At 37.4% G+C, this 131,733-nt stretch overlaps 4 protein-coding genes and 3 long non-coding RNA genes across 10 annotated transcripts; 6 read left to right on the top strand and 1 right to left on the bottom strand.

Annotated features, from left to right (window-relative positions):
- The first annotated feature begins 3,501 nt into the window (after positions 1-3,501).
- Positions 3,502-6,709, top strand: LOC130013048 (uncharacterized). The gene is made up of 4 exons (XR_008788333.1): positions 3,502-3,658; positions 4,950-5,122; positions 5,868-6,148; positions 6,600-6,709. It is a non-coding gene; the product is annotated as an uncharacterized LOC130013048 (long non-coding RNA).
- Positions 6,710-7,199: 490 nt separating this feature from the next.
- On the top strand, positions 7,200-9,759 carry LOC126821325 (uncharacterized). Its single transcript, XR_008788332.1, has 6 exons — positions 7,200-7,328; positions 7,742-7,870; positions 8,234-8,404; positions 8,892-9,028; positions 9,293-9,395; positions 9,713-9,759. It is a non-coding gene; the product is annotated as an uncharacterized LOC126821325 (long non-coding RNA).
- Positions 8,362-33,277, bottom strand: LOC126822364 (uncharacterized). 3 transcript variants are annotated; one of them, XM_050551228.2, is made up of 9 exons: positions 33,098-33,277; positions 29,937-30,080; positions 28,004-28,112; positions 27,284-27,441; positions 26,080-26,245; positions 25,383-25,439; positions 24,713-24,866; positions 23,603-24,300; positions 22,590-22,915 (listed from the first exon to the last, which is right to left on the bottom strand). In XM_050551228.2, exons 1-9 carry the CDS (start codon positions 33,140-33,142, stop codon positions 22,746-22,748), a joined length of 1,701 nt encoding a protein of 566 aa, XP_050407185.1. In that variant the 5' UTR covers positions 33,143-33,277; the 3' UTR covers positions 22,590-22,745. The 3 variants fall into 3 exon arrangements, 2 of the variants coding, with proteins under 2 accessions (XP_050407185.1, XP_050407186.1); XR_008788331.1 differs by lacking the exons at positions 22,590-22,915; positions 23,603-24,300 and adding an exon at positions 8,362-8,483; XM_050551229.2 differs by lacking the exon at positions 29,937-30,080.
- Positions 11,422-12,965, top strand: LOC126822414 (uncharacterized). Its single transcript, XR_007680812.2, has 4 exons — positions 11,422-11,491; positions 12,070-12,138; positions 12,709-12,769; positions 12,911-12,965. It is a non-coding gene; the product is annotated as an uncharacterized LOC126822414 (long non-coding RNA).
- A 6,395-nt stretch (positions 33,278-39,672) lies between the features above and the next one.
- On the top strand, positions 39,673-49,954 carry LOC126821326 (uncharacterized). The gene is made up of 9 exons (XM_056101508.1): positions 39,673-40,274; positions 40,763-41,084; positions 43,402-43,512; positions 44,285-44,476; positions 45,522-45,839; positions 46,326-46,582; positions 46,764-46,888; positions 47,864-47,924; positions 48,535-49,954. Exons 1-9 carry the CDS (start codon positions 39,828-39,830, stop codon positions 48,631-48,633), a joined length of 1,932 nt encoding a protein of 643 aa, XP_055957483.1. The 5' UTR covers positions 39,673-39,827; the 3' UTR covers positions 48,634-49,954.
- Positions 49,955-64,119: 14,165 nt separating this feature from the next.
- LOC126822374 (uncharacterized) lies at positions 64,120-100,407 on the top strand. Its single transcript, XM_050551244.2, has 9 exons — positions 64,120-64,362; positions 87,974-88,307; positions 90,590-90,700; positions 91,492-91,683; positions 93,323-93,634; positions 95,127-95,377; positions 96,291-96,418; positions 97,133-97,193; positions 98,146-100,407. The coding sequence occupies exons 1-9, from the start codon at positions 64,120-64,122 to the stop codon at positions 98,242-98,244; spliced, it is 1,731 nt and encodes a 576-aa protein (XP_050407201.2). The 3' UTR covers positions 98,245-100,407.
- A 2,478-nt stretch (positions 100,408-102,885) lies between these two features.
- On the top strand, positions 102,886-131,439 carry LOC126822334 (transient receptor potential cation channel subfamily M member 1). 2 transcript variants are annotated; one of them, XM_050551165.2, is made up of 27 exons: positions 102,886-102,938; positions 103,513-103,727; positions 104,578-104,666; positions 105,289-105,397; positions 105,868-106,039; positions 107,100-107,251; positions 108,336-108,600; positions 109,960-110,081; positions 111,176-111,246; positions 114,236-115,008; positions 115,752-115,831; positions 116,530-116,679; positions 116,979-117,120; positions 117,600-117,721; positions 118,368-118,474; positions 119,333-119,552; positions 119,743-119,850; positions 120,475-120,603; positions 121,516-121,770; positions 122,904-123,081; positions 123,921-124,077; positions 124,214-124,410; positions 125,200-125,365; positions 125,640-125,967; positions 127,700-127,825; positions 128,612-128,673; positions 130,220-131,439. In XM_050551165.2, the coding sequence occupies exons 2-27, from the start codon at positions 103,677-103,679 to the stop codon at positions 130,320-130,322; spliced, it is 4,434 nt and encodes a 1,477-aa protein (XP_050407122.1). In that variant the 5' UTR covers positions 102,886-102,938; positions 103,513-103,676; the 3' UTR covers positions 130,323-131,439. The 2 variants fall into 2 exon arrangements, with proteins under 2 accessions (XP_050407122.1, XP_050407123.1); XM_050551166.1 differs by lacking the exons at positions 102,886-102,938; positions 103,513-103,727; positions 104,578-104,666; ... (5 more) ...; positions 111,176-111,246; positions 114,236-115,008 and adding an exon at positions 115,245-115,292.
- Positions 131,440-131,733: the final 294 nt, after the last annotated feature.

Below are 131,733 nucleotides of genomic sequence, written 5' to 3'. Positions count from 1 at the left end.
CGCGGCAATTATTGAAATAATGTGTTGAGTGGACGTTACACACCATATCTATCTCGCAACTACCCCTGCCCCCCCCCTCCCTATACCCCACACAGCTTGCTAAGCCATAGGTTCATTATGTTCAGTTGGCTTACTTCAGGTTTTTAATTTACGAATTCCTGTCACTTTTAAACAACTTGGTGGGGGATTGGATGACCGAATGGTTAGCACGTGCGTTCTGTATCATACGGCCTGTAATTGAGTCAACTAGCGTGGTTTCGAATCCCCGGTTGTACGTGACAAGGAGTTGGGTCGCCTGTCCAATCTCGTAGGTTTTCTCCGGGTCATCCGGTTTCCTCCAACTGCTAAAGACCCCTACGCACAAGCGAATTATTGAAATAAAATTAAACCAAATGACCTGGCTTGTGTCGAATGGACGTCTGAGCCACCACGACTGTCTTATAACATCTACATGCTTGCGGTGAAAATCTTCTTATGTTCACATACTAAAAACAAACAACAGTTATCATGGAAATCAATGAGCATTATCGCTGAGACAGTCATATTTTATATTAAAACATGATTTAAAAAAAAAAATCAAAATGGCAACGTTTCCGACTTTAGCAATATGGAAACGATTTCCTCTCAGCCAATCACACGGAAATCGGATAAAAATACAAATTCATTTAGTACTAATAGTACCTTAGTTTTTTGAGGTGTGCTTCCACGTCAGTGATATCGCAGACAAGACGTGGGAGAGCCGAAGCCTGTTCCTGTAATGTCTCCTTCCGGAAATATTATAATCGCAGACAAGATCCATGGGAAGCCGAAGCCTGTTCCATTATATTACAATATGATTTCACATGCAATCTTTCCATCTGATTGGTAGTGAATCAGTACACATGCATATACGAAGTCATATATACTTTTGGATTATATAAAACAAAACGAAAAAGAAATGAAATAAAATGGGGTTTAACGTCCTACTGTTCTGCTAATGAAGAGGGCACGAGGAAACTTTTTCCCGGGCAGTGGCACTATGACCTACTCTTATATCGAACTTCGACTGTCAAGAGATCTTTAACTATGGGTTCTGCCACAAGTTTTTTTAATGAAGACGGGAAATTTTGCAGAGGCAGGGGCACTATGGCCTACTCTTATATGGAATTTTAATTGCCAGGGGATCTTTTACGTGCACGCCAATGTATACACGTCCCTTCCGAACGACTGGACAGCTGTCCTTGTCAGGCCAAAACGAAACGAAATAGGATCTGCGTTTTGATCACGCTATAACTACATGTACGTTAATTTAGATCCCGTATGATCACGTGATAGTGTCAGTATGAATAATATGTTAGTTAGTTCTAATGGCGTATTAATAGCTGAATGTCAAAAAAAGTAGGGGGTATTGAAATGCAAATACCTATGCAGGTTGTGCTATGATAAATAGTTATGGACACTTGACATGCTTTGAGAGTATGTTCACAGATGAAGAACTTATCGCCCCAACAGAACCACTGAGCTGCACATGCGAGACGCAATAGGGTCATACACGTGGGATGGGTTCATTGTCAAATTTGACACTTTAAGGAAGGGTTGATGAAAACTGCCGCATGCTGGTTTTTCCTATCCATGTTTGCTTTCCTATCTCGGTTCTCGCATAAGATATACTGTTTAGCGTAACTTTGCTTTAGTGTGTTACGTTTAATTTGATCGGGGGGCATATTCGTCGACGTCAACGTCAACCAACAATACTGCAAGAATTGGCCGTGGTACTGTAAGAAGTGTGGGACAGATTGCCCAAAATCGTGATTGGATGGTTGATTAGGAGTATGCCACGACGAATTGCTGGATGTCTGAGGATTTGTGGAGCAATTACTTATTATTAAGACAAAAATCAAAAACGTCCATTTTCACTTTTGACAGTGTATCTCTTTGCGAGTGAAATGGGGCCGTCAGATAAGCCGCCCATATGAACTGTTTAAGTTCATGTGTAGGCAATTGGCAATTACCTCTAATAAAAACATCAGTGCATTTCCACAGTTTTGTATTGTTTCTGAATATCCCTTACTTTTTGAAGAGTATATTATAATTCTAAAATTTACAAAATAATCACAAGGCGTTCAAACTGAAGAATTCAAACCGAATGCGACATTGGCTAAAGAAGGGGGAGAGAGAAATGGGGTTCAACGTCTACTCGACACAAACTAGGTCATTTCGGGACTAACATATGGTTAAATTTTATTTCAATAATTCGCTTGGACGTATGGGTCTTTAGCAGTTGAAGGAAACCTGAGGACCCGGAGAAAACCCACGAGGTCGGACAGGCGACTTTAATCCTTATCACGTACAACCGGGGAATCGAAACCACGCCAGTTGACTCACGCTAACCATTCAGCCACCCATCCTCTCTAGCTAAAGGGGAGTTTTATATAAAGCCCTAATGATATAAACCACCCTGCACGTTTCAAGTCAGTAGCTTGAAGCGTATATATGGTATTAGTGTCAGTGGCTTGTGGCACGAAGTAACAGTATATTGTCGCATACATAATATATTATGTCAACGCTTGGGCGACATAATATATTGTGTTGACGCTCCAAGCGTGTTAGCATATTAGACCTGTAGACTCAGTGGAATGTACGCGTCATCAGAGCGGATCCAGGGGTTGGACCATGGGGACCGGTCCACCCCCTTAACAATAGAAAGTGTCCCTGTAAATAAAAGAGGGCATCCTTATCAGAAAAAGGGCACCTGTGATGTCAGAATTTCAAAAAAGGGCACTTTTCTTTCGGATTTTCTTCATGAAAAAGGGCACCCTTAGTCGGAATTTTCATAAAAAAAGGGCACTTGTGATATTGGAATTTTCAGAAAAGGGGCACCTTTCTGTCAGCATTTTTAGAAAAAATGACGCAATACATAAACAAAAAGCACATTACATCAAAAATTTTAGAAAAAAGGTCATCCAAACAGGCAACTGGGTATTTTTTAGAGGAACAATGTCAGAATTTTCAGGAAAAAAAGCCACATAGGGCCCTATATATTGTTCTTCTTCTTGCATCAATTTTCCAAATCTTCTGTGGGTCGGAGCTTCGCAACATCGGTGCTCTCGAAGCCGACATTTACCAGTTATAATCACGTAAATTCAACGGTGCACTTTTTATTTTATAGAGTGCCCTTTTTTCGTTGGTCCTACCCAGTAGCGGATTATCATTGAGGCTGATGAGGCTGCAGCCTCAGACCCAAAGATTTTGTAAAAAATAAAAAATTTGGACTTGTCTGATTAAAAACGCATAGACAATGAATGTTAGGGGGCGGGGTTTAGGCCCAACGGGAATCAACATAGGCCCTGACCCGAAATTAATTAGACCCACGCCATTTTAAATAGGCCCAATAGGCCCTCCAGCAACTGCCGCCTCAGGCCTTGGTGGAGCTTAATCCGCTACTGGTCCTACCCCTTGATGAAATCCTTGATCCGCCCTTGCGTCACGTGATGCGCTGGTTTCTATCAGCAGGAACTTTCTCGACGTGAATCGCCATTGGCATTCCATTATTATTGTTAAACGTATATATAATATAGTGTTCTGATCGCTACTGCCTGGTGGAAGCCTATAGTCACCTCTTATCTTTTAACACAGTCATAAATTGTCAGTTAGGCCTAGCCTCAAATCATTTTGTAAGGTAAAATATCCCAGCCTGCAGATTGGAATTTTATCAGATGTCGGTCACCTTGTTCCAAAATGGCTACCCTTGTCCTTGTCCTTGAAATTTGGATCCGATATAAATATTGAAATTAATGGTTAAGAAGATGACGTAGTCTCTTGGTATTTGATGGGTTTCAGTTTGACTTACATGATCTGGTATTGTAGCAGCTAAAGAGTTTATTATATAGAAGCCTAAATGATAAAAAAATGGCATTATTATTAATTTAATACCGTAGCATTTTTGGGCTGATGGTATTATAGGCCTAGTAGTAATACTACTACAGTATCAGCAGGGGTGTCGTTAACGGTGGTGTCACTTTCCCTAATCCGAAAAGTTGGTACTGGTAAAAATCCTGAAAACAAAATCGCCAGCATGAATACACTGATCACTGACGGACTACATCAGTCAAATACCCCCAGGTCAAATATACCGCCCCCCCCCATTCACATACCCCCAGGGTCATATACCTTCCGGTCATATGCTCTCCCAGTCATATACTCCTTGGTCAAATACCCCTGGTCAAATACCCCCAGGTCAAATACCTCCAGGTCAAATATACCCCCCCCCCGTTCATAAAATACCTCCAGGTCAAATAACCCCCCCCCCCCCCCTCGACTATTTACTCCCCGATCAAATACCCTGTCGACCAAGTCGTCCCGAAAATCCTGAAGTATTGGGGTAAGAGCACATGGTAGTGTATATGTGTTTTTGCGGATAAATACGCAACAACAAGGCAACCAATCAGTGTCTAGTATACCTAGCTGTTGTACTTGCACTATATAGTCCCCATTTATTCATTTGTGGGGGGGGGAGGCAGTAAATCAAAGTTTGTCGACACCTCTAATAAATTGAAGACTGGTTGACAGAAACAAACTGAATATTAGAGGCATCCCACAATGTATTGAGATATATTATCCAAATACTTATGTAAATTGGTTGAGTTTTTTGCTTTTTTTTATTATAAGCACATGCACAGTCAAGTGTTATGTAAATCTTCTCTTAACCCAAATTAAACAACTGAATGATTAAATGTTATTTTTTCAATTACTAGTAATTTTTAATCTAATGAAAGGTTACTAACCAGCAGTCTGGGAATAGTAGAATTCTTTTATGTTAAGATGGCACATCTTTCGAAAGCGCATTATGCATTTGAAATTTATTTGTTATTTGCTCAAGACTTGAAAAGGGCTGTTGATTGAAAGACACGGAATATGGTTATAAACCAATACTGAAAGCAGACCAATATTTAGTCATTCATTTTATATAGGATGCCAATAACTAAAAGGAAAATACAGAGAAAAATTAAGATCTTTTCACCTAATGGAAACAGAACTGTGACAATACATTATAGAAGACCAGGAAGTGATCTACAACAAAATAGAGTATCTGCAAATATTCCAACCACATCTACAGACAACTTGCCTATTAATATTCCCAATGGTAATGTACTAGTACTAAATGTTTTAATATCTATCATATTTATTTCAGAAACACTTTAAATATAAACCAAAAGCAGTGGCTTTACTAGTATTTTTTTACCATAATGAAAATCATCTTTGATTTCCAATTTAGCTAGTGGATTTCCAAACTTATATCAGATTTAAGCATGTTTGTTTAGTAGGCCTATTTATGTGCATACATAGATCAAACAATGACAAAGAATTAAGATCATTCACGGACATCTGTCGGTTTCGCAGACCCTAGGAACTGCCAAGGACACCTAGTCATTCGGATGGAACGCAAAAATAAAACTATGTCCCGTATACATCAGTGCGCACATTCTACTGGCAAAATTTCCCTTCTTGCACCCTGTCTGGCATATGCCTGTCTTCATTAGCCAATACAAAAAGTGCATTAAAGTAGGATGTAGAACCCCATTGTCGAACCCCCATCATAGTAGAATATCATTATAGCATAATCGACATAATTGATAAATTATCACCCCTTCAGAGTCGGACTTGAAGTAGTGGAAGTGTTTTAGGGGATGTGCCATCAACAACGGTCTAGAGGCGCTATTATGAAGTATTTATAAAATGTATCTTTTAAAGTGCTCAAAAGCGCTTCAGGGGCTGCATGTGCCTTGGCACATAGGCCAGTCCGACCCTGAGCCCCTTGTATTCCCAACTCTCCAATATATCATTGTATTTTTTTCAATCTTTTATATTACATGTATTGATAATTGCAGAGTTTAACACAGAGGAAACACCATCCACCTCTACATCCTCAAGTAACAATTATCAAAAGAAAAAACAGCAGACTTTTGATAATTGGTCAAAGATTAAAGATCCTTTAATCGACATTCATATTGAGGAGTTAAGTCCTCCAACATTCGAATGTCAGTTCTGTTTGCGTCATGATGAGAACATCATCTTTTGCTTTGATTGTGGACCCTTGGCATTCTATTGTTCAGATTGTTGCATCAAGGTCCACAAGACAGTTTGTTTGCATTCTCCACAACAATGGCAGGTAAAACTACTATTATAAAATATTTTTTAAACATTATTTTTATCAGTTATTATTATTTAGTTCAATCTCAGTGGTAAAAATGTTTTATAGTTCTACAATTAATAAGACTGTGTATGATTTTAAATTTACAAACATCAGATTATATTTAAACAGTGTAAACAAATTTAAATATAGAATGACGACATTCCAACTGTCTGTGATGATTTTAATATCATATTTTGGACAATAAGTGGTTTTAAGTGCTCAAAATGGCCCTGATTGCCACCGAAGATCATCTACGACCCTGAACCTAAGTGGCCTCCAGACCCCCGACCTAAACAATTTGCGCCTTGAGCCAAACTCAAACCCTAGATCAACCCCTCTCATTTGTTTCAAATTGCATTATTTATATTTAAAATAAGGATGTCAGTTCTGCTCGGGCCATTTTGATCATTTTCTGTGTATCTTTCAGGGTGAAATATATGTCCCGTTCAATTTACCAGCTTGTATATACAAACGATTGGATAAACATGAATGTGAATCACAGTATATCTCACCTATATATGTTGTAGATGTGAAGGGTATTTTTCATTTTGAATTATCACAGTTTGTTATTTTAATTAGTTCAATAACATGTTTTACAAGTTAGCAGCATAGAACAAGTGGAAAACGGTTCCCTTTAAAATCAACTCGTTTAAATGAGAATTTAAATAGAATTTCTCAGCTCTCTGTATAACAACAGATAGTATTCAAACATTTCCTGTCTTTCAGTGTACATTAAGATCACAGACTTGATAACCAGGACAAAATGAAATCTGTCTGAGTTCCGTTTTGCAGAAATATGCATGATTTAGTAAGTGAGCTGAAGCTAGTGGGCAAGAATAGGATATATGAATTCAATGTGAACTAGAATCTAATGTCTTTTCTAATCATAAATATAAAGTGGAATAATATTCAAATTGTTTATTCAGGATCACAGCATCAATGTTCAATAACCTTATGTCATTGTGAAGAACCACCCATTACTTTAATGAGGTATCGTTTGTGGGCTGCTTCTCCACAAAAGCCCAGAATCGCTTTTGACATAAGATTTATGGAGCTGCTACGAGTTCTGCAGTTAGAAGCCCATCTACCCGCAAAGGGCTTTTGTGATGCATTGGATCATCTGGACAATGATTTTATTCATAACTCAGAACATTTTGTAAGTATAGGTTAAATTCTTATAAAGATTATTATCAGCTTATATAGTTTATATGAGTTGGCTCAGTGAGTATGGTGCTCGCTAGCTTGGTTATTGGTTTGATCATCCAGATTTTCCTTTCCAGCTTTCCCTTGTCAGTGGCTAAGACCCGAGGGATTGACAAGCACCTAACCGTTTCGATGGGACGAAAAAGTGAGGTCTCATGTGCATCAGGACGCCTGTTAAAGAACCCAGACATTTGGAAATTGAAGAAGATTAGGTGAATAATCGCTGACTGTCCTGGCAAACATTTTCTCATTGCACCCTGCATGGCATATACCCATCTTCATTAGCCAATACAAAAAAGGGCGCAAAAGTAGGACGTTAAACCCCATTTCATTTATATAGTTTATACATTTACATTTGCATTCCAGCCAAAAGATATCTACAGAGCTGTTATTGGTGATTGCCTAAGGGAATACCTTTATCATAGTTCTTTGCTTAAAACCAGATATACTTATCATGAATCAACTATTGGTCGTGAATGTCCAATTTGCAGGCGGGTAAGTCACTGTCATTTGTGTGTGTGGAGGGGAGGGGTTTGTGTTTCCATGTACATATCAAGATTACTAATGTATTGAGAGTCTGTGACACTAAATTGTGTACTGATGACTGTTTTAACACATATAACAAAAGATTACAATTAGTGTCCAGTTACCACGCCAAATGTACAAAACATTCTGCATCTTTTAGTCAGTTCAATGTAAATATTATTTATAACAATCTCCTAGGCGTGAAAAAATACTTTAATATATTAATATGATCTTGAATCATTGTTAAAACCATCTTGTGGTGGCATACTATGGTTAACCTAAGAATGAAGTAATGCGACTGTACAATTGTGTCTACATTTTCACTTTGTCTAGGAACCTTCATTGATATCTTTCGATGCAAATTTTGGACTGGTCCATAAGAAATCATCAGGAGATGGTCATGGTAAGACCGCGGCAAGACATAATGACTTCCTCTTTGTGGATCCTTCCAAGTTTAAGAACTTCATCGAGGATTACAATGTGGATAAAGGTTCCTATGTTAATGTAAGTAACATTTTTTCAGAACAGTTATTATGTAAAGCACAGGAAAACTTGAGCACAGGAAACCAACATTTCAAAAAATCTGAAAAAAAAATATACATTTATGCTAGTCAGCTTTGCATTTTACATTATTACAGTTAGTAAAGGGTTAGTTATAAAACCCGGAACGAAACGAAATGGTCGAAATCATCGAAATGGGCAATATGTATCTTTTTAGCAGTCCTCTAGTATAAACTTGGCTGCCGACATGTGTCAAACACGAAGGGGTTCCCTGTGGCAAACATATTCGTGTCTTGGTTATATTTAAAAAAGATTGCGAACGGCATGAGCCGTGAGCGGAGGATCGGTGTGACATGGCCAACCGTTAGTAAAGTCTATGAGGTTAATTTTGCGAAGAAATGGTATTTTTAAACATTTGACTGCAAAAGAATATCCAAGATGTATAGAGATCATTTATTGTTTTTATTCAATCTTTTATTTTTTTATTCAGGATTGCTCCAATTTCCAAGCTGGAAGCCTCGTAAGATCCAAGTCAAAAAACGCCAAATTGGATGTGAAGGGGCTATTTGGCTCCATATGTAAACACGATATACCTTATTTATTCATTGATATGGAGTATGGTGAAAGGTAAGTTATGAAAGTACAATTTACTAACACAGTGGCCATATCTGGCTTTTTAATGACACTCGTAAGATTTTTATAGATTGATTGAACTGCTCAAATTTCCACCCATTTGTTTTTCATCGTTTTGTTTGCATTTAATGTTTCTTTCTTAGTTAGTTACGATAAACTATCTAACAATCTCTGTTGCTTTGGAAGAATTAAGGCTTGTGTCTTTTGGAATGTAATTTTGATATATAATTACACTCAAAGATATTATTATTATTGCAGACTTGGGTATGCTGTTTTTATAATGGATAAACTCTTGGAAGAAAATGAAAGCAAAACAGTTCTCATGTATGACATTGCTTGCATGTTACATAAACATCTCATGGTGAGTACCCAGGACATGTAGATTATAGTTATAGAAGCTAATTTGGGGTATGATTATGTTGGCCCTTGGACAAATGGAGGGTGGGGACTATACACAATACTCCAATACATTTAGTAAAATAGAAGAGGATAACTTTCAATGATGCTGCATGGTATAGTTTCTTTTTACAGAGATAGAAGATGTGGGCTAATCGCTAAGTTTCTATCTTAAAAAAGTAGGTTAAGGAACTTTCCTGCAAAAGTGGGTTGAGGGGCATGTTCCCCTGTCTTCAACATTGCTTGAATATCTTTTTACATATAAATGAATATTTGTTGCAGAAAAATAAAAGAAATGACCTCCTCGATAAATTTTCATTCGCTGTTCCTGTGTTCCACAGATTTGCACATAACATGCAATGCCAAGTAAGTTACAACTACAGTCAAACCTCATTGTGTCGATCTCTGTTAATTCGAAAACCTGGTATGAATCGAACACAGTTGAGAGTCCCATCACGATCCTTCTTTATTTCAACTAAAAATCTACTTTTGTCTCGAAATTCTTAATTCGAGTACCGGTCCTGTCTCGATGTCATTGTTCACCCCCAAGCTAATAGAATTTACATTTTATGTGTCGCTGTCCTCACCTCGCAGTTAGATCTAAGACTGTAATAATTATTGAAGCAATACACTCCTGTTAGAAATACGGTACTCCTACTCCAATTAATCAATTATAATCCCAAAACAATACGAAACCAACAAGGCGTGAATAATACAACGAGAATAAACATGGTGGCTAGAGCATGTAATCAGATGGGGAAGTTCACAGGGTAACATTGAACTCTATTGTGTTATCTAGCCAATTGTGATCGTACCAAGATGGGGGTCGATTTGATGTACGGGATAATTTGAGGTTTATATCTCGTCCTGCAAACTTCGACACAATGAGGTTTGACTATATATACAGATAGCATTTGTTGGTTTTATTGGGTGTTTATGTATGGTTTATTAAAAGACACCCGCCACCATTTTCAAGGTCTTCTTTTGATTAATTCTGATGAACTTTCAGAAATTGGAATTGTTTAGCTTAGTTAGTTGGTATCAGGACACACAGCTTACCATCAAAATTTGGGCCTGCTTATTCAAGTGAATCCTTAGTTATCCTCAAATATAAGTTCGAATATCAAGTCACTATTTACCAAGTATTTGCCATGTTTAGTCTTAATGATCAAATCTTATTCTTCGTATCCTTACTATATGAACATAATATAACTATATAACTATATGAACTAAATGTGTTTTTAATTCTACTTAGTTTGGTATTTTTTTAGTTAAAATATGGACAGAAATTTATGGATGATTGTGGGCTCACTGATGGTGAAGGCATAGAACGCCTCTGGAGTTACCTACGCAGGTTCAAGTCAATAACAAAAGAGATGTCATACGACAACCGTGTTGACTTGTTAACAGAGGCGTTAATCTATAATTCCGAAAAAATTATTTCAAACATGGGTAGGTGTTAAAGAGAATAGTATAATAGTATAAAATCTAAATATATAATTCATTTTTTCCGTCATATAGACAAATTGTGTAATATGTTCAATATCTTCAAACATAGATGAAAATGCTGGAATAAATCATAATTTCCAATCATTTGGAATAGACAGAAAAAATGACGAATTTCATAGTTTTATTCTATGCTAGTATAAATATTAGCAATGATAATCGAAATAGAGAACAAATATTTGTCAACAAGAAACCAATGTATAACATGATTACCCATAAATTACTGCTTTTTTGACATAATAATTAATGATCAGTACATATTTCAATAAATGAAATTAATCTCCTCGTGAAGTCTTTGAATTGAGCACCTCGATTTTACTACACTACACCTAAATTAGTCAACTGATCGTCGGCTCTGGAATTTCTGGTATCTCTGAGAGGAAAACAGTGTAAAGAAGCTCTGAATCTGGAGATTATTGAGACGCTAAAATGTAACATTACTTCATTGTAGTTCTTATAGTTATTGTAATTATTTGTATATTTCAGGTCCAAGATTGCATTCCAAATTATGTAAAGCAGAAAAGATTATTAAAGATTCTCCTTTTAAAAATCAAGGTAATGATTTACCCTCTTATACGCATACATTTGAGAAATATTGTAGAATATTCCAATTTAAATACATTCATACATAACCGTAACCTCTGCTGATCTGAAAATGTTTGAAACTCATGTTTTTTTATTGAATTAATAAGGGTTGTTATTGTTAATGCCAATTAACCTACATGTATGATCTAAATTCTGTTACAACACCCCCTTACTGCAAGAGCTCACTTGTAAGAGGCATCCGTAGTACAAAACTTACTACTCCGATGTATGTAATATGCTGTTTATTACAGTCTTTGGATTATTGCCATTCTGACGATAGGCCTTAGAACAAATATGTGTTGATAATGACTCAACTTTGGACTAACGAATGTTCGGACTTAAGATTTTTCGAAAAAGCGCACCTCCGAACAAAAGAACCTTTAGCTTAGTAATCAAAAGAGCCGTTAGATTTTAGGATGAAGTGGCTCTCGAAATGTTGATTGGTGAACTATAGGGCATAAGGCACATAGAATTATCGATCTGACCCTGTTCATTCCTATAACAACTTTGAGAGCTCAATGAAAACAACATAATTTTAACCTTTTTAGAAGAACTATCTCAAGCTGGAACATGGTTGCAGAATTGGAAAAAAGATACAGAATCGAAAAATACTAAAGGTGAGTTTCACTGAATTCATATTCAATGTTATTGTTTTTCTGGATTCCTTGTAATTGGCAAATTTATGTTGTTGCATAAACTAAGTCAATGCATAAATATTGACTTGAGAAGCAGACTTCAGGTATGAAGAAGTGCATTATCAGCAAAGTCATAAGTTGAAATAGTCATATTGGAACTATAATTCAACATTGAAAATATGGGAGAAATATCCTAGGAATGTTTAATGTCTAGATTGCAAAACGTCACGATTTCGGGTCACCAAAGGTCAAGATACCCAAAGTTCGAAACAAATGTCCAAAGGACACATAAGGTAATTTTAGGAGTCAATAAAGAAGGCTTGAGGGGGCTATTATTTTATTTTTCCCTAGGAAACATTCTTGGAATCGCCGATCATGGAACCTGATTATGCCTACTCAGTAGGTCTAGTTGTTGTTATTATTATAAATATATACAATAGTAGGAACACTTGTACTAAAAGCCTTAAGTTCAATTTCATGTTATTTTTATTTTTTTTTGCATACTAGTATAGTTTAATTTGTGGTTCAGTTCAACAAATTACTTTGTTTTAGGAAACGAATTAAATTCTACAGAAAAGTTTGTTGAATGTGTTCACAAAATAAAGACTATAAGGTAAAAACTGTTTTTAAAATGTTTTTATTTTTTAATGAAATTATTTTCTGTTTCATTCGTAGCAATATACAATTCTGTCTATGTTAGCTGAAGTTATTGGACTTTAGATTACAGCATAATTCTTTTTTCTTGTGTTTTCAGCACAAGTGTTGGAGTAATGCATTATGATGCCAACAAAGAAGCTTTAATAACAAGGTAGGCACAGTTTTGTTTTTGTTTTTTTCTTATATTCTTTGTCTCCATTGTAATCTAACAATTTAACTACAAAAGCTGTGTTCTCGTGGTACTAACGTGTTATTTATAGCAGCCAATCATGTGCCATCTTCCCACCAAACTGAAGCAATTTTGTAAGCAGGGTTTGACAACTGTATCAAAATATATTTTGCTCTACGTTTGATTTCACTATCCCACAATCGTCATTGTTAGCTGGAAAGTGACCTACATTCCTCACTCAACTGTTCTTGCATAATTTTTGTTTTGAAAGTTTTAAAAAGCTCAGGAATTCCCTGAAAATGATAAAGTCTTCGAAAATCTCATTTTTTCAAGATTGTGATTTTCTGGGGAAAAGAGCTCATCAACAATAAAATCCAATAAAAAAAAGGGAGACCTGGGGATCCTTTGGATTTCTTGACGCTTTTAGTTAATTTTCCAATAAAATAAGTACTTCAGGACCTTATTTCTATCACTATATTTAATTACTCTAAATAGGCAAATGTTTAATATTATTAATTTTTATTTCAGTTTGAGAACTGAAATGTCAAAGTTGAAAAATGTTGATAAGCACATCAAAGAGCAAGGAGAGGATCTGAGTTTTGAAACTGAAGCTATTAAGCAAAAATTACTAAATGCCCAAAATAAAAGACAATGTGAAATATTACTCAAGCTTAGGAATTTAGCTATTGAAAGAGAATATATTGGCAGCATGATGAAAAAATATGCAGGTAAATGTATTTGTGAACCTCAGTATTTTGAAGCATAGGACACTCTTATAAAATGTTAATTGAAATCCTGACGCATAATAAATATATCAGAAATTTACTGTTAATATAGCCAAAAATCAATTCCACAGTCAAAGGACAAGACAAATTTGGTAAATCTGTGTGTGTGTGACTTTCAAATAAGGCGAAGTAGGATCAGGTATATCAGAAGAGGTTAAGCATCCCCTGCCTTGCACACGACACCACACACTAACTTCAGGGCTTTAGATTACATTCTAGTTTCGACGTTAAACGTCATGTTCAAAATTTTATTTTTTTTAAATTCTAAATTGTTCTCAAATTTTGAAGAAAACAGTGGGAATTTGAAGTTTTGCCCCAAAATGAAGCAGACATTGTTATTTCTACACTATATTACCCAGTTTCATGAACCTATAGCCATTTTTATTGAGGGTAATGAGCATTTAGTTTTGATGCCTCACTTCGAATACAGGGTGTGCCCAAATTATGGTAATCTAAAGCCCTGAACTTACAGGATAGAATAGATCTGTTACAACAATTTGAACACCTCTACCAAGATGTCAATGAGATTTGTGATAACTATCAACAAGATCATGATGACGATCATACAACTTCCTAACTGTAGTTTTCAGTTTGTGAACAAAACATATCTCTGATTCAAAATTTGTATACAAAAGTTCTTCATAGTGTGATCATGCTCTTGAGTAGCGGGTAAGCTAGAAGGTGACTTTGTTACACTGAATGGAAAGTTCAGAAAGAAAAAGTCAAAATCATCACATTTGTCATATAGGCGTACACATAGGTCACAGGTATTCTCTACTTCAAGTTGCTAATCCAAATATGATAACTTACTGACTATTTATATGTTAATCAATTATCTACATTATTAACTATATATTTTTCAGATGGACAAACACTTGCGTTACGTATTGGTAAGCAATTTTCATCGAACACTTCAAAAATGAAAAATCTTTTAGACATTCTTAATAAGAACCACAATGTTGGTACAGACACAGATTTCAGCATGGTGTCTTCTCCAACTTCGGAAATATACAAGAAATTACATGAAAACCCATTGGATGAAAAGAAACAGCAAGCTGCTCTATCATATTCTTCGTTCAAACATGCTGAAGAGGAAAGTGAGCTGATTAAAGCTGAACTTCAGGCATTTTATACTTATCTCAATGAACAATTGAAGCAAATTGATCAAAGCTCTCAAGTTTCAAAAGATTTATCCAATATGTCAAGATATCACAAAGGGATGCTCCAATATTTGGTCCGGATTCGAATCAAAATAAACAAAATATTAAAAAAATCAAAGCCAAGTTTTGACTATCTTGGCATAACTGAAGGAATTTCTGAAAATGTAACTCCTGAAGAGGAAATAATCCAGGATATCCAGGAAGATTATTTCGAAGATGACATTTCTAGCGAGGATGAGGATGAAATAAATGTTGATGATGAAATATAATTGTGAATATAATGTGTAGTGTATATAGTGTACATTATATTGACTTTCTATATAGTGTATAGTGATATTTTATATAATGTAGAGTGTACAGTGATAGTGTATAGCGATATTTGACAGTGTATAGTGTACAGTGACAGTGTATATAGTGATATTTTATATATTGTACAGAAACTTTGTATATAGTAGACTTAATGTAAACTACAGAAACCTTTAATGCAGCCTTGTAATATAATTTTGAATATAATGTGTAGTGTATAGCGTACAGTATATTGACTCTCTATATAGTGTATTGTGATATTTTATATAATGTAGAGTGTACAGTGATACTGTATATAGTGATATTTTATATAGTGTACAGTCATAGTGCATAATGGTTTTTTATAGTGTATAGTGACAGTGTATATAGTGTATAGCGATATTTGACAGTGTATAGTGTACAGTGACAGTGTATACAGTACAAAAACTTTGTATATAGTGGACTTCTTAATGAAAACTGTAGAAAAACCTTTAATGCAGCCTTGTATATATACAAGAAGGTCCCAAGCCCTTTCAAATGCAGAGGGAAGGGTTTTTTTCACTTATAAAATGAACTAAAAAGACAAGTTTTCCAACTAAAAACAGGATGAAACTGGTGATCTTCCATTTATGGAGGTGGTGAGTTCAATTCTCACATTTGTCTATATGTTGGAAACTTGGAAAACAGGTAATTTCCCAATTCAGATCCCCTACATTTCATTTTGGTACATTTTGAACATTCCCTGACACTCTCCACCAAATCATGACATAAATCGTGGAAAAAGGAAGTGGATGAGGAAACAGAATCGGGGCAGGAGCCAGTTTCAACTGTGGTGGTAATAGGCACTGGGAGACGTGGAGGGGCATCCATGGATTTAATAATTCAATGCAATTACCGTTTATTAATTTGGTGGTCAGCGCAAGTTGGAGGGCGTCTTGAAAATGGGGTCACCCCCAATAATATGACCTTGGTAATGTAATGTGTAGTAATACATACATGTAATTAATAATTTATATCACAGCATCGTCACTTTATGATGAACATATTGTACTTAGTCACTTTACATAATGTAATGTATATTGATACTTGATGTATATTGATGACATGAAATAAAGAAAACTTAAATCTCCTGACTTGATGCCTTTGTCTCTGATTTTAGAAGGTTTGAGAGCTTAGACCTAAATGAAAATGAAATCATAAAGAAAGCTTATATAAAGTATGAAAATATGAAAAAGTAGTATTTATTGTCTTTCTTAAAACATTATTTCAATGCAACTTCATCAACTGTATATACCATGAGAGATAGTTATTATAAATGTTAAAAACATTTATTATATGGCTGGTGATTTCCTCGTTTCTGATTGGCTCAAACTGCCCTGAGAAGTTTCGATTAATCACGGTATTAACCTCCCAAGTTCTATAAATAGCACAAGCAAGATGTGATATGGCCAAAGAACTATGGGGAGAACCCAACTGTGACGTCATATATCCAAGAATTTTCCCATAATGAATTTAGAGGTTAATATCATGATAACGCGAAAACAGAACAGTCTCTAGCATATTAACAAATAGCAAAACAAATGACATGAAACTATGTTTGTAAATCACAGAAATAATATCATATAATAAAACAATTTAAACTTTGAATAAAATTTAAACTTTGAATAAAATTTAAAACTTGAATAAAATTTGAATTAAATTAAAAATTTGAATAAATTTAAAATTTGAATAAAATTTAAAATTTGAATAAAATTTAAAATTTGAAGTAAATTTAAAATTTGAAGGAAATTTAAAATTTGAAGGAAATTTAAAATTTTAATAATTAATTCATAGAAATGCCTCTTTTTAATACCATATTATAAAACAATAATTTATAGAGGCATCCTCAAAGTAAGGTGATCGTCACCGGGGAGTCTGGATGGGGGCTGGACCAAGTTAGTCGGTCCTTTTCAGAGGCTGGTGACTGGTGAGGCTGCAACCTCCATTCGGCACGCCGATTTTTCTTTAAATTACACAAAGTACCATAAAATTGAGGGTGGGTGTCGTGGAGAGGGTATCTTAGCGGCTCAGACTGGCACATATTTGGCACTTCCCTGTAATTGCGCCCTTTCAGCTCATAATCCGCCTCTGATCCTTTTTGCGAACAGAAAAATGAAGAAAGAACTGGACTGGTATGTCCAATTCCGCATAAAAATTTCAAAGATAGGTAGTGGAGCACGAAGAGTCGGTAATATACGCACAAAAATATTGTTAGTGATGTACAGAAAATTTGGCACCCCTCCCCCTAATAGGAGCATCGTGACGGCATTGTCTTAAGTAATTTCAATATTTTATTATTTCCTTTTGAAATGTGCCTTGTTCATCATACGTGCCAACCTTTTAATTCCACTTAAAATATTAACGTATGGCGACAACGTTAGTAAAATGAATAAAATCACTGGAGGGAGGGAGCCATGCATATGTGAATGGCCTGTTGATAATATTCAGTTATTGTTCAAACAAACAATTACTGAAATAACATAGTCGCAAAATAAGCCATTGTAATTAAACATAGGATAATTACAGGTCTCCGAAAACATGTATACTCAGATCAGGTATGGGAAACACTATCTAAACGTAGAGTAAAAAACAAACTAAAAACGTTTTATACAATATTTAATATATGTGTGATATTTTGAATTACATGCACGAAACTAAAACTATAACCTACGATACCAACATTTACTAATAGCCTTAGGTAACACGCCACTGTATACCCATATTGTCCCAAATACAATTAAGTTATGAGATAATCTACCCCTAAATGTTGGGTAAGGGTTAGATTAGAATGTAGAATTAACCCTAACTATGGGTGTCCCTCCACCCATACCCTTACCTCACTCGTCTCGTCTAAACGTAGGGTAAAACACAAACTGATCTAGTTTTGTAAATTATTTGATTATTCAAGTCCTCAATATCTGTGTACTATTTTAAATCGCATGCACGAAAACTCAAACTATAACCTATACGACACAAACATTTACATATACACTTGGGTAAAACGTCTTTGTATCTCAATTACCCAAATACAATGAAGTTATGAAATATTGTACCTCTAAATGTTGAGTTAGGGTTAGAATGTAGAATGAACCCTAACCGTAACTGTTTTTTCTATCGGGAGCGTAAGCCCATGATGATTTTCTTCTTCTTTCAGGTAACCGGTTATCTTCGTTCTCTTCAAACCCTAGGCCAGTGCCTTGAGGAGACTTTCCTCCCTACCCTTTTACCTAACTTTGTTTCACTTCAAACCCTCTCTTGATGAGTTTTTTTTCCAACATTATAGAATTAACCCAAACTGTGGCTTCACGACACCAACATTTACATATACTCTTAGGTAAAACGTCACCGTATCTCAAAAGTTTTGTCCCGAATACAATATAGGGTTAGGGTTAGAAAGTAGAATTGACCCCGTCACTTCCCAGGTACCCAAACCACCGGATTATTTCCATTACGGAAATCGAATTTAAAACATAATACATTGTCAGCTTGACCTTCCAATTTTCAGGAAAACTCTCATTCCCGCTGGTGATACCTGTATACTTATTGATAAACTGTTACTGTTATTCGATTTTGTGCCGTAGGTTTGAACACAGGAATTCAGACAATCGGTGACTACTGAACTGAAGATCTAAGGACCTACCCATTATTTCGCATTTGGTGATAGTTAGTTAGAAATATAGAAATAGCAGCTATTCCGGTGCGATAAAGGTGACATTAAAAACGAATTTTTGGGACATCAAAAACACTACACCTTCAGAAATATCAGCTACTTCAGTAAAATCGCTCATAAATTTGTAGCTAAACCATTCATAACATCAGGGTGTACAATATGCGTAATTGTGTAGGCCTACAAGGACTTCTCGGACGTATGTCTGAATCGGATAAAGAATTTTCTCTCCATTTGAACAAATTTGTTCATTCGATTGACGATCTCAACTTAATACCAATTGAGCATATTATTATAGGCCTACATACCAATGATGGAAATGGATTGATTAGGTTACTTTTGGATTGGAATCCAACACAGTTAGGTCAGTCGGAGTCTCTTTTCTAGTTAAATGGGGTAGTATTTACTTGAACATCTTTGAACAAGTTTCTCCAGGGACGCCTGCACAAAAAAAGGGCAGAGGGGGCAACTCTGGTTGAAGGGGCACAGCGGAGTGAGATAAACGAGGGAGCGAAGCCACATAGCACTAGCAGCTGGGGGTTGGGGGGCGCTGTAAGCCCCCCTAGAAAATTTTGCATTTTGAAGGGCCTCTCGTGAGGTATATATGAGGTGTAGTTTTGAAAACATTTAGGGGTATTATATCACGAATCATTGGTTGTCCCCGACTCATGAGATTCCATAAGTTTATATTGAATAAAAGTCCTGCCTACCCTTATGTTGTGGACAATTAGGCTCACATCCCACATATCTATGAAGTCATAATCATGCCAATTGCCTTTTTTTGTCAGGATGGGGGCAACGTTTGCCCCCTAGACAAAGGGCAGGGGGAGGGGGAGGGGCAAAGCGTCCTTGAGTTTCTCTGATAAGCGAGTTTCAGTGGTACTCCTCAAACACTAGGTTTTTCATACGTGACAAGTCCTACTTCGTATGAGAGGGTTCATAAAAAAACGTCCGTGGTGACACATGCATAGGTGGTCAGCGAAAACCAGACGCGTCCGGACGTCCTTTATGGACGTTTTTGATTGAAAAAAGATGCAAATGGGTAATATAATACAAAATATTCCTAGTCCAAAATGGACTCTGATTGTCTATGGTAATCCAGGAATGCTGCTTTTCACAACCCGAGACTGATTATGAGTTGAAGGGTTCAGAAACTGAGACGAAGTAAGTGGGGAAATATGTCAATTTGTATTTATGAATCGAGTTGTGGCTGCAGCCCCTGTTCTAATTCGCGTCTGATCAAACCATTATCTAATTATCTTTCAACTAGATAATGTATAGTTGAAGGGTTTCAGTCCCAGTGTACCCCACAACGTATGAACAGTTCCAGTGTACTTTCTTTGCATAACACATTTGTAAGCATTTTCCATATCCTGAACAGTGGATCGTCTGTAAACTCAGGATTGATGTTAGGAATAACCAGTATTCCTAGTTAACAAACACGGAGGAACGAAGTAGTAGGGCACTACAGGCCTCTAAATAAGACAAGCTGGGGTGATCATTACCAATTAAATGATTCCCTGAATTTCTGTTCAGGTGATCAAAATTTGCGGAGTTATTTCAAGCTTAAAGTTTTCTTGCATGTGTGAATCAGAAAAAGCTGACAACCTTAGGCCACTGTTGTTGCTCATGATCATATTTTCTGAAACAATCATGTTAAAATGCTCCTTCTGTTGAAGCCGCCGACAGACTTTACAATTGTGTTTCATTACTTTTTTTTCGATCACCTGGCCTCAGTGGGGTGATCGAAAAAATCATTCTTCTGAAATCTCCTTCAGGTGATCGACAGGCGATCAATCAGTTTGATCGCCCCATATTTCGTGGCCTGCACTATAGACATGGATACATCCAATACTCAATAACAGCTTCAATATTTAGAGAATCATTGTTTGGGTATTGGCTTACTCTTACAGCCAAAAAAGTCACACAATTGTATTATTGATAAAACATAAAAACATATATATATTTTTTTATACTTATTTTCTCAGCATTATATACAAAATTTACAAACAAATATATAGAATTCAAAGCACAGTCGCCTTAGAGGCGGTGTCAAAATATTCAGCATTTTACAAAACAGAGCTTGCTTCGTTTCACCCTGGACCCCCTTCTTGAAACGAAGCAATAAATTTGAATAAATGCTGATCGACTACATCAACTCATGTGACTGAAAATCAGCATTTGTTCCAAACGAAGCAGGCATGATCGCATTGACCCCCTCTGAACGAAGCAAGATTTGTTTCATAAAATGTTGAATATTTCGACACGGCCCCTTATCTAGAATTCACTAACTTTTGAACGTCCATGATTTAAGGTGTTTTTATACAACCTTACAAATGAATCCATTAGTCACTTATATTGTAACGTAAGAGTTATATTGACTTCTAAAGAGGTTGATATCAAAGTTAGTCAACCTGGGAAGTTTCGTAGATCACACAGGCTGAGTGGATTAACTCTGGTATAAACTGTTCATGTCTAAAATTGATATATTATATGAATGTAATTTGCAAACAAAGAAAATTTCAACTGGTTATAAAATAATATTGATTCTATCATTCAGGCTTTGCTAACAATAAATTGAACTTATTGATATAATAACATAAAAACATATATATATTTTGTTATACTTATTTTCTCAGCATTATATACAAAATTTACAAACAAATACATAAAACTAACCACACTAAAACTGGTATTTTATGTGAAACCTTACTTCTGTTAACTTTTGAAATGGATACAAATAATAATTTATACAATATAATGTATAATGTCTATCTATTTATGAACCTATAGCAGAAATTTCCATTCATCCAAAACGTTAAGCAAATTATAGCAAAAAGTCAGATGCAGCAAAGATGTAAAGTTTTTACACATTATAAAACATGTCCCTATTATGTTGTCCATGACGTCTTTCGATGGGAAGGGTGAGTTATTATGACCTTGTGAAAACCTAATCCATGGAATACTTCTCTCTTATTTTAACTGAGTAACAAATCCAAAGCACAGTCGCCTTAGGGGCGGTGTCAAAATATTCAGCATTTTACAAAACAGAGCTTGCTTCGTTTCACCCTGGACCCCCTTCTTGAAACGAAGCAATAAATTTGAATAAATGCTGATCGACTACATCAACTCATGTGACTGAAAATCAGCATTTGTTCCAAACGAAGCAGTCATGATCGCATTGACCCCCTCTGAACGAAGCAAGATTTGTTTCATAAAATGTTGAATATTTCAACACAGCCACATATCCAGAATTCACTCACTTTTGCACGTCCATGATATAAGGTGTTTTTATACAACCTTACAAATGAATCCATTAGTCACTTATATTGTAACGTAAGAGTTATATTGACTTCTAAAGAGGTTGATATCAAAGTTAGTCAACCTGGGAAGTTTCGTAGATCACACAGGCTGAGTGGATTAACTCTGGTATAAACTGTTCATGTCTAAAATTGATATATTATATGAATGTAATTTTCAAACATAAAGAAAATTTAAACTGCTTATAAAACAATATTGATTCCATAATTCAGACTTTGCTAACAATAAGTTGAACTTATTAATAAAACATAAAAACATATATATATATTTTTTTATACTGATTTTCTCAGCATTTTATACAAAATTTACAAACAAATATATATAATTAACCACAAAACTGGTATTTCATGTGAAACCTTACTTGTGTTAACTTTTGAAATGGATACAAATAATAATTTATACAATATAATGTATAATGTCGTAGATCACACAGGCTGAGTGGATTAACTCTGGTGTAAACTGTTCATATGTCTAAAATTGATATATTGTTCTGCATATTTAGTCACTTATTTACTTGTTTTGTTTTTTTTAATTTTCAATGATTTTTTTAAGGTTTCATTCAAATGTTCCTCATCTTCCCAAGAATCGGCAGAAGATGGATAACCCTTCCAGTGTAGGAGGTACTGAACCTTTCGATTTTTTTTTCTTTTTTTAACTATACACTCTACTTCATATTCTGAAAATAGAATCAAATGTTTAGTACAAGTCTGCAGCTAATAATACAGTTACTGTTAATAATATTGCTATTGCAACTTTCGTTATGCCAAAAACAGTGCATTGTTTAAGTCACATAACAGGAAATGAAATGGGTTTAACGTCCTACTTTTATGCACTTTTTGTTTCGGCTAGTGAAGAAGCTAGTGAAATGAGGGAAATGTTGCAACTGTCTGGGTTCTTTAGCATGCGCCCTGATGCAGCACCGATGACATGACTAGGTGATATGCGCCACTGACAAAGGGAAGCCAGATTGGGAAACCCGCTGATCTTTCCCTGTCTGGGGATCAAACCCACAACCTCCTGGATAGCGAGCAAGCACCATACTCACCGGTTTGAATTGGGGTTTCTTCAAAATATACATTTTAAAAATGGGTATACAATGATTTACATCAATCAGTAGGAGTAATTCACTATTCTTATTAAACATAATTTTTTTATGCATCACACCTATACAAAAGGTCTCTGAATATAAACTCAAAAGAACATATTAGATATCTATTTTTTCATTATTGCACTAATGTGCCTGTCATCATGCTGATGTTTGTCTGCTAAAAAGCTGAAGTGGATCATAATAACTGGACTTGAAATAAACTACACTTTAGTTTGAATGAAGTCCAAAAGAGTAATTAATAATAAATGAACTTGCCTATATTACTCTGATCTGCAGTAAGCATCTGTGTGGTTATGTGTGGTGCTGTTGTTAATGGATGTGTTGTTATGTGTGGTGCTATTGTTAATGGATGTGTTGTTATGGGTCGTGCTATTGTTAATGGATGTGTTGTTATGTGTGGTGCTGTTGTTAATGGATGTGTTGTTATGTGTGGTGCTGTTGTTAATGGATGTGTTGTTATGTGTGGTTCTATTGTTAATGGATGTGTTGTTATGTGTGGTTCTATTGTTAATGGATGTGTTGTTATGTGTGGTGCTGTTGTTAATGGATGTGTTGTTATGTGTGGTGCTGTTGTTAATGGATGTTTTGTTATGTGTGGTGCTGTTGTTAATGGATGTGTTGTTATGTGTGGTGCTGTTGTTAATGGATGTGTTGTTATGTGTGGTGCTGTTGTTAATGGATGTGTTGTTATGTGTGGTGCTGTTGTTAATGGATGTGTTGTTATGTGTGGTGCTGTTGTTAATGGATGTGTTGTTATGTGTGGTGCTGTTGTTAATGGATGTGTTGTTATGTGTGGTGCTGTTGTTAATGGATGTGTTGTTATGTGTGGTGCTGTTGTTAATGGATGTGTTGTTAGGTATGGTGCTGTTGTTAGGTTTGGTGCTGTTGTTATGTGTGGTGCTGTTGTTAGGGGTGGTGCTGTTGTTCGTGATGGTTCAGTTTCCTTCACAGATCTGTATACAAAAAATAGGTTATTCGGTTAGATTAATAATGAATAAATTAATAAATTTAAGATGGTTGCTTGAATCCGTCAGTGAATTTAGCACCTGCTTATTTTTTAAGGAAAAAAATCCAACTTATTCTTCTTTACTTCATTTGATCTCCAATTGACTGCACTAAAACCATCTATTGCTATCTATACGGTTTTTTGTGCCATCCGAACGACTAAGGTGGTATTCTTTGCCAGCCCCTCTGTTCTGCGCCACCGACAAGGAGAAGCCAGATTGGAACATCCGGATGATCTTTCCTTGACCGAGGATCAAACTCACGACCTCCTGGTTAGCGAGCAAGCCACCGCGGCTCCTGGATAGATGATATGGGATCTAAAAACACGAAGATAGCTTCTCTTTAAATTCAAAGACTTACATTTCTTGAACAGATAAAATTAAATTTAATTTCTTCCTGCCATATCTAGATGGTACTTGAATCGGCTTTACTTCCTGTGGGAAACCATCTACAACTATTTCTCCCCGTTTGACTCTCTCATATGGAAATCTTTGATAAGATGTTGTAGCTTTTCCTGAATGATAAAAATTAAAACTTATATCATACCCAGTGATCTGTACTGTTTGAGAAAATAATTGCCAAACTCGGTTTCGTCGCTATCCTAGAAATAACGTTATTAGTATGGTCAATGAGCGAGTAGTTATGTTGCTGGCTGTCAATGTAACAATATCATCTGTCGACCATCACTCCCCTAGTGTGTGATGGCGTGTGTTGGGGTGGGATGGGGAACTCCCACAATGAATTCACATGCATCAAATATAGCCTTCAAAATAGATCCTATGCAACAAGGTCTATACAGGTGCGAAATGTGTGGGGTGACTTGACTCCGATTATCCGTATCATTAATGACGGAAAAAAACGAATAGTTGCGATTGGTCATTTGCAACATAATGTGTTTTTTTAGTGGAGCGGATCGATCGTGTTGTCATTTGACTTACTCTGAGGTTTAGTTCAGTCTTTTCTCACAGATCTCACTATATCTTGGAAATTGAAAACATTTGAATTGCAACAACTACTAAGAACAACTTACCATATAGAGCATTCATATGATCTTGTACCTGTTTTCTAAGCTGTTTTGTACATGATTCTGTAATAAATAGAACAATACGAAAGTCATTAATATAAATTATAGAAAATCTTCGTTACAAATTCACCTTGAGAACATTAAATAAAACGATTGGACCGCTCAATACATAGAATTTCAAAACGAGTGAAATACACAGAACTCTGGATATAAGTATTGATGAGGTCCAAATTCTAATTTGTTAACAAAGGGCAATATCGAGATTTGATGGACATAATGCCACATATAAGATTTGAACGACATTTAGAAGCAATAAGCACATTGTGTTTGTTATAATGTCACATACTAAATTTAATATGAATACATAAAAATAAAATCAATCATTTTCAATCATTATGCAAAACCCAAAGTATAACACTGTGCGAGTCTGGTGGTGGTTGGTATAGAAGAGCCTTGAAGTTACCACCTACGCTAACTAGGGGTGCTTTGATTGTTGTGAGGTGCACCCTCTTCATTAGCCCATAAGATATTTAAATGTTGGTTGTTAAGCCCCATTTTATTATTTTGTGCATAAAATTAGCAATATCTGAAAATATTGATGAGCAGTTTCGCATGTTTGTGCTATGAACTCTACTATGCTATATTTTCCTAACCTTAATTACATAAGATCCATTACTAGGCCTCTTGTCTAAAATAAGCTTACCTTCAGCATCCTTTCCCGGTTTTAAAAGTAGCGAGTTGACAAATTCATCCTCTCTATTTTCCAAATATTTCAGAAATTTGCTGCTGTTAGAGCCAGCAAAAATGATGTTTCCTTCCCTTTCTCCAACAGCAGCAATGTCAACATCACAATCGCTTAGTTTAATTAACTAAAATGACAAGATACAAGAAAGACATACAAAATATAGGTCAATCCGAAGTTGAAAAACAAGATATATTTTCTCTTCTGAATTTATATCCGAAGTTATATATATTTATGTTGAAAGTTTGTGTGGTATATTGAGGCAGGAACATACCAGAATTATGGTTTTTGGACATTTCTATGACCCCTAGGCCATACAAAATTAATGAGGTGTTTCTCGAGCACCTTTTTTTTATTGAAAGCGTGCAGACGGGTGGAATTTAATTTTTATTATTATTTTCTATTTTTGACAGCATGTGGGTTGATTTTTAAAAAAAACTGAATTGATAAAGTACAGTTTTAATGTGTGTGAGTTAGGTAGTTTAACATCCGCTGCCAACTTAATGATATCACATGATAATAACATATTACGTGTTATATATCACTTGAGATAACTGGAGTCAATTTCAAACTGTGTATTGTTTTTGAGCTTCCATCGTAACAAAAACCTCTATTTTGTCTCAACTAAGAACCTCATCTTCGATACATTCCAACTTTATATCTTAAATATCTACCAAATATGTTTGCACACTCATCAACTAGAGCTTCCATCATAATACTACCAAAACTTCACGTTTACTTTTTCTTACGGCTTCGAATGTTGGGCTTGGGCCTTGCCTTGCTCAATCCTCATCTTTGCCAATCGAATTTTGTTGAACATGCGTGTCAGTGTACTACCTTTGTCAACTCACTCGAATCATGAAGGCAATTTGCTTTATATTCAACAACACTTGTTGATTCTAACATACAAATTAATTTAATGTAAAAACATGTGGTAAACAAATGAGTACTCAATTATCCAGCGTAATCGCTGAAGTAGTCACTCAGTAAACTCCTCTTTGCCCGGGCATGACTCGCTTGACCTCTATAACTCTATCGGTTCTAGCTTCATATAATTTGCCCAAGATGATCTCAACTATAGTTGGATGAGACAGAATTAGTAGTGTAATAAGATAGTAAGCCATTCACTGGTTTTATAAACATAACTGTTAACATCTATACTTACAATTCCCTGTAACTGTTTCAATAAAGCTGTTGATGTGTTTTTTTTTGAATTTGGGGATTGGTCTTTGAGAGGAACTGGAGAGTATCTATATTCTAATTTTTCCTGACTAGACAGTTCTGCCCAGTTCCTACTCCAAAGCTTGAAATCCTTTATTCCTTCTGAAAAAACAAACATTCCCAACCGTAACTTTAAAGTTCTACCACACAAATATTCATTTTGGGTATCTTCACAATAAAATACAGTATTATAATCATTTTGGCTTTATAACCAATTGTAGCATGCATATATGACATTTTCAGCATTCTGGTTGGTTAAACGAGGGCTGTTGAATGGACAATATCGTCCTAGAGAGTCCTTGAAGTTTAAAGATAAATCTGGAGTGAACTGTTAGCCAAAATAACTATCGAAGTAATTTGAGGGTATCCTAGTGTCAAACTTCAAGGGTATACCAGATTAATAATTTTATGTAAATTACCCATTCTCACCAAAGATTCAGTATCAGCTGAAGCTTTGATCTGGAACACCTTTAAAGTTCAGAATAATTAAGATGAGAACTTGCAAATGTTTAAAGGATGTCTGTGAAGGCCCAAATTTCAGGTTCTCGTAACTCAAGTTCTCACTGTAATCCATTTGCATTGTATAGTAAGAATTTGATCATGCACCTACCGTAAGTCTGTACTCGGTGCTACTTCTTTTGAAACTTAAGTAAGGCTAACTTACTTTTGCTCTGGTCTCTACAAAAATTATTGTATTGAGTAGAGTCTTTTATGTAATGGTTTTTTTTATACACTCTACCGCTCTCTTTCCTTTTTTTATTTATAATCCAATTCTGAAATTGATTTGTTGAAACAAAATTAGTCTGAATTATTTGAAAGTACCCTTACATTTACATAAGATAGACTTGGAAGCATGTTGACATATGCCTACCACTTAACATTACAAAGAAATAATTACACCAGCAATTATAGAGCTTGTCAGTGAACAGAGGGCATTTACAATTTCCTTATACGACTACCCAGAATTAAGAACATGTCATCATACTTCACCCATCTAATCACATGTGACTTCTGAATCATATTTCTCTCCATAAAGCTCAACTGTAACAGCTAGGAAATTTTTGTTAAAATTCAGTTGCCTAGGGCACTACCAAGATATTGAAATTTGGTTGACAAATCTAGGCATCCCCCAGTAAACAGTAGGCTATTTATAGAACGCAAACAGAATAAATGGACTCATTGGCGGAGCCCCGAGAGCGGCACCTTTACAGGGACGGCAACTTCGAGCTGAAAATACGTAATTTATTAAAAACTTGGGCAGTTCTTTGTATATTATAAAATAATTATTATTATTATGATTCTTGTATAGCGCTCCATTATGACTACTTCATTTTTAAGCGCTTCACAGTTCACAGTTTGGTATTAACACATATCAGTCATAAAATTGTCTAAATAGATGAGTTTTTAAGCCAGATTTAAATTTACTGATAGGGGGACTCTGCCTAAGTGCAGAGGGTAGTTACACACTTGAGTGTCCACTGGGTGTCCCTTGGTGATATTTAAGTTCAAGAAAGGCTTATAATGCCTCACACAACACAAACACCAAAGACGTAGATGGCTCGATTTGCTCTCAACTATATTTATACTACACCAATAGGGGCGCACATATATATTTGGCCCCAGGCGGCAATACACCCTGCAAAACCACTGACTGGACTTAGGAGATATGTCATCCAGAGGACTAGCACTCAGACAGAATCAGGTTGCCCACACAATAAATTTAGGCGTCTCGTCTGTATAAAAATATCTGAAAAGTGCTATCGGAGGCTGTAAATGCCATCTGTCCAATGAAGTGTTTCAAACTCGATCAATTCAATGCATGCACCTTTTCTGTTGGGAGAAAACCTGAAACCATGTCATTTTATACTAATTCCCTAGCTTGCAACAGTAAGGAATGTTCAGTTATCTATTCCTATAATATAGACTAACAATTTTTTATGTTAAATTTTTACAATAATCAACACTGTGAAAAGACATTTGAAATGTGCTATTCACTTCTATATTAATTATGTAATTATTTTATGACACTGAACCTTAACCTATTTTAAAAGACAGATAAATAAAATTCTTTGAATCTCTCAGAAAACGTGAAGTTGGCCTATAATTTTCTCTAACTCATGCACATAAATTTTCTGGCCAACCAAAAATATAGGTGTTCATTTAAGCTACCTGACATCAACATTCAATTTAAATTGACCAAAGACAACTGCTAACTTGATGCAACAAATAAATTACAGATGCACTTTTTGTACCGGTACTTAAATTTTAAATAAATGATTTTAAAATACAGATGTGACGTAATCCTTTGATGTTGGCGTACCATTATTTCCAATAATGTACGGGCATCTTGCCAATAGTACATTATCTAATATAGTGAACTTGTGTGCCGTATTTCATTGAAATGCACGTGCGAGATAGTGTCTGAATTATAAGAAGTTTAATGCTCTCGCGCTTAAGACATTGCGTAATATATTGAAACAACACTCGGCTTTCGCCTCGTGCAGTATCAATATATTACTTAATGTCTCGCGCTCGACCATTAAACCACACATAATGCATCATGGGCAATAATGTATCAAAACCAAATTGAGTCTCACCTTTACTTGAGTTGGCGACAAGCCCGATTCTTCGGCAGTAACATTTATTGTTTTATTTATTTTTGCGTGTCCGATTCCGCTATTCCATGCAGAATTTAATATTTTAACTTGATTGGCATCAAACTCAGTTCTCTTAGATTTAGACTGTAAAAAGTAAAAGTGTTTATTAATGAACCAACTAACAATAACATGGATTTTAACAGTTGGTAATGAATGTTGTTTCACAATTCTTAGCCACAAATTAATGGAAATATAAGCTTAATAATTTCTTAACTTAAAATTCAAAAAATTATAATATCAACTTCAATGAACAAGAATATAATTTGGAATACAAATATATCTTTTCTGGACAATAGGCACATTATTAATAATGATAGGGTGACCCACCATGAATAAATATCTCCAAATATCTCGACAATTACGCCACAATATTTATATATATGCCAAGTCTCAAATCAGTTTCACACAATTATAGTCACTAAATAAACGATCATGTTGTACTTAATAAGCTATGACCATTAATCATCTATAAATAATAGACTGAAAACTGGTTCCAAGTGTCGTCCATAACATCCAGACACTTTTGAGTAAAAGATAGGTTACGTGCCCTTGTTTTGAAATTAGTCTCGCTTAACCAGTCTATCGACCATTCTACGTCTGATTGACAGGTCGGGATAATCAAGACTACTTTTTTACGAAACATAACAGAAAGCTAGAACAAGAAATTGAATTTAGAAATAAGCACGTTAGCTAGCTCAACAATTGTTTTAAGAAGCTTGTAAAAGTAAAATGAAACTACTGCTAGTATCATGTTCCTGTCTAAACCGAGTGATTCAGAGATATTATTTGTACTAAACCAAAAGATGCCGCTCTTAACGGTACAGTTAATGATAAAGCGATTTAAAAAATAAAACGAACGTAATTTCTAAATCTGCTGTAATAACCAAGAAGCTTAATTTTACCGCTATTCAAAATCGTCAACAATAATTTTTTTACGGCTGTAATAGTTGATAGATTTGTAGAGAATTGCACGTGCCATGGCTATTTATAGTATCATACTGTCAGAAAGTTGGTCTCGACACGGCGAATGTGCACGCTTCAGTGGTAGTCTCGAACTATCAGCGGTGGACTGTATTTCTGTAGAGTGCACGGATCACCCTAATAATGATGAAATATTCAAAACCTATGGTACAACCTCGTCGAGTTTCGTAATACTGTGAAGAAACAGTTATTGCATATCAGATTTATCCATGGTCAGCTTAAGATGGGTTGCTGAATATGCCTATCTGGGTTTTTTGACAAGATAAAGGGATATTTTTCAATTTTAAACTAACTTTCAAGACTTAGGCCAGGTCTATGCACCGAGTTTATCTCGTGGCGCGCTAAATATTTTTCAAATAGTAGACCAAATCCATTTGACTCCTAAAAAGTTCAACCGCTTGAGACATGCTACTCAACATTTGTTCGATTTTAGCTCGACTGGTTCTAGACCGTCAAACTTATCATGCGCCGAATTTAGAATGTGATGCAGGAGTCAGATTTTCTTGGAACACATGCGCATATTGATGGTAATCGTGTCTTCGCATTTCAAAGGACGCATGATTATTATAAATATACCTTCGGTTTTCATAAATTTGTAACTGCCAATCTGCCAAATGAACACAGGATTCTGATTGTTTCAGTCCCTTCTGACTACGAGGCCTTTCTGCGTCAGCTCTCACCTGACAAGCAGGGACACAGTTGAAAAAATCCACAAGGTTGACCTTGCAATATCGCAGGGATATGAACTTGGAACCCTAACCATGAGCAGCAAGCGTCATCATTCAGTTGGTCTTACCGAGCCACTATGAGCGGCAAATGGTCCTAGCAACTCGACCACACAGGGGCCCAGTCAACTCAGAAGATTATGGTTGTGCCTAGCCATATAGTTAACTGTAAAACTTTTTATATAGGACAACCTGACTATTACTGCTAAGGTGTTCATTCATTTCCCTGGGTTGAAAATCTATAAAATCATGCGAGTTTCATCTACTCTTGCTAGATAATACAGATATTCCGCCTATGGTCAATTTTGAACAAGTTTACTTTCTATCGTGTGTAATATATACTTGCATATTGCTCACATATCAATATTTTAATCAGCTGTTGGCACGACTGTATAGACTAAAAAAACATTGACCGCGCTTACATGAGCCAATTGCTTTTTGCAAGCTGTAGGCCTAAGCATGGCACATGATAAACCATGTGTAAGGCCGGGCCTCAACAACTATTTTATGGAAAACAAAAAACAACCTTGTGGTATTAAATTATAGCAAAGTCAAGGTACAAGTGGCCCAAAACAAAGTTATTAGGTTTATGCTCAACCTCCTCCCTCATAGCTATACTACTATATATATTATATATATATATAGGACTATAGGCAGTGCCGTCGGAACGAAATTTCGATTGGGGGGGGGGGGGGCTATTGGGGGGGGGGGGGGCTGTACTGAAGATGCTTTCGAAAAAGTAGGTATTTTCCAATGTTTTTACATATTTTTGCTAATTATTGCAGCCCCCCTCCGCTTCCGACGGCACTGCCTATCCCATAGGGGTCGGCGAATCTGTGGCTGTGCCAATCCGCAAGGGCCAAATTGAAAAAAAAAGGCAGGCCAAATTGAAAGAAAAGGCAGGCCTAATTTGCTACCGTACACTTGTAAAATGACGAGATTATTATTATTATAATTGATATAGGCCTTACATGTAAATCATTTGAAATTAGGTCATGTTTAGACTATTTTTATACGTAATAATAGAGTCAAGGCTCGAGCTGTTCCTATCTGAAAGCTGAAAGAAAGTTTACACACGTATCCCAGAAATGGTTTATATAATTTTAATTTCACACGTGACGGTTGATTATAGGCCTACTATTTTCTAATATTAACAATATAATCTTTTACAATTGTTATCGGTGCCATCTTGTTTTTTGTTTCGAGCCGAGGCCGAGGACCAACTTGCAAATTTTAAACACTTTGTCTTTGGGTTTCCTTCGCTATTTTCACCTATATGCATGTTTAGCCTAGTATTTGTATTCATGTGTACGTTTATTGCAAAATAAATCTATATGTCTCACAGACACAGAAAAGAGAGAAAAAACAGAAAAGAAAAAAACAATCGAAACTTACCGATTCCATGATGGAAAATACCGCCAAAATATGTCTCCAAAGCATTCATTGGTTATCAAAGCGCCAATTAAATCTATCGTTGCAAGTTCATGCCTAGTCACCTCCATCCTAGTTCCAAGCGTTGACATAATATATTATATCGCCCAAGCGTTGACATAATATATTATGTATGCGACAATATACTGTTACTTCGTGCCACAGGTCACTGACACTAATACCATATATACGCTTCAAGCTACTGACTTGAAACGTATCGCCTGTATAAACAACAACCAATGACGTAACAAGCCTGAGTAAAACCTTAATCCTATCATGCCATCGTGTATTCCTGTATATCCTGTGGCTATTCGGTTAATGGCGTCATAATACCCATTCTGACTAAAATCATTATAACAGTCTTTGTTTAATTGACCCAAAAGAGCAAAACAAAGAAATACATTTAATGACGTAACAAAAAGGAGGTCAAATCTTAAACTGATCTATTATTCAGTCAATATATGTCACTAATCAACCGAAGCTATTATACACTAGATAGGCAGGGTTAATTAGTCTTAGGTCTTAATTCAGAAATACAAAGGATTACTATAATATCGAGAATGACCAGTACTTAATTAATCATTTAGTTAGAGTTATGTCACATAGCAACCACTGTATATACACCAACTAGGTTAATCCAGACACATTTTGATATGTAATAAACTAAACGACATTCTGTGTTGTGGTGTACAGAGAATAAGGGTGATATATTTCTTAGTTTGGATATATGGAACATATTATGGACATAATGGTAAGAATTTTAAACTGATAATAATTCTATTAGTAGGCTTCAACCTTTAATCATATCTCCTGATCTATGAAAATACTCATAGATTTAGAAATTCTACTGTGTGAACCATCGTAAATTTTAAACGGATTTCTTCGATTATGAACAAACTACTTAACTTTGGTTATTATAAACTTACCTGTGTGTTTGTAATGAACTCCCGTTCGATAAAATCCATTGCACAACTAATTATCACAACGATGAGAACAAGTTCTCTCTTGAAAAATTTGAAAATTTACTTGTAATTTCGATGTCGATGTCAACAATGTCTTCGTGACGTATTGGTCGAATCCAATATACCTTTTGCGGGGGTTGGTTAACATTGAAAGATAGTTTGACAGCGCGATCATTTTGATCGTATATGGGTTTGGGCGACGAAAAATATCAATTGAAGGCAATTACATAGGAGATTTATATGGAAACCATTGATCGCCAGTCTATCAAATTTTCTTCACAATTAAAATATCACTGATTGCACGGATACTCGTAAAAATAAAGTCATGTATAAACTATAAATATCCTATCTTCTTTATGTTATAAATAATTTAACAAGGATCATGAAGCTTACCTCCGAATTCTCTGAGTGTATTTTTAATTTTATACGCATTCTTTCGATCGAATAATAACCGCTTCAGTAACATCTTTAAGCGTGTTGCGGCAGCCCTCAGCGTGTCTATTGGGTGCCCGGGTGGGTATATAATGCTACTAAGCCCGTATGACCCCGTAAGAAGCGGAACATTAATTCTCGATTCGACAGTTTTGACCGAAGTGTGATAAAGCCCGTAAAACGAATGTATAGTTGTTTGTGCGGCATGCGTGTTCAAAAGTAAATAATCCCATCCGAGTCGCTAATCAAATAATTAGAACAAAATATTTCAAAAAGTAAAGCTATAAAATTTGCAGAGATTTTACTAGAATGTAAAAGACGGTAACTAAATACAGGAATGTGGGTAGTTATGTGTGCGAACGCTCAAACTCAATGCCAATTGTCGTAGGTATCCAGACCACTCGGACCAAAGACTACTCGGACTAAGACCAGTCGGACCAAAACAAGACCAGTCGGACCAATTAAATTATATTATAAGGCTAGACAATATGCTATTTATTTATTATTAAATCACAATACAAAGAAGCAAATAATTCTTATACGGAATTCTTATATTAAGAGTTGTTTGGTTCAATTTTGTGTACGGAAAATAAATCAACGATTAGTTTTAAAATTAATTAATAATGGTGCCAAAAAAAAAATATCAATCTAAAATTTTTCTTTACTCTTGCAATGAGACTCGGTATGTCCAGACTTTTGACAGTTTCTACATATACGGGTATACTGTTCTTGTCTGATAGCCTAATTTTACTTTTTCCACATTCGCGGTATCCCCAGTGGTTTCATTCCGTTCTACCCCACTAACCCCTGGGTTACTATATATGGGGGGGGGGGGACACGTTTTCAAGTTATCCGCCCTTGATGCGTTAATATAAACAGCACATAATAATACGAAGACCGGACGTTTATATGCCCCTTTTTAAACGTGACTACAAGTGTGGTTCTCGATATTTTGCGATTTGGAATACAATTATTAATTTATTCAAACAACACGTTATTATTAGTTCGAGTAGTCATATTAAAACACACACAATTAGCAATTTATTCAAATAACACTTTATTATTGGTTCGAGTAGTCATATTAAAATAAACACAATTATCAATTTATTAAAATAAAACTCTATTATTGGTTCGAGTAATCATATTAAAACAAACGCAATTATCAATTTATTAAAACAACACTTTATTATTGGTCCGAGTCGTCTTTCTGTTGGGTCCGAATAGTCTTTTTGTATGGTCCGAGTAGTCTATTTGTTTGGGCTGAGTGGTCTATCAGTTGGTCCGACTGGTCTTGAACTGAGTGGTCTTTGGTCCGAGTGGTCATGGATTCTTGTCGTAATTGTACTTGAATTTCCTATGCTGTCACCCCTAATACGAAATGATATCCTCCGCAGAGTGACGTAACCATCTTCCATATTGGTATTTTTCTCTGGGAAAAGTTTGTGATATTTCAATTTTTCAAGAGAGAACTTGTTTTCATCGTTGTGATAATTAGTTGTGCAATGGATTTTATCGAACGGGAGTTCATTACAAACACACAGGTAAGTTTATAATAACCAAAGTTAAGTAGTTTGTTCATAATCGAAGAAATCCGTTTAAAATTTACCAAGACTAAGACAGTAACAGTTTATGCCCCGGTACGTCCGATTTGTCTCGAGCAATGTCCATTGTTGATCTGTCTCTGTTAACAAATGTTGTTGGAGGGGTTGGATGGTCGAATGGTCAGAACGTGCGCGCTGTATCATAGGACCGGTCATTGAGTCAACAGTGGTTTCGATTCTCCAGTTGTACCTGACAAGGAGTAGGGTCGCCTGTCCAACCTCGCTGGTTTTCGCTGGTCCTCGCACTGCTAAAGAAACCTACGCGCAGGTATCGAAATAAAATTGAACCATATGTTAGTCCCGAACGAAATGACCTAGTTTGTGCCGAGTGGACGTACCCCCTTCCTCTCTTTCTCTCTCTCTCTAAATTTAGAAATTGTAACCGTTTATTCACCGGTTAGTCCGATTTTCTCGAGCAATGCCTGGTGTTGAAGTGTCTCTGTTAACAAAGCTTGATTTATTGAACAAGTCCAAACGCATATATCCCAAAGGTCAATAGGCGTAAATAGGGCTAGGGGCTGAGGATTGTGGGTTAGTGTAAGGTCTTGGGTTATGGTTGGGGTTTACATCTAGTGACCTTGCCAAACAGATCGAACCCTACTAACAAATGTTATTTTAGCTGCCAAATAATTTATGAAAATGTTTCAAGAACTATCTTTGATAAATATTGAGGTTGGTAGGATTTAATATACGGGTTGTTATTTTGTATGTTTTTAATCCATGTCTAGACTGGACGTTATTTTTTTAAACAATATTTTTATCCAGGATGTCTGAATGGGAATGGGAAACAGGCTTAGCCGATGTAAAACCCCTCTTACTGGACGTTATTGGTTCTTATACATTAATAATAATAATTCTACTTTGAAGAGGCTAAATCCGCCTATTGCGAGCCTTTCTTTATGCCTTAAATATTATACAAATCAATAATCAGATATTTATTAAATTTCTAAGACGAAAATCAACTCTCGATGCCATCGGATGCTCGAGATTGTCAAAGGATTTAAAGGCTCAATACCACTCTTGTTGTAACTGAATAATATGTCCCAATCTTTATTCTGGTCAACAAATTGTACTATTTTAGAATATTTCAATTAATTGATGATACAAATTTCATCTTAACACACCTTATTTAAAATTTTTGAAATGGTTTGAAACGTCTAACGTAAACCTTTTCAAATGAAACTTTGATTTAAAAATATTTTCGAACCCTCTGGACAAGTAAAATAGGATGTAATGGATAATTTACACAACAGGTAGGACACTTAAACATCTAGTACTTAGAGATATTATTTATTTTCTGGAGCTTTCAAGCCAGCAAGAGTGTTATTGTCCCTTTTAAACACAATTATCGTTTATGATTTAATTAAAAATGGACAATCGAGGCATTGTTCACTATCGTAGCAATTGTAGCAATGGCAATCATAGCGCGAACTGTCAGCTCTTTATCGAAATCTTACTAAATGCATCTATATTATGGTAAACAATATATGAGAACATTTTAAAGAGGCATTAGGTAAGATTAGTAAAGAGCTGACAGTTCTCGCTATAAAATAGTTAAAAATAGATAATAAAAACAGAATACGCTGAAAATATGCGTGTTACGTGTGTTTAGATATGTCCGACGTAGAGATGGCAGTCTTAACCCATAGGCTCACTCTAAGTTTTTGAACATATTCATGGTTAACTTTTCGTGAATAATGGGGGTGACTTGAACAAAAAGATAACATAATTGGGCGGTGTGAAATTATAATGGTGATAATATTGTGAATTGTTGGTATTTCCTCCTTTCAATATATCATTTGTTCATTATTCATTCTTTCATTTAAACATTTCTATTTGTCTTATGTTTCTATTAATCCTGCGTTGTTAATTAGATGTTAAGTTACTTATCTAATGACAGACAGTTGACAGCTGACACATTAATAGATTTAATTACTATCTTATTGTTTATTTCATTGTAATGTCTTTTATATTTTAATCTTACCTCTTTAATTGTTATTAGTACCATTGGTGTATATTGTTAATTCCTTAGATACCATTTTATTATAAATACCGATTTGTACATTGATATAGCATTCTAGGTTTCATCCCGTTTCCAGGACAGTTACTCTGCTTGTCGGACGTGCTGTTCTCCGTATATGATGTTAAATGTTTTCCGGCAATAAATAGTCTCAAGGATAGTTCCAGTCTTTAGTTATTATCGAAGATTTACACTGTTACAAAATCATTAGAATCCAATGTAATCTGTAACTGGCCACAATTTAAATTAGAATTCAGCCAATTTGAATAATTATTGGAGCAAAATGGTTATTTTTTTATGTACTTTTGAATTTGTATTCTGGCATGTTGGTAAAAAGTATGTCATGCAAAATCGACCAAGACGATGACAATCTTTGGAAGTGCATAATGCTCAATCTGATAATAATACAGATCTATATTTCGTTTCGTTTTTTTAGACTTATTTTCGATGGTCTACACTATATGAAGATCTGACTATTTATACTGGGAGGTCGCGTCAGGGGTTATATGAGCAACTTTTGACCCTATGACATTGATTAATCAATCAGCGTTGACTTTTCTAGGGGTTTATCCACAGTTCCGTGCAGAGCACGTCAAGAACTTACCGTAACAGACCGTTTCATTGGTTAATCCCTCACTTCAACCAGAACGCGTGTTATTTAACAACTTTTCCAGATCCGAGTGTAGTAAAGACAAGAGAATTGAAATTTTGAACTATAAAAAACGATACGAAAAAGGATCTGTGTTTAATCAGATTGTGCATATACTATTATTTTAATGATGAATTCCCACGTACAAACTGTGTTATTCAAACTAATTTATCTATCAAACATTTGCTTCAAATCACGTTTTAATAGGGAAAGAACTACCTCATGCCGTAGAATTGTATTTTAAGCGGACTTGTTTGTCATGTACCGTCTTCATCAGCCCAGGTCGGAGCAGAAAAGTAGACCGTTAAACCCCATTTCATTTCATTGTTTATCATGTAACTTGATTGAGAGAGGGTCCATTTATAGCTTGTATTCTCCCGTTTAATCGCAGAGTATGTTGTACGTTTATACCCCCCCCCCCCATGTTCCCACAATGGCTTACCTTTCGATCAAGAAATAACAAGCGCTCCCTAATTCAAATTTGCAGACAATAAGCCGTCAGGTTGACAGCTAGGGAATCCTTTCGTGGTAATTAATATTTAAGCCAACTAATTGCTTCTGTCCAGGACTCATGTAAGCGGACTACACATCCCTACTGTTAAAATTGTAAAAATAACCGTGAACCATCATTTAATTTGATGTACTTTTTAAATATTTCAGTGATATGGGATCCTCGCCATCGAAACCGACCGTTCATCGTATCAATATTACCCCAGACGGCAAGGGCGATAACCAGCAACTAGTATCATCACTGCACGCGAAGGTACAAGTTGTAATCACACCCAAAATAAACAAAGACGAGAGACGTCCTTCACCTTTAGGCCAAAAACCACCTCTACCATTATCCACGAAACCTAAAACAAACATATCCTCAGTCAAAAAGGTACTAACGGAAACAGCGGATAATCAACAAACATTAAATCCTCCGAATAAAACAGAACTACAATCAGAATCTCGCCTCCAGTCACTACCAGATACATTCCTTTCATCCCCGGTCCTGAACCGGAGATCTCACGTACGAGTTGGAACAATGAATAAACCAACATCCGAAACTCCAGAAAAATCCCATCAACGTATCATGGATGGCTATAAAAGTGACACTGGAGCAAATCTGGAGTCTTTAGAAGCAGATACTAATAACGCTATAATCAAGACCAAAATTATATCAATCACAAACACAGCCTTCTTTGCCATGAAACCATTCTCTGCTCATTGGATTCAGAAACACAGAACAGTTCTTTGTGACTATATAAATAATAAACCGGAAATTATAAAATATATTTGTGAGGTTTCCATAAGCGCCAATTCCAGTACAACAGCTTCCAGTTCCCCTGCTATCCAAAAAGCTTTATTGGTTATTGTAAATTTAAGCGACCATTCGAGAGAATTGTCCAAAGTTATTAGTAGCGTTCCTGGTTTTATACAACATATGTACGATGTTCTTGATGAGAATGCGTCCAAAGAAGACCAATTAACTGTAAGTATGTCGAATGTCAATTTTTATAATCTCTCCAAAACACTGATCATTTAACGATATACACTTACACGATCTTATTTATGAAAATACGTTCACACTTACCCGATCTTATGAAAATACGTTCTTTGGTTCTTTGGTTCTTTTCCGGTCGGGGGGTGGGTGGGGTGGGGTGGTGGTTGCTGTATCACGCGGCCTGTCATTGAGTCAACTGGCGTGGTTTCGATTCCCCGGTTGTACGCGGCAAGGAGTAATGGTCGCCTATCCAACCTCGCCCTACGGTTTCCTCCCACTACTAAAGACCCCTATGCGCAAGCGAATTATTGAAATAAAATTGAACCATATGTTAGTCCCGAAATCATCTAGTTTGTCTCGAGTGGACGTTAAACCCCATTTTTTTCTATTTCTCTCTTTAAAAAATAATAATAAATATTTGTTGCTGGGAAAAGACTGATTCTAGATTATTTTGATGAGATTTTTTTTTATTTTAGAGTCAATCAACGACACACCTGATTCGAGTTCTGATGATAATACATAACGTGGCCATGACAGACAGCAATATTCCAATGTTACAAGAGATGAATTTTACACCCCTTTTACACACTTTCTTGTCCTTCGTCAACGACACGATACGAATGACGGCCATCTTGGCAATGGCGGATATTATGACCGAAGACGAGAGTCACTATATAAAAGCCAATACATCCGTTATAGGTTTCTTACTCCGAATTTTTTCCCGTTCTTTAGAGACTGAGTCTCGGACAGCTCGTGATAGTCATGGTATGATATGGGGTGTTTTAGAGCTGGCCAAAGGTATGTTTTATTTTGGTGTTTAATTAATATCAGTTTATCGATCTCGGTATCGAGATAGAAGTTTACCGTTCGTTTCTGTGAAATCTCGCCTCCTATGTTTTAACCTAAATTCTGTCCTTAAGCTCCTCCCCATGTGGATGCTGATTGGCTTGATTTGTTTGAATGAAATGCTGCAGATTTCTTGACAATTAAACATACATTATGCACGAGCTAAATCTGCTTATTGCAGGTCTTTCTTTAAGCCCGAAAGGTTATATAAACTATTAATTAGACATTAATTAACTTATCCGACCATAATCAACTCTCGATAGCATCGAATTTCTCCGATCTTAAATAGATTAGAACAGTTCAGTCATATTTTGATTTAAGCTAAAAATGGACACCCGAGACGTAGCTTCGAACAACCAGCACGGTGGTTGAAATTATTGCACACGTCTTGTCAAACCTTCAAAGGCTAATATCTTCGCTCGCAATAGAGTAATTTGAATAAAACTTTCAAATTATTCATTTTACGTTATCTATTTTCGAACAATTATAGCGAGAATGACTAACTCTTTATCTAATTCTGACATAATGTATCTTTAAGCATGGGTTCGTAGTATGACTTACATATTAATGATCCGTGGAAAATGTCCCAAGGATCATTTATTTATATGTTAGGGTGACCCATGCACCTACAGAAATACAGTCAACCGCTGATAGTTCGAGACTACCACTGAAGCGTGCACATTCGCCGTGTCGAGGCCAACTTTCTGACAGTATGATACTATAAATAGCCATGGCACGTGCAATTCTCTACAAATCTATCAACTATTACAGCCGTAAAAAAATTATTGTTGACGATTTTGAATAGCAGTAAAATTAAGCTTCTTGGTTATTACAGCAGATTTAGAAATTACGTTCGTTTCATTTTTTATATCGCTTTATCATTAACTGTACCGTTAAGAGCGGCATCTTTTGGTTTAGTACAAATAATATCTCTGAAACACTCGGGTTAGACAGGAACATGATACTAGCAGTAGTTTCATTTTACTTTTACAAGCTTCTTAAAACAATTGTTGAGCTAGCTAACGTGCTCATTTCTAAATTCAATTTCTTGTTCTAGCTTTCTGTTATGTTTCGTAAAAAAGTAGTCTTGATTATCCCGACCTGTCAATCAGCCCTAGAATGGTCGATAGACTGGTTAAGCGAGACTAATTTCAAAACAAGGGCACGTAACCTATCTTTTACTCAAAAGTGTCTGGATGTTATGGACGACACATGGAACCAGTTTTCAGTCTATTATTTAAAGATGATTAATGGTCATAGCTTATTAAGTACAACATGATCGTTTATTTAGTGACTATAATTGTGTGAAACTGATTTGAGGCTTGGCATATATATAAATATTGTGGCGAAATTATCGAGATATATGGAGATATTTATTTATGGTGGGTCACCCTATATATGTAACGCCAAAAGCTCATTCAAAAACAGCCGATTTTATGATTTACCGGGAACCATTTTTAGCGCGCAATGTGAATGGTTCGCCTAAATACGCAAAATCTTTGAAGAAGCGCGAATTTGAGTCGCCATCTTGGATCTTTGTGAAGCGACCGACTGAAGGACACATCGCGTAACATTCAAAATGGCCGACGTATGGCCAGAGAGAAATGAACGGTAAACTTCTCTCTGGAAGCAGAGATTGTCAGTTTATGTTACTTAGATCCGTTTTCCAAGTGCGCATTTCGTAGGCGTTTCTGGTTACACAGAAACGGCCCCATTACAATTGTATAAGGCATACCATTTCGCCGGCGAAAAAGCACGCGTAATTCCTTACTTTGAAAACAAGAAAAAGAGTAGTTCTTAATTCCATATCCTATCTAATACCACCTTTGAATTCAGATAACCATGGCATTCATTACAGACGTCGATACGATGTTCCCTGCATATGATATTTTATTTGCGGGGAGGGGGAGGTGGGCTATTGCTTTAACGCGTCGTGTGGTTTCGATTTCCCATTTGTACGTGACAAGAAGCAAGATCGCCAGCTCAACCTCGTGGGTGTTCACCGAGGCCCCGCGTTTCCTCCCACTGCCAAAAACCCTACGCACTAGAAAATTATTGAAATAAAATTGAACCATATGTTAGACCCGAAATGACGTAGTTAGTGTCGAGTGGACGGTACCCCCCCCCCCCCTCTCTCTCTCTCTCTCTCTCTCTCTCTCTCTGGGACCGCCCATGTCCCCCGTAGTTGGATCGCCTCCTGGGAGCTAGCTCCTACCAATGTTGAAGACCCATTCATGTCTACAAGTCTTTTTTATGTTTAATTTGACAGGTATTGGGCGTTTGGCTAGAAATGATGGTAACAAAATACATCTTGTCGACGCAGGTTGTCTCCCTTTACTACTGAAACTTGCCAAGTCAACGAATCTGGAAGAACAAAAAGGTATTATATTTATAACATATAAAATAGAAATGAACACTTAAAGCTACATGATGGTGACTCGGCTAATGTAGCTTCATCCAACTTACGATACCAGTTTGGGACGGGGGTGGAAGTCGGGGTTGGGGTCTGAATTTTTAACGCTAGCGCCTTTGATCTCAATTGAAACTACACGCAACTAAGCTGGTGACTCGGCTAATGTAGCTTCGTCCAATACATGATACCACTAAAGGACGGAGGGTGGGAGAGGGGTGTGGGGCTGAATGGTTAACGCCTGGGCATTTGCTCACAAGGTCTGTCATTGAGTCAAGTGGCTTGGTATCGAATCCCCGCTTGAACTTGACATGTTGTAGCGTCGCCTGTTCAACCTCGGGTTTTTTTCTGGATCCCACAGGGGATATCAGTAATGAGAGATAATCACCCGGTTTCACAAAGTATTATCAGATAAGAATTTACTCAACTTTCAATTACTGTTTATGAGAAATATCTTTGATCCAGAAACACAAAACTTTGCACATAATTTCTTATTGATGTATTTGATACACTAAAACAACAACATTTGTATAAAGAAATATATTTGATAAAAGGCTATATATTAAATTAAAATAAAGCAAACAATTTTTGAGTAAACTCTTAACTGAGTCTGAGATTGCTTTAACTATGGACTGTAGGACCCCAATTGGATTGTATCAAAATCAGCATAATTATATTTTATCTGTGGTCTTCAACCCGTGATCCCATCATTGAATAATAATCATATGTTTTATTTTATCAGAGGCCCTAAAATCGATCTGGGCTTTATCCTTTGATGAACATAACCAGGACACCATTATCCAGGAAAATGGATTGATATATTTCCTGGAAACGCAACATAAAACCGGTGCTGCCGATATTAAATCCACCTGCTATGGTATACTATGGACAATGAGAAACAAACTTATCAGTTCAGATAAACATTCAGAATTAGGTGAGTGTTTATAATATATACGGTCATCTGAAATGTGTTCGGTTGGAGTGGGGTTGGGCTGTCATGAGTGTCGCACTTCGATATCTAACTGGTCGGTCACCACCAGCTTGCGATCGTGATTTCAATTCCTGATGTGAGAGTATGTGGCTTGGAGAGATGAACGCCTCGTAGGTTTACTCTGGTTTCACAGGAAGCGGACGTTAAACACCAATAGACCAAGAAGAAGCTCCGTTTGGGATGAGAGTAGCTCAAGGAGTAAGTCGTTGGATCGCTAACCTGAAGATCCCTTGTTCGATCCCGGTGTTGGCTGAGAAAGTTCATCGGATTTCCCGCCTGGTTACCCTTGTATGTTTGTAGGACGGAGCGCCTGGGGTGAAATTCCGTAGTCCCGTGTACATATTGACATGCACAGAAATTAACCCTTGAAATTTGACTGCTCACAGTCCACTGTACTGTATCATGTCTACCTGTCTGCAATCGTGCAGTCCGCGCAGAACAGATGGATGCAACGCGCCAGAGATTCGCATATCATCTCAGGATCCGATGTTTGTTTAGGTGGGAACCCCAAGTCCCGAGAGCACATTATCTTAAATTAGGCAACTTACCTTAAATTTAGATAACTTATCTTAAATTTAGATAACTAATCTTAAAATTAGATAAATAATCTTAAAATTAGGTAACTAATCTTAAACTTAGATAACTAATCTTAAAATTAGATAACTTATCTTAAATTTAGATAACTTATCTTAAATTCAGATAACTTATCTTAAATTTAGATAACTTAACTTAAATTAGATAAATCTTATCGTAAAATTAGATAACTTATCTTAATGATATATCTAAATCAGATTTTCACGTCCAACTGTTCTGCACCGACACTTCATACAGTTGGACTACTATGCGAGTATATTTACCCGGGCAGGTCCTGGCAGTTTTTAAAACTATGGGTGGGCCTTTATGATTCCGACGCAATGAACCCTTTGGCGGCGATGTGTTTTGTTTATTTTATGTTTTAAAAGGCCCTTTTTATTCTTTTTTTTCAAAGGAAAACGGCTTGGTGCAAAAAAGACACCGACTGTCTCTAGCAGCGCTAAAGAGAAAGCCGAACTCGAAAAGTCCGAGAAAGAAGAAAAGGATAGTGACGCTGCCAGAGGTCACGTGATGATTAGCTATCAGTGGGGCAATCAGGAGTTATTGGCGAAGATAAGGGATAGAATCAGGGGTCACAATGAGAAAGTATGGATGGACATTGATGACATGGAAGGTTCAACTCTGCAAGCAATGGCTGAAGCGGTAGAACAGGCTGATATTGTTTTGATTTGTATGTCTAGAAAATATAAAGATAGTCCAAACTGTCGAGCAGGTAAGATATATCCTCATTCAACTCCTGTCCTTTTTTAAAGTTTCCCAAGAATCATATTAGATTTGTGATAAGGAGCAGGGTATAGCCCCTCCTCCCCACCACACCCCAACACCGCCCTGCGCACTTCTAAGCGTTTAACTGAAATAGCCATAAACCTTAGGCTAGTAAAGAAATCGCCTGGTTTGTCTTAAGTGGAGGCAATTCTCATCAGCATGCTCATCATTTAAATATTTCAATTAAATCCAGGGACATCAATTTCAAGTAATTTCAGAGGCTGGATATGTTCATCAGTTAAATATTTCAAATAACTTTAGAGGCTGAATATGTTCATCAGTTCAAAATTTTGAATGATTTCAAAGGATGAATATGCTCATCAGTTGTATATTTTGAATAATTTCAGAGACTGAAATATGCTCATCAGATAAATATTTCAAGTAATTTAAGAGGCGGAATGTGTTTATTAAATTATATTTTGAATAATTTCAGAGGCTGAATATGCTCATCAGTTAAGAAAGAAAGTAATACCTTTAATAATGGAGAACGGTTATCGACCTGACGGCTGGTTAGGAATGATTCTTGGCGCCAAATTATTCTATGATTTTAGTGGTAAATATCCGTTTGAATCCAAGATGGAGGGTTTGTTAAAAGAAATCCACCAGACTATGCATGGTGGAGAGAAGACAACGACGTCATTTCCGCCAGCAATAGCTCCTAGCTATGATGACGTAGATGGACCACATGATGTAAGTGAAAATTAATAGATTTTAAGACTTTCAATACAAATCTGTAAATGAGAATATTTAAACTGATGAGCATTTATTTAACAAATTTATTATTGTGCAGAACAGTTGGCGAGAGCAAACTCGTGCAATATATATAGTATGGCTTTAGTAATTATAAATACTTTTTCCATGTATTGTTTAGATTGTGCCTATAAGACAGGAAGTGCTATATGCCCCTAATAAACACCCAGTAACTAAACGTAGTCAAGTTAAACAGTGGAGTACCAAACAAGTAAAAGACTGGATAACCAAACATGAACTTATTGGGTAAGTTGAAAATTTGATCGAATACTCAAAATTAGAGCGAGGAAGATAGACATGGGGTTTAACGTCTACTAAACACAAACAAGGTCATTTCGGGATTAATATATATCCCACTTGCGCATACGGGTCTTTAGCCGTGGGAGAAAACTGAGGGACCTGGCGAAAACACGCAAGGTTAGACAGGATACCCTACTCCTTGTCACGTCCAAGTGGGGAATTTAAACCACGCCACTTAACTCAATACCGAGCCTGGAAGCTACAGTGGCTAAGTGGGTAAGACGAGACTCGCTAGCCTGCAGACAGCGTGATAATTTCGGGGTTTTCCGGCGTAGTTTCCCCTTGTCAGTGGTGCAGGATGGAGGGCCGATAAGGACAGCTGTCTAGTCGTTCGGATGGGACGAAAAACCTAGGTGTCGTGCGCGTTAAAGATCCCTTGGCAATAGGAATTCGAAAAGTAGGCCATTATAGTGCCGCTGCTCCGGAAAAATTTCCCTCATAGCACACTGTATAGAGTATGCCCATCTTCATTAGTGCAGTCAACGCAGCACAGTAGAACATTAAACCCCATTTTATTTAATTTCAATGACCGACCAAAACTAGATAATGAAAAGGGAATATGATGAAAATTTCAGTGCAATTACTTCATTCAGAGCGAGGTTATGACTGGTTGAAATCGCAGAGTCTCGATTTGCATTGCTACCATTGTTATGATAATAATAAAAAACAAAGTCTCAATTATTAATTTTTAGATTGTATTATTAAATGGTGATTGATCGTGTTTCAATCCGTTTAAAATCCCAACCATTCGATGTCCTAGAGAGTTAATTATATGCCTGTCATGAGAATAAATGTCTAATTAATTATTTATACAACATATGAAGCCAAACGAAAAATCTACAATAAACAGATTTAGCTCTTACATAATGTGTCTATAAGTGATAACATGAGTTTTAAAATAGAAATATATTTTGTTTTTAGAACTGGTGCAGAAAAGCTAACTGGTAAAGAGATCGCCTTTCTTCAAAAACTACAAGCAACGGTGAGTATTTCTAATTATACAAGTAACTTATGATATAGGTGCAACACGAAAGTACTATGAATTTTTCACACAGGTGACATAAGGTGTTCCCGAAATAGTAAGCATGCCCTCTGTGGTGCTTATCTCGTCACACGTCACTCATTGTTGTTAGTTAGAGCAGTGGTTTAGATATATACTCTTCATAAAAAAAAGAATAGAAAACTGCGGAAATGCACTGCTGTTTTTATTAGGTGTAACCAGTGTATGTTAATAACAGGTCAATTGCCTACACATGAACATAAACAGTTCATATGGGCGGCTTATCTGATGGCCCCATTTCACACGCAAAGAGATACACTGTCAAAAGTGAAAATGGACGTTTTTGATTTTTGTCTTAATAATGAGTAATTGCTCCCCAATTTGCATTTCAATATCCCCTACTTTTTGTTAAGAGTATATGATTTGTGGGAGCAAAATTAAGGTTTTAGATGAGTGAATTTTCCAAACACATAAGCATACCTTGTATCGTGTACGACAATCAATAGTACTCTCAGCCAGGTAGGGCGATGGTTTGGATGAATAATATTTGTAAATGATAAATTAAGTTGTATCTTATTTTTCATTTTTGCAGGCCCCGGAATTTTATTACAAGACATTAAAATCAGACGTTGGTTTTAAGAATCTGAAGGAAATGGCGAATTTTGAGGAAGCTATGGACGATTTACCATGAAAGGATTTTATACTTACAATCACCAATGTCGCAATATACCACAAAGAGGGTCTTCTCAAGGTCGTGAATACTGTAGAAGATATCTATACATGATATAAAAGAGTGCGTTCAATGATACAAATTGATAATGGACTGTTTATCTTCCGACAGCGGCTAAAATTTACTCCACACCTTAGCGGATGTTTGGACAACGCCTATAATGATACATGTGTGAACTATTTGGTCGGTACCATGTGGAACCTCTGTGGTATATACAATATCATCTCTTCTATTGGGGAATACGTCAAAGACTTTCCTCATTTCATATTTTAAGAATATTTTCTTATTGTACCCCGTTTCCACAACAATGTTCCTATTTTACCTCCTTTACATGTTAACAGATTGTTGTTCAGTGGAACTATAACAGTGTCCATCGTTAAGTGACTTGACTAAATGTACTGGATATATGGCAGATGATGCGTCTTAATGGATGGATATTTAAATGATTACTTGTGACTGATTGGATGAATGTATGACTTGTGACTGATAAATGACTGTTGACTTGTGACTGATTGGATGAATGTATGACTTGTGACTGATAAATGACTGTTGACTTGTGACTGATTGGATGAATGTATGATGACTTGTGACTGATAAATGACTGATGATTTGTGATTAATTGACTGGATGTGTAATGGACAAGTTTAATTTAAAAACATCTCCATCACTAATTGACTTTTGAGGTCTGACTTGTGTCTTACTTGTGTACGGCAGATTTTATTGACGGATAAACTTAGAGTAGTGTTATATCATTATCCGGTAAGATCACGTAACTAAAATGGTGATAGTACGATATGCAATAATACCTTATCTACAATATGTCGTATTTTAGTGCTGTGTATGTTATTCAAGACAATCTACGTGAGTTTCCATCCCGTATCTTAAACAAATGGACTACGCGTTTATTATAGAACTATTTGAATATAGAATCGACCCACTCGTTCTTGATAAAGACGGGAGAACCCTCGTCGAAATGTCGCTGAAATAAATCCTTTAAGTAACTTGTATTCCATATAATTGTGTCATGTATTTCTTTCACTCTGTTTTAACTTCCAGAACAACGAACGATTTATTAACAGTATTAAAGTCACTGGATAGCAAAAACACGCTTTGTATATCATATTTATTAACAGTATTAAACTATGTCACTGGATAGCAAAAACAAGCTGTGTATATCATATTTATTAACAGTATTAAATTATATCACTGGATAACAAAAACAAGCCTTGTATATCATATTTTTTAACAGTATTAAACTACATGTATATCACTGGATAACAAAAACAAGCTTTGTATATCAAATTTATTAAAACAGTATTAAACTATGTCAATGGATAACAAAAACAAGCGTTGTATATCATAATTTTGCATAGTTATGATTTATATATCGTATCTTATGTTTTATTTATTGCTATATACAATGATATCGTATTGTTTTAGGTTTTATTTTGTATAGTTATAATTTGTATATCATAATTTATGTTTTATTCATTGCAGTATATATGTATAATGAAAGCGTATTGTTTTATTTTGTAGATTTATAATGTTTTATGTACTTTATGTATTCATATATACAATAAAATCATATTGTTTTCTGTATTTTACTAGTTTGAATATTGCGAAAGAGGGAGAGGAAGAGAGAGGAATGGGGTTTAACGTCCACTCGAAACAAACTAGGTCATTTCGGGACTAACATATGGTTTAATTTTATTTCAATAATTCTCTTGCGCGTAGGGGGTCTTTAGCAGTGGGGGAAAACCGGATGACCCGGAGAAAACCCACGAGGTTGGACAGGCTACCCTACTCCTTGTCACGTACAGCCGGTGATTCGAAACCACGCCAGTTGACTCAATGACAGATTTTATGATACAGCGCGCACGTGCTAACCATTCGGTCATCCAACCCACCAGAATATTATCAAATAACTTTCCAAGAAATAACAAAAGCTCGCTAGTTTGGAAGTTGGGGATTCGATCCCGGTGTGGGCCGAGAAATTTCATCGGGATGTTCTGGAGTGGTTTCCCCTTGTTAGAGGTGCAGGGCGGAAGGCCTGAAAGGGACTGCTTCTAGTCGTTTGTATGAGACAAAAAAACCGAGGTCCCGTGTACACATTAGCGTTCACGTAACAGATCTCTAGGAGTGCATTTTACGAGTCTGAATATTAAATAATATGATGATGTGGTAAATTGCACCCGCCATATTTGAAGATTTGTATTTGGAAATTTGTTGTTCGAGATTTGTTTTTCATTATATTTCTCTGATGAAATGTAAATGTAAGATAATTTTTGATTATCTAAAATAAATTTTATCTTTATATTAAAACACATTTAAATTAAACAAAAATACTTTTTACAAATCTGATATGACAAATGTCTGATTTGTATGACAAATGTCTGATTTGTATGAAAAATGTCTGATTTGTATGACAAATGTCTGATTTGTATGACAAATGTCTGATTTGTACAACAAATGTCTGATTTCTATGACAAATGTCTGATTTGTATGACAAATGTCTGATTTGTATGACAAATGTCTGATTTGTATGACAAATGTCTGATTTGTATGACAAATGTCTGATTTGTATGACAAATATTGATTTTAAGATACAAATGTTAATTTTAGTGTACAAATGTCTATGAATTAAGAACTAAGGATTAAGAACACTGAATAAAAAGAGCTGTTTGGTCTTCCATAGTATTAATATATTACGCAATACAGACCCTATCACGCACATTGTAGCACCATGGGTCTATTGTCAGATGTTGAATGCGGGCCACATCCTACGTATGACCCATACATCTTTTATTACTACATATCTTATTAGCCTTGTAATCGTCTAGTAATTTCACTTGTTGTCTTTGCTTCCCCTTCACGTTGTGTATTTACTCCTTATTTCTAATTATCTATCTCAGTTAGTTAAGACGTTTGTCTTACCAGGAATAACAATGCAACAGTTCGTTTTTACATTTTATATATCATAGCTGCTTACCTTTGGTACAATGCATAATAGAATAAAGTATGTTTTGATAATATATATAATATTTGTATGCACTGTTCTTAAGTCACGATTGTCTGCGTTGTAGTTAAACATGTAATTAATTCAATATATCATTTACCGGCTGCACATGATCTGTGTGCAACACTCGGCAGGACTCCAAAGGAAATGTACTAGTGGTCAGTGCATCATACAATGACATGATAATGACTTCAAAAGAATACGCAGTGCAATTACAGATACCATTATCTGATAAATAAACAATACCATATATGATGATCACTCTTAGGATCTTCCCTAATTATCGTACGCTGACAGTTAGGCATACGACTAAAGACGACCACAGACGGGCGGAGAAGAGACTTGGAATCGCCCGAGTTCAGCCGCTGCCTTGGCAGAGGGACAGAATGTTGGATTTAATATTGTTATATGTGTTCCTGTCGTATCTATAGTTCCCGATGTAGTTTAGTTTTGTGGTATCGATGTAACTGTTTGATATTCTGTTCCCGTTGTATATAAATGTTGTATTTACTAAACTGATCTCTGTTATCACTAAGATAGTGTTACACAGACTAATTGGGCGAGTCTGCTGATAGAAATTGCTACATCGGTCTAGGAACTCAGATGGTAATCTCTCCGAAATCTAATGAAATCTGCCTTAAAAGTTTGCCATGATTTCGTTTATAGGTCCCACTGACATCACGCACCGACTAGGCTATTTATGACCCCGAACCTGTGCAATTACTGATATGATTAGTTACTAAAACCAAATGATGCAATTAGTAAATTTCCAATCACATGTAATCTGGTGTTATGTTGTTGACACATAGAACCAGTTATGTTTTGGTTTTATAACTCTTTTTAAATACCAATCTGTCATTCATTCACTCATTTTAATTTAAGTACATATTATATGTGAATCTAATAATTTACCAAAAGATATTAATTAATTCATTGGTACTAATTCAAAGCGCAAAAATTCTACAAAAGTGTTACAACATGCTTTTTAATGAAATACGTTGCGCGAATCCAATATTTTATCTAGTATAAATAATGTACGATTGGCGAGTTGCCCGTAGATTATTTGTATTTTAAAGTTTGTTAATCATCCGTGTCAAGGCCTGGTTTCAATAGAAAAGGTTGCCTTGGCAGCCGGAAATTTGATATAAGAGTAGGTCATAGTGCCGCTGCCCGGGCAAAATTTCCCTCGTAGCACACTGAATGGCGTATGCCCGTCTTCATTAGCTCATTTACCGAGCTGCCTAATCTTTGTCCTCAATCTGACCAATCTATTTTGAATGGTGTTGTCACCAAACGTCACACAGTCGTCATGCAATGCAGTTATTAACACTGCTTAGTATAAATCCCGTCGTACACGAGCAAATTTTCTTTTGACATTGCCATGGGTAGTTTGGTTACAGTGATCAAATCATAGCAGCACTTGTTCAGTCTAGTGCTGGATAACAAATCATATGTGGACGCCATCTTGCAGGGCCCACTCTCAGATCTACAAAAAACAACATATTTTATTTCATCTCTAAGCACGAAAACGTTTATATTTTCACTCATGCTACGCATTCGTGAAAATATGTTTTCTTGCTTCTCGATAAAATAAAATATGTTATTCACGACAAAACGACAAAAATCCTCTATTTATTTCTAAAGCTTACTAGAGTGGTAGGTAAATATAATGTTGTAACAACTAACTATCTTGAAGTGTTGTAATGAGGTTATCTCGCCGCACGCATGCGTTTGAAAGGTAGGCGAGACACGAAACGAAACGAATCAAAAATTAAATTAAAGAGTACAATTGAAATTTTTGCCCGTGTTTGTTATTAAATAATCACGAAAGTCAAGTGCATAATGAGTTTATTTTTTATTCGGCTTATATATATTTATCAATACATGTTTGTATCATATCTCGTGGAAAGCTATTTGTGAAGATTATTTGCTGCGACCTCCGAATCCACGCTTGATATTAACATTTGCTTACATCAGAAATTGAGATGCAACAGGCAGATAAGTTGGTGCCATAGGCGTACGGACTTGATGGCAGTTAGGGGGGGGGGCAGAACCGAAATGCCCGAAAATATTTCGGGCTTACAGACAGCGGCGCCGGTTCCCTCGAGAGGCGAAGAAGCGGAGCTCACCTTGTATGGACCTCCATACAATTTGGGAATATTTGACGGCTGCAAACACGTTTTCCTGCTATTTCAACCGGTGAAAAGCAACTTCAAAGTGGTCTAATATAGCCTAATTAAGGTGGCTGACTCGAATTCCAATCAGTCGTTTACAGTCCTCGAAGGACCGTTAGGAGAAAATTTTGAAAATTTAACTGCCGCAAACGCGTTTTCCTGCTATTTCAGCCGGTGAACAAAGCAACTTCAAAGTGGTCTAATATAGCCTAATTAAGGTGGCCGACTCGAATTCCAATCAATCGTTTACTGTCCACGAAGACGGGACCGTTGGGAGAACATTTTGAAAATTTAACTGCCGCAAACGCGTTTTCCTGCATGCTATTCCAGCCTGTGAATACAGCAACTTCAATTTGGTCCAATATAGCCTACCTGGCTGACCCGAATTCCAAACAACCAACAATCGTCACGCGGTATGAGGGCCTCACCCTGCCGGAGAATATTTTAAAAATTTAATCACCTCAAATGCGCTTTCTGCTATTCTAGCCCGTGTAAGCAACTCCAAAAGTATCCAGTGGTTTTTTAACCGAAATCCCACAAGTAGAGTGGCTCCAGACAAAATGTTTTAATCCATAGTCAACAAATTCGTGATATTTAATTACAACAAAGCAAAACTAGAAATGCCCGAAAAATTTCGGGTTTATAGACAACGGCGCGGGTTTTCTTTGAGAGGCGAAGAAGCGGAGCTGACCTTGTAGGCCTATGGATTCCCCCAAGAAAATTTTGGATTATTTGACGGTCGCAAACGCGTTTTACTGCTATTCCAGCCCCTCAAATTAGTGTTTTATTAGATTTCGGGCACTTTATTTTGCCAAGTAGATGAAATAAAATTTTTTTTTCATTTTACCCGTCTGCCCGAAAATCAGCTTACCCGAAAGTTAGGGGGGCAGCTGTCCCCCCCCCCCCCGCCGCCCCCCTGGCCCGTACGCCTATGGTTGGTGCAGTGTTTATGCAAACATGTAAGTTATGTACGAGAGTAGGAGGGCAGATGAAAGTAAATAGAACACCAGGATATACAGCCATTGAAAGTTACCTATGTGTAACTAGTTTGCGATTTTCTATCGATTGGCGTACAAAGGAAAGAAAAGAAATAGGTTTTAGGTGGGTAGCTGAGTAGGCGGTATTAATTTGGTAATTTTAAGTTTTATAATGCCATGCATATATATGGTAACATGAGCAATACGATATAAAAATTGTACGCAAACATCCTACTGTAATGAATGTCAATTATCAAAAAGATTGAAGCGCTGACAGTCACCATTCAATCAAGGATCTATGTCTTTTTGACTCTGAGTTATATGATCATATCTACGCCTACTGCTTTTAGTAGGCGTAGATATGATCATATTATTCAATGTGTTGTTAAGATGCAGTGTTATTTGGCTGGAAAACGGCTTGATGGTATGTTCTTTATTTTTCACTTAATGCGAAATTATGGATAGTTTATACATGTATTTTTCATAAATTCTGCCCAATGTTCAGAAGTGACATCGTGTTGTAATTTGAACAATTATTTTCGTCGCCATTTTTGTATATTGGAACTACGGTTTTCTGTTTCCAGCCATTTGGAATGATGGAGTTATCTATAGTAATATTTTGGAAGGCAGAACTGATACTTTTCGCTAGTGTTTTCAGGATATAATTGTTGTTATCACCTGGGCCACTGGTCATTTATTTCTTAAAGGGAGATAAGTATTATTTCGATTTCATTTTGGTTTATTGTTATATTTGGCATTTCGTTTACTCGTTTTATGTCTAGTGGCCGTGTCTCATTTAGCTTAGCAGAGTCTGATCCATGTGATATAAAAACCTTATTCTTTGTCATTGATTTCCTGAGTGTTAGAATGATAAAAACACACCACAAACAAACAGGCACTCAATTAAAATTATTCAAAGTCAGAAATATTGTTGAATGTAGTAAAACACAGGGAGAAAACGGAATCTGAGATCGATTATCCGTTTCATGATTTAATTATGGCAAATCAGAACCTAATCCAATAAACATCGCAGCCTAGAGATGCCATCGAGAGTTGATTATGGTCTGGATATAAGTTAATTAATGTCTCATTAATAATTTAGATAACATTCCAGGCCTAAAGAAAGACCTACAATAGGCAGATTTAGCTCTTGCATAATGTATGTTTAACTTTGGTTATTATAAATTTACCTGTGCGTTCGTAATTAACTCCCGTTAAATAAAATCCATTGCACAATTAAATACTCCAACGAATAAAAGAATTCTCTCTTGAAATATTTGAATATTTACTTGTAATTTCGACTGAGGGGAACACAACAGGGCTTTCATTGCGTGTTGGGCGACACCAATGAAGTTATTGCGGAGTGGTTTAACCACAGGCCTCTGTTACGTGGAAAATATTTCAAAAATAGTATCAAGCTATGACTAAGTATATGTCTAAAGTCTGTTACGTCCATCTTGTAAGCGAGATTATCAAATAATTAATTCTAATTTGTTTTTTTGTTGTTTTTTTTTTATTTATTTTTTTTTATTTTTAATTTTTATTTACGATAACCATTCGTAATTTACATGTATTAGCAGATCAATACATCACATGCTGAAGTTTAAATTTATATATTTAATTTATTAATAAATAATTTTAATGTTAGTAATATTTGGTTTAGAGACAATCTTATAAGAATTGTAGTATTCGATTAATAAAACTATTTTCCTTTTTTTAAAAAAAAATTATCCTGTGTTTTAATTCTTCAGTAACGATTTTTAAGACATCAATTTTGTTTTGTGATCAGATATGTGATAGATTTTGTATATTGTAAATGAAACAATAGTTAACAAGTAATTTAATTCAAAGTAATTTGTATCGTAGTATCTGTAACCTAACACAAGATCTTTTAATGTTATTTATTTGTCGATGTGTAATTCTGATAGTAGATGACGTATTTTTTCCCCACAATAGTTTAAGATATTTACAATTTACAAAATAATAATCATAGTTTTCTTCTACTGAACAGAACTTGCAAAGGTTACTATCGCTAATCTTCCATTTGTATATAAAAAAAATATTTGGAATAATACATTGAAGAAGTTTCCATCTAAATATTTTTAAGTCATTATCTGCTAAAAACGTGAATATAAAAGTACATATATATAGGATAGGTACAGACTATTTTCCTTTTTGAAGTATTGTAACCAATAATTTATTCCAATTGGTTTTATAAATTTGTAATCAAACAGTGAATTGTATAATTTACTTAAAGTTAATTCCGTGTGTTCTACTCCTTTTCCTTTCCAGGTTAGACGAGTTTTATTATGTATACATAATTTACTTTTATAAGCCTTTTCAATTAAAATAATTTTTAGCCATTTTGTGGGTATACATGTTTTAATCGTTTTGAATTCTGATATCCAGTTGGATTTGTTCTGTAATTTGTTCATAATAATTGGTAATGAAATTCGTTTTTTATCATCAAGAATATCATTTAGATGAATTATTTTACTATTAATCCAATTTTCGTAAATTAGACTTTTGTTGTTAATTTTAATATGTTTATTTCCCCATAATATTTGCTTTCTAATCTGGATATGAGTTTCTGGATTTTGGATTTGTCTAGTCTTCACCCAGCATGTTATTATATTTTGATAGAATTCGGGTATAGAATTAATATTTGGGATAGATTTTATACTGTCTATATTCATGTGAAAAATTGAAAGGTTCTTTCCAAGTTTATTATAAAATTTTAATGGTATAAATCTTCCGATTAGCGCAATTTTGATCTAATAATCTTTTGACCCATATTGCTTTTAACGAATTAAAGTAACTTTCAATGTCAATCATATTTATTCCACCATTTTCATATTTACCAATTAAAGTAGCTCTCTTAATTGTCTTATTTTAACTATTCCACAAAAACTCAAAACAAGTTGTTTCTATTTCCATGATACCATCTATTCAATATAAAAACTATCATCTCTTTAATTATGTCCCAAAATGTTCTATAAAATTCTACAGAAAGTCCAGCGTTATTTGGTGTATCGCGTCAGTACACTCTTCTGTTGTTATTTCGTCATCGCATCCTAAATAATCTTCGGGTTTTGCTTTTCGTTTTAACTTCGTTTCGTTTACACATTTCTTTGATGATGTGTTATCAGGTCCCGGGTTCACGACACATTCTCAGACTTAAGTTAAGAATTTACTCAAAATTGTTCACCTTAATTTAACTAAAATATAGCCCTTTATAAAACTTTTGTTGCTTTAATGTGTCAAATACGTCAATAAGAAACTACATGTGCAAAGTGTTGTGTTTCTGGATCAAAGATATTTCTCATAAATTCTTAACGTAAGCCCGAGATTGCTTTGTGAACATGGGGCCATGTTCTTGAGAAGTATACAATACTTTGTAATAGTTTCTTATTTCATTCAATATCTTACTTTGATCTTTAATAATTTCACCATTATTATTTGATAACCTATTAATTGATTTCCTTATTTGTCTCTGTTTTTCAAGTCAAAAAAAAAAAAAAAAAAAATACGAGTTATTTTCTTCTCCTAGTTCCAACCATTTTTCACTGGCTGTAATTTTTGCTCCTATTATTCTTTGTTCATATACTTTACATATCTTGGTTTATAGTACTTATCCTAATCCCCGGTTGTACGTGACAAGGAGTAGAGTCGCCTGTCCAACCTCGTGGGTTTACTTCGAGTCCTCCGGTTTCCTCCCACTGCTAAAGACCCCTACGCGCAAGCGATTTATTGAAATATAATTAAACCATATGTTAGTCCCAAAATGACCTAGTTTGTGTCGAGTGGGTGTTAAACCCATCTCTCTCTCTCTCTCTCTCTCTCTCTCTCTATCTATCTCTCTCTCTTATAGTACGTATCCAGTTTTACAGTCATATAATATATTTCACATTTACTGACTTTCAATTCATAGAATTAATATATTTTCGGTTTCTCTCGCCAAGGTTTATACTCTAATAATAGGTTTTATCCTTCATGATTTCCAGCTTATTGCTTAGTTTAGTTTAAACTTATTTTATTTCATCGACCTATCATTGTACAATACAAAAGGATTAAACAAAAGTTCTAACAACTTATAAACGTCCTTTCCTTAAAAGAAATAGTAATTGATGAGAATATTTCATATGATAGACACGAAGTTATATCTATTTCATTGAACTAATCATTAATATATTGGATTAGATGCTCAATTTATATAAATGGAATATTTTAACAAATAATATTTATAAATTTGCGGAATATGAAATAAACACATTTACATTTACAACATAAAACACAACATACATTCAAAGAGTGCGCAGGAACTACTATATACATATCGTTTAGATGATGGTATATAAGTATGAACTTGAGAAAATATATAAGTATTCTTTTCTTCGGGCAGATCCACGTCACCCCATAGTAACATGGACACGAAAGTGATTTTGAAGTTAGTTAGGGAATTTAATAGTGTAGTCCTGTTAAAGGAAAGGCGCTTGCACTTAAAGAAGTAATGTTCGGCATTTTCGTCGTGTCAGCCACATTCACATTTTGGACTCAGAGTTAATTTTACCCTATATAGATCATAATTTAACACACTGCATCCATGACGTAATCTAGTGTGGATGTTATTTTCAAAGCGATTTCCAAAAATATAATAGTTAGGAAATGAATGATTATTTTTGTATTTCTTTTTAAGGTTGATCTAAATTATTTTGAGTCATTGACTTTTCTTAAAGTTGTGTCCAATGAATTCCAATCAGCTATAGCAGAAGGAAAACATGATTTTTTGTACTGTGCGGTCTTACAAAATGGAATAGAGATGTTTTGATTATTTCTTAAGTTATGATTGTGCCTTGTTACATTAAGATTGGCCAGTATGTCAACTAAATATGACGGCGACTATTGTTTAAAATGTCATGAAAGAGCGAGAGTCGGCGAATAACACGACGCTCTGATAATTTGGTCCAACCTGTTTCATAATATAATGACTCCCTGCTTGCGTATTTAGGAAGACCGGTCACAATTCTAGCTGCTTCTAACTGAATCTTTTCTAGTATATCAGAATCGATAATGTTACACCCATCCCAAACTTCGCAAGCATATTCTAAAAGTGATCTAATATGAGTTTTATATATAATATCTAGGGATTTTCTATCAATTGAATATCTAAATTTTCATTTTCATTGCATATGCGATCGATGTGTTCAGACCACTTGCAGTCGCCAGATAACGCACACCAAGGTGTTTATGGTGATCAACACTTGATAAGACTTGATTTCCAAAAACTAATTTAGGTGACTGTTTATGGCATTTTGGAAAAAAGTTTACAACATTAGTTTTTAGAGGGTTAAATTTTATAAGCCAAGCTTTGGACCAATCATGTAAATTAGAAAGGTCGTTTTTCAATGAACGCTCTATGTGATTTATACAGATTTTGTTACACCCTATTGCAGTATCGTCAGCGAATAACCTTGCTTTATTTCATATAGCTGGCAAAATAAAGTGTCCGAAATCTTATAAAACACTAATTTTACTTTTCTTTTAATTGAATACACGAATTTGTACGGAATTGACTATTAGCCCTGCAGCTAAAATTTCTAGCTTGCTTAGAAGCACAATTCCGCTACAAGCCCCCCCCCCCCCACTAAGCAAACTATACATTTTTGGAAAGCTTATAACACCAGGAACACAAATTCAGAGAGTTCCAAGCAAAATGTTTGCAATAACTGGATTTAGGGCCAAATGAATACTGTGATAATTGTCAAGTAAATGCTATATTTATACGAACAATTGTTAGTTGACATAAAATTAAATGGGGTTTAATGTCTTGCACCAACCCTTATAGTGAAGATAAGCATACGTCATACATTATAGTTGGGTGTGTGTGTGTGGGGGGGGGGGCATTGTACGTGTAGTACGTGTGGAATACATTTTTTGAAAAAAAATTAAACGTTAAACTGGATAATCGAGACTAGTCTAAAATTCAAAAACTAATACCTCGGTTCAGAGCGAAGCAATTTGACTGAAATTTAAACATATTCTATTTACGTTATCTATTATATCGAGAACTGTCATCTCCCATAATGCCCCTTTACGTAAAAATACTTAAATTTGTTCACTTAACTAAGTGTGTTACCTTAAATCAGTATTCATAGGCTGTATTTTGCATGTCCTTGGCTATGTGAATCCCTCACTTATGGAATACCCTACACTGCCAAAAATCACGAATTTCTAACTTTGCACGCAAGTTACGTCCCCTTAATAGCATCACTATACTCATACTAAACTTACGCTGTCTGCCGACAACTAGGGGGTAGGATGGCCGAATGGGTAGCACGCGCGCGCTGCGCGCTGCGCGCTGTATCATAAGGCCTGTCATGGAGTCAACTGGCGTGGTTTCGAATCGACGGTTGTACGTGACAAGCCTGTCCAACCTCGTGGGTTTTCTCCGGGTCCTCCGGTTTCCCCCTATTGCTAAAGACCATTACGCGCAAGCGAATTATTGAAATAAATTTAAACCATATGTTAGTCCCGAAATGACCGATTTTCTAATATGGGCACCAAGGAGGAGGAGCGGGTGACGGGTGTCCACTTTTCTGAAGCGTGGGATAAGTGTTTCATTAACCTTATGTTTATAGTATGTTTATCGTAACGTACATTTAACACCTCGAGATAAATGGAGGCAGTGACACCATGATCGTAAGAGGATATCATTTAACACTCATTTGTTTAACCACTTGAATATATTAAACAGTACTTAAATAACTGAACGTTAGAGTACTGATATAACCTCTACAGTATTACACAACCGGGGAATCGAAACCATGCCAGTTGACTCAATGTGGACATTGGAATCAATTTCGAAAATTGGAATGGCGGCTGAAAATGGATTTGAAGATTTTTTTGTGAATGATAATATCTGGGGCTAGCACCACCATTTGTCGTCGTCCCTGTCCGTCCGTCCACAATTTGTTTGTTGACGGTCTACAGGTCACAATTTTTATCCGATTCTACGGAACTTGAAATATAGGTTTATCTCCCAAAGCTCTCGGCTTGTATCGGGTCGTAACTGCATGGATTATGGCCGCTGATTATACGACAAATCATGTTTTTAGCCCGTGAACACTCTAGAGGTTACAATTTCTATCATATATGTTTATAACTCAAAGATCTCGGTTGCTGTCCAGCATATCGAACTGTAACTTCCTGGAATATGGCCCCTGGTTGTTTTTAGCTTGTTGTCATTCTAGAGGTCACCATATTTATCCGATTTTAAAACCCGTTCACATATATCACCACTACACCATTATGATGGTTGAGTACAAATCGGACAGAAACTGTCGGGCGACATGGCCGCTCTACGTGTGCAAATAGTGTAAACGTATGTAATATCAAGGTTGTAGATCCCTTAGACGTCACAATATTTATCCGATTTTAATGAAACTTAAAATAATTGTTTATAACGCAAGGGTCTCGGTTCCTGGCGATATTCGCGCGTATTGGGCTGTAACGTCCCGGATTATGGATCCTGATGTACAAAAAATCGTGTTTTTAGCCTTTGGTCCCTCTAGAGATCAAAACTGCTATCCAATTTTAAAAACCGTTCACATAATTATATCAGTGTTACTCCGTAAGGACGGTTGAGTTTGTATTTTGTGAAAATTGGACTGAAACTGCCCGACAAAAGGGCCGCTCCCCGTACGCAAATGGGTAAAACTATGTAATACCAAGCGTGTGGACTATCTAGAGGTCACAATGTTTATCTGATTTTGATGAAACATAAAATATATCCGAAATAGCTCGGTTCCTGTCTGTCAACATTTGTGTATATCAGACCGTAACGTCCTGGATTATGGCCCCTGATTATATGAAAAATCGCGTTTTTAGCATTGTGGGCACTCTTAAGGTTCATATATATCACCGTTACACCGTAATTACAGTTGAGTTCAAATGTTGTGAAAATGGGACCAAAACGCCCCATCAAAATGGCCACTCTCCTTTACCCAATAGTGTTAAAACATGTAATACCAAGGTTGTGTACCCTCTAGAGGTATCAATTTTGACCAGGATTTGGATGAAACCACATACATTGGACCGTAACCTCCTGGATTATGACCACTTACCGCTTTTAAGCTTGTTCTCGGTTTATATCTTGATATCTTGGCGAGAACTCGGATGCCTGGGTGATTTCCGGTTTTATCGAAAGCCGTCACACCATTTTGAAGACATCAATGTGTTCCTTATTCCTCAAATACCATCGGAGATACGCCTTCTTGAATGTCGAAAAGATGCTGAATAAAATTTTTGCAAATCTTGGATGCTAGAACTAATTGAGCGAACTTTCTAATTTCGGAAAAGCGTCAGTCAGAACCTCTGTGGGATTCGACTAAAGAATCCACAAGTCAAATGAAAACCCGACGAAGATCCATTTAGAAATAACCGAGACATGGGAAATCAAAGATTAATTTTTGTCCCATCCGTAAAACACGTCCTGTTTGTCAAAAATAACCCAATTTACATTTAATAAATAGTTTCACGGAGGCCAACAATATCTATGTTTGCAGAATTTTTGCACCATGTATATTTTTAGCTGCAAACTCTGACTAAAATCCGCCCCCCCCCACCCCCGAAAAAAACAAAACAAATCCACTCTTACGAGAACAATACGTGAAACGAATGATTATTGGTTTACAGGCTAAAGGTTATATATTTTTTAAATGTAACATTTGAGTCAATTTTTATATACATGTATAGTGTGAAAGTCTATGTTTATATTTCAGTTGTTTAATCGTCGCCTTCAAAGACAGATGTAAAACAGATTAACGTTACTATTGAAAGCAAGTTGGACCTTTCATCCAGTGGTAGTGTGGTATTTATTAACAAGTAGCCCTGATTATAAACCGAACAGACACTAGCTGTCGCCAAGCTACCACCAGGGGCAGATTACCCTGTATCCAGTAATACTACTAATACAGAAACAAACCTAGAACACGTAAATATGTCCAATATAACGGATGAAAGCGATATTAAAAAATCTACCAAATCACCAGAAAATGCAGTCGGGCCTAATGCATCAAATACTACCACTCCTGTAGTAAACAGAACTAACCTATCTGACAGTACCAATATGGCCTCTGGGGCTAAAGCTAATTTACCGTCGAACTCAAAACCAACGACACCATCCTGCAATAAACCAGTGTTTCCTCCCATCAACAAAACACCCGAGTCTAAAAAAACAGCAAATGACAAACCTACCAACGACATCAAACCTTCTCATGAGATGAATGTTAGAAATGCCATAGTACCAGCTGCTATTGATACCGATGATGTGCTACCAGGACCAACAGCGGCCCCAGCTGCTATTGACAACGATGATGTGCTACCAGGACAACCAGCGGCACCAGTGACTATTGATACCGATGATGTGCTACCAGGACCACCACCAGCTCTACCACGAGGACCCGCTAATAACACAGCCCCAAATCCAGCAGCACCCGCCCAATCCAATCCTGTTCCAAACCCAGTTGACGAGCTAGAAACTCCAGAAGAAGCCCACAGCTGTATCATGGAGGTCTACGTAACTGAATCAGGCGCCAATTTATTGAAATTGGAAGGCAATAAACAGGACAGGATGGCCCAGGCTGATCTTATAGATGCTACTAACAGTCTTTTCTACGGTATGAGAAGCCACTCCGATCAGTGGATTAAAAAACATCGGACTGTCGTCTGTGAATATATCCTTGAAAAAAGGAATATAGTAACTGTTATATGTGAAGCAGCCATGAGTGCGAAAAGCATTCAAGAGCTTTGCAATTCCTTTACCCTGAAGGCATTGCTGGTGATAGTCAATTTGTCAGGTCATTCTCGTGTTTTGTCCAAAGCAATTTGTGATGTTCCCGGATATATCAAGTTCCTGTATGATATTTTGAACGATAACTCAAAAACGGTAAGTAATATAGACTTCATAAATATACTGAGCGCCATTTTATTACTAGTTGGTTTTGTATGTATAATATTATGCAATACTATGAACTATTGTTTCACACAATGCTCCCAAACACAAAAAATATCTGCCCGTGTGCAAAAGAAAAATATTGCACGAGATTCACATGAAAAACCCAATATTCACGTGCAGCATTGTGTGTGAGCCCTTTAAAAGCATGTTTTCAACTTAATGTGCAGTACATGAACTGTGAAACGTCAATCTGTCGTAATTTGTTGTTGGACGTGTGAAGGAATCGAGCTAGAGATGCCGAGACTTACTGAAAATCAACGGAATGAAGCCATGGGAATGTCCAGGGCTGGTATGTCTACACGTGTTATTGCCAGACACTTCAATTGTCATCAGTCCACTATTGTAAGGTTGGTGGAACGTGTTCGAGTTACTGGATCAACACGTGACCGTCAACGTCCTGGTCCAGAACGTGTTACAACACAGGCTCAAGACCGCTACATCCGGGTCACTCATCTGCGTGACAGATTCCGCCCAGCGACTCGAACAGGTGCAGCAGTCGTCGGAAGACAAGGACCAGTAAGTGCCAACACCGTAAGACATCGTCTAAGAGATGTAGGACTCCGTGCACGACGACCTTATGTTGGAGCTATCCTCAGGGATCATCACCGTCAGCGGCGTTTGATATGGGCTCAAGGACACCAGACATGGAGAAGAGTAGACTGGCAAAGTGTGCTCTTCAGTGATGAGAGTCGCTTTCATTTTTATCACGCTGATGGCCGTCAACGTGTGTCGAGACGTCTTGGGGAACGTCTTGCAGACTGCTGCGTCTTCGAAACGGATCGATGGGGTAGGGGAAGTGTAATGGTGTGGGGAGGCTTCACATTTCATCACCGGACCGCCCTACACATTTGCAGGGGTCGCGTTAATGCTGTTGCCTACCGTGATGATGGCCCGTGGAGGACACACGCGCTACTGACATCTGTGTCGTACTTTTGGTTTTGACCCCTCTGACTTTGTACCCTTGATTACAGATTAAACATCCATAAGTGTACAAATGTGTTGTTATTGATGTGTTCCCATTTGAATATGGTTCACAATAAGAAGCAAAATAAATAAGATATGTTTACAGGATCAATTTGTTATACGAAAAACTAAGTGATGCGTTTTCATTGGCGCTCAGTAATATGATGAACAATTATTGATAGTGGTGCCGTAGATAAATAAAATGGGTTTTAATATCCTACGTGTCTGCACCTACTGAGCTAATGGAAATGGGAGTACGTCACGTACGTCACGCAGTGTGCTGTGAGGGAAATTTTGCCCTGATAACAACGCTGACCAAATACTAGCTGTCAATGGTTCGTTTAAAGCGAGAATTTCATATTTTCTAAGAAAGCAAAACATGATTATTTCTACTTCTTTTGCTCAATAGGTTGTCAACTCACTATTATACGATCATAGGTATCATTCTCACATTCTCACACTTATAAATCATTCACCCCTGGAAATAAAAACACAATTACCTTCCTTGTTTTTCTATGCCCCCCCCCCCCCGCCCCATGGAATAGCTATCTTCAAACGTTTGAATTTGAAGTTGAAAATGATATTTTTGCCAATTTCTCAACTGGCAATAGTGAATTATAAGATTAATAGGACTGTTTATAGATACCATCTATTTTAAGGATTTATTTTAATACATTTTAAAAATATGTAATTGCAACTTTAAGGGTACGCCAATGTGTACACCGGACCTCGTCTATTCGTCCCATCTCCTTCAACTAGACGCTATCCTTGGCATACGCTCCAGGCCTCGAGAAACCAGGCTGGAAATTTCCAGGGAACTTTCACGGCCAACATCGTCTTATGCACCAAGCAACTGTCAATAGACTAATAGCAAAGGATGGTAGTGAATGATTCATAAGTAGCAAAGTGATTTAGTATCGATTAAATATTCAAACCCGTAGCTATCGATTAACAAAAATGTTTCAGATATCCGTTGAGAGTCATTATTTCTAACAGAAAGTCCAAACTTTTCCAGGTCATTCGGTTCCATACTTTAAGATAAACATGAGTTTTGTAGGTCGAATAGATTACCCAAGTAGTCCAGATTTGATTTGGTAAATGTAAAAAGGACAATATATTCCTATGTCACACTCTCAGATAAACATGAGTTTTGTGGGTCGAATAGATGACCCAATTATCCTAGAAGAATCATATATTTCTTGCTAGATACATGTAAATAGAAAAATATATTTTTTTGTCACTTGTAAATAGAGAGATGAGAGAGAGAGAGAGAGAGAGAGAGAGAAATGGAGTTTAACGTCCACGCAATACAAACTCGAGTAGACATTAACCCCCATCTCTCTTTCTCTCTCTCTCTCATCTCTCTCTCTGTTACTAATAAATAGAACAACATATTCCTTTGTTACTAATAAATAGAACAACATATTCCTTTGTTACTAATAAATAGATCAATACGTACTCTATTTAGTTCCAAACTATTATCTGGTTCGAAATGTCGCTTAAATATATATGTAGCTGTTTTAATTCATGACTCTATCTAGTTACTAAATGCCTCTACAAAATTATTAGTTTTTCTTATTCTTTTGGGTCTTTTATTCAGGCTACCAACGATTACAATATACAGAAATTGATAATTCGAGTTCTGATAATAATACATAATGTGGCCATGACAGACAGCAATATTCCAATGTTACAAGTGATGAAATTTACACCCCTTTTACACAAGTTCTTGTCCTATACAAACGACACCATACGAATGACGGCTATCTTGGCAATGGCTGACATTATGAAAGAGGATGAGAGTCCTTATGTAGAAGCTAATTCGGAAGTTTTGGATTTTCTGATAAAAATGTTCAGAAGTACTTTATATAGCGCGTCTAGAAAGGTTAAAGATGGGAATTGTATGGAATGGAGTGTGTTGGAACTAGCTAAAGGTGAGTGGACCGGTCAGCAGTTACATGTAGGTCGTGGGTCCTGGAAATGGCGGTTATTCTAGTTTGTTATAACGTAGCTGGACAGGGTTCCTACTGAGTCGTAGGTTTGTAGCATAGTTGGACAGATTTACTACAGAGTGGTGGGTTTTTAATGTAGTTAGACAGAGTTCCCAGTGAGTGGTGGGTTGGTAGCATAGTGGGGCGGAGTTACTACAGGCTGGTGGTCGGGTTGTGCTACTACATAGTTGGTGGGTTATTAACATAATTGAGCAGGGCTTCTACATAGTGGGTGGGTTTGAACATAGTTGGACAGAGCTACTATATGATTAGTGGGGGGGGGGGGGGTAACATAGTTGGGAAGACTTACTACTTGATTGGTGGGTTTGAACATAGTTGGAAAGAGTACCTCCATCAACATCCAACTTATTTCTCTTGTATCGATTTTACAGGCATATCTCGACTAGCTAGAAATGATGGTAACAAGAAAATACTAGTAGAAAAGGGTTGCCTCCCCTTGCTTCTAGAATTGGCAAAGTCAACCAATACGGAAGAACAAAAGGGTTAGTGAACCATTGTTTAATCTTAAGTACTAATCGTTTTATCTGAAATTATTTGACAGAAGCATTAACGAACTTTAATGTTGATTTTAGCGTGGAAAATTCTATATTTGATAAAAAAAACAAGATCGTGACAATTTCTGTTTTTACGTTTTCTTCCAGAGGCATTGAAATCAATCTGGGCTCTAGCTTTTGACGAGACAAACCAAGAACGAATTATTAAGGAAGCAGGAATGATACAGTTTCTTGAAACTCAAAACAAAAGTGGCGCTGCCGATACCAAATTCAGCTGTTACGGTATTTTATGGACGATGAGATATAAACTACGTGAATCAGAATATTATAAGGAACTGGGCAAGTATTTCCTCAAATGAGATTTATATTTCCTCATACTAAGCGGTAGCATGTCCACGTGTTTTTGATCGTATAAAAACCCTTGACAGTTTTACTTAAGAGTAGGTAATTCTCCCTCACAATTGAGTCAACTGGCGTGGTTTCGAATCCCCGGTAGTACGTGACAAGGAGTAGGGTCGCCTGTCCAACCTCGTGGGTTTTCTCCGGGTCCTCCGGTTTCTTCCCACTGCTAGACCCCTACGCGCATGCAAATTATTGAAATAAAATTAAACCATATGTTAGTCCCGAAATAACCTAGTTTGTGTCGAGTGGACGCGTGCATAAAAGATCGTAATGTTGGTCATTGTGTCAAGTGGCGTGATGTCGATTCCATGCTTGTACGTGACAGGGAATAGGGTCGCCTGCCCATCCTCCTTGGTTTTCTACTGGTCCTCCGGTTTCCTCCCACTACTGAAACCTCTACGCGGAATTTGAATAACATATATTCCCCACCCCACCCCTCTATATGTATACACGTTATTTTTATGATTTAAATAAGTTAAAGTATCTTTTCAAGGTATCCGCCTAATAGGTAAAGAGTCAGCATCTCCAATACCACAAAACGCAAAAGCAGAATCAAAGAAGAACTCTAAAGGTCACGTGATGATAAGTTATCAGTGGGCCAATCAGGAGATATTGATGAAGATAAGGGACAGAATTAGGGGTCAAGGCGAGAAAGTATGGATGGACATTGATTACATGGAAGGTTCAACTCTACAAGCAATGGCTGACGCAGTAGAACAGGCTGATATTGTTTTGATTTGTATGTCTAGAACATATAAAGATAGTCCAAATTGTCGAGCAGGTAAAAAAAACCAACCCATTTTATATTTGATATTTAGCTAGAATAATGACACCATTTTGCTAGAATTTAAGATTCGCTGTGTTTTATAATATAACCGGTTCACTTTTGTCAGTGGTACTAGTCTGGATTCTCAGTGCTGAGGGGTGTCCATCAAATGGGCACAAGACCAGACCCAAGGTCTCTAGGGTAAAATTTTGCGTAGAATACGATGCCGAGTGGTAGTCAGTACCCCGCCGTTATGATGTTTTCGAGATATTCGGGGTCAAAAGTCAAATGAGGTCATTTTGCATTTTTCGGCTGAATGAGCAGCCATTCTTGTATCACGAAAACATTCTGAAAATGATCAAAAGTAACCAGCCTTTCAATAAAAATGTTAACTTGCTAAATTCACCTTTGGTCTTTGTGTCCTCGGAGGCCAAAAGGTCAAATTGTCCGTTTTTGCACTAGGAAGATTTAAAGCAATAAAATGTCAACGTAAAATATAAAAACTAAAGCGAAACCAGTTCTAATTAATAAAAAGAACATTTAAAACTTATCTTTGGGTGATCTTAGAACCGTACATTTAATTTAGAACGTCGAAAAAGATTTTGCCTAACAGAACCAAAACACTTCGAAACCTGTGTCGTAAAAACTGTCAAATCAAAATCTCTTTGATTTAGTTTCACAACGATTGTTATACATAATGAAACTAATTGTCCGAAAAACAATTGAATAGTTTCATGGCTTTCTGCAAATTTTGGTCACTGGTTTATCTCCCTTCTCAACATTTCCGAAAACCTCGTGAACGCGATAGAGACTACAGTTTTTAGAGGAATATTTTTCAATGAACCCTATCAATATTAAGCGTTCCAAGGTCAGCTGAAGTTGAGACAAAGCTCCCGCCAGAGCGTATTAACTATTTTAAATAATTTCAGAGGTAGAATATGTTTATTACATGTATTTTTTTGAATAATTTCAGAGGCTGAATATGCTCATCAGTTAAGAAAGAAAGTAATACCTTTAATAATGGAGAAAGGTTATCGATCTGACGGCTGGTTAGGGATGATTCTTGGTGCCAAATTATTCTACGATTTTAGTGGCAAGCATCCGTTTGAATCCAAGATGGAGGAATTGTTAAAAGCAATCCACCAGAATATGCATGGCGGAGAGAAGACAACGCAAGCAAAAGCTCGTAGGTTTGATGATGTAGATGGACCACACGATGTAAGTGACAATTAGTAGGTTTAAGACTTTATTAAAACAACTTCCAATACAAACATGTGTTAGCAATGTTAAATCCGTAAATAAGAATATTTACACTGATGAGTGTGTTCGTCCAATCCATACAAACTAGGTCATTTCGGCCCTAACATATGTTGCAATTTTATTGCAATAAATATATTTCTTTATTACAAATAAATATAAAAACATATTCCTTTGTCACTTGTAAATGGAACAATATAGCAGTAAATCATCCCCGGTATTCCCAGTTGTCGCATTCGGTTCTACTCCATAGGAAATGAAATGAAATGAAATGGGGTTTAACGTCCTACTGTTCTGCTCCTGTGCTGGGCTAATGAAGACGGGCATACGCCATACAGTGTGCTATGAGGGAAATTTTGCCCGGGCAGCGGCACTATCGCCTACTCTTATATCGAATTCCAACTGCCAAGGGATCTTTTACGGGCATTCTAATGTATACACGGGACGTCGGTTTTTCGTATCATCCGAAGGACTAGACAGCTGTCCTTGTCAGGCCCTCCGTCCTGCATCACTGACAAGGGGGAACCACGCCGGAAAATCTCGATGAACTTTCTCGGCCAATGCAGGGATCGAACACCCGACCTCCAGGCTAGCGAGCCAGCGTCTCACCCACTGAGCCACGTGACCCCCTACAACTCCATAGGCTTAGCAGTGGGAGGAAACCGGAGGACCTGACGAAGACCCACGAGATTGGACAGACGATCCTACTCCTTGTCACGTACAACCGGAGAATCGAAACCACAACAGTTGACTTATTGACAGACCTTATGATGCAGCGCGCACGCGCTAACCATTCGCCCCCACCCCCGTAAATGATAATATGCACAATAATTATTTAACTCGTTTATTTAATTTTATTTTTTGGAGCCACGGTGGCTAGGTGGTTAAGACGCTGGCTCGCTAGCCTGGACGTCGGGTGTTCGAGAAAGTTCATCCAGATTTTCCGACGTGGTTTCCTCATGTCAGTGGTGCAGAACGGAGGGCCTGACAATGACAGCTGTCTAGTCCTTCGGATGAATCGGAAAATCGAGGTTCCGTGTATATATTGGAATGCACGTAAAAGATCCCCTGGCAGTTGGAATTCGATATAAGAGTAAGCGATAGTGCCGCTGCCCGGGCAAAATTTCCCCCATAACACACTGTATGGCGTATGCCCATTTTCATTAGCCCAGTATAGGAGCAGAACAGTAGGACGTTAAACTCGATTCCATTTCATTTCATTTCATTTAATTTAATTTTTTTTAAAAAATATATATTTGTGCAGAAGAGTAGGCGAAATCAAACTTGTGTAATATATACAGTTGTATATTATCGCTTAAAGCGATAATTTCATATTTTCTAACAAAGTCAAAACATAATTATTTCTATGTCTTGCTCAATACGTTGTCAACTCACTATTATACGATCATAGGTATTATTCTCCCTCTTAAAAATCCTTTGACCCCGGAAATAATAACACAATTACCTCCCTTGTTTTTCTGTCTTCCCCCCCCCCCCCATGGAACCATGGAATAGCTATCTTCAAACGTTTGAATTTGAAGTTGAAAATGATATTTTTGCCAATTTCTCAACTGGCAATAGTGAATTATAGGATTAATATGATTAGTCTTTAACAAGGTAGGACTGTTTATAGATACCATCTATTTTAAGGATTTATTTTAATAAATTTTAAAAATATAACTTAAAAATATGAAATTGCAACTTTAAGTAATTATTAATAATTTTTCCATGTATTGTTTAGATTGTGCCTATAAGACAGGAAGTGCTATATGCCCCTAAACTTAGTCAAGTTAAAAAGTGGAGTACCAAACAAGTAAAAGACTGGACAACCAAACATGAACTTATTGGGTGAGTTGAAAATTTGATCGGAAGGTAGAGAGATGAGAGTTAGACGTCAACTTACCACAGACAAGGTCATTTTGAGACTAACATACAACTGGCTTGCGCGTAGTGTCTTCAGCAATGGGAGAAAACTGAAGGACCTTACTCCCTGCCGCGTACAAACGGGGATTGGAACAGCAAAACTTGATTCAATGACGGACCTTATGATCCAAAGCGCACGCGTTAAACTATTCGGCCGTCCACTCCTCTTCCGAAGATTCCAAATTAAAGATTGGATAATATGTAAATTATGTTAATAGGCGCTTGTCTTTACGAGACCGCGTGTAATTGTGTTAGCTGTGTGAACTATTCAAATGAGAAATGTCATCAAGTGTTCTAGAAAGCATACCCTACCAAGTGTATCATCCACTCGGTTGTCAAATAAATTAATTTTAGGAATTGCAAGTTTTGTTTTAAACATGCATTATGTAAGATTTGTATAAAGGGCTCGTTATAATAGGTAAAATTGATAATGGAAAGGGAATATATTGAAAATTTCAGCCAAATTACTTGATTCAAGGCGAGGTTATGACTGATTGAATAGCAGAGAGAGAGAGAAATGGGGTTTAACGTCCACTCGACACAAACTAGGTCATTTCGGGACTAACATATGGTTTAATTTTATTTCAATAATTCGCTTGCGCGTAGGGGTCTTTAGCAGTGGGAGGAAACCGGAGGACCCGGAGAAAACCCACGAGGTTTAAATAGCTGAGTCTCGATTGTCATTGCTACCGTTTATTTAATTATTTTAAAATTAAATCATTAAGTGGTGGTCGTGTTTCAATCCGTTCAAAACCACGACCATTCGATGATCTAGAGAGTTTATTATGTGCTTGTCATGTGAATAAATGTCAAATTAATAATTTATAACATTTGACGCCAAACTAAAGACCTGCAATGGGTAGATTTAGCTCTTACATAAGGCATCCTCGGTATCTCCACTGGTATCGTCCCGTTCTACTCCACTAACCCCTGGGTCCATCCACGGGGGAGACACCTAGTAAAATTATCCACCCTTGATACTTCTGCTTTTTTAGGGGGTTGGATGGCTGAATGGTTAGCGTGCGCGCGCTGTATCATAAAGTCTGTCATTGAGTCAACTGGCGTAGTTTCGAATCCCCCGTTGTACGTGACAAGGAGTAGGGTCGCCTTTCCAACCTCGTGGGTTTTCTCCAGGTCCTCCGGATTCCTCCCACTGCTAAAGACCCCTATGCGCAAGCGAATTATTGAAATAAAATTAAACCATATGTTCGTCCCGAAATGACCTAGTTTGTGTCGAGTGGACGTCAAACCCCATTTCTCTCTCTCTCTCTGCCTTTTTTATCGACTAAACCAGTTGGCGAAGGGAAGCAACTCGCATTTTATTACAACGAAGGTTATGTGAACTTAAAGCTGAACTCCGATTACAAAACTACAGAAATAATCAAATAAAAACAATTAACACCCTACATAATCGCCATACCTGTTTTCAAGTTGTAGAACAATCGTGACGATTGTACGGCATACAAAAGCAGAGGCAGGCCACGCCCACATCCAGTAAACGCCTTGTCAACCACACTGTACACATCCGGCTAGCAATATTTCTACTACCAATTACCTCCTGACTGACTGACGTTTTTTCACTAACAGTTTACTGAAAGTATTATTGCTACACAATTATTATGTCTGATCAGGTACATATTATTTTACTAATTAGACGAAATAAGTAAACCACTGTGTACTTTTGCTCTAAAAATAAGAAACTAAACAATAACAAATCTAAGAACACCACCCAATTCTATGTTGTTGACATAACATCAAGGGACATAACTACAACAGTTTTATTGCTGCTTTGGGTATATTTTGGAACGATAATACTAGACTTTATTACTAGAAATTATTTGGTGTTTCCACGCTGTTGTACAAACATTTCAAGAAATAAGAATGTTGGCGTTGATAGATTTGTTATTGATTGGGGTAAGACAGTTTTCTCATATTTTTAGAGTAAAAGTACACCATGGTTTACTTATTTCGTCTAATTAGTAAAATAATATGTACCTGATCAGACATAATAATTATTAGCAATAATATTTTCAGTAAACTGATAGTGAAAAAACGTCAATCAGTCAGCTGAAATATTGCTAGCCGGATGTGGACAGTGTGGATGACAAGTAGCGAACTGAATGTGGGCGTGACCTGCCTCTGTTTTTGTATGCCATACAATCGTCATAATTGTTCTACAACTTGAAAACAAGTATTTTGGGCGTTATTTTTTTATTTAATTATTTCTGTAGTTTTGTAATCGGAGTTCAGCTTTAAACTGGTATGTAAACTGTTTTTGATTGGTTCGCAGAATCAAGCTGCGATCAAGGGCAGATAATTTGAATTCGGGAATGCTTTTCATAATAACATGGGTTTAAAAATAGAAATATATTTTGTTTTCAGAACTGGTGCAGTAAGGCTAACCGGTAAACAGGTCGCATTTCTTCAAAAACTAAAAGCAACGGTGAGTATTTCTAATTATACACGTAACTTGTGATACAGGTTCGATAGTCGAATACGAAAGTATTGTGAAGAATGGGGGAGGGGGTGGTTAGCACGTGCACGCTGTATCATAAGGTCTGTCATTGAGTCAACTGGTGTGACAAGGAGTAGGGTCGCCTGTCCAACCTCGTTGGTTATCTCCAGGTCCTCCGGTTTCCTCCCACTGCTAAAGACCCCTATGTGCAAGCCAGTTATTGAAATAAAATTGAACCATATGTTAGTCCCGAAATGATCTAGTTTGTGTCGGGTGGACGTTAAACCCCACCCTTCTCTCTCTCTCTCCTCCGCCTCTCTCTCCTCTCTCTCTCCTCTCTCTCTCCTCTCCCTCTCCCTCACTATGAAGAATGATGGGAGTGTGCATTTTCCACACAAGTGTCACTAGGTGTTTCCGAAATAGTAAGCATACCCGGCGGTATCGTGCTGTTCATGTGTTACTCATTCTAGTTCGTTAGAACGGTGGTTTAGATAATTTGAAGCCGATTTATGGAAGCAGAATTAAAATTGTTCGAAAGTGTAGGACGCGTGAATTTTGCAAACACATAAGCATACCTTGTATCGTGCACGACAATCATCACTACTTTTAGCCAGGTAGGGCGATGGTTTGAATGAATATTTGTACATGCATAATTAAAATAATAAATTAACTTGTATCTTATTTTTCATTTTTGCAGGCTCCGGAATTTTATTACAAGACATTAAAATCAGACGTTGGTTTAAGGAATCTGAAAGAAATGGCGAATTTTGAGGAAGCTATGGACGATTTACCATGAAAGGATATTTATACATACAATCACCAAACATACACTGTTAGAAATTGATGTAAAATTACAGTAGTACACGTAGTTTTTGTACCTTAAATGTCAGTATATTTTCCAAACTAGATGCATGCAAGGTAATGACCACATCTGCATTGCAGTAAACTGTTAGAAATTGATGTAAAGTTTCAGTAAAACAAGCAGTTTCTGTACCTTAATTGTCGGTATATTCTCCACAATATAGTAGTTTTACCAAGTCTGGTGTATTTTTACAGAGTTTCGTGTCTTTTTTAAAGAAAAAAACGGTGATGAAATCAAAGATACATTCAAAATCTGGTAGAAATACATTCTTACATCTAATATTTCAAAAGTGAATTGAAAATAAACTAATTTTACAAAGTCTGTCATAAAGTCTGTCATTGAGTCAACTGGCGGAGTTTCGATGCCCCGGTTGTACGTGACAAGGCGTATGGTCACCTGTCCAACCTCGTGGGTTTTCTCCGGATCCTCCGGTTTCCTCCCACTGCTAATTATAAAGACCCCTACGCGAAAGCGAATTATGAAATTTAATTGAACCATATGTTAGTCCCGAAATGACCTAGTATGTGTCGTCTGGACGTTGAACCCCATTTCTCTCTCTATAATCCATTGCCATGGAAATCTATTATTATAAGAATATATATATATCTATGTATGATATGTTCAATATTTTATATACATTATTTATATCTGAAGACGCCCATAGAAGGCAGACAGCTAGCTTATATGATTTAAGGGGATCACGTGGCTAAGTGGGTAAGACGCTAGCTCGCTAGCCTGGAGGTCGGGTGTTCAATCCCTGCATTGGCCGAGAAAGTTCATCCAGATTTTCCGGCGTGGTTCTCCCTTGTCAGTGATGCAGGACGGAGGGGCTGACTTGGAAAGCTGTCTAGTCGTTCGGATGGGACGAAAAACCGAGGTCCCGTGTACACATTGGCGTGCACGTAAAAGATCCCTTGGCAGTTGGAATTCGATATAAGAGTAGGCCGTAGTGCCGCTGTCCGGGCAAAATTTCCCTCATAGCACACTGTATGCCGTATGCCCGTCTTCATTAGCCCAGGTTAGGAGCAGAACAGTAGGACGTTAAACCCCATTTCATTTCATTTCATTTCTATATGATTTAATGTATGTCAGAATGAAGTAAAGTGGAGTATTTTTTTACCTGGACGTATATATTTATGAATAAATATATATTCATATTATAATATTATCACTTGTGTTAAAATATATTTGATAGCACATAATTAGAACACGTTTATCGTGAAAGCAGTCCAATAATAAATACACGTAATAATAATAAGAATAAAATAAAGCCTATCTTTTTCTTTTATTGCGTTCCCGACTTTGTCTTTGGAGGGATGGGGTGGATGATTTTATGTGACGTTTTTAAAAGGGGCAATGGATGTCCACGTGATTCTATTCCTCAGCGACACGGTCAGCATCCTCGGTATCCGCAGTGCGGGAGACATATATTATTCAATCTTGATTATTGTGCTATATCTATTAACCAATTGAAACCAACTTTTTAGTCACCCCCCCCCCCCACAAATTGCAAGAACATTTTTTTTTGATAGTTTTTGGTAACTTTGGATGAACTGAGTTTACCAAAATTGGAGTCGCGGAAAGTCCCAAATTTTTAGGATTAAAGTTTAGGTTTTTAAGCCATTTTCCTTTAAAATGTTCAACTTCAGACACATGAAACTGACGCCATGCATTAGGTTGTCAGGGTCAAACTTTTATATGGCATGGTTTTCATAGATGTTCGACGTTTTCGGGGATATCATTGTAATCAGAACAACGTGTGAGCGTAGTATTTTAGTATTATAACAAAATCTTACTTTTATGTGTGTGTGTTGCGCGATTTCGATTCCCAGGTTGTACGTGGCAAGGAGTAGGGCGGCTTTCCAACTTCGTGGGTTTTCTCCTGGTCGCTCGGCCACCCCCACCCAGTCCCCACTGCTAAAGACCCCTACGCGCAAGAAAATTATTGGAATAAAATCGAACCATATGTTACTCCCGAAACGACCTAGCTGTGTTAAGTGGACGTTAAACCCCATACCCCTCTCTCTCTCTCTCTCTCTCTCTCTCACTCTCTCTCACTCGCCTGTCCAGTCTCGTGGGTTTTCTCTGGGTCCTCTGGTTTCCTCCCACAAGCAAATTATTGAAATAAAATATGTTAGTCCCGAAACGACCTAGTTAGGGTTAAACCCCATAACACACATACACACACGCTCTCTCTCTCTCTCTCTCTCTCTCGCCGTGACAATCTCCATGGCCCCATTCACACCTGTATCTGACGTACCTAGCAATTTTAACAGTTTGTTAATCATCCGTGTCAAGGCATGATTTCAATAGAAAAACACCATTAACCAGTCCCTTGTATTAAATATGTAAATCAACAATAGTCTCGATTAATATTGATTATCGACCATCCAGGAGATATATTTACCGCGCGATGTCTTGGCAACGAAGTATACACGATGTGGTTCGCTGATGTTGTAAGGTAGATTAGGTATTTTTGGTCTATTATAATACAATAAAGGAGTCGATATATCTATTATATATGCTGAATAAGGGTCAAGCAAATAAATAGGAGGCTGTATATATTATATATATATATATATAGGGACATGGCAGGCAGACTGGCATGTTTATATCGTATCAAGGTAAGATTGTTTTATTCAAATTAACTCAATTTGTTAACAAATGAAAGTATGTTAATACATTAACTATTATTAAAGCGTCCACGAAGAAGCATCACGTGACAGTTAAATTAATATTTATAATAAGAGTTTATTGGGTATTTGGGAATAAGCATCAACTCCGAAGTTGATAGTAATATCGTATAATTGATGCATACGCGGGACACATGTTAACAGAGAGGGAGAGAAAGAGGAGAGATAGAGAGAGAGAGAGAGAGAGAGGTTAATGTCTACTCGAATTTGTGTTGAGAGGGAGAGACTTGCGCGTAGAGGTCTTTAGCAGTGGGAGGAAATCGGAGGACCCGGAGAAAACCCACGCGCTAGTGAATATTGAAATAAAATTGAACCCTGTGTTAGTCCTGAACTGACCTAGTTTGTGCCGAGTGGACGTTAAACCCCATCTCTCTCTCTCTCTCTCTCTCTCTTCCCTCTCTCATCTTTTATATCAACAATAATATACTAAAACACCCAAATATGGCCAGGCTCCGTACACCAAGCTGTCCGTTACAACTTTGATCCGTCTCTGTGAAATAGCAAGGTCAGGTTCCGTACACCGCTATACCTGTTGAAAACTCTGCCTTTCCTTTAGTAAAATACGACCGATTATTTCCTTGGGTTAAACACACCTTTCATAATTTACTAATCCGTCATATTTGGTGTGTGTGTGTGTGGGGGGGGGGGGGGTGTAACCAGATTAGGAGCGCGTGTGTGTGTCAGTGTGTGTGGTGTAGGCGGGAGAAATGTGGGGCTGGGTACATACAACGGACTTGAAAATTTGTTCGTTTTATTAATTTTCATACTAAAGATTTATTTACTATCAATATAGACCCACCTCACACCCCCCCCCGCACCCGCACCCCACAACGAACACACATATCAATATCGACCCTCCTCACACACCCCACCCCCGCCATGAACACACATATCAATAATACATGTTTGTGAATGTTATTTGGTCTTCGGCTCAGTGACTAACCTGGAATTCTCGTGTTGGCCAAGAGAGTTCATCGGTTTTATTCCGGCTTGTTTCTCAATTGTCAGTGATTCTGAACGGGGGATCTGGCAAGGTTAGTCATTCGGATGAAAAACCGATGTCCCTGTACATATTGTCCTGCACGAGAAAAAACCCAGCCGTTAGAATCCGAAATAAGAGTACCCCCTTGTCTGTGGTGTAAAAAAGAGGGTCTGGCAAGGGACAGCGTGTAGTAGTTCGGATGGGACGAAAACAGAGATCCCGTGTACACATGTGCGTGCAAGTAAAATATCCGTTGGCTGTACGCATCGCTGTCCGGGCAAAATATCCCTCATAGCGCACTGTATGTCCTATGACATACCTCGTGATCCCAGTCTGTTCTGAATTGTATGACGTTAAACCCCATTTCATTTCATTTCAATTTGGGGGTTTTCGAAAGTCTTTGTTTCCCCGACCCAGTAACTCTACCTTGCAAGATCAATATATTAATCAATACCGTTCCTCAAAGCAAATATTTTTTTATGATGTACTTTGTTGTTAACAACAAATCGATATAATATAAGGTCGTTGCTATTATAAACTTTAACATAAACAGACACAGTACCATACAGTACTGTTACAGTAACGATGATTATTCAACATTTTATTAAAGATACATTATGGGAGATTAGATAAAGAGCTGGCAGTTCTCACTATAATAGTTAAAACCAGATAATGTAAAGGGAATATGCTGAATGTTTCAGTCAAATTGATCCACTCTGAACCGAGAACCATTACTAAAGTCGGTACGATAAAAAACATAGTCTCGATTATCCATTTTTGAATTTAATCATCAATGGGCGTTGAGCAGCAGATCATCGGATTCAAATTCAGTAAATATCACAGCTAGCGATTGTCCCGAGAGTTGATTATGGTCTGGATAAGTTAATAAATGTCTAATTAATATTTAAGATAACATTTAAGGCAGAAAGAAAGACCTAAAATAGACAGATTTAGCTCTTGCATAATGTATGTTTAAGAAAACAAAATCAAAATACCAACGCTAGACATTGGCTCGGCTCGGATTCGATCTGATTTAAAATCGGTTATCATTTAATTTCCGTAAACAACAAAATGGCGACGGGCTTATTGCATAACGAACAACATTTCAATTCCATATATTAGTGGATTAATATTCCTATTAGTGATCCATCGCAATTTGCCGTCATCCACAATGCTTTAAATGGTTCTGGTTCGAGGGTCACAGTGGCTAAGTAGGTAAGACGCCGGCTAGCTAGCCCGGAGGTCGCGTGTTCGCGTTTATTGGGATTTTTCGTCGTGGATTTCCCTTGTCAGTGGTGCAGGAGTAGTGCTGGTGGGACGAAAAACCGAGGCCCCGTGTAAACATTGGTGTGCACGTAAAAGATCCCTTGGTAGATGGAATTCGATATGAGTAAGCCATGGTGCCCCTGCCCGAGCAAAATTTCCTTCATAGTAAATAGGACGTTAACTCGAGTCATTAATATATGTAATCCCGAGTTTGGCAAGCTCAAAGACTTGCTTGTAGACGTATATGATTACATTATCAATTAATCAGCACAGGTGATTAGTTCCGGGAAAACAACACAAACAACGTTAGTTTTATTTATTTATATATTTTTCTCTCTGATTTACTTATTATTATTAGATTTTCTGTCATTAAAACACGGATCCTATTTCGTTTCGTTTTTATAGTTCAAAATTTCGTTTTACTTGTCTTTACTACACTAGGATCTGGAAGAGTTGTTATATATATATATATAGAGAGAAATGGGGTTTAACGTCCACTCGACACAAACTAGGTCATTTCGGGACTAACATATGGTTCGATTTTATTTCTATAATTCGCTTGCGCGTAGGGGTCTTTAGCAGTGGGAGGAAACCGGAGGACCCTGAGAAAAGTCACGAGGTTGGACAGGCGACCCTACTCCTTGTCACGTACAACCGGGGATTCGAAACCACGCCAGTTGACTCAATGACAGATTTAATGATACAGCGCGCACATGCTAACCACTAAGCCATACAACCCCCCGAGTTGTTATATAACCTGCGTTCTTATTGATGTAAGGGATTAGCCAATGAAACGGCCTGTTACGGCGAGTGTTTGGCTTGAGTTACATGGAACTTTAGGTTACCCACTGGAAACATCAATGCTGATTGGTTAATCAAATGTCTAACATCATAGCGTCAAAAGCCGCTCTGATGACCCCCTGATGCTTCCTCCCGCTATAACTGGTCAGATCTTCATGTACTGTAGGCCATTGAAAGTATAAAAAACGAAACGAAATATAGATCTGTATTTGAATCAGATTGGGTTTTCGGTTGAGTATTTTTACTTCCAACAATATCAAGGACGCGGCAATGAATTTAAAAATCATCTGTTTAAATAATTATACCGAGAAAGATATATTTACTAGTTTAAAACCAAATAATAATAATATACGCTGTTTAAAGGCTCAATACCGCTCTTGTTGTAACTGAATAATATGTCCCAATCTTTATTCTGGTCAACAAATTGTACTATTTTAGAATATTTCAATTAATTGATGATACAAATTTCATCTTAACACACCTTATTTAAAAATTTTGAAAATTCAACATAATGGTTTGAAACGTCTAACGTAAACCTTTTCAAATGAAACCTCGTTTTAAAAATATTTTCGAACCCTCTGGACAAGTAAAATAGGATGTAATGGATAATTTACACAACAGGTAGGACACTTAAACATCTAGTACTTAGATAGAGATATTATTTATTTTCTGGAGCTTTCAAGCCAGCAAGAGTGTTATTGTCCCTTTAAAGGCTTGGTCGGTATAAACCGCTTTATGGTATTTTTGAAATATCAAATTACAAAAGTCAATAATCAGTTATGTGTTTATAAGTGGACGTAGTGGTAATCATTTGGTTGAGAGACCCTTTACATATATTAGGCAGAATAAATGTTTGTTTAGAGACATGTTTTGGTCCACGAATAATAAATAAAACCTTTCATCAAATTGAAGTTAAGAATAGTCAACTTAAGAAATTAATAAATTTACAGAGGCATTATGTTGTGATATTGAAGGGAATAAAACGCAATTGCCATTTAGTAATTAAATTAAAATATGGATTTTGTTTATTATCGTAACAACGGTAGCAATGGAAACTAGACCACGCCATTTATAACGTTGCTCAAAATGACGTAATTTGATTGACATTTTCAACATATTCATTTTCCATTATTAAGTTTTGAACTATTTTATAGCACGAACTCTCAGTTGGTTAATTACCTTATAAATTACTAAACTTATAAATTACCCAACTTATAAATTACTCAACTTATAAATTACCCAACTTATAAATTACCCAACTTATAAATTACTCAACTTATAAATTACTCAACTTAAGAATTACTCAACTTAAGAATTACACACTCAACTTAAGAAAAAACACTCAACTTAAGAATTACTCAACTTATGAATTACACACTAAACTTGTGAATCACTCAACTGAAGAACTACTCAACTTATGAATTACACAATTACGTAAAAATTACACAACTTAAGATACTCAACTCCATCCTTCTCTCTCGTGGGTTTACCCCGGGTCGTCCGGTTTCCTCTCACTGCTAAAGATCATTACGCGCAAGCGAATTATTGAAATATAATTGACCAAGTTCGAATTATTGAAATAAAATTGACCTAGTTTGTGTCAAATGGACGTTACCCCCCCCATCCCTCCCCCTCTCTCTCTCTCTCTCTCCCTCGCTCTCTCTCTTTCTTAAACGAATGATTATTCACTTAAAGGCTATCGGTTAAATAACATTTGAGTCAATTTTCGTGTATAGTGTAAAAGTCAATTTTCATATATAGTGTAAAAGTCAATTTTCATATATAGTGTAAAAGTCAATTTTAATATATAATTTAGAAATCCATTTTTTATTTCAGTTTAATGGGCTCGTCGCCTTCAAAGACAAATGTTAAACAGATTAACATTACTCCTAAAAGGAATTTGGACCTATCATCCGGACGATCCACCAGTGCCGTAATAACAAGCAACACAGATCCTAAACCAGACCCCATAAACGGTATAAGTGAAACAGGCACTCGCGGAAAGGGCAACTCCACTGATCCCAAGTCACAAGCTGTTACCAAGCAACCGCTAGCGGCAGACAACTCTGTATCTACACCAGTTTCCGGTAGTACGACTAATGCAGAAACAAAACTAGAACCAGTAAAGGGATCCAATATAACGGATGAAAGCAACATTAAAAAATCTACCAAATCACCAGAGGATAAAAACGAACAGTTAACAGGGACAGATAACTCTTCGTCGAAACCTGCTTCTGGTACAAGTATTAACCAATCTGACAATACCGATATGGCCTCAAGAGGTAAAGCTACGACACCATCCAGCAATAAGACTGTGTTTCCCCCTATCAACAAAACACCCGAGTCTAACAAAACAGCAAATGACAAACCCACTAATGACAACAAACCGCCAAATGAGACGAATGTTAGAAATGCCATAAGAGGAAGGTACAATGTTCTACCAGGACCACCAGCGGCACCAGCTCCTGCTATTGACAACGATGATGTGCCACCAGGACCACCACCAGCTCCAAATCGAGCATTACCCGCCCAACCGATTCCTGTTCCAAGGCCAGCAATTCCAATTCGAAAGCCAGAAACTCCAGAAGAAGCCCACGACCGTATCATGGAGGTCTACAAAACTAAATCAGCCGCCAATTTATCGAAATGGGAAGACGATAAACAGGACAGGATGGCCCAGGCTCATCTTATAGACGCTACTAACAGTGTTTTCTTCGGTATGAGAGGCTACTCCGATCAGTGGATTCAAAAACATCGGACTGTCGTCTGTGAATATATCCTTGAAAAAAGGAATATAGTAACTGTTATATGTGAAGCAGCAATGACTGCGAAAAGCAATCAAGAGCTGAACAATTCCTTTACCCAGACGGCATTGCTGGTGATAGTCAATTTGTCAGATCATTCTCGTGAATTGTCCAAAGCAATTTGTGCCATTCCCGGATATATCAAGTTCCTGTATGATATTTTGAACGATAATTCAAAAACGGTAAGTAATATAGACTTCATAAATATGATGAACAATTATTGATAGTGATGCCGTAGATAAATGAAATGGGGTTTAACGTTCTGCACCAACTGGGCTAATGAACATGGGAGTACGTTATACATATATTCCTGAAGCAATGACCCGAGTAATCTCTCTAGCCATTGCTATACTCGGACTGAAAACTTGAGTTGTTGACGGAGTGTGCCCATTCTTATCATCCAATCAAATCTCCCCTGAGAACAATAAAATAAGAGGAATTTTCATGACTGACCGCTTAAAAAAAAACATCCCCAGTGTTCGTTAGTGCTGATTTCAAGCAAATGTTCACCCTTGGATGGCATCGGGAGCAAACATCGATACTAGAGATATAGCATAGATATTTTTGCTGTTCAAAATATTATTTTTTAAATTTAACATGACAGTAGCAAATCTCTCTCATCGTCATCGTTATATTATAACTTTCCCACAGTTCAGTATGTCATATTATTTTACATAATATAGTATACGTGTATCACTTATAGTACACAATTTATTAAATAATACCCATGAAATGTTAACTTAACCTATTAGGATGTTTAAATGGTCTTGCGACTATCTCTTAGTCAAAGGGTTAATCTTTGTAAATTTATCTATAATCCGCTTAAAATATTTAATTTAGTTCCAAGTAAACTTCTGAACTGATGATAAGGTTTGCTTTATATACATGTACGAAAGAAGACATACGGTCAGTATTCTTACTGTGCCAGTCTTTAATAAACGTTTGAACCTTCATCTGCGTATATAATTTAATTGGAACTCTATATTATTTTTAGGTGAGTTAATATTTCGTATTAGTAATAATTTGTATGTATTATTCTTTTGTTATTAAGGTTACTATCTTTATATTAAGCATAGTATGTGAAATGTTATATTGAGATAGAGAGATAGAGAAATGGGGTTTAACGTCCACTCGACACAAACTAGGTCATTTCGGGACTAACATATGGTTTAATTTTATTTCAATAATTCGCTTGCTCATAGGGGTCTTTAGCAGTGGGAAATGAAATGAAATGAAATGAAATGGGGTTTAACGTCCTACTTTTCTGCTCCTAAACTGGGCTAATGAAGACGGGCATACGCCATACAGTGTGCTATGAGGGAAATTTTGCCCGGGCAGCGGCACTATGGCCTACTCTTATATCGAATTCCAACTGCCAAGGGATCTTTTACGTGCACGCCAATGTGTACACGGGACCTCGGTTTTTCGTCCCATCCGAACGACTAGACAGCTGTCCTTGTCAGGCCCTCCGTCCTACATCACTGACAAGGGGAAATCACGCCGGAAAATCTGGATGAACTTTCTCGGCCAATGCAGGGATCGAACACCCGACCTCCAGGCTAGCGAACCAGCGCCTTACCCACTTAGCCACCGTGATCCCCCTTTAGCAGTGGGAGGAAACCGGAGGACCCGGAGAAAACGCACGAGGATGGACAGGCGACGTTATATTGAGAATTACATCACGTGATATATGCAATTTCATACATAGTTATGCACATACGTTTAATATCAAACGTCGCATACAATATGTTATATTAATTCGAACAATGCCAGACGTAAGGCAAAGATATATAACGTCGGTATGGAGTCAAAAGGTCGTATCTGGCATATTTTGCGAAATTCACTCTTCTGAATCCATGAATTATTTATTTGATCAAAAAAGCACATGTCGCTTTTCTATCCAATTTGTTGAAACACAATACGTAACATAAACGCCCCTTTCTTTGATCTGGGTTCTTCGTCGGTTGATTAAATGTATTAAAAGATGGTGAAAATATTGTTCGTCTGCTGTGTGCTCCAAGAGATGATAAAAAGATTTCACGTGCGGCGATTACCCAATGTTTACAATGTATATCCTCATTTATCACACGTGCAGAACGGTTATTACAGTTGTCTAGTCCTTCGGATGAGACGAAAAACCGAGGTCCCGTGTATACATTGAAATGCACGTAAAAGATCCCTTGGCAGTTGGAATTCGATATAAGAGTAGGCGATAGTGCCGCTGCCCGAGCAAAATTTCCCTGATAGCACACTGTATGGCTATGCCCGTCTTCATTAGCCAAGCTTTGGAGCAGAACAGTAGGACGTTAAACCCAATTTCATTTCATTGATCACACAGTTACTTTCTCTGCAATATTCTATTATGGACTAGTTAATTGATTGTAATGCATTTCAAGAAAATGCCCAAATATATAAGTAACTGTTTTAATTCATGACTCTATCTAGTCATAGGCGTACGGGCTCGATGAAAGTTAGGAGAGCAGAACCCGAAATGCCCGAAAAAATTTCAGGTTTACAGACAGTGGCGCCGGCCTTCCTCGAGAGGCGAAGAAGCGGAGCTTACCTTGTATGAACACTCCCCCCCCCCCCTCCCAACAAGAAAATTTTGGAATATTTGATGACTGCAAACATGTTTTCATGCTATTTCAGCCTATGAACAAAGCAATTTCAAAGTGGTCTAATATAGCCTAATTAAGATGGCTGACTCGAATTCCAATCAATCGTTTACAGTCCACGGAAACGGGACCGTTGGAAGAAAATGTTGAAAATTTAATTGCCACAAACCCGTTTTCCTCCTATTCCAGCCTGTGAATACAGCAACTTCAATTTGGTCCAATATAGCCTACCTGGCTGACTCGGAATTCCAAACAACCAAGCAATTCTCTCGGGGTATGTGAGCCTCTCCCTCCCGGAGAAAATTTTGAAAATTTAACCACCGCAAATGCGTTTTCTGCTATTCTAGCCTGTGTAAGCAACTCCAAAGTATCCAAAGGTTTTGTAACCGAAATCCTATTCTGAATTCCAACCATCTAATCAGACTGTTGCAGCTGCATTCATAAATAATAATCGATGCCTGAAAAATGTCGCACAAAGTAGAGTGGCTCCAGACAAAATGTTTTAATCCATAGTCAACTCAGTACAAATTCGTGGTATTCATTTAAATGAAACGTAGAATTAATGTTTTATTAAGGCTCGATGACAGTTAGGGAAGCAAAACTAGAAATGCCCAAAAAAATTTCAGGTTGCAGACAGCGGCGCCGGTTTTCTTCGAGAGGCGAAGAAGCGGAGCTGACCTTGTATGGACCCCTTGTATGGAAAATTTTGGAATATTTGACGGCCGCTGGGGGGGGGGGGGGCTGGCTCGTACGCCTATGTATCTAGTTACTTAATGCCCCTACAAAATTATTAGCTATTTATTATTCTTTTGGGTTTTTTTCAGGCTACCAACGATTACAATATACAGAAATTGTTAATTCGAGTTCTGATGATAATACATAACGTGGCCATGACAGACAGCAATATTCCAATGTTACAAGAGATGAAATTTACTCCTCTTTTACATACCTTCTTGTCCTATACAAACGACACCATACGAATGACGGCCATCTTGGCAATGGCGGATATTATGAAAGAGGATGAGAGTCATTATGTAGAAGCTAATTCGGAAGTTTTGGTTTTTCTGATTAAAATGTTCAGAAGTGCTTTATTTAGCACGTCCAGAACGGCTAGAGATGGACATGGTATGATATGGGGTGTGTTGGAACTAGCTAAAGGTGAGTGGAATAGTTCGTAGGTACACGGTGGCCACGGATCCTGGACAGGGTCCCTACAGAGGGGGTTTCAACATAGTGGGATATATACTATTCAAAAAAAGTAGGGGATATTTGATTTTTAAGTGTTATTAAAGTCACCTAATGAAACTGACGAAGAAACAAATGACAAAATGAAATGAAGTTCACATTCATCGATTTATTCCAAATGATCGTTAGACTAAGTAAGGCACAGACTGACCATTATAAGGGTAAAATGATACCCGGGGTCAAACAGCAAAGTTACCACAGCATCACAACCAAGTCAGTAACGGGTAAATCCTCCTCTGTTTGCCAAACAAGTATTGATCCGACGTGGCATACTCCTAATGAGACGTCTAAGGTCATTTTGGTCCAGATTGTCCCATTCCTGTTGCAACGCAGCAGCAAGTTCTTGGACATTGGCAGGACGTTGTTGACGTGGACGTAACCTCTGTCCAAGCATGTCCCAGACATGCTCGATGTGGGAGAGGTCGGGACTCAGTGCTGGCCAAGGTAATGTGGTGATGTTCTGTTGTTGGAGGTAACCTGTAACGATCCTGGCCCTGTGACATCTTGCGTTGTCATCCTGGAAGATGAAACGGCGGCCATGACGTCGTGCGAACGGCACAACATGGACTGCCAAGATGTTGTCCCGGTAGTACTGGCCTGTAACACGCCCTGCAACAACATGTAAAGCCGTTCTTCCAGCAACAGTGATGCCTCCCCACACCATAACAGAACCACCCCCAAATCGATCATGTCTGATGACGTTAACGTCTTGGAAGCGCTCGTTTCGACGACGCCACACCCTCCTACGTCTGTCCAAAAAATCAACAGTGAACCTTGACTCATCTGAAAACATCACATTGCTCCAGCGTCGATTATCCCAGTGTTGACGATCCCTACACCAACGACGTCTTGCCTGAATGTGATGATCTCTCAAACAAGGGATCACGCGAGGACGTCGGGCGCGAAGGTGACCCCTATGCAGTCGATTCCGAATCGTCTGGCCACTCACTCTCACACCAGTGTCTGTTTGAAGACGAGCGCTGATCTGATTTGCTGTGATGACACGATTTCTCAAGGCCAAGGTACGGATAAATCGATCCTGGGCTTGAGTTGTCGCCCTTGGTCGACCTGAGCGTGGTCTGTCCTGTACAGATTGTGTATCACGGTATTTGGACCATAGCCTGCTTATGACAGACTGAGAAACATTCATCGTCCGCGCCACAACCGCCTGTGTTGTGCCGATCTGTAGCATGCCAAGGGCACGTAACCTTTCATTTTGGGTAAGCCGACGCATATCAAAATTTGTTTTCTGGTCACTAAAACAATTAAACTGATGTTTCCACCCTGGAATTCAATGCCACAATGACTGTAACATTCAAAGTCAGAGTCGTGCAAATCTTGGGTTGGACCCCCATGATGATCCCAAGCATCACATGCATTCCATGCGGTAGCTATTGGTGCGTTTGGGCGTCACATGTAACTGGAAATGTTTCTTCTGTTAGGTTCTATAGTGACCTTTTTCGTAGTCATTTGCATATTTTAGTATTATGCCCCCAAAATCAAATATCCCCTACTTTTTTTGAATAGTATAGTTACTACAGGACACGTGGGTATTTAACATAGTTGGGAAGAGTTACCCACAGGGTAAGAGGACTTTCAACGTACTTGTGTTTTTATTTTTTGTGTTATTTACTGATTCCTCAAATCTTTGTTATGAATTAACACAGTTGGGTTTTTTTTTGTTTTTTATACAAACAATATTTTATTCTCAGAAAAGGATTGAGGAACAGACTAGTCCTATATTACCTCTTTCCTATATAATACAGAAAATATATACAAAATGACTATATAACCAAATTATGATAAAATCAATTGCAATAATATGACAATAAAATGTTCAATCTTTAACATTATCAAATAGGGAGAGACGCCAAAGCATCCAAGGTCGCAAAATGGGTGTGATAATAATGTCACGTTGAATGTACAGATAATTTTATTATTGTTTGTTAAGCTTTTCAACCAACTGAAAATTGGAGAAAAAAACCCACCCGGTGTTAATGATGCGAAAATTCCTATTAGAAATTGTTCGAGTTACATTACAGGAAACCCCTCCGTCGTCGTGGAGAAGCTATCATAGGCCCACGTAGGCACTGCCCCAACCTTGCATCCCAGCATCCTGAAGTCAGAAGGACTAGAAATACCCCCAACCCCGTCCTGCACACACCCAACTTATTACTCTTGCATTCATTTCACAGGCATTGGTCGACTAGCTAGAAATGACGGTAACAAGAAAGTACTAGTAGAAAAGGGTTGCCTCCCGTTGCTTCTAAAATTAGCCAAGTCAACCGACCTGGAAGAACAAAAAGGTTAGTGAACTATTGTTTAATATTAAAGTCTTATTGCGCCATTTTAGCGCAATGGAATCCCTAGAAAACAACCATATTGATCTATGTCTCTCGGTATGTAATGTGGTCGCGCCATTTTGTTGTTCGCGAGCATAATTGATGGGCCTGTTTTAAACCAGATTGAATCCCAGTCGGGACATTATCTAGTGTTGGTATTTAGATTTTGTTTTCTTAATTAAATGTTAAATAATTAATCTGAGTACATATTAGCATGGAGTAGGCGCTTGGGGTTGATATTTCACTGATAAATGAGATATAGGGATTGTAAGTTTTACATTATCTGTGTCTTTCTATTGTATCTTTGCAATATAGATAGCATTGTTAATATGCGGCTTATGTGTTTTGCATCGCTTTCTCTGAAATTACTTGATAGAAGGATTAATGAAAAGAACTGTGACAATGTATAGTCGTTCTGATTGGACGAAAAACCGAGGTCCCGTGTACACATTGGCGTGTACGTAAAAGATCCCTTGGCAGTTGGATAAGAGTAGGCCATATCGCCGCTGTCTGAGCAGAATTTCCCTCACTGAATGGCGTCTCCGTTATCCCAGTCCGGGCAGAACAGTGGGATGTTAAACCCAGTTTCATTTCATTTCAATGAAACGTAGCTTGTCGTCATAAATACATGTCATTTGGGCCGTGAAAAAATTGTCAATTGACTGACAAAGATAGTTAAATATATTTTTAATTCTTTCGTTTTCTTCCATTTCAAGTTTTCAAAATATATAATCACTGTTTTCCTATATCTTCAGAGGCATTAAAATCAATCTGGGCACTAGCTTTTGACGAGACAAACCAAGAACGAATTATTCAGGAACCAGGAATGATACAGTTTCTTGAAACTCAAAACAAAAGTGGCGCTGCCGATACCAAATCTACCTGTTATGGTATTTTATGGACGATGAGATATAAACTACTTCAATCAGATGATTATAAAGAACTGGGTAAGTATTTTAATATTTCCTCAAATAAGATTTAATTGTTTTTCCTCATATAAACCTGTAACGGTAAATCTCTTTGATCTTTGGGGTATATTCTATAACCGGAATAACTTGCGGTCTGAAAGTCGGGTGCGGCTTTGGATATATACAGGGAAATTTGGGGTTATTCTTCTGAAAGTTTTTCTTTAAACCTGTACCGGGTTATTCTTCCAGGGTTATGCTGTGGAAGAAAGACTTCAGAAAAAACCCTCGTCAGAAAAACCTCTGCCTACCGGCCTCGGTTTTTCTTTTTCTCATGTTATTTTCTTCAGTCTTTCTTTTCCCAGCATAACCCCAGTCTCATGATTTATCTTACACATAAATACTTGACTTGATCGTATAGAACACTTAAAGGACTAGTGACAGTCAATTATTTTTTTGAATTATAAGCTATTCTCTCACAGTCTCATATATAACAACTTTTGGTCTTCGAAGGAAGTATTAGTGAGCAGAAATTCCCCGTGTATCTGTTATCCCTCGTCAGTTATATAGAAGGATAACTCGTGTTTTCCTTTTGCGTTCGTCATGTCCCTTTCTTGAAAGCTTCTATCGTAGCAATAATACCTCTGTTAGAATTATGTTTGGAAAGCGTTTAACCAGGTCTATCACATATGTGATAATGACTGACACCAATATTGTCCTTTAACTGTTTGAATTCAGTGATGGGTAGTCAACTCCCTTACAGTATGATTCTGCACACACACACAGATCCATATACTTCGAGAATAGATCTCTGTCCTAACTGGCCGCCATATCCAACAATCAGTATGCTGTTTTGTAATGCTGCTCTACTCCATTTCACATCAGCTGTTACACATAAAAAGACTAAATAAAACTTTCAATTTTATTAAATGGAAGAAGAATAAATACTAAGCGTTTTCGACTAAATTCGTCGATTTATGGCTTAAAATGTCGGTCAACCAGTTTAGTGTCTTTCTCAAGCGGAGCTAATGTAGACAGCCAGCGTAAGTTTGGTATGTCATAGCATATGCCCGTTTTCATTATGCCGGTTGGTGCAGTTCAACTAGAGAGAGAGAGAAATGGGGTTTAACGTCCACTCGACACAAACTAGGTCATTTCGGGACTAACATATGGTTCAATTTGATTTCAATAATCCGCTTGCGCGTAGGGGTCTTTAGCAGTGGGAGGAAACCGGATGACCCGGAGAAAACCCACGAGGTTGGACAAGCCACCCTACTTCTTGTCACGTAATCGAAACCACGCCAGTTGACTCAATGACAGACTTTATAATACAGCGTGCACACGCTAACCATTCAGCCATCCAACCCCCCGCAGTTCGACTACTGGAAGGATGTGTAGATTTTGTAGCCGAACGGTTGGACGTTCAAATCTGATTAAAACACAGAGCCTATTTCGTTTCGTTGTGTATAGTTCAAAATTTAATTTTACTTGTCTTCACTACACTAGGGTCCGGGTGAATTAGCCAATCAAATGGTCTGTTGAGGTGAGTTCTTATCGTATGGCACGCGGAACTGTGGGTAGACATTCGCAGCGATGGAACCAAAAATATTAAAGTAAAAGTTATATTTTCCGAATACTACCCATTACATAATAATATAAACAATTTTCCTCAATTTTCAAGGCGTCCGCCTAACAGCTAAACAGCCCGCATCCCCAACACCAAACAACACAAAAGAAAAAGCAGAGCTGGAAAAATCAGAAAAGGACTTGAAGAGTGCTAAAGGTCACGTGATGATAAGTTATCAGTGGGCCAATCAGGAGATATTGATGAAGATAAGGGACAGAATCAGGGGTCAAGGCGAGAAAGTATGGATGGACATTGATGACATGGAAGGTTCAACTCTACAAGCAATGGCTGAAGCTATAGAAAAGGCTGATGTTGTTTTAATTTGTATGTCTAGAAAGTATAAAGATAGTCCTAACTGTCGGGCAGGTAAAAATCTTTGGTTATTTTAGATTTAAAGATGACCGGAAAAGCTTTCCGTAACTTTCCGCCAATTATAAACAAGCCGTGACGCAATTGTAGTCCTTCCGCACATATTCTAGTCTATATTTCTATGATCAGAAGAAATAAAATTACGTCACGTATTGTTTATTGGTGGAAAGCGACTACTTATGGAGAACACCGAAAATGTTGGAATTTACCTGTATCAGGTAACATTGACATTCGAGACCGTGCCCTACTTATGAAAAGGATATATTGACATAATTCCTTGCATTATTTGAAACAGTTATGTAGCTTTTCCAGTGACCTTTTAATTTTAGTCAAAATAATGCCACCATTTTGCTAGAATTGAAGATTCGCTGTGTTTTATAATATTACTAGGAGCCGCGATGGTTCACTGAGTAAGACACTGACATACTAATCAGGATGACTTCAATCCCGTACAGGATCGAGCACATGCAAGGATGGAACGAGAAAACGAGGGGCACTTCGGCGTGCTATTGAAATAATAATAATAATAATAATTAGAGATGTAATCAGAGGCGGCGTTGCCTGTGTCCTCATAGCAGAATACGAAATGAAATGAAACGGGGTTTAACGTCCTACTGTTCTGCTCCGACAGGGCTAATGAGGAAATTATGCCCGGGCAGCGATAGTATGACCTACTCTTATCTCCAATTCCAACTGCCAGGGGATCTTATCGAATTCCAAATTCCATTTGCCAAGGATCTTTTACGTGCACGCCAATGTATACACGGGTCCTCGGTATTCGTCCCATCCGAATGACTAGACAGGGGAAGCCACGCATGGAGCATGCCGGAATTCATTAACCCAATCGGTGAAATAAAGTATAAAGATAAACCCATCTCATTTTTATAACATAATGTATCAAACCTGTACACTTTCCGTGTGGGTAAAACATGAATTTTATATTTCACGTCATCCTATGTATTGACTACAGAATGAAACGAAATGGGGTTTAACGTCCTACTGTTCTGTTCGGACGGGGCTAATGAAGACGGTTGACTACAAAAACTGACATGTGAATTTAAGAATTACAGAGGTTTAATAGGCTTATCACTAACAATATTTTAAGACACTCAGCAGTTAGACATGTTAAATAATTTCAGAGGCAGAATACACCCTGCAGTTAAATATATTGTAAATAATTTCAGAGCCAGAATATATTCATCGGTTAAATATTTCAAGTAATTTTAGAGGCTGAATATGCTCATCAGATAAATATTTTAAGTAATTTCAGAGGCAGAATATGCGTTTATTAAATATATATTTTGAATAATTTCAGAGGCTGAATATGCTCATCAGTTAAATATTTGGAATAATTTCAGAGACTGAAATATGCTCATCAGTTGTATATTTTGAATAATTGCAGAGGCTGAATATGCTCATCAGTTAAATATTTTGAATAATTTCAGAGACTGAAATATGCTCATCAGTTGTATATTTTGAATAATTTCAGAGGCTGAATATGCTCATCAGTTAAGAAAGAAAGTAATACCTTTAATAATGGAGAAAGGTTATCGACCAGACGGCTGGTTAGGGATGATTCTTGGTGCCAAATTATTTTATGATTTTAGTGGTAAATATCCGTTTGAATCCAAGATAGACGGTTTACTGAGAGAGGTCCACCAGACCATGAATGGTGGTGAAAAAGCAACGACGTTATCAGCTCCGACTAAAACCTACGATGAAGTCGACGGACCTGAAGAGGTAATTGGTCAGATTTAATTTAATGAATATGACTTTAGGGAACATTAATTTGATTTTTTTCCGAGAGAGGACACCGGACGACCCAGAGAAACCCAAGAGGTGGGACAAGTGCCCCTACTGTAATTGCCACGTACAAGTTGAGAATCGAAACCACGCCATTTGACTCAAAGAAAGTCCTTAATATAAAAAGTTCGCTTAGATTCTGAAATTAAACAGACCTCATTACAAGGGCATTCTCTTCCCGAAAAGGGCGCCAGGGTGGGTAATTGGGTAAGACGCTGGCTCGCTAGCCTGGAAGTCACCTGTTCGATTCTTGCATTGGCTGAGAAAGTTCGTCGGGATTTTCCGACGTGGTTTCCTCTTGTCAGTGGTGCAGGGTGAAAGGTCTGACAAGGACTGCTGTCTAGTCGTTCGGATGAGATGAATAACCGAGGCCCGGTGTATACATCGGCGTACACGTAAAAGATCCCTTGGCATTTGAAATTCGATATAAGAGTAATCTATAGTGCCGCTGCCCGGGCCACATTACCCTCATAGCACACTGTATGGCTCATTTGCCAAGTCGGAGCAGAACAGTAGGACGTTAAACCCCAGTTCATTTCATTTTGCTTCTCGAATATGTTTAATTAATGGAAGAATGACTCGATGCGGGGAAACTAACCTGGTATGTGTGACACAGTTTAGTGCCTTGACCCTTAGTCTGACCAAGTATCAAAAGATTTGGATTGTAACCCCAGGTGCTATGAAGGAAACACAGCCCGGAATCTTCACCGAATTTGAGCTGTCATGGGTTATTTTAGGTGTATGGCAACTAGGATTTTCGTCCCATCCGAACAACCTTGAAAAATTGAAGGGTCTGGATTTTTTTTTGATACCTGTATGTATATGTCGATTGACTTTTTAATCATTACAGGCCATTGTTCCAGAACGACGAGAACCTTTATATACTGCTGCTAGAGCACCACCTCCCAAACTCAGTGAAGTCAAAAACTGGAATCCAAAACAAGTGAAATACTGGTTAACTAAACATAAATTATCTGGGTGAGTGAAGAAAACCCCTGATTAAAGAAGTGATAAACCCTTTATCCCTTTAGAACAAAATTCTTGAGATAATTCATCAAATTTGGAGAAGTTCTAGGTCAAAGGGTCTCATACTGTCTGTTGATGGATGCATAAGCAGGGTACTCATCTCTGCATAATGGGGAAATGAATGCAATGAAATGAAATGAATGGGGTTTAACGTCCCACTGTTCTGCTCATTGGCTAAAGAAGACGAGCCGTAACGCCCGGGGAACTATATTTCATAAGGGAATAACCAAATCGGTTCCTGCAACTAATTGTTTTAAGTAAGGAAATACCTATTTTATCGCGGGGCCAGTGTCTGACGACTCATCCAATTCGTCGGGCGTTTTCCTGTTTAAATTCAGGTTCGCTCAAGTCAGAATGCAAAGAGCATAGACGTGGTTTCCTCAACAGGATTGTCCAGTTATTAGTACTAGTATATAGTTTCTGATTATATTGTGGAACTCTTATATCTGAAGATACCAAAACATGATTTTGAAAAATACACCACTTGTATTGTAGGGATCAAGGACACAACGTGAAGTCAAAGTGAAATAGGATCCGTGTTTTAATCAGATTGGAATTATGATTCTTTGTATGATTTAAAGTAAAAGACATAGGTTCATAAATGAACGGTATCAGGCTACCAGTGTCAAGCCTTCAATAATTTCTATGTTATGATCATGATTTCAGTGCTAGAGTAGAAAAATTAACTGGTAAAGAAGTCGCCTTTCTTCAGAAGCTGCAATCAACGGTGGGTGTTAAATTGTGTTATGTTTATCTTTTGGGGATGCTTTAATTTCTTACCATCCAGGATAATGAGGACGAGCTTACGTCGTAGCGGGTGCTGTATATGGGGGAAATGTTGAACGAACAGCGATGCCGTGGCCAAGTTCGAACAGTCCCGGGTTCATGAACATGTCTATTGTTGGGGAAATGATATATCAAGCTTTACTTTAAATTTCATCTTTTTTCTTTTTTCTTTTCAGTGTTTCACAGTCTGTGTTATACCAGACTGAATTGTAGGATAGAAAAAGATTAATATAAAATGAAATGGGGTTTACCGTTCTACTGTCTGCCCCGACTGGGAAAATGATTAGGGAAATGCGCCTTGCATTATACTATGGGGAAATGTTGCCCAGGCAGCGACATAATGTCCAATACATGTACTCTTATTTCAAATTCTAAAAGTCACGAGTTCTTTTACGTGCACGCCAAAGTGTAAACGGGTAGTCTTTATTTCATCCGACCCGGGAGACCAAACACCCTTTCTTGTCAAGAACACCAACCTGCACCATTGATAATGGGAAACAACTGATATAATAATAATTAAACACGAGCTCTTGAATGGATTAAAAAAAAACTTCTTAATACTGTTTGACTTATATAATACAATAAAATTAACAACAAAGTGTATCACTCGCCATATTGTTTTGACTCGTTGAACACATTTCATCTGCTGTCATCTCACAATACTCACTAGTTCTAACACTTCCCGTCGTTTTTATTGCCTACGAGACTCTCTATGTGATCAGTATACAGCTTCCAATGAAATTACATTTGTCATTTAAAAGTTATTAATTACAAATCAAACTTTGCAATTAATACCTTCGTCGGACCGTAAGTAACACCATAATCCGTTGAAGTGCCCGTGACATTAAACACAACAGGAATAATAATTCAAATGCAAATCTTTTTTTTTTCAGGCGCCGGAATTTTATTATCAGACATTAAAGTCAGATGTTGGTTTAAAGAATTTGACAGAAATGGCGAATTTTGAAGCCGCCATGGACGAACTACCGTAAAAGATATCTCTGGTTGACTAAAATTATCGAACTGAACTGGACACTAGGGTGCTGCTGTGGACAAACTACTGTGATATTTACCATAGCAACTTGCCGTTAAATCATTCTACCAGATATTACTTTACTTTACAACAAAGTTAATTCACATACCAGAAACAATAATCACATCCGCTATCTGTGACACAATCTGATTAAAACACAGTTCCTATTTCGTTTTGTATTTTAGGGTTTAAAATTCAGTTTTATTTGTCTTCACTTCATTAGCACCTGGAAGAGGTATTAAATAACCCGCACTCTGTGTAATGTGGGGGATTAGCCAATCTGATCGGTTGGGCCAACATTCTCAGAAATGAGAGAGAGAGAGAGAGAGAGAGAGAGAGAGAAACGGGGTTTAACGTCCACTCCACTCAAACTATATAATTTCGGGACTAACATATGGTTTTAATTTTATTTCAATAATTCGCTTGCGCGTAGGGGTCTTTAGCAGTGGGAGGAAACCGGGGGACCCGGAGAAAACCCACGAGGTTGGACAAGCGACCCTACTCCTTGTCACGTGCAACCGGGGAATCGAAACCACGCCAGTTGACTCAATTACAGACTTTATGATACAGCGCGCACCTGTTAACCATTTGGCCATCCATCCCCCCATCTCAGCAATGGAAAACAAATCAAAGCAAAAGTTATATTTCCGAATGCCCACTTGAGATGGTTGCTCAAAAACCGCTCGTATGACCCCTGACACGACCTCCCAGTACAACTGGTCAGATCGTCATGTAGTAGAGGCCATCGAAAGTATAAATAACGAAACGAAATCTAGATTTGTATTTTAATCAGCTTGTTTGTAGCATATATCAATCATAGAAAGCGGAATATCATGTGATGGTAACGTTTTAAACATGATATTATAATAAGCCCATTGGACACAAATGCTCTTCAGTTTAAAAAATTTACCCTTTGCAGACCCCCAGAACCCCATTTTGACTTGCTTCGTCCCCCCCATCCACCTGATTTAATGATAGAATAGGCTAGGATGTATATTTGCGTATCCCACATTGCCATATTTGTATATTGCATGTTTTGATAAGAACTTTTTGTGGTTTCAGGGTATCACGTTGAGATTATATAAATGTTTGCTCAAATTTCTATGTTCGTACACATTAAGGTCGGATTAAACTCGCGTGGGACCCTGACTGAAAATACCAACAGGGCCTCTTGCATTAACAGTGAAAAGGGGGCATATTCTGATCATGGACCATCTTACTTCCACAAATGCCATTTGTATGTCAGTATGATAGATTTATTTGGCACAAATATATACAACATAATAAATAACATATTTATCTATATTGTAAAGTGAACAGCGCAGTGGAAGGGGCGCTATATAAATGCAAAGTAATAATAATACTTTATTTAAACATTATGCAAGAGCTAAATCTTCCTATTGGCAGTCTTTCTTTAGGCCTGAAATGTTATATAAATTATTGATTAGACATTATCATTATTAGACATTAATAAACTTATCCAGACCATAATCAACTCTGGATGGCATCTTATCTTTCCGATTTTCATTGGATTTGAATCCGATCTGCCGTTCAAAGCGCATTGATAATTAAACGCAAAAATGGATAATCAAGAGTTTGTTAATTATCGTGACAACGGAAACAGTGACAATCGAGACTACAGTGATTTTAAAATAAGATTTTCTCGGCTTAAAGTGAAGCAATTTGACTGGAATGTTCAGCATGTTCCCTTTACGTTATCTGGTTTTTAACTATTATAATGAAATATGCCAGCCCCTTATCAAATCTTACATAATTCTCCTTTAAGATATAAATGTATCTTTACGGTACAGTTGTTTTTTTAAACCTAATTGGGGCCCCTTTGATATTGGGGTCCCTGGATGTAGTCCCGGTCAGTCAGAACCCCCTTTAATCCGACCTTCAATACACCTATATATAGATTAGTCTAGACATATATGTCCATGTAACTGTTCTACATCTTCAATTCTGTCTGTTTATTTCTGTAGATAATAGTTATTCACATCCGTATATGCATTTTTCATCTTTCGTGTAAATTTTATTTCGTCCATAAATTACCCGCCGTCCATAAATTACCCGAATTCAACCTAGATTGTTTTTAGGGATATTTTGAAAAGTGCATAAATATTGGATATTATGGTTTTTATATATGTCGACCAGTGCTATGTTATTTAGTAAATGTATATATATATATATATATATATTCCAAACGAGCACACAATAATGTAATAGCATACATGTATGTGCCAAATATTTTTCTTATCTCAGTCAAATAGATATTTGCACAATAACTACGCAGTTGTACTGGTCCGGATCCGGGTTTTGATTATAACTGGTGTAATGTTTCTGTTGATGTACTGGTCCCAGTCCGTGTTTAGGTTACAACTGATGTAATGTTTCAACTATCTTAAACCATTCTGCTGATGTCGCCTTAAACGGATAGAGTAAAAACAAAAACACATACTTATTGAAAACAGCCACTCGTATACGACGTTACGAGGTGTATTGTCTTTAAAGATATCAAGCTAACACGGAAATACAGATATGGGGCAAATATATAGACAAACGTCGCTTTTTAATAATGCACTAGTAACTATTTCCATAAATATGTGTTTTCATTAGCTGTTTAAAAACCAATCTGATTAAAACACAGATCCTATTTCGTTTTTTATAGTTCAAAATTTCGTTTTACTTGTCTTTACTACACTGGGATCTGGAAAAGTTGTTATATTACTGGCGTTCTGGTTGAAGTGAGGGATTAGCCAATGAAACGGTCTGTTACGGCGAGTTCTTGGCGTGCGATGCACGAAACTCTGGGTATACCACTAGAAACGTCAACGCTAGTTGATTAATCAATGTCTGACGTCATAGGGTCAAAAGTCGCTCATAAGGCCACTGACTCGACCATCCAGTACAACCAGTCAGATCTTCATGTAGTGTAGGCAGTATATAAAAAAAACGAAAGAAATATAGATTTGTATTTTAATCAGATTGTTAAAAAAACTGACTACAATCAAAACTATTTTTAGATCAGGGTAATGTGATAATATTTATTATATTTTTTGTTGCTGATTATAATTAATAAAATATATTTTATTGTTATTTATGGTGTTTTTATTTCACGCTCTATTCTCCGTTGTTGGAGTCGGGTGGGGTGGGGGCAAATCAAGAGACAATGTATAGTCTTTCGGATGAGGCGAAAACCGAGGTCCCTTGAACGCAATAGACATTAAACCCCATTTCATTTTATTTCATTACCGTTGTCGGAGCCGCTGTTATTGTAAGTAATACAATACGTTGCCTCGTTAACCTTGAGGGAACTAATTACGTCATTTCGCTTTGGCGTAGGGTCTTTAGCAGAAAACTGGAACACTCGAAGAAAACCCATAAGGTTGGATAGGCGACCCTAAGTCAAATTCTGCGCCGAACCTTCAACCGCATGACCATATGTCTTTTCCAAGCGCTAACGGTATAGCAACCAAACTTAGACTTGCACGAATAGGACTCTATTTAAAGAACGAGGTACTCTTACATGGGATCAATAATAATAATAATAATAATAATAATGTCCATATTTGAGCACTAAAGGGTAGCCAAAATAAGTTCTACTCGCGGTTGACCCATATTCCTGAAGCACTGGTCCGAGAAATCCATCTCTGGCCATTGCTGGATTGGTTTCAGATATTTGAGCTTTTGAGGGAGTGTGTCTATTCTTCCCGTTCAATCAAATCTCTCTAACGTGACAACCGTTCGTTTAATCTGGGGGTCTTCCCTAATACTTTTGACAGTGATTTTTAGTATTAAAAACGGTGAAAGTATTGTTCGTCTCCAAACAGTATTGTTTACATTGCATTCGTTTTGATAGCCTCGTTTGTCACGCAATTAGTATTTCTGCAACATTCTGCTATGCACTGGTTAACTGGGCATAATAAAACCGCGAGTCATGGCGTAACGTTATGCAAACATATTTGGTCCAATTTGGCGCCTTGTTTAAAGTGTTAAGTGGGATTTGGTCTAATCAAACGAAACTATAGGAGTATGTGGGTGGCCCGGCGCTGTACGGGTTCTGCCTATAACTTCGAACCGGAAGTCGTAGCTCAACGCCATCTGGTCCATGTTACTCCGCTTTCCGAGCTACCTTTATACACCAAATGAGAGAGAGAGAGAAATTGGGCCCCTCGACCAAAACTGTCCTGATATTCACCGATACACCGAGGAAAGTGTGCTAATAAATACTACATACTTTCATTGTTCAAGAATGTGGACAATAATTCATTCACGTCAGTCGACAATGCATGTACAAAATCTATACATGCTATATATAACGGTAACACACAATAAATATGTTTACATGAATTACTTTCAATGGGCTCCTTAAATAATATGAGAAAGTGAAAGTAGACCAGCTTTCTTTTGATAACATTTCTAGAATTATATTATCAATTCACATAATTATTTTCTTAGCAACCCGGTAAATATGTTTACATGAATTACTTTCAATGGGCTCCTTAAATAATATGAGAAAGTGAAAGTAGACCAGCTTTCTTTTGATAACATTCCTAGAATTATATTATCAATTCACATAATTATTTTCTTAGCAACCCGGTAACTTTCGGTAACACAACACCAAGATTTATTGCTGTATAGACACTTGAGGTATGTTTTTCTCATTTTGTATTCAAACACTCGTTTTTATAAATGTAATTGATATTGAACGATTGGTAATAGACGATAAAACGTGTGTTATTTAACTGATGGTTGATTTTAGTGTCTAGGACAAATCTATGTTGTAGTTCTTTCCTCACAATAACGGGGATATTTATTCAGCTATTTAGATTATTTGATCCAAGAGTACGTAAAGTCCTTTTCATCCGTGCGTAGGTAGGGGCTAGGGTGAATCCGTGGTGTCGCTAATGTGATTCTTACACCAACGCAGCATGTATGTTAGAACAGTTAGCTGATGTAATTATAGCGTCATCCTGTCATCACGCATGCGACATAACAAGTCGTTTTGTTCGTCAGTTGCCGCAATTACTGCGATTGTGGATATGTCACAACTCACAACGGATACGCATAGAAATGTAAATATGTATATATTTCTCTGACGTTACTATGTGCGCCACCTTTGGGGTAACGCGGATTTTGGCATCATTTATATAATATCTCTTGGCTGTGCATCTTCGATCATTCTGATTAAAACACAGATCTTATTCCGTTTCGTTTTTTATAGATCGAAATTTAGTTTACGTAACTTCACTACACCAGGATCCGGAAGTGTTGTTAAACAACCAGCCTTCTGGGTGATGTGAAAGATTAGCCAATCAAATTGCCTCTTACACGAACTTCGTATCGGATTAACTCAGGTAAATTGTCGATGTTGATAATCGTGCAACAATGGAACTCTACCAGAAGTATGACCTCGAAGAATCACGAGGTCGTGAAAAGGTATGTTATTTTATTCATAAATAAATGGGTTAAACTTATGTTTTAGATAATGTTTTAATTATGGTATTGGAGAACAGGCATTGCTTGAAAAGAGTAGGGCGACCTACCTATAACCTCGTGGATGTCTTCCATGTTCTGAGGTTTCCTCCACTGCTAAATACAGACCATATGTTAATCCCGAACTGGAATTGTTTGCGTTAAGTATACATGCCAACTGACTGTGATTCCCGTCATATCCGGGTTAAACAACATTCATGGACATAGTCTCTATCATCCAGACAAATATTCTACGAACGTTGAAGACTAGGGGGTTCTGGGTGACCGAGACTATCATGGACACAATCGATCAAAGGCCTGAAAATCGAGACCTTGTTTATTACCATGGCCATGGTACTTGACAATCGAGAACACGAATCGCCAATTGGCCATTCATGATATTTTTTGTGAATAAAAGAATATTGACATTGTCAATATATCCATTTTTCATTATCTAGTTTTGAACTAATATAGTAAAAACGGTCAATTTTTTTTTAAATCTTAAATAACCCCTATTTAATTTGAATAAGACGTTTTTCAGTATTGGTCATTTGAAATGAATCTGAAAATACTACTTAGTTTATTAAAAAATATCCCATTGTTTCTACTTTTATTACCCAGATTCTGGAACATTTGTAGTTACCGTTGACTCTGATCTTCTAATTGTTCAGATGAGGCAAAAATTCGAAATAATATCGATGTTGATTCTGTGTATAAATGCCTTCTTAATAATTTAGATAACATTTGAGGCCAAAGGAGAGACCTGCAATAGGCTGTTTAAGTTCTTACATAATTCATTTTCAATTTTATAAAGGAACAAAAAAAGGAAAGAGAATGGATACAAGACAGTGTTAATTTGAAATGTACCAAGAATGTTGATAAACCTACTAAAATCTTGAGACGGTAAGATTTATTGTTTGTTCAAATGATTAGAATGGTGTTGGATTTAGATGAAAAGAAGACCTGCATCATCGACTTCGCCCGGCATTACCATGTTCAACAATCAAGTAACATATCGCTTCTATCGATACACATACTCCTCGCAGTGTTTCGTTTGATTAGACCTAATCCCACTTAACACGGCTGTAAAGGAAGCAAATTTCTGTTCCAAATTATGACTGGTCAATAGTCCGATTAACAACCAATAGCTAACTGCGTAACGATATCTTTACGATTTAAACAGAGTTCCAAATTGGACCAAATATGTTTACATAACGTTACGTCATGATTTTATTATGCCCAATTAACCAGTTCATAGTCGGATATTGCAAAAAAAAACCCAACCTAATTGCTTGACAGACGAGGCTATCAAAACAAATACAATGTAAACAATACAGTTTGGAGACGAACAATACTTTCACCGTTTTTAATACCTGAAATCACTGTCCAAAGTTTTAAGGAAGACCCCAGACTAAACGAAGTGCTGTCATGTTGCTGTACTTGAAATACATTTGATTGAACGGAAAGAATAGACACACTCCCTCAAAACAACCCATTCTTATGTTTTCGTATGTTTTCTTTTAAGCCCGACATGTGCGAACTGTGGCCAAACTAGACACACAGACGTCGTCGATTTTAAATGTAATGCTTTTGGTGAAATTGAATTTAAGAAGAATGACCAAAACACGGCTAAGGTTAGAATCTTTATTGTGCTATAGTAATGCTTTTTATTTCAATAGACTTTGGCAGATTCATTTCTTTCGCCAACGTAGGAATCCTTTCTGTGCAGCGGAGGGACAGGAGGGGGGGGGCGAATTTTTAGCACGTGCGCACTATATCATAAGGTCTGTCATTGAGTCAACTTGCGTGGTTTCGATTCCCTGGTTGTACGTGACAAGGAGTAGCGTCATCTGTCCAACCTCGTAGGTTTTTCTCCGGGTCCTCCGGTTTCCTCCCACTGCTAAAGACCCCTACGTGTAAGAGATTATTGAAATAAAATTGGACCATGTGTTAGTCCCGAAATGACTTAGTTTGTGTCGAGAGGACGTTAAACCCCATCTCTCTCTTTCTCTCTCTCTCTCTCTCTCTCTCTCGCAGATTTACTTTTGTTTGTCGGGGAGAATTTTCGTAGTCTTGTTTTAAAAAAAATGAATTTAATTTGCAGTATGTTAGAGTTTGTGACACCAGTAACCTGGACCATTTATTGTTTAACATTTGGAAAGTAGACCGACCACAGTTACTGATATCTGTAATAGGTGGATCAGCAACTCTTCAAATGGGTGTGGAAGATAAAAAATTCTTTTGTGATAATTTAAAAAAACTGGTCGATTTAACAGGTAGGTTTACGTATAGATTTAATACTTTAAAGTCGTTTGGAAGTCGTTTGCACCTGGTTTTTAGATCAGCCATGTTTAATTATTAATTCCGCATTGACTTATGGGATAGGCTTTGCTTTGTAATTTGTTCATCAACCTTCGCATTACAAATAGCACTCGAAACGGACAGTGGGAACTGATTAAAAATATCAGGAGGCCATATCTGATAGAACTGGTTTAAAGCACATTCCAAATATTATAATGGATATCTTTGCTACAGATGATAAGTAATCATGATTTGAAGTATCGAGAAGTGACTATAAAAATGGAAAAACGGGTTATCCTTAAAGGCTTTAACATGCATTATGCAAGAGCTAAATCTGCCTATTGCAGGTCTTTCTTTAGTCATGAAATGCTATATAAACTATTAATTAGACATTTATTAACAAAACAAGAGCATATCGACTCTCGATAGCTTCGGATACCCGAGATTTTAACTAGATTGAAACGGTTCGCCATTTAAAAATTTGATTTAAAAATGGGAAAGCTAGGCAAAGTCCCGATTATACCAGTGCCTGGTTACCACTGTGCACACATCTTGTCAAAACTACAAACAATGATAACTTGGCTGAGAATGAAGTACATGTAATATAATTTGAATGACATTTTCAACATTTTATTAAACTCTTAACTAATGTATATTTAAGTAGAGATAACATATTATTGGAATGTGTTTATGGGTTCTATCATACGGGTATGTAATATTGGTGCCCGTTAAAGGACAATATTGGTGTCAGTCATTATCACATATGTGACAGAACTGGTTAAACACGTTCCAAATATAATTTTAACACATAAACGCTGAGAAGAAATTGGCCAGTGTATCTGTTATCATTCGTCACTTCAGTCAGTTATATAGAAGGATAACGTACTCGTGTTTTCCTTTTGTGTTCGTCACTTCCTTTTATAGAAACCTTTATTACGCATCTAACGAGGTCTATCACATTTGTAATAATGACTGACACCATAATTGTCCTTTAATATCTAAGAAATATGTACATACATTTATTATGTTTTGTAGGTGCCTGGATAATGACAAGTGGTACGAAAACGCGGGTTTTAAAATACGTCGGCGAGGCCTTCAAAGACAGTCAGCATAAAAAGCAAGTTCCTATTCTAGGTGTCGTACCGTGGGCTTTACTTGAGAATCAAGACCAACTTATTAATAAGGAAGTAAGTACAATTAAGATGTGATTAGGGAAGTTTACTGATTACTAAATGTTTGGTGCCAAATAAAACCTTCTATCTTCAATGAATCAAACATCTTCTCTGCTTTGAAAGTCATTAGTGCCTTAGCCCCCCACCCCCACCCCTTCAAAAAAACGGTGTTACTCGAACGACAATATGAGCCAAATCGCCGACCCAAAACTGTTTATTCTTATTTGCCATTTCCTATCAATCGGTCTTGGCCATCCTGTTTCACAAAAGTCTCCTTTCAACTCCGTGAAAGATAACTGACCGCTACGTTCCCGGACGTGGTAACACAAACGGGTCCGGGCACTATTTTATGTACTTATATACACTAAATAGGATATATTTTTTTTATCCAGATGTACATCTTAAATCTTTATTTTTTCTTAATAATTAAAAAGAAATATTGCAGAAGAAAAAAAGTTAATAGTGAGAGCTAATTAACTCGCCACGGTGTCATCGATTCACCCATCTCAGTGATAGTAGCTGCCAAGCGAATATTGGCTGCTGATCAGTTTGGGTATTTGCGTGTTTTTCTCGGGTATTATTTTTCAGAACCCAAGCCAAAACAAATAAAAAAATTTCCCACCGACCGGCCTAGTTTATGCCTTTGGGTCAAGCATCCGTATACCCGGGTGTTGTTTTTTGTGTGTTTGTATTTTTGTGGGTTTTTTTTTGGGGGGGGGGGGAAGGGGGTGATGCTTCAAGAAACAACTTGTACTAAACATGTTCTGTAAAATTTAACACAGGGATGGTACATTTGAAACTCAAATAATCAACTCGTTTATCGGCTTTTGGCCAAGCCTGCACCGAACGAAAACTCTCGTAACTTCATAATCCATGAGAATGTGTCCATTTTTGGACCGGGATCTGGTCCCTAAGAACTACGCACCTTGTTCGTTTTGTTCTTGGGGGCGACGCTCTTTGAAAAGTTCGACATGAAACTTTTCATGATTGCTGCTTATTGGACAATTGCTCATCGATTTGATATGGCGTCCCAATTCCAAGATGGCTAAGATGACGCCATAGTCAGTTCTTGGTCCATAGTGTTACTTGTTTATTTTAGGGTAATTGGCCATATGTCCAGGAAAGTGACGACCATGTTCTCGATGATAATCATACATATTTCTTCTTGGTGGACGAGGTATCATCTGTCATTAAGGATGTTAGCAATACTACCAATAAGACTCAACAAAAACAGGCTGGAGAAAGCCGCCAGAATAGCGCAGGGAAGGGAACTAATCCAGGAACTTCCACACAAGGCACCATGAAGCACCATACAGTAACTTCATTTCGAAATGAACTCGAGGCCAAATTAATTAATCATATAGGTAAGTTACTCTATTCTGCTAGACATGCGAATTATAGAACACAAAAGGTTGCCTCTAAAATATAGACCACAAAGGGTTGCCTCTAAAATACCAAAGTACGTGTTCGCTGGGATACCGGGTGTTCTAGTAAGAATATGCATAACCTGCCTCGTGTACGACGTCCATTTCAGCTAAAGTCGTATTTTGACAGGCGTCTCGATTACATGATTTAAGGATTCGGAAAAATTTTTGAGAATCTACCGCGCAGAATTCGAAGAGCAGGTATGCGAAAGTCTGTCCATAGGAAAATCAAATATTTTGCCAAAACATATAGAGCGGTATTAAGCATATTATTTTATTTTCTCAATTTTTCATATTGCAATCTGGTTAAAATACAGATCTAAATTTCGTTTCGTTTTTTTATACTTTCGATTATCAGGATCATACGAGTGACTTTTGACCTATGAAGCTAGTCATTTGATTAACTAATCAGAGGCGGTGTTCCAAGTGGCTATTCGGAAATACAATCTGTACTTTGTTTGATTTTCTATCGCTGTAAATGTCCTGCGCTCCACAAGATAAGAACTCGACAGAACAGACCTTTTATTTAACAACCCTTCCAGTAGTGACGAGCAATATATTATAACCAATCTGATTAAAATTATACAGTAGTAGTCTACACTACATGAAGATCTGGCCGGTTGTAGTGGAAGATCGCGTCAGAGGTCATACGAGCAGGTTTTGACCCTATGACGTTAGACATTTGATTAACCAATTAGCATTGATATTACTAGTGGATAACCCACAGTTTCGTGCAAAACACGCCCAAAGCTCGCCGTAACAGACCGTTTCATTGGCTAATTCCTCATACCATTCAGAACACGTCAATGATAACAACTCTTCAAGATCCTAGTGTAGTAAAGACAAGTAAAACGAAATTTTGAACTATAAAAAACGAAACGAAATAGCATTCACTAGGTTTAATACTGCAACGTTTCAATATAAGGGTACTGTCAGCATTACTATATGGTTTCTTTTACAGGGAAGTAAGACTTTGGCTCGCTAACCTGGAAGTTCCGTGTTCGATTCCGGCCTTTGCCGGGAAAGTTCATCGGGAGTTTCCGGCATAGTTCCCGTGGTGTAGGACGGAGGGGCTGGCAAGGGACAACGTATAGTCGTACGACAAACCGAGGTCCCGTGTACACATTGGCTTGCATTTCAAAGAAATATTAAATTTATAATTCGAAATAAGAGTGGGCCGTAGGGCCACTGTCGGGACAACATTTCCGTCATAACACATTACATGGGATATGCCTGTCTTCTTTAGCCCAATCGGAGGAGAAAAGTAGAACCCCATTTTGTTTGATATTTTTTTTCCAGTGGAGTTTGATGTTGGCCATAAACCAGCGGTTATATTAGTAATAGAAGGTCAACTGGATGAGTTGAAATCATTATATGATGCTGTAAATCAAGACAATCCAACACCAGTAGTGATTATACAGGTAACTTTTATTTCAATACTCTGCCACACTTACCATCCATTCAAATAGTTATCATTTAACATTTTGTAGGGGGCTGGTAGATGTAATAATCTTTCAAATCTGAATGCAAGCACTAAAATTTGCATAAGGGACGGTTAAGGGCCATTTATTGAGGAAATCCCATTAGACACTTGAATCATCCAACATTGCTGCCATTTTCGGCTTTTCTTTCACATAAATTACCCAATGGACAGTTAAAGGGATTTGTAAACACCCACATTGTCCTGTATACGTATTATGTGGTCGCCCATGTCTGTCTGTCCGGACGTCTAGACGTCCGTTTACGTTTGTTTGTGGACAATATGGATGTCACAGTTTTTATCCAATTTTGATTAAACTTACAATATTATGCTTATGTCCAAGATACCGGACCACAATTTCTTGGGCTATGAGTCCCTATCTTTTACGTATAATTGCGGAATAAGTACAACGGTTGTGGGCCCTCAAGAGGCCACAAGTTGTGGTCCGATTCAAATGAAACTTACGATATGTTAAAGATCAAACGATCGTTGGGAGTTTGGTTTTGGTCTGCATTAGACAGTATTTCCTGGGTTATGGCTTCTACCTTTTCCCGCAAAATGTAAATTATCTACAATTCCAGGGCCAACAATTATCTGTGACGTTATCGCAAAAATAAAAATGGCCGCCATATTGGATTTTCGTGTGGCTTTTAGAAGAATAGTCATTTGCACGATTTCCCTGGTTTTATGCAGCCAGATGCTTTACTAATTCCTTCCCTCAGGAATTATTCCGTATTTGTGTAACGGTGTATTTGGGAGACGTGGAATATTTTATTTCAAATCCCATTAACAGTATTAATAGGATAAATATCCTTGGGTGTTATTCTCTATATCCGTCTCAGCTATGGTCAGGAAATTCAATGGCTAAAGACGACGGGCATACACCATACAGTGTGCTACGAGGGAATTTGTCCCCTTAGAGCGACGCTACGGCCTACTCTTATATCGAATTCCAACTATCAAGTTATGTGCACGCCAACGCGTCACGCCCTGAACCATTAAAATTGAATTATATGTAATTCTTTTTTTATGAAGGGATATGATGGAGTTGCAGATATTTTAGCCTTTGCAATTCGATCTTGTAAAAATGTCGACACCATGGATAGGTATGTTGTAAATTTTATGTGTTCTCGATTTGATTCATAATAAATAAATGAAATGGGGTTTAATGTCCTACTGTTTTGCACCGACTGAGCTAATGAAGACGGGCTTACGCCTTAATGTTTTATGAACGACGTTTTGCCGGAACAATAGAACTACGGCCTGCCCTTATTGCGAATTCCAACTGTACGCCAGTGTGTAAACGGGAACTCCGTTTTTCGTCTTAGCCAAACGACTGCATGTTGTCCCTTGAGAATCTCTCCGTCCCGGGGGGGGGGGGGGCACCGGGATCAAATACGGGACCTCCAGGGTAGCACTGAGCCCTCCCCCCCCCTACTCTTTGCAGTGTTTCGTTTTATTAGACCTTATCCCACCCAAGCACTGCTGTAATGAAAGCAAATTTCTGTTCCCAATTATGACTGGTCAATAGTCCGATTAACAACCAATACCTAACTGCGAAACAATATTTATTCGGGTTTAAACAGAGCTCCAGATATGTTTACATAACGCTACGTCATGACTCATGAAATTTATTACACCAAATTAACAAGTGCATAGCCGAATATTACAGAAAAAACTAATTGCGTGGCAAACGAGGCTATCATGGCGGCTACTAAACAATACTGTATGGAGACGAAGAATACTTTCGTCGTTTTTAATCCCTTAAATCACTGTCTAAAATTTTAGGAAAGACCTCAGGTTACGCCATGCAACACCCACAAAGCCTTCAAAATTCTGTGCCGCGACAAAAAGTAGAGCTGACAAACGTGATTAAAATAAAATTACCGCCCCCCCCCCCCCGCCCGTTTTGCCATTACCACTATTAAGTTGAAAAGCAAAGAAACAAAAATTAATTCATAATATTTTTATTAATCTTGCTACTCTTTTTTGTCAAACCATACAGAGATATTGATGATTGGGGTGTAAATGCATCAAAACAAAGTCTTTGATTACTTCGGACTTCAAACACGCCCGTGTGGATGCGAAAAAAAATACGTTAAAATCAAAGCTACTACAACACTCTTTTAATTTTTACTTGTGCATAATTAATCATCATTCCGGACATTAGTATACTTGAACTTTTTTTATAACTTTAAAAGCCTGGATTATTAAGCAAAACCAAAATGCTTACAAAAACTAAGAAAATATTGAAATCTATCATTTCACAATTTTCAACTGCTGCATTTGAAAATTTTAAAGTTCTAAATTAGAGAAATTCGACACTACCGGTTAGAAATACTTATCGGGTTGAACAGTTATCAGAAGTCAATCCAGTAATGGCCAGAGAGGGATTTCTTGGACCATTGCTTCAGTAATATGTCGCTCCCTTCGGACTCTTCGAAACATAATTCCACGTCATATTTGAGCTGCGATTATCCAAGACCATGTCAAACGTGCGGTTTTGTTCCAGTCGTATGTGGTGTTTTATGCGGTGTAAGTTTGTTAGGCATACACAAACACGCGAGCGATTCGTCTGCAGCAGGCTGATAGCACGTCAGGCCCCAAGAAATTGATGGATTTGGCGTACGATCACCTAGAACTAAATGCTACCATTTTACAATTGTGTGCGACTGTTAAACGACTGGATGACCTGGCGCCTGGTACGTTCGGGCATTTTTATGCGCGAACTCTTAGGTTTTTTTACTGGCATGCGCACAGGTACTATTTCTTTTTCTTTTAACAAGTACTCAAATCGGGGATTTCGTGCGGAGGTAGTTCGGAGGTAAACAGTCTGTGAAGTACAACACTTGCCACTGTACCTGTGTATCGCTAATTATAAACCAAATGTGTGAAGACAGTTCATACATATCACTCAAAAATTTTTCAGTACAAACTCAGTTGATTCACGCTCGATTTGCTACTAAACAAACCCATCGGTTTATTTTCTCAACAGTGTGACCCGAAGTGACCGCGGATTTATTGACCTTGTATGAACTTATCCATAGCTATATCCTTACACCGAGAGAAATTATCTAGTCTCGGTGAAAAGAACCATGGTCATCTGGTAGAAAATTACTTCTGTATTTTTTGGAACGGAAAACAGTGTTTTTGGAAGCAAACTAAACTGCCGCACATGAGGAAGTCATTATACTAATAATAAAAGGCGAGACCTCTTTTTGCAGCGCAGGCTTATCACTGAGTAGTAAACCGTCCACAAACAATAATATAGGAAGCCTAGTGACGAGTGTAGTAAGTAGGCTATAGACTATAGGTTTGAGTCGAGATTACTCGCTTTCACTTTACTCTGTTTTTTGCGATAACCAATTATGTGAGAAATACCACACTGACATTCGGTTTTTAAAAGTTGTACCGAACAATCGCCGCCCGAGCTGTCTTGTCAGCTAGTTTCACAATATCGTGCAATAGGTGTATTAATGTGATTTTTAGGTTTAACCCCGCAAACAATGCCAAAATAGTGTTTTCACTGCTTACAGAAAACTGAAATTTAAAAAAAAATTTTTTTTATGAAGGTGACCCTCCCACACACTCCCTATCGAGCTGCCGCTCGGTCTGCGCAGCCTCATGCCTGGCACATACTGTCAACATTGTATATTTTTCCGTTTCCGCCCTTCCCCCCCACAATATATATTTCACGGCTACGTTGCGACGGTACCAGCATACCCAGTTGTTGACACCCATTACATCACTCCTGTCTAACAAATCATAAAGCTGTGGTGTTACGGTGGCGGCATAGTATTTCACCGTAACACCACAGCCACTCTAACCATTCATAATACATCTAACTATCCCTTTACAGCACTTCACTCCCTACACATTGCCCCTCGTCCTACTTTCCCAAACGTCAACAACACATCTCATACATCCAGTCCGCTGATTAACCCTTGTACCACGTCTACTGGATGACCAAGAATGGCCAGTTTTGAATATAACCAAAAACCCTCTCACTAACGAATTCGACTATGTAACTAATGATTTCCAAGATTCTGGAAGACATGATATCGTGTTTGATGTACTCCTATCTTTACCTTTTAGACTTACACAACAATCAGTAGCTGAACTAGTTGAGGAACAATATAACAAGGAAACGTCGTTGGATAAAACAAATGAGAAAGAGTCCAAAGTAGCGGAAAATGACAAGAAGGAGAAGAAGAAGATGAAAGAAGTTAAAACACCAACGGACAATAACGCAGATATAAATAATTTAGTGAAACAAAGAAAGGAGACACTAAAAGAAGGTGTAGGTCGGGAGCGAAAACAAGGGGTACAATTAGATACTTACATGAATATTGGTGGCCAACAGACAGCAACACAGGTGGAGGTTGGCATCAGTCCAGATAATCCTGGAAATAAAACCCCAAATGGACTCTTTAAAAATAAAGAAAAGATTAGCGACAAACATGTGGAGGGTAAGGATGAAGACCAAAATAGGGAAGCGAAAATCTCAAAAGGGAAACCAAAAAATAAAGAAAAGATGAGTGCAAATGAAAATGATGTGGAGGATAAAGGCGATGTGGAAGCAAATCGCAAAGATGGCGTAAAAGGGAAACCGGAAATAAGTGGTGAATCAACAACAGAACCAGAAAACAAAGATGAACCCAGAGTGGAAGCGGCGGACAACAATGGCCCAAAGGAGAAAACCAAACGCACGGTAAACCCGAAAGAAAAAGAAAGGGTGAAATCAGAAAGCATGACCCTGATTTTAAATATCTTGAAACACAAGGAGAGAATAGAAGTCTTCGAATTAAAAAACGAGACGTCCACGCCATTCGGTCTGGCAGATGCTGTTTACAATCGCATTGCTGAAGGTATGTTATATTGTTATGCACGTATTTAATGAACGGTTCCCTGAATTTCAAATTGTAGGTTTCTATCAATAACGATGAGAGAGAGAGAGAGAGAGAGAGAGAGAGAGAGGGGGTAGCGTCCACTGGATAAAAACTATGTCAATTCTGGACTAACATGTATAGTCGTTTTGAAGGGACTAAAAACCGAGGTCCTATGCACACTGGGCTGCAGCCAAGGGTCCGAATATCACAGATGTCCGCGCCATTCGGTCTGGCAGATGCTGTTTACAATCGCATTGCTGAAGGTATGTTGTATTGTTATGCACGTATTTAATAAACGGTTCCCTGAATTTCAAATTGTAGGTTTCTATCAATAACGATGAGAGAGAGAGAGAGAGAGAGAGAGAGAGAGAGAGGGAGGGTAGCGTCCACTGGATAAAAACTATGTCAATTCTGGACTAACATGTATAGTCGTTTTGAAGGGACTAAAAACCGAGGTCCTATGTACACTGGGCTGCAGCCAAGGGTCCGAGTATCAAAGACCCCCCCAAAATTAATCTTTAAAACATCTGTACTATAAATATTATATCGTTTATTATGTTTGTGGCAAATGTATCTACCATACTGGTAGACAAATATATATGTCACCCTTTTTCACTGTTAATGCAAGGGCCCCATGCAAGCCTAATCCAGTCCTAATTGTCATGCAAGAAATGTGGCTTCTGTTACAATATGAGCCAATATCTCTATTCTTTATTTACAAGGAGACGACGTAGATGATGGACCTCTAAGAAAAGCCTTAATTTGGAATGATATTGAGAAGGTTAAGTCAATACCTATCCAGGTAAACTTTTTTTACAGTATGTATATATATATGTATATTTGAAATGATGTGATGATATGTATTTAAGTTCATTGTAGATCGAAAGATTTTTAAACGCAATCATTTAATAGCCTCAAGGTGTCTGTTTTAACAATATTTTGAACCGTTCTGCATGTATCTCCAAGAACACGGTGCACACTTGCGCAAGGAGCCACCATGGCTTAGTGAGTAAGACGTTGGGCCTATAACCTGGAGGTCCCGTGTTCTATCCCTGCGTTCATCTGGAATTTTCCGAGGTTCCTCCTTGTGCCCACTTGCGTAGACTAGATTGGTATGAGGACAAATAAAATGAAATAGGATCATTATCATTCCTTAAATATTTGGGAGCCCCTGTGGCGCAGTGAGTAAGAAGCTGCCTAGTTAACCTGGGGGTTCTGGTATAGGGCGGAGTGTCTGGCAAGGGAAAAAAATGTTTAGTCCTTCGGATGGTATGAAACACCGAGATCCTGTGTACATATCGGCGTGCACGTAAAAGAATCCTTGACATTTGGAACTCAAATAAGAGTAGGCCTTAGTGCCGCTGTCCGGGCAAAAAATTGCCCTCACAGCACACTGTATGGCGTAAGCCCGTCTTCATTATTCCAGTCGGTGCAGAACAGTAGGACGTTAAACCCCATTTCATTTCATTTAATACATTGTATTTTTGAATCTACTTCTAGGATATCAATACAAAACGAAGTTTGGTACTTATGGCCATGAGACAGGAGAATGTTGATTTTGTTAAATTATTCATAGAGAACGGTTTAAAATTAAATGGGTTTTTCACTAAAGAAGATCTGCAAACGTTATATGAAGATAAATACAACATAGTAAGTAATGATAATTTAAATCAATATTGATTCAACGGGTGGGAGTGCCTGTCAAGGGACAACGTATAGTCGTTCGGACGATATGAAAACCGAGGCCCCGTGTACACATTGGCGTGCAAGTAAATAGACGCGCGAGAGTTGGAATTAGAGATAACCGTAGGCAAAAATTTCTCTCATAGCACAATGTATGGCATATGCCCTTCTGTTATTAGCCCAGTCGAAACAGAACAGAAGGACGTTAAACCCATCACATTTTATTTCATTGCCGATATTTAAACCATCCAGTTATTGCTTTTCAGCTGGAGCCTTTGATGGAACAATCCCTTTTCAACAAACTTAAAAGTCTCGGTTATAACTTACCGTTAGACTTGGATGTAATTCGGAGGAGAGCTACTGGTTGTTACATGGATAATCATGTTGGCAGGAAAGGCATGGAAAACTGTAAGTTAAATAACTAACGATTTCAGGCTATGAATATTGTAACAATATTATGGCCCGGCATAGAATATCTATTTTGAAACCCAAAGTGAAGCAAAGCCATGACGATACAGGTATGTTTGCCCCAGCCCAGAGCGATATACAGGGGGGAGTCTAGGTAACTCAGAGTGATATATCGGGAAATGACAAAGAAAATTCAGTCAGAACAACCCAACTCCCTCCTCCAACACACACATGTATGAATGTAAGAATTTGTTATTAAAACAAGGACACACAAAAAAAAGAATTTTATTGAAAGATAACTCCATGTTGAGGTATGAACTTCAATTTATGTTGTGTTTCTGTCTAGAAACCGATCATCAATTGATACTTTGAGAATTTTGCACTACATAATACAACGGCGATCACACGTGTTTAATTAATTTGTGGTCAGGTTAGGCAAGGTATTCTCTTCATATTTTCTATATTCATGTATATTACAGCAGCTGCCAAACAAACATCAGATGGTAATAGGCACGATAAAATCTCATTGGAACATTTATTTGTTTGGTGTTTGATGGTCAAAAATCAAGATTTAGCTAAGATGTTCTGGAAAGAACTCAAAGTGTGTATATTAGTATTTATTTCTCTGTATGTTTTGCAATAAAAGGTTCCAGAAGCAATTTGCGGAAATTTCATATTTTGGATGTCTCACATTCTGTGGAACGTTCGTGGTAAACAACACTAGAGATTAGAAAATCTTTTTATCAAAATGGGAAATGCATCACGAGAGAGGCTAGGAACCCAAATTAAATTTTTCGTAAAATGATTCACAGAAAATGCATTATCATGAAAATTATAATAATTATAAGAATTTCGAAATGGCATTACGGCCGCAGACCGCATTTATCACCAGATTTCCATAAACCTGACCGATTCTGATAAAATTAATAATATCTCAGAGTAGGGAGAATTTTGGCCACTTCCGGTTAACGGTTTAGAGAATATCAAGGAATCACACGTTTAATTTGACACGGCTGCAGACCGCAATTATTAACCGATATCCATGCAATTTACAGATTATAATAACATCAGTAATATATCAAAGTAGGAACAAAGTTGGCCAAATTCAGTCGTTGGTGTCGGAGATATCTGGTTAGCATACAAATAATGACACCATTATTAATATCCCAGATAAGGCAAAATTTCGGCCATGTACGGTCAACGAAATATTAGTTTTCAAATATACGTTTGATTTTATATTGATCAAGGAACCTGTAGCCGCTGCTTTATTTGCAATTGGTTTATTTGACGCCGTTATTACTACAAAGAAATTAAAAAAACCAGAAAAGTTACAGATTCTTCAGAATAATACCGGGTAAAGTTATTTTAATTGATCTTATTAGAAGGAGGAACTATTGCAGAATTCAAAAAAAGACCCAAGATTCATCTCTTCACTTCAATATAATATCATATTCTGTGACAGACAACTCAGCGCCATTGAGCAATTTACCTATTAATAGTCGCTATATAAATAAATTATTATTATTATATAAGAGCTAAATCCGTCTATCCTTGAGACCAATATTAACTAGGCAAGCCTCCAATCAACTCTCTAGAGCATCAGATGACCGAGATTGAAATGGATTTAAATACCCGCATGAATTTTTAATTGAACGATAAAATTAACAATCGGTGGTACGATAACTTCATCCAGATAAAAGTAATTTGGATGAAATTTTCAGTATAGCAAGGCAAATTAACTATTTAAAGGGATAGGCGTTTCAGTATTGCTAATTTATCGTGTAGGCTAGTTTAAGGATAGAATATATGCTCGTAGAATTTTTGGCTCCCAAAAACAGAAGTTCTATTCTAGATAAGATGTTTCCATGGGTATATATTTGAAATAGGGCATAAGTATGCTGACCTTTCTTTAGCAAATCTAAAACTTCCTTCGATGGTTGGCGTGATTAGATCAAGAGCAGAATTGAAAATAATAGGCAAGCCATCGCAGACAAATTTACGTTTCTGTTCTCATTGATCTATGTCTTTTTTTAAAAATATGCCCTACTTTACCCAATTTTAACCGGAATAATACTAAGATTATTTGAAATATAATATTATTCAAAATTGATTTCATTTATTAGTTTTCAATGAGCATTTTAAATATTCCCTGGTGTGTTCCAGATATCATACCGCTTAATGCTTCTTTTAATCTCTGTCCTTGTTTTCAAAGTGATTTTGTAAAGTTGGCCATGGAAATGATGAATAAGTGTTATACGGAAAAAAAGTGGTTTGAGATCCTTCTTCAAAAACTTGACAACTGGAATAACAAATCCTGTTTAATATTGGCCTCAAATACAAAGAATATTGGATTTATGTCCCACACAGCTTGCCAGGAAGTGATGGATTATTTGTGGTGGGGACAGTTTGAGTTATCAAGTGTGCCATATGTGGTATGTATTTATTTTTTATTTTTTTTAGCTTAAAATGACTCAACCTCTTTAATTTAAACCAAAAATAAAATTTTGTTTTTTTTATGCTGATTTGTTTTGTGGGAAAGATGCAAATCGTTATTTTAAGCATAAAATACTTGGTATGATATCCATCACATGTTTGTTTGTATATTGGGGTGAATTATTCCAGGCATGGTATTCAACATTGGGTATTAAAGATGTCTTTGCTGATACAAAGTTGAAAGAAAGTGTGTTGGGGTTTTATTGTTCCCCTGTAGTTATCTTTGGATTACATGTGGTGAGTTACATCACACCTTTATAAACATAAATATACTGTTTATTTATTTATTATTTTCTTCTGTGGACCCCTTGTCTTGTATTACCCAAAATATGTGTCCTAGTAATATTTGTAAATATACCGGGGCCGTGGTGGCTCTCTAACCGGGGTTGGCCGCGAAAGTTTATCGGGATTTTCCAGCGTCCCGCACCCCTTTGTCCGTGGCGCAGGACGGGACGGCCTTGAAAGGGACAGCGTATAATTGTTCAGATGGGAAACCGAGGATCCATTGTACACATTAGTGTGCACGTAAAAGAACCCTAGGCAGATGGAATTCGATGTTAGGTCGAAATGTCTCTCATTTTGGAGAGAACTTATATAGGCCTCTGCCTGTTGTTCAATCTAATTCAGTTTATTGAATAAAATATTGTTTAAACTAAATGTCTCTCGTAGCACACAGCATGGTGTATGTCCGTTGCCATTACCCCTGTCGGAGCAGAACAGTGGAACATTAAACCCTGCTTCATGTGATTCCATTTGTATACTAACAGATTCATATGAATAAATAAAATTTACTCATTCCGAATAAAGAACTTTCATTGATTTTGAAGACCAGATTTTTTTGATATTATTATTTGTCTTCAGGTATCATATTTGATATTCCTTGGTCTCTATAGTTACCTCATGCTGGTGAAGTTTAACCCCTATTTTACTATTGTCGAGGGCGTCGTTTGTTTTTGGGTGTTCACAATAGCTTGTGAGGAAATCCGTCAGGTAGGAATTAATTAGACTCTAATGAACGTTAAAACTTGATATAGAATATCGGTTTCAAGGGGGAGAGAGAAATAGGGTTTAACGTCTACTCGACACAAACAAGGTCATTTCGGGACTAACACTCAATAATTCGCTTGCGCGTAGGGGTCTTTAGAAGTGGGGGGGGGGGACAGGGCAAAACCCACGAGGTTGGACAGGCGACCCTACTCCTCTTCACGTACAACCGGGGAATCGAAACCACGCCAGGTGACTCAATGACAGACCTTATGATACAGCGCGTACGATATCGTTTTTAAAGCTGATGACTCTGAGTTGTGATGGAGTCAGTAGCGCTTGTATTTGATATTTGTGATGAAACACTATTACATACAACTAATATGTAATTACTGGTCCACATACAAAGGTCCAATAAAAATGTTACAGCTGTGTTCCAACGTTATAGAAACCGAAATCATGTCCATTTTCTACCTCTCTGGGCATTAACCGTAACCCTTTTCACCTTTGTTTGGCCTGGTTAGCAGGAAGTATCGTTTATGATGTAGAAACGTGTTAATGTTAGATGTTAGGACGGCAGGCCAATCCAAAACCCGGCCCTTACCCTGTCGCAGCTCAACCAAACGGTCAACAATTTATTTTTAATTTGCAAAAAGATTTGGTGAAATGTCTTACTGATTAAAATGATCACTGTGTTAAATAATTCTTTTGACGAAACACAGCAAACAAACAGGTAATCAATAATCAGGTAATCAATAAGCAGGTCACCCAAGGTCAAGATTACCTACTACTGTTGTAAACAAGACCAGTTACCACTTATAGAGAAACAAATTGTTTATTCTTTACATGTTATTGCTATAGAATATTGAATTGTAAATTGTAAAACTGTTTTGGTTCATTTTGTGATGGTTTCTTCAGATATATAATAGTGACACCGATACTGTAAGACTGAAGATCAAGACTTATTGGAGTGATTCGTGGAATAAACTTGATATATTTACCCTTGTTTTATTCATAATTGGAATAATACTCCGTATCATACCTGATGCTTATACCTTTGAGGCTGCTCGGGTGATTTTGTGTCTGAATCTCGTCTTCTTCTACTTTCGAATGTTACACATATTTTTTGTAAACAAACATTTGGGACCTAAAATACAGATGATCAGTAAAATGGTAGGTTGAACTTATGTTTTATATGTGAGGGTATATTATATTAAATAGCTAAGATGAAATTAGTTTTTTCCTTCTAAAAACCTCATATTTCTATATATGACGGACACTTCCCGAGAAAACGGCAACTGTCATTTACGCAAATAGTGAAAAAGCATGTAATATGTATTTCAAAGGATGTGGACCCTCTCCACGACAAAATTGTCGTCCCGTTTAGTTGAACCCTAAAATATGTATCAGGGACCAAAAGATCTTCCGTTTGGGAATTATGCCCCTTAATTTTTACACAAAATGTGATATATGTATAAAGTTTGTGGACCCATCAAAGACCACAAAATTTGTCTGATTCAGATGAAACTTAACATATATGTTAACAAGGCGTAAATCTGAATTTCTGTTCTGGAGTGATGCCCCCTGCCTTTTACGCAAAATGTCAATCACGTGCAAAGTTTTTGGAACCTTTAGAGTAATACCCCCTTTGCCGAAAACCTTTTCAAAACTTGTTATGCCCAATTTGTGAATACGATAGTGGCAATATATTTTAACGGACCCTTCTCAGATTTGATATTTAGAGTTCCGCAACCTTCTGTTCCGGAGTTAACTCCCTTGACGAAAGCGCTCTGATCGTGATAACGGCTACAGTTTTTAATGAATTAATTTCACATTTCGCTCCGTAGTTACCCCCATTTCGGAAACCCTTGTGAACGCGATAGGGGCTACATTTATTAACAGATTTATGTGAAGTATTTGAGACCCTTCCCAGTTCTAGTTCCGTCTATTCCCAAATGGGAGCGTGTCTTGCATAGGAACTGCTTGTTCGCAGAATCTACCAGTCATGCCGTGCAATGTTTTAAAGTTATTTTATTCATTTGTTCGAAACTTCTTTTTTTATTTCCGTCTATGATTTAGTCAGTTTCCAGAATATCTTGCAGAAATAACCTCCCTAAAATGGGAAGATCAACGATTTTCAAAAAGGTTTATATATACATTTAGAAATAATCCCCTCTGTATTACAAGCAAAAACGTTTATGCGAGCGAGAAATTAATTTTTATTTATTAAAAATCGTTGGTCTTCCCCTTTAACCCAACTTATTTTGCGATAGAAAGAACTCCCAAATTGCTTTTTTTTAAAACAGGTCAGAAAAGATCTAATTCCCTTCATGGCGATCATTTTGGTTTTTATCTTAGCCTACTCATTAGCATCAGAGGCTATATTATATCCGAACACAGAATTATCATTGAAACTATTATACCATCTACCACGGAAAGCATACTGGCACGTTTATGGGGAACTCTTTCTTGAGGATATAGAAGGTATTTATTTATCTTTATTTTTATTTTAATCTCTCGCTGAATCTACTGGTGAAGCTGATATAGCTATAATGTTTTAATCTGTCGCTGAAGCTACTGGTGAAGCTGATATAGCTATAATGTTTTTGATCATGATTATCTTGATTAGGTTGGTTTACTTGTATTTTAATCTCTCGCTGAAGCTACTGGTGAAGCTGATATAGCTATAATGTTTTAATCTGTCGCTGAAGCTACTGGTGAAGCTGATATAGCTATAATGTTTTTGATCATGATTATCTTGATTAGGTTGGTTTACTTGTAGTGTAGAAAACCAATTGTATAACGGTATAGCAAGGGAGGAGGAGAGAGAGAGAGAGAGAAAGAGAGAGAGAGAGAGGGGGTGGCCTAGAGTTAATTTCTAGACGCCCTCGCCTAGCCATCGACTCGTCCACTCGACACAAACTAGGTCATTTCGGGACTAACACATGATTCAATTTTATTTCAACAATTCTCTTGCACGATGGGGTCTTTATATGCAGTGGAAGGAAACCGGAGGACCCGGAGAAATCCCACGTGGTTGGACAAGCGACCCTATTCCTTGTCACGTACAGCCGGGGAATCGGAACCAGAAAAGTAAGACGTTAAACCCCATTTCATTTTGTCTTTCGTGTGGATTTGCCCCGTTCCACAAAATACTGCACTGGGCCAATAAGGATGCTACAGAGACAATGACTTGTCTCAAAGACCTGAATTACAATTACGGAGCCACTAAACATTTGCTCAACTATATTTGGTAGGAATTGCTGTCTTTTTTCAAAGCACATTCATTTAGTACAAATCATGGGTTTTTTTGTATGTTTAAGGAACATCAGCATGTACCAATGACCCGGCATTATATAATGACTACATTACACTGCGATGTCCATCAGAAGTAGGAAAATATGCAGTACCAATCCTTTTGGGAATTTTCATGCTTGTAATGGTTATTCTGCTGTTGAATCTTCTCATTGCAATGTTCAGGTAATTGACAGATAACACCCCTCCCTCTCTCTCTCTCCCTTTCTCTCTCTCTCTCTCCCTCTCCCTCTCTCTCTCTCTCTCTCTCAGTTAAATTGCCCTGGGTTAAATTCTATATTCTATATATTATTTTTCACAGCCACACCTTCCAACGAATACAAGAGCAAACGTATCCTTACTGGTGTTATCAGCGCTATCAGTTGATTCATGAATACTACTTCCGGCCAGTCCTGCCTCCACCATTGATATTCCTGGCGCATGTCGTAAAGTTTTTCCGGCACTGCTTCAAAAACTACAGAGGGTCTGAAAACGTCATACACCCTGAATCTACGTTTAGTAAGTATCCGATGAAACGGGGTTAACATCCTGGTTCTTTTTTTGCTCCACAGTGTGCTAAGGGGGTGGGGCAATGTCGCTCGGACAGAGGTACTGCGGCCTAGTCTTATATCCGATTCTAACTGCCAATGGTTATTTTACGTGTACGCCAATGATTACACAGCTCCTCGGTATTTCGTACCATCCGAACAAACTATACATTTTCCCGTGCCAGGTCCACCATCAATGACAACTTCCTCTGCCAATGTAGGGGTCGTACACTTCACCTACAAGTTCGGGAGCCAAGGCCTTACTCAAGGAGCAACCGCGGCTCCACAGTATCGCACTTTTGCCAGGAAAGTCACCGGTTATTGCCAGAAAATTGTTGTTTTAACGCGAGCACGTTAGATCATAAGGTCTGTCATTGAGGCAAGTGACGTGGTTTCCATTCTCTACTTGTACGTGACACGGTGTGGGAACGCCTGTGCAACCTCGTAGACTTTCACCGAGTCCTCTGGTTTTCACACACTGCTTAAGATTATTAGTCATGAAAGACCTAGCTTGTGAGCTTGGGTAGAGTAGATGTTAAATCACATCACACTCTCTCTCTCTCTCTCTCTCTCTCTCTCTCTCTTTCTCTCTCTCTCTCTCCTCCACCCCCGGTTTTCTCCCAATGCTAAAGACCCCTATGCACAAGCGAATTATTGAAACGAAATTGTGCCATCTTTTAGTCCCGAAATGACCTAGTTTATGTCGAGTGGACGTTAAACCCCATTCCCCTCTCCCATTTTATTTTCATATTGCATCCAGGATTGAACTTTAATGTGGAGAAGAAAAAGAAAATAAGTGTCTTCGAAAAAGCCATGGCCAAGGCATGTTTGATGAAACTCCACAAGGACCCTCAGAGTATGGGCAGAGATGATTTTAGAAAGGATGCAATGACTAGCACCACGGATTTTAGTGATGTTTTGACCAAGTAGGTTTATAAACCGTAATTGATTATATTTGTTTATGTATTCATCTATCTCAAAGAAATCCTTATGTTATATATTCTACTTCCCTATGGGCTAAGTTTACCCAAAATAATGTTAATCGTCTATATATTAGTTAAAGTTTTGTCATAACGATAACAAAGTTGCTGTTCCCCGATCTTCTATAGCAAACCCAGGGCCCCCAATGCCACCTGGTCCATCCACTGTGCCATGTGCTGCTGTATGTAAACTTTGATTATATTTGGATCTTTTCGAAAGATTGAGTGTCATCCATGGTTTAGTTGATAAGAATGAGGAGAATGTGTCGGAGAATGCAGTATCTACTATGGATAAAGCCAGTCCAGGGAATGCTATTACCACTATTAAACTACCAGCAGTGACGCATGCAACGCTTTTAGAAGAAGGGAAGGCTACCGTAAAGCCGATAAAATCCGACCAACAACCACTTAAATCAGATGTTTCTACCGTAAGCAGCTTCCGTAAACGATCTTTACATGACAAACATATCGGAGGGAGACTCGAATACAGGAAACTTGACAACGTTGAGAAAAAGCTAGATCAGTTTGAACGACGAATTGAAAAACATGTAAGTCATCACGTTTTTGACCGATTTCCTCTTTTATGGTACACACAGTCAGTGCAGAAAAATGATGATTTTAAACCTCATTTGCCGGTAGTCTCAAATTCATATTTTGTGGATTGTTAATATTAAATTCATATTTTAGGGATTGTTAATATTAAACTCATATTTTAGGGATTGGTAATATTAAATTCATAATTTTTGGATTTGTAATATTAAATTCATATTTTAGGGATTGGCAATGTCAAATTCATATTTTAGGGATTGGTGATATTAAAATCAAATTTTAGGGATTAGCTATATTAAATTCATATTCTATGGATTGGTTATATTTAATTCATATTCTATGGATTGGCAATATCAAATTCATATTTTATGGATTAGTAATATTAAATTCATAGAATATGTATTGGTAATATCAAATTCATATTCTATGGATTGGCAATATCAAATTCATATTTTATGGACACCAATCTTCATTGGCTCGGGTGCTGCAATATGTAGTATCAAAGCAAAAACATACAGAAAATAAAAAGACTTGTATTTTCATATTTCTTTTCAAAATCATTCTATTTTAAAAATCCATTAAAGTAACTACTCAATATGCTTATGTTTTCGATATCTGTGTTTTTTGGGGATTTTTTTGGTGGGGGGGAGGGGGTTTCATGCACGTGAATTCTAAATAAAATGCAGGGAATAGGCCTACAAAAAAATCCTTTTGCGAACTACCATTATATACTCTTCAGAAACAATACAAAACTGCGGAAATGCACTGCTGTTTTTATTAGAGGTAACCAGTGTATGTTAATAATAGGCCAATTGCCTACACATGAACATAACAGTTCATATGGGCTTCTTATCTGACGGCCCCATTTCACTCGCAAAGAGATACATTGTCAAAAGTAAAAATGGACGTTTTTGATTTTTGTCTTAATAATGAGTAATTGCTCCGCCAATCCTCAGACATTCAGCAATTCGTCGTGGCATGCTCTTAATCAATCGCCCAATCACGATTTGGGGCAATCTGACCCACTCCTCTTGCAGTGCCACGGCCAATTCTTGCAGTGTTGTCGGTTGACGTTGACGAACACGTCTCCCGATCAAATTGAACGTAACACACTAAAGTAAAGATACGCTAAACAGTAAATCTTATGCAGATATGATAGGAAAGCAAACATGGATAGGATAAACCAGCAGCCAGCAGTTTTCATCAACCCTTCCTTGAGGTGTTAAATTTGACAATGAACCCCTCTCACGTGTATGGCGCTATTGCGTGTCGCACGCGCAGCTCAGTGGCTCTGTTGGTGCGACAAGTTCTTCATCTGTTAACATACTCACAGAGCATGTCAAGTGTCCATAACTATTTCTATATCTCCTATTATTTTATATATCATTTACTCTTGAAAGGGGTATTATTTATTAAATATAGGTAATATATGTCTTTAATTATTAGGGGGGGTTGGATGGCTGAATGGTTAGCGTGCGCGCGCTGTATCATAAAGTCTGTCATTGAGTCGACTGGCGTGGTTTCGAATCCCCGGTTGTACGTGGCAAGGAGTAGGGTCGCCTGTCCAACCTCGTGGGTTTTCTCCGGGTCCTCCGGTTTCCTCACACTGCTAAAGACCCCTACGCGGAAGCGAATTATGTAAATAAAATTAAACCATATGTTAGTCCCGAAATGACCTAGTTTGTGTCGAGTGGACGTTAAACCCCATTTCTCTCTCTCTTTAATTATTAGATGGAAGACATGGTGAAAGAAAACCGAGATCAAATGGAGAGAATTATAGTAAATTCCAAAGAAATGGAGAGAATTATAGAAAATTCCAAAGAAATGGAGAGAATTATAGAAAATTCCAAAGAAAGGGTAAGCAATCAGTAATCCATCTATCAAAGACACAAAGTAAAGAAGAAATTATTTTTTTCATGGAATTCCACAAACATGAAAAGCAGTTTCTGGTGTTCTAGAGAAAATAATCCTAATCTACTACCACCAGGCAACTAGGTACCCACATGCAGACAATCACCGGTTTTATTCTTCTTTACGATCAAGTAACGGTGTATATATTTTATTAATTAATACCAGCAATATTATTTTAAAAAAAAACATTACTCGGCATACCTCCGGAGCCCCTCTAGGCTCCGGGCCCCTGGACAAGTGTTCCAACTGCCCCCTCCCTTAACCGTCTCCGGGCCCCTCTCGGCTCCGGGCCCCTGGACAAATGTTCCAGCTGCCCCCTTCTCTCCCGGCCCCTCCCTCCAAGATCTCCAGGCCCCTCTAGGCTCCGGGCCCCTGGACAAGTGTCCATCTGCCCCTCCTCTCCCGGCCCCTCCAAGCCCTTCTAGGCTCCGGACCCCTGGACAAGTGTTCCAGCTGCCCCATCCCCTCCCGGCCTCTCCCGACCCCCTCCCTCTACTGTCTCCTGGTCCCTGTAGGCTCCGGACCCCTGGACAAGTGTTCCAGCTGCCCCTCCCCTCCCGGCTTCTCCCCACCCCCTCCCTCTACCGTCTCCTGGTCCCTGTGGGCTCCGGGCCCCTGGACAAGTGTTCCAGCTGCCCGCCCCTCCCCCCACCGTCTCACGGGCCCTGATGTTAATTCGATATGTGTGGATATCAGAGTGTTTGTAAAAACGTGTTCATATTTTATTTAAAGGTTTCTAGAGTGTCAAGGCCGAGCGTACTATCATCTAAAGTACGAGGATATCTAGCAAATGGGTAGGTAGAACCCTTTGTCCTTTATTTAAAACAAAAAATATGGTTAAATGTCCACTCGACACATACTAGGTCCTTTTTGGGACTAACATATGGTTAGATTTTATTTCAATGAGTCCTTAGCAGTGGGATAAAACCGGAGGACCCGGAGAAAACCCACGAGGTTTGAAGGTGACTTACGCCTTATCACGTACAAGCGGTAAATCGAAATCGCGTGACTTGACGGATTTACAGACCTTATGGTTCAACACGCACGTTTTAACCATTCGTCAGGAACCAAAAAAAAAATTAAACCGTTGAGGCTCTCTTGTTAAATATTTAAAGATACATTCCAACGAAAGTATTTATCGGGTGGTTTTGGTATATATGGAACGTAAAGACGCCCAGTCTTACTATGAAATACTGGATTCCATGAAAAAAAAAACACATTAGGGGCGCACAAGACAAAACGGTAAAGGAATCCTTATACTGTTCGTCGCCGACTCTGCTCTGTCGATCTGTATGCTCAGCGGCCTTGCGGTGGAACAATTCTGAATCAACGCAGCTACTGACTTTTCATTTGGCTCGAAATGGGGTGGACTTTATAAACATTAAAAGTTGACTGATGACGACGGGCATATGTCACGCATTCTGCTATGCGGGGCTGTTTCCAACCAATTCCTCATCGAATTCTAGTCTTCAATGGTTCCGTAACATGCACACCAACGAGTGTTCGTCCCATTCTATCGACTAGACGCCTTTCTGTCCTTCCCCTATGACCAGAGTAGAGAAGACTGGGAAATCGCGAGGGACTGACTCTGTCAATACCGGGGTGGAACCCAAGTGCTGGTTAGTAAACCAACGCCTTACTCAAGGGGATGCTATGTCTTCTACATAAAAATGAAATGAGAGAGAGAGAGAGAGAGAGAGGGAGAGAGAGAGAGGGAGAGAGAAATGGGGTTTTACGTCCATTCGACACAAACTAGGTCATTTCGGGACTAACATATGGTATAATTTTATTTCAATAATTAGCTTGCGCGTAGAGGTCTTTAGCAGTGGGAGGAAACCGGAGGACCCCTGCGAAAACCCACGAGGTTGGACAGGCGACCCTACTCCTTGTCACGTACAACCGGGGATGCGAAACCACGGCAGTTGACTCAATGACAGGTCTGATGATACAGCGCGCACGTGCTAACCATTCGGCCATCCAACCCCCCAAAAATGAAATGAAATGGCTGTTTAACATTCCACTGTTCTGCTCCCAATTGGCTATGAAGTCGGGAATGCGCCATACAGTGTTCTATCAGGGAATGTTGCAGGCACAGCGGCGTTACGGCCTACTCTTACATCGAATTCCAACTTCCAAGGGATCTTTTACGTCCACGAGACCTCGGTTTTTCGTCCCTTGCCAGGTCCTCTGTCCTGTGACTGAGAATAACGACTACTGGGGGTGTATTGACTAACTAGTCTGCAGGCGATCTTGGTACATCAATTCCACAGGAAAACAAACATATGATGGGCGGTATAAATTTGGATGGATATTGCAATTTTCAATCTTTTTCTGTTTTAGGATATGCCACTGCCACTGCGCCACGTGTAGAGCTGCAATGACATACGCACAATCAATTCGTCGTAGATTTCAACAGTTAAAGTCGTCACAGCCTGACAAGTAGATTTGATAGATCGCATTATGTAATCCCGATCCAGAAGCGTATCTGCTACAATCTGAACACAAGCGCCATCTACACTAGCCTTAGGTAAATCTGGAACTGGTTGCTAGTGTTGGTGATGCATACTTTATAACCAGTTTTACTGTTACTAGTAGCTGTTATATTTTACTTTATAATTAGTAATTTTTATGTTTAAGACTCGTGTTTTACTGATGGTAGCAGCTCTATAGAGATTTATATTTTACTTTATAACTAGTAATTTTTATGTTCAAGACTCGTGTTTTACTGTTACTAGCAGCTGCTATTTTTACTTTATAACCGGTAATATGTTTTACTGTTACTAGCAGCTGCTATTTTTACTTTATAACCGGTAATATGTTTTACTGTTACTAGCAGCTGTTATTTTTTACTTTATAACCGATAATATGTTTAAGACTCGTGTTTTACTGATGGTAGCAGCTATATAGAGATTTATATTTTACTTTATAACTAGTAATTTTTATGTTTAAGACTCGTGTTTTACTGTTGATAGCACATGTATTGAGATTTATATTTTTACTTTATAAATAGTAATTTTTATGTTTAAGACTAGTGTTTTACTGATGATAGCAGATTTATATACGTAAAAACTGTCAAATCGACATTTCTCCGATTTAGTTTCTATTACGATTGCTATTCACAATGAAACTAGTTGGCCGAAAAACAATTGAATAGTTTCATAGTAGGACTCCAATCTGCAGGTCGCGTCTATTTCCCTAAATTCCAATCTGTGACCGGGAAACGCACTGGTCAGTAAATAGACAATTCCATGTGATCATGAGTCTTATCTATTTCCCCTATTCCCTATAACCAGGGTGTGCTGACAGTTAGAGAGATGAAGCGCAGACGAGAGACGAGCGGGGGTGAGGAGAGAGAGACGGGGAGACGGGAGGAGTAGAGACCGGCGTATGCGGCGTATTGACTCACCCGAGTTCAGCCGCTGCCGTGACAGGAGAACGGAATGGTTGTCTTAATGTACCATGTTAATCTAATCGTTTATATTCCCGATGTAGTTTAGTTCCTGTTGTATTTATGTAGCTGTTTTAATATAACTTTTGTAAATAAATCATATATTTACTAACCTTATATCTGTTATCACTAAGATATTGTTACACTTTTCGTACCGTCCGAACAACTAAACAAGGGTGGAGGAGACACCTTTGTTTATAAGTACTCTACACGAGACAATCAGGTTAAAAGGGACGTAATGTTTCCAAATGGTGGTACTAATTACTATATTAATTAGTTCTATGATGTCACCGCCGGTTCCTGATAAAGGCGATACGGCTAATATGCAATGTTACGTCATGAAGAGACATCACCGATAGTTCGAGTCTATATCTGATACCATTTCTTTTAGGTTAGATAACCAACC

The sequence above is a fragment of the Patella vulgata genome, chromosome 5, assembly GCF_932274485.2.
Source record: "Patella vulgata chromosome 5, xgPatVulg1.2, whole genome shotgun sequence".
Lineage (NCBI taxonomy): Eukaryota > Metazoa > Mollusca > Gastropoda > Patellidae > Patella > Patella vulgata.
The sequence above is the reverse complement of the archived record's forward strand: the minus strand, read 5'-3'. Positions and strand labels throughout refer to the sequence as shown.

Bases quoted from the DNA above. Each gene is read 5' to 3' on its own strand.
- LOC126822364 (XM_050551228.2), bottom strand. From the start codon at position 33,142: ATGCTTTGGAGACATATTTTGGCGGTATTTTCCATCATGGAATCG. The intron at 30,081-33,097 runs GTAAGTTTCGAT...TACTTTTTACAG, and splicing joins TATTTTCCATCATGGAATCG to TCTAAATCTAAGAGAACTGA. The intron at 22,916-23,602 runs GCAAGTTCATTT...TTCTATTTTCAG, and splicing joins TGCAGATCAGAGTAATATAG to AATATGAAGTAGAGTGTATA.
- LOC126821326 (XM_056101508.1), top strand. From the start codon at position 39,828: ATGAATAAACCAACATCCGAAACTCCAGAAAAATCCCATCAACGTATC. The intron at 44,477-45,521 runs GTGAGTGTTTAT...TTTTTTTCAAAG, and splicing joins AGATAAACATTCAGAATTAG to GAAAACGGCTTGGTGCAAAA. The intron at 46,889-47,863 runs GTAAGTTGAAAA...TTTTGTTTTTAG, and splicing joins ACCAAACATGAACTTATTGG to AACTGGTGCAGAAAAGCTAA.
- LOC126822374 (XM_050551244.2), top strand. From the start codon at position 64,120: ATGAATGTTAGAAATGCCATAGTACCAGCTGCTATTGATACCGATGAT. The intron at 64,363-87,973 runs GTTGACGAGCTA...GGTTTTTTTCAG, and splicing joins CCAATCCTGTTCCAAACCCA to GCTACCAACGATTACAATAT. The intron at 90,701-91,491 runs GTTAGTGAACTA...CTATATCTTCAG, and splicing joins CGACCTGGAAGAACAAAAAG to AGGCATTAAAATCAATCTGG.
- LOC126822334 (XM_050551165.2), top strand. From the start codon at position 103,677: ATGGAACTCTACCAGAAGTATGACCTCGAAGAATCACGAGGTCGTGAA. The intron at 115,832-116,529 runs GTAAACTTTTTT...ATCTACTTCTAG, and splicing joins TTAAGTCAATACCTATCCAG to GATATCAATACAAAACGAAG. The intron at 118,475-119,332 runs GTAAAGTTATTT...TTGTTTTCAAAG, and splicing joins ATTCTTCAGAATAATACCGG to TGATTTTGTAAAGTTGGCCA.